General features: G+C 46.4%; 1 protein-coding gene and 1 long non-coding RNA gene across 4 annotated transcripts; both read right to left on the minus strand.

Annotated features, from left to right (window-relative positions):
• Window positions 1-11,330: 11,330 nt before the first annotated feature.
• Window positions 11,331-106,348, minus strand: ZC3H13 (zinc finger CCCH-type containing 13). 3 transcript variants are annotated; one of them, XM_077297372.1, is made up of 21 exons: window positions 106,197-106,348; window positions 95,568-95,701; window positions 95,032-95,141; window positions 91,723-91,834; window positions 84,543-84,651; window positions 65,117-65,256; window positions 62,803-62,960; window positions 61,623-61,820; window positions 61,163-61,339; window positions 54,484-54,791; window positions 53,484-53,936; window positions 52,965-53,141; window positions 52,128-52,614; window positions 44,711-44,814; window positions 42,092-43,108; window positions 41,029-41,073; window positions 40,019-40,519; window positions 39,605-39,760; window positions 38,255-38,455; window positions 24,527-24,690; window positions 11,331-11,936 (listed from the first exon to the last, which is right to left on the minus strand). In XM_077297372.1, exons 2-21 carry the CDS (start codon window positions 95,682-95,684, stop codon window positions 11,775-11,777), a joined length of 4,896 nt encoding a protein of 1,631 aa, XP_077153487.1. In that variant the 5' UTR covers window positions 95,685-95,701; window positions 106,197-106,348; the 3' UTR covers window positions 11,331-11,774. The 3 variants fall into 3 exon arrangements, with proteins under 3 accessions (XP_077153487.1, XP_077153488.1, XP_077153489.1); XM_077297373.1 differs by lacking the exon at window positions 41,029-41,073; XM_077297374.1 differs by lacking the exon at window positions 95,568-95,701 and having other exon boundaries at window positions 106,197-106,332.
• On the minus strand, window positions 14,681-15,065 carry LOC143818436 (uncharacterized). Its single transcript, XR_013224544.1, has 3 exons — window positions 15,000-15,065; window positions 14,820-14,905; window positions 14,681-14,732 (listed from the first exon to the last, which is right to left on the minus strand). It is a non-coding gene; the product is annotated as an uncharacterized LOC143818436 (long non-coding RNA).
• Window positions 106,349-144,179: the final 37,831 nt, after the last annotated feature.

Genomic DNA, 144,179 nt, shown 5'->3' on the forward strand with positions numbered 1-144,179 from the left:
AAAGCGTGGACCTGGTAGAGGATCTTCACTGTCCACAGATTCAATCACTGAGGAGTTGGAAGGTGTATCGTGGTCAGGGTTTATTAATATGGAGGTGCAAGCGGTTTTTTTGCGCTGTTCACGGCATGCACCAGCTGCATTTGGTAATGGTTTGTTTGTTGCCTTAGAAGAGTCAGGTGTGAAGCATGTCTTATAAGCAGACTTAACGGTGTACAGGCGACGGCGTTTATCATTTGGAGTGTAAGTAGGACAGTGTTTGCGCTTACGTGCAGATTTACCAACGGTTAAAGGAGCTTCAGGCTGCACACATTCTATGAATGGAGACAAAGAAGCTGTATTGTGGGCAGAATCTATGACTGAGGACGTGGAAATATTATGTTTGCAACGTTGAGAGCGTGCAGCAGCAGCTTTATTACTTAATCGATTAGTTTTGTCCTCAAAAGACTCATTAGTAATGCGTTTATTGCAAGCAGCATTAACAGTGTCCAGGCGCTTCTGTCTGTCCTCTGTAGTCTTGTTAGCACGCTGTTTGCGCTTACGTGCGGCATCGGCGGCTTTTCGCTCTGCGTCATTGGTATACTTATTATCAGACCTGATGTTACGTGCCCCATCAGCAGCTTTGGGCTCTGTGTCATTAGTATACTTAACAGTGTCCAGGCGCTTGCATCTATCCTCTGTACTCTTGTTAGCATGCTGTTTACGCTTACGTGCAGCATCGGCGGCTTTTCGCTCTGCGTCATTGGTATACTTATTATCAGACCTGATGTTACGTGCGCCATCAGCAGCTTTGGGCTCTGTGTCATTAGTATACTTAACAGTGTCCAGGCGCTTGCATCTCTCCTCTGTACTCTTGTTAGCACGCTGTTTGCGCTTACGTGCAGCATCGGCGGCTTTTCGCTCTGCATCATTACCATACTTTATATCACACCTGATCTTACGTGCGCCATCAGCAGCTTTGGACTCTGTGTCATTAGTATACTTAACAGTATCCAGGCGCTTGCATCTATCCTCTGTACTCTTGTTAACACGCTGTTTGCGCTTACGTGCGGCATCGGCGGCTTTTCGCTCTGCATCATTACCATACTTTATATCACACCTGATCTTACGTGCGCCATCAGCAGCTTTGGGCTCTGTGTCATTAGTATACTTAACAGTATCCAGGCACTTGCATCTATCCTCTGTACTCTTGTTAACACGCTGTTTAAGCTTACGTGCGGCATCGGCGGCTTTTCGCTCTGCATCATTACCATACTTTATATCAGACCTGATCTTACGTGCGCCATCAGCAGCTTTGGACTCTGTGTCATTACTATACTTAACAGTGTCCAGGCGCTTGCATCTATCCTCTGTACTCTTGTTAGCACGCTGTTTACGCTTACATGCGGCATCGGCGTCTTTTTGCTCTGCATTATTAGTATACTTTATATCAGACCTAATCTTACGTGCGCCATCAGCAGCTTTGGGCTCTGTGTCATTAGTATCCTTACTATTAGAGCTCATGTTGGCGAAGCTAAACAGCTTTAAGCGTGGTGGTGGCAAACAACAGGTTAATAAGAGGCAGTGTCAGGTAGTAGGAAAATAGCCAGTTAATAATAGGCAATAGTTCTTTGCAGGAATACAGATATTAATAAATAGGCAGTTTATATTGCAGAGAAATTGCTGGGCAATAATGGACAATGTCCTTATGTGGCAAATAATAGAGCAATATACCCAGTGTGGCAAAGAAGGGGTTAATAAACGGCAGTCTCTCAGTATAACAGTCAGTGAATAATAGGCAGTATATGGAGAAAACACCAAACAAAAGTTCAAAATTGGTGTGAAAATGTCACTGAACCACTTCACAACTAAATATATATAGTTTTGGTAAATGGTATCATTTTTTTGACGAAATTCGGCAGGAGCTTGAAGAGCGACGTCACTGGGACCGCCTCCACGCAGTAGAAACTTGCTGTGAGGTAAAAATTCAAAAATCACGCCAAAATGGCGGGCGGAGTGTGTCACAGTACGGCACATTTCTGATTGGTCGCTCGCGGCAGGCGGCAACCAATCAGAAAAGTGCCGCGCACCACGAAGGCATATATCTTTGTCCACCCTGAGCGGGTGTAGGACGCTGGTGACGTCACTTATCTCCGGACATTATCTCCGGACAAAGCCACGGAAGTTGGCACAAATTGCCGGAAGTAGTATTCTAGGCAATTATATATTAGATTTTAATGTTATCAGTGTTTACCTTTGAACGTTTATATTGTATTGTCCTGTCACCAGCCATGTGTACGATTATCGGCTGAAAGCCTCTCTGGAACCAATAATCACCCCATGTAAAGGTATCTTTATAAGTTAAAGATTCAGAATACTATGACTTTTATCATATCCTGAACAGTCAAGTTTTTTATGAACCGTTAAGGTTTTCTGGTTGAAGTAAAAAAAACTCTGAGTGTTTACAGTTTGAAACCATAAAATGTTGAAAAATTATGTCATTCTTGAGTATATCACTCAATGGTGCTCATAAACGTGTCAAATTTGATCTATAATATATGTTACTTTAATCTTTAATATACTTAAGAACAGGGCCCCAGACATCACACAGGGGGTCTGAAACACCGCACAGTGGTCCAAAATATCGCTGTGCTCTGCCTGGGGCCCCATATGCTGCCTGGGGCCCCTGTGCTCTGCCTGGGGCCCCAGTGCTCTGCCTGGGGCCCCTGTGCTCTGCCTGGGGCCCCTGTGCTCTGCCTGGGGCCACTGTGCTCTGCCTGGGGCCCCATAGGCTGCCTGGGGCCCCTGTGCTCTGCCTGGGGCCCCATAGGCTGCCTGGGGCCCCTGTGCTCTGCCTGGGGCCCCATAGGCTGCCTGGGGCCCCTGTGCTCTACCTGGGACCACTGTGCTCTGCCTGGGGCCCCATATGCTGCCTGGGGCCCCATGTTCTGCCTGGGGCCACTGTGCTTTGCCTGGGGCCCCATAGGCTGCCTGGGGCCCCTGTGCTCTGCCTGGGGCCCCATATGCTGCCTGGGGCCCCTGTGCTCTGCCTGGGGCCCCATAGGCTGCCTGGGACCCCTGTGCTCTGCCTGGGGCCCCTGTGCTCTGCCTGGGGCCCCATAGGCTGCCTGGGGCCCCTGTGCTCTACCTGGGACCACTGTGCTCTGCCTGGGGCCCCATATGCTGCCTGGGGCCCCTGTGCTCTGCCTGGGGCCCCATATGCTGCCTGGGGCCCCTGTGCTCTGCCTGGGGCCCCATATGCTGCCTGGGGCCCCTGTGCTCTGCCTGGGGCCCCATGTTCTGCCTGGGGCCCCATGTTCTGCCTGGGGCCCCTGTGCTCTGCCTGGGGCCACTGTGCTCTGCCTGGGGCCCCTGTGCTCTGCCTGGGACCACTGTGCTCTGCCTGGGGCCCCATATGCTGCCTGGGGCCCCTGTGCTCTGCCTGGGACCATTGTGCTCTGCCTGGGGCCCCTGTGCTCTGCCTGGGGCCCCATATGCTGCCTGGGGCCCCTGTCCTCTGCCTGGGGCCCCATATGCTGCCTGGGGCCCCTGTGCTCTGCCTGGGGCCCCATAGGCTGCCTGGGGCCCCTGTGCTCTACCTGGGACCACTGTGCTCTGCCTGGGGCCCCATATGCTGCCTGGGGCCCCTGTGCTCTGCCTGGGGCCACTGTGCTCTGCCTGGGGCCCCATAGGCTGCCTGGGGCCCCTGTGCTCTGCCTGGGGCCCCATAGGCTGCCTGGGGCCCCTGTGCTCTGCCTGGGGCCCCATAGGCTGCCTGGGGCCCCTGTGCTCTGCCTGGGGCCCCATAGGCTGCCTGGGGCCCCTGTGCTCTGCCTGGGGCCCCATAGGCTGCCTGGGGCCCCTGTGCTCTACCTGGGACCACTGTGCTCTGCCTGGGGCCCCATATGCTGCCTGGGGCCCCATGTTCTTCCTGGGGCCACTGTGCTCTGCCTGGGGCCCCATAGGCTGCCTGGGGCCCCTGTGCTCTGCCTGGGGCCCCATAGGCTGCCTGGGGCCCCATAGGCTGCCTGGGGCCCCTGTGCTCTGCCTGGGGCCCCATAGGCTGCCTGGGGCCCCTGTGCTCTACCTGGGACCACTGTGCTCTGCCTGGGGCCCCATATGCTGCCTGGGGCCCCTGTGCTCTGCCTGGGGCCCCTGTGCTCTGCCTGGGGCCCCTGTGCTCTGCCTGGGGCCACTGTGCTCTGCCTGGGGCCCCATATGCTGCCTGGGGCCCCTGTGCTCTGCCTGGGGCCCCATGTTCTGCCTGGGGCCACTGTGCTCTGCCTGGGACCACTGTGCACTGCCTGGGGCCCCATATGCTGCCTGGGGCCCCTGTGCTCTGCCTGGGGCTACTGTGCTCTGCCTGGGGCCCCATATGCTGCCTGGGGCCCCTTTGCTCTGTCTGGGGCCCCATATGCTGCCTGGGGCCCCTGTGCTCTGCCTGGGGCCCCATAGGCTGCCTGGGGCCCCTGTGCTCTACCTGGGACCACTGTGCTCTGCCTGGGGCCCCATATGCTGCCTGGGGCCCCTGTGCTCTGCCTGGGGCCCCATATGCTGCCTGGGGCCCCTGTGCTCTGCCTGGGGCCCCATGTTCTGCCTGGGGCCCCTGTGCTCTGCCTGGGGCCACTGTGCTCTGCCTGGGGCCCCATATGCTGCCTGGGGCCCCTGTGCTCTGCCTGGGGCCCCATAGGCTGCCTGGGGCCCCTGTGCTCTACCTGGGGCCACTGTGCTCTGCCTGGGGCCCCTGTGCTCTGCCTGGGGCCCCATGTTCTGCCTGGGGCCCCATAGGCTGCCTGGGGCCCCTGTACTCTGCCTGGGACCACTGTGCTCTGCCTGGGGCCCCATATGCTGCCTGGGGCCCCTGTGCTCTGCCTGGGGCCCCTGTGCTCTGCCTGGGGCCCCATGTTCTGCCTGGGGCCCCTGTGCTCTGCCTGGGGCCACTGTGCTCTGCCTGGGGCCCCATATGCTGCCTGGGGCCCCTGTGCTCTGCCTGGGGCCCCATAGGCTGCCTGGGGCCCCTGTGCTCTGCCTGGGGCCCCATAGGCTGCCTGGGGCCCCTGTGCTCTGCCTGGGGCCCCTGTGCTCTGCCTGGGGCCCCATGTTCTGCCTGGGGCCACTGTGCTCTGCCTGGGGCCCCATATGCTGCCTGGGGCCCCTGTGCTCTGCCTGGGGCCCCATAGGCTGCCTGAGGCCCCTGTGCTCTGCCTGGGGCCCCATGTTCTGCCTGGGGCCCCATATGCTGCCTGGGGCCACTGTGCTCTGCCTGGGGCCCCATATGCTGCCTGGGGCCCCTGTGCTCTGCCTGGGGCCACTGTGCTCTGCCTGGGGCCCCATAGGCTGCCTGGGGCCCCTGTGCTCTGCCTGGGACCACTGTGCTCTGCCTGGGGCCCCATATGCTGCCTGGGGCCCCTGTGCTCTGGCTGGGGCCACTGTGCTCTGCCTGGGGCCCCATATGCTGCCTGGGGCCCCTGTGCTCTGCCTGGGGCCCCTGTGCTCTGCCTGGGACCACTGTGCTCTGCCTGGGGCCCCATATGCTGCCTGGGGCCCCTGTGCTCTGCCTGGGGCCCCATATGCTGCCTGGGGCCCCTGTGCTCTGCCTGGGGCCCCATATGCTGCCTGGGGCCCCTGTGCTCTGCCTGGGGCCCCATGTTCTGCCTGGGGCCCCTGTGCTCTGCCTGGGGCCCCTGTGCTCTGCCTGGGGCCCCATATGCTGCCTGGGGCCCCTGTGCTCTGCCTGGGGCCCCATATGCTGCCTGGGGCCCCTGTGCTCTGCCTGGGGCCCCTGTGCTCTGCCTGGGGCCCCATATGCTGCCTGGGGCCCCATGTTCTGCCTGGGGCCCCTGTGCTCTGCCTGGTGCCACTGTGCTCTGCCTGGGGCCCCATATGCTGCCTGGGGCCCCTGTGCTCTGCCTGGGGCCCCATATGCTGCCTGGGGCCCCTGTGCTCTGCCTGGGGCCCCATGTTCTGCCTGGGGCCACTGTGCTCTGCCTGGGGCCCCATAGGCTGCCTGGGGCCCCTGTGCTCTGCCTGGGGCCCAATATGCTCTGCCTGGGGCCCCATATGCTGCCTGGGGCCCCTGTGCTCTGCCTGGGGCCCCATAGGCTGCCTGGGGCCCCTGTGCTCTACCTGGGACCACTGTGCTCTGCCTGGGGCCCCATATGCTGCCTGGGGCCACAGTGCTCTGCCTGGGGCCCCATATGCTGCCTGGGGCCCCTGTGCTCTGCCTGGGGCCACTGTGCTCTGCCTGGGGCCCCATAGGCTGCCTGGGGCCCCATAGGCTGCCTGGGGCCCCTGTGCTCTGCCTGGGGCCCCATAGGCTGCCTGGGGCCCCTGTGCTCTACCTGGGGCCCCATAGGCTGCCTGGGGCCCCTGTGCTCTACCTGGGACCACTGTGCTCTGCCTGGGGCCCCATATGCTGCCTGGGGCCCCTGTGCTCTGCCTGGGGCCCCATAGGCTGCCTGGGGCCCCTGTGCTCTGCCTGGGGCCCCTGTGCTCTGCCTGGGGCCCCATGTTCTGCCTGGGGCCACTGTGCTCTGCCTGGGGCCCCATATGCTGCCTGGGGCCCCTGTGCTCTGCCTGGGGCCCCATAGGCTGCCTGAGGCCCCTGTGCTCTGCCTGGGGCCCCATGTTCTGCCTGGGGCCCCATATGCTGCCTGGGGCCACTGTGCTCTGCCTGGGGCCCCATATGCTGCCTGGGGCCCCTGTGCTCTGCCTGGGGCCACTGTGCTCTGCCTGGGGCCCCATAGGCTGCCTGGGGCCCCTGTGCTCTGCCTGGGACCACTGTGCTCTGCCTGGGGCCCCATATGCTGCCTGGGGCCCCTGTGCTCTGCCTGGGGCCCCATAGGCTGCCTGAGGCCCCTGTGCTCTGCCTGGGGCCCCTGTGCTCTGCCTGGGACCACTGTGCTCTGCCTGGGGCCCCATATGCTGCCTGGGGCCCCTGTGCTCTGCCTGGGGCCCCATATGCTGCCTGGGGCCCCTGTGCTCTGCCTGGGGCCCCATATGCTGCCTGGGGCCCCTGTGCTCTGCCTGGGGCCCCATGTTCTGCCTGGGGCCCCTGTGCTCTGCCTGGGGCCCCTGTGCTCTGCCTGGGGCCCCATATGCTGCCTGGGGCCCCTGTGCTCTGCCTGGGGCCCCATATGCTGCCTGGGGCCCCTGTGCTCTGCCTGGGGCCCCTGTGCTCTGCCTGGGGCCCCATATGCTGCCTGGGGCCCCATGTTCTGCCTGGGGCCCCTGTGCTCTGCCTGGTGCCACTGTGCTCTGCCTGGGGCCCCATATGCTGCCTGGGGCCCCTGTGCTCTGCCTGGGGCCCCATATGCTGCCTGGGGCCCCTGTGCTCTGCCTGGGGCCCCATGTTCTGCCTGGGGCCACTGTGCTCTGCCTGGGGCCCCATAGGCTGCCTGGGGCCCCTGTGCTCTGCCTGGGGCCCAATATGCTCTGCCTGGGGCCCCATATGCTGCCTGGGGCCCCTGTGCTCTGCCTGGGGCCCCATAGGCTGCCTGGGGCCCCTGTGCTCTACCTGGGACCACTGTGCTCTGCCTGGGGCCCCATATGCTGCCTGGGGCCACAGTGCTCTGCCTGGGGCCCCATATGCTGCCTGGGGCCCCTGTGCTCTGCCTGGGGCCACTGTGCTCTGCCTGGGGCCCCATAGGCTGCCTGGGGCCCCATAGGCTGCCTGGGGCCCCTGTGCTCTGCCTGGGGCCCCATAGGCTGCCTGGGGCCCCTGTGCTCTACCTGGGGCCCCATAGGCTGCCTGGGGCCCCTGTGCTCTACCTGGGACCACTGTGCTCTGCCTGGGGCCCCATATGCTGCCTGGGGCCCCTGTGCTCTGCCTGGGGCCACTGTGCTCTGCCTGGGGCCCCATATGCTGCCTGCGGCCCCTGTGCTCTGCCTGGGTGTAGGACACTGGTGACGTCACTTATCTCCGGACATTAGCTCCGGACATAGCCACGGAAGTTGGCACAAATTGCAGGAAGTAGTATTCTAGGCAATTAATCTCCAGACATTAGCTCCGGACATTAGCTCCGGACAAAGCCACGGAAGTTGGCACAAATTGCAGGAAGTAGTATTCTAGGCAATTATATATTAGATGCCTTCCGTAGCTCCATGGTTGCACTGCTGCCCGCCTATTTTTTTACTATATTTTGGTGTATGGATTTGTTCACACTAGCATTGTCTTGAGTATGTGCATTTATTAATTAATAAAATAATTTTTTACCTTTTCACACAAGTCTTTAATATTCAGATACACTCTTTTGAGGTTAATCCATACTATTACAAGAATATTTACACTCCTCTGTTTCTTATTCACTATGTTCTTTGATGAGGTAGCAAAAACCTGCTGACAGATTCCCTTTAGGCTATGTGCACATGTTGCAGAATAGCCTCAGGAATTTTTTGTGCGGATTCTGCATCTCTTGGCAGAAAATGCAGGTGCGAATTTGACGCATTGTTTTGTACGGATTTACTGCGTTTTTTACCCCTGCGGATTTCTATAATGAATGGGTACAAAAATGCTGCAGACCCGCACAAAAGAAGTGACATGCAGCTTCTTTGTTTCGGCGCAGAATTTTCCACACCATTAGCACAGCATTTTTTTTCCCTATTGATTTACATTGTATCTCCACGGCAAAAACCGCTGCGGATCCGCAGGAAATCCGCAACGTGTGCACATACCCTTAAACTTTATTCACAGACCTGTAAAAATAAAGTGTTGACTTTATTCCTTGGGTCAGTAAAATTGTCAATAGCAAAATTTCCAGAATTTTACTTATTTTTTTTATTATTTTGTACAATAAATACACATTTGCAAAAAGACTAAAATTTATACATGCTGAAATTTTGTAATTTTTATTGGGACCATTCTGTGGTACATGCAACTTTTCATAATATTCTTTGGGAGGAAAAACTATAAATAAAAAAAAATATATATCTATATATCGTTCTGAATGTTTTTAAAACCTCCATTCAACATTTGGTATAAATGCCATCCTTATTCTACAATCTGGTATGATCACACTAATGCTAAAATTTATGAGTTTATGCTTAGTTACTTTTGCGCAAATACAGTTTTATAAAATTATATTTTTTGGTCACCATATTCTGAAACCCTTAACGTACTTTTCACATGATGAAATTGTATGAGGGCTTTATTTTCCCAGGACAAGTTGCCGGTTTAATAAGTACCATTTTTAGTTAAATAAGACTTTTCGTTTTTTGGTAGGGAACATGAACAAAAACAAAATTGAAAAATGGTATTTTATATGGAGCGCCACATGCAGTATAATTGCCATGTCATCTTTATTGTGCGTGTTGATATTACCATCATACCCAAGTTATATATTTTATGTTTTCCTACTTTTGAACAACAAATTTACTTTGGTCATAATGTAAGAGGATGTAGATTTTATTGGTATCACTTTGGGATATATACAATTTTTTGGATCACTTTTTATTTAGCTTTATTTGTGAGGCAAGATGAACAGAAACAGCCAATCTGGGAAAGTTTTTGTTTTTCTCATGGCATTCACCATGCAGAGTAAATGAGATAGTTTATATCACAGATCGTTACAAACGCAGCAACATCAAATGTGCTATTTTGTGAAGGTTTGTCTTTTTTTTTTTTTTTCTCAAACCATTTTTGATTGAAATTGAGATTTTTTTTGTTGTAATAAAAATAAAATATATTTACTGGTACCCTAATGGGAACTTGGATTGCATTGTTAATACATTTTATTACTTATATACTATGTGCATTTTCTCCATGGTCAGATTGTGATGGACAGTTAGCCAATCAGGCAGGATCTCATTGTTTTAATGATAGGGCAGACAGCAAGGCCAATATCAGGGCTCCTCGTCACCCCATGATTGTGCAGCAGGGGTGCCTATAGGGAGCCATCTCCCTTTGTCAGATGCCTTACATGCCACTATGTCCAGTCTCAGCACTTGCAGCAGCAGCCTGGCTAACATCCGTCTACTGCTGAGAGTGAAACAGGCACAACTTGTGAGCCCGCGCCATCTCTGTGACATAACGGTGCATCAGGTTGCAGCAAACACCCCGCAATCTGGTCATAGTCAAGTCATTTTGCAGGAAAGAGTTAATGCATGTGTTTTTTTTCCTTCTATAAAAATTATTCTTCGATATTATTTTGCTTATCAAATATTCCTGAAGTTTCACTTTAAAGGAGTATTCCCAGCTCAAGGATCCCAATATGATGTAGTAGGTATAATAATATTAGCTAATACCTCCGATTAGAAATGTAATATAGTTCTTCTGATAAGCTATGTTGCTTACACCATGCACAGGGCATTGCAGTAGCTGAAGTATCCATGGTTACAACCACTAACTCACTATATCAGTGGTCGTAACCATGGATGCTAAGCTACTACAATGCCCTGTGCATGGGGAAGGTGACATAGCAAATCAGGACTATACTACATTTCTAATTGGAGGTTTTAAAATGAGCTTTTTATGCGCTCTGCTCTGGCTGGACTCCTAAAGTGCTCTTTTTAATTTGAGGATTATGTAGCAGTTTTTACATGAATTTTCATAGTACACACACGTGACTCATCAGGTCTAAGATATTAATTTATGTACTGTGAAATCTGGTGACCCATTCATTTTTTTGGGGAATAACTAGAATCAGAATTGAAGGCTGCAGAAATCAGATATATGCATACTCTCTATTTATATTCCCATATTGTTTATGATGAATTGCTGGCATTTTAATCAAATCTACATATACAATCCAGTCTCTTACATGGGGGAGATAAAGTCTTTTTACCAAGTAAAGGATAAGTGGATTTTCTCCTTCACTTTTAAAAGGGAATCTGTCAGTGGATTTTTGCTACGAGACTTGAGAGCAGCATAATGTAGGAAGAGAGACCCCGATTCCAATGACGTGTCACTTAGTTTACTGGATTCAGCAGTTGTGACACAAGTGTTTTTAGATTCAGAATGTAGCAGAGCTGAGAAAGCTGCCCCTGCCCACACCAGGCTCTATATATACATAGTCAATAGACAGTGAGCTGCTTACCGTAGGTGGAAGCAGAGTCAGACCTGGAGACATGCAGCAGCTAGTTACAGCAATGATAATGTCCTAGTGATAAAACCTTCACTGTAGGTAACAGCACATAGCTTGATAAGTGACACATCACTAAATTCTGTGTGTTAACCCCCTACCTCATGCTGTCCTTGGATTACATAAATCCTGCTGACAGATTCCATGTAAGTATGCCTTACTGTGTGCAACTTTCAACAAAAGTTTTAAGAACTTGTTTATGTACCAAAATATTCAATCCCAATTTTAAATGTAAATGGCTGTGACAAACGATCCAATAACCACATTAAACAGAACTTCCACTTATAGTGTTTGGCTTTATCGGCAACACAGGCTATGATGTAAACCCAACAGGTCCCATTGCCACCAACATGTCTGTCAGGTGCCGCTCACATCATTGTTTGATGAATCAGTCACAGCTTTGAGTTTTGCTTTCCTGCTCCTATGATGGAACATAATAAAGCTACTAAATTATATACAAAGTCAGCAATGGCAGGTAAAAGGTACAGAGACACATGATATCTACACTTTTACAATTGATCGTGTATACAAAATATCTGACAATCTACAGCGAATGGGTTTCAACTTTTTCATTTTGTGTATAAAAAGAAACAAAAACTAAACATTTATTATATTCCTATACATAAAACAGCCAAATGTCAAGAAATTAAAAAAAAAAAAAAATTTCTAACAGTTCTCTGAAATAAGTTTTAAAGCTGAATAATGATCAGTGATCAGTCTTCAGGAAACACAAACTTCAGGCTGCTTATTTGCTGCAGACAGTTTGCATTCATCAGTCTTTTCCTGACTTGAGCCAGTTCTTCTCCTGAAAAGACGCAAGCTCAGCCTCAGAAGTTCACTGTCGACCAATGGAGGATTGGAATAAGTCTGTTTCACAGTGCCCTGGGAAAAAAACAAACACACACAATATTTCAGTTTTACTGAGGAGCAGTCACAAAACAAATTAAGACGAATCACCTATATTTAAAGGGAATCTGTCACCAGGTTGAAATCCAAGAGAAGCATTATATAAGTGACATCCTGATTCCAGTGATGTGTCACCTGTTGGTCTTCCTGGTGTAGTTTGATAGAATCCCTGTTTTTTTCCGCTGTAGATGCAACAGTAGTCAGAATGATGAGCTGTGTATAACCTCGCCCACACCCGATTGGCAGCTTCCTGTGTATAATGATCATTGTACACAGGAAGCTGCCAATCAGTGGTGAGAGCAGGGTTACACATATTAGGCTAGGTTCACATTGCGTTAGGGCAATCCGTTTAGCGCTAGCGCTTGCGGATTGCGCTAACGCAATGTTTTTTTAGGGGCCGCGTTAGGGGTCGCGTTAACGTCCCCGCTCTCGCAGATCCCCCATCTGCGAGAGCGGGGAACGGACCTCGGGCGCGCTGCGGACGCTGCAAGCAACGTCCGAGGCGCGCTACAAAAGAACGGCACATCGCTAGCGCGAGCCGAAAAAAGGCACGCGCTTGCGATGCGCTAGAGGGAAACTTCACTTTGCTGTCAATGGGCACGCTAACGGACCCGTTGCACGGCGTTAATTGCGACATTTTCGCCGTGCAACGCTGTCCGTTAGCGTGCACACATTAACGTAATGTGAACCCAGCCTTAGCAAGACTGGCCTGCACTAGAGACATAGTCAGGTAGTGATTACCTACAGCTGATAAAACACTGATTGTATTGCAACTACAGCACATTCCGCTTAACAAGTGGCATATCCATGAAAACAGGCTCTCTTACCTTATATTATGCTCCTCTCAGATTAACCCCTTCAGCTCTGAGCCAGTTTTCAGCTTTGTGACCAGCCAAAATTCTGACCAGTGTCACTTTATGTGGTAATAACTCTGGAACAATTCAACAGATCCCAGTGATTCGGAGACAGTTTTTTGACACATTGTACTTTATGTTAGTGGTAATAAATTTGTTGAAATTGCTTACGTTTATTTGTGAAAATTTTGCAATTGTGCAGAAAATTTTCACAATTTTCATACTTTTATGCCCTTAAACCAGAGGTATAGTTAATAAATAACATTTCCCATATCTCTACTTTACATCAGCATCATATTTTAAACATTTTTTGTTAGGAAGTTAGAACGGTTAAAAGTTTATCAGCAATTTATCATTTTTCCAACTAATAATTTCCAAAACCAAAATGTATTTATTTATTTTTTTAGGGACCACATAAAAAAATTAAGAAAAAAATTCAGAATTTTACCTTTTCCCATAAAAATGTTGCTTTAGTCCCAAATTGTGCATTTTCACAAGGGTACCAGGAGAAAATAGACAAACAATTTTCCACCACATATGGGGTAGAACAAATTGTACTGACGTACGGGCAGAGTTTGGAAGGGAAGGAGCAATTTGACTTTTAGAGCACAAAATTGGATGGAATCAAGAATGAAAGTCATGTCATGTTTGCAGAGCCATTTTGAAAACTAAATCCATCAAAGAATTTATCTAGAAGTGTGGTGAGCACCTTGAACCCACAGATGCTTCACAGAATTTTGCAAGGTTGAACAGTGATAATGAAAAAAATAAAAGACTTTTCCCACAAGATTTTTTTTTTTCTCTCGAGTAAGCAGATATCCCACGTATGGTGGGAAACTACTGTTTGGACACATTGCCGAGCTCTGAAAGGAAGGAGTGACCTGTGATGGACTGATCTGCGAGCGTCCCATGTCATGTTTGTAGAGCCCCTGATGTGCCTAAGCAGTGGAAACCCTCTACCAATTGACCCCAGTTTGCAATTGATTTAGGAGTGTTTTTTTACTAGTATGTGAATTTAATAATGTGGTGGTAGAGTAATGGATTAGTCGTACACTTTGAAGCAGTCTTTTATGCTTAAGCCAGGTTTTACATTGCCAAGTGGTGTCTTTTCTTATCTCCCGTTTGTAACACATGCACAGTCCACCTTTTTTGCGACCGTCCATTCCTTGCAGTTTGGGGGGACCTCGCTGGGAAAAAGTTGCCCTGGTACAATATAGGCACCTTCAGTTCCAGAAGTAATGGGGCCCACTCCTTCCTGACCATCAAATATTAGGACCTTGACTACTACCTCCTGGCACTTAAGGTAAGTACCCGGTCAGGTCTGTACATCGTGATAATGTAACACCCCAGGAAACCGGTTGTTACAGTGGTATTGCTTTCCTCACGGGGATGTCATTCTTGTAAGCGAGGAAGGATCCCTTTAACAGGTATTAAGCACATACAACACCGTTCTGACTCCAGGCCAAGGGGGAGCTCTACACCCAACTTCAGGGGAGCTGCCCTCTCTGGTCAGGAGGAGGAGTCAGTTGCTAGGCAGTTGGAGTTAAGACAGTTGGTGAGAGGAGAGCGAGGAGTGAGGAAGGAAAGCTGGGGCCGTGCAGACGAGTGATTCTGCAGCTCCTGGGAAGGAAAAAGAGCAGAGCAACTTGTAAAAAGGTTATAAAGAATATGTACACTGGCGCCTAATCACCTGAAAGGGTAGAGTTGAGTGCTGCGGGAGCTGCAAGTGGTTGCAACAGGTTCTGTGCCAACCCTGTTAAAAAGAACAACCAAGTAGTAAAAGATAATTTGAACCACTGCGCTACCCAAGATCAAAAAAACAAAACAAAAACTTACTTACTTGTTAAGAAGTCAGTTTTTGTATATAAGAGCCACCTATTCCTTTAGGAGAGAGGTTGAACCTGATTGTAGTATGTTACTGAAAGGGATATCATAGAGTCAGTGAAATTGATATTAACAAGATCGTGCAGGTAGATAATCACGAATATTGTATATAAACACTTACTTATTGTGTGAGGCTGTATGTGCTACACTTAAGGTGTTCCTATGTGGATTCTGATGTTAATCCTTCCACAGGTTTAGAGAATAATTCTGAGGGAAAGTAGTAGATTGTATATTATAGAACATAGATATCCTAACAGACCTCAACCTTATGTTAATAATGATATCGATTCAGACCACTTACTGCTTATGTTAAGCTCTGACGGCTGCACCTGGAGTGCTTGCTTGCCGCAGTCTGGTGAACCGATACTGATAAGGAGAGGGATAAGGTGGTAATGTGAACAATCTGTCCTAGAACTTTTAGAACTAGCAGTGCCAATAGAATAAAGCTATCCGTTCACTCACCATATACTTTCTGGAGTAAGCGCTTATCCTGAGGTGCATGTAATGTTTGTAGCGCTGATTCCGTCCGGCAATTGGTGGTGCGGGCAGTGCCAGGGGTTTCCTGAAGAGTCGCGTACTAGTGGGAGCGCAGGAGCGCGGGAGAGCACCAGCGCCTCGCGTGCCCCGGCCGGAAGCAGCGCTGAGGACGCGGTGACAAATTGGGGGCGGAGCTGATGTGACGTCACACAGAGTAAGGACGGGTGCGCGATGGAGACAAGCTGCCTACGCGTTTCGAGGGTTAACTTCCCTCTTCGTCAGGGCTATGTCTCCATTATAGGGACCCGTCCTTAAATAGCCGCCTGATTACTAATTGAGCGCCCTTTGGAACCCCTAATTGATAATTGGCACAATAATTTAAGCTAATTGCCCACATTTAGTGATCCCTGATTATCAATTAACATAATAGTTTGAACTATAGTTGCCGGATGGTAGATTATTACATCTATTGCCGTCAATTCAGAGCTACGTGATAGAATAGTGAAAAGAGACTTGGGGCTCTGTATAGTAAAAACGATAAATATCCCTACATGTACCATTAGAAATTTTAATAATAATAAAAACATCTTTTATTAATTTATAGATTAAAAACTACTACGCTTGGGATAATATGAATTAAATATAGAGTTAAAATTAATCTTTTAAAAGCAAACCGGAAATATATAAAAATATAAAAATAACCGGATATCCCGTCTGTGCAATTCCCTATATTTATTAAAAACCTATAGGGATTAGCAAGATTTTAATATGGATAAAAAAAATTTTGTAATCATAACGATATATACTAATGTAAATGACTAATGAAAAAATGGTGGATAAAACGAAATTATGATGTATAACTAAAAATATATAATAGTAATAATCTCCAATCTCACAACCTGCTTACATATCTCCGCTAATGTGTGTAATGAGGTTATAGGGGGGGTTAGGGTTCTTAAAAAGCATATAGTTCTATTTTTTGATTTAAGCCAGTCGGAGCCAGACTGTCTAAGGTGAATATCCACCTGGACTCCACCTGGGACATGGCTTTTATATAGTCCCCCCTCGAGAATTGCGTGGGACCACCTGGATGCCCCAAAAAGAAGTTCCACAGATGGAGTGATTATGTTGTTCCAAAAAAATGTCGGGATAATGGATGTCCTATGAACCCCTTACTAATGTTATTAAGATGTTCATTAATCCTATCCATCAATCTTCTTTTTGTACGGCCTACATAGATCTTTCCACACGGGCATTTTAGTATATAAATGACCCCTGTGGTTTGACAAGTAATATAGTCATTGATGAGATATTCATTCATTTCATTGGTGTCCTTGAAGCTGGTGCAAATCTCTTTTTTAATAGAAACTCGTCTACAGCATGTGCATTTGCCACATGGCATGAAACCTTGTAGTTTTACTTTGGGATCAGTTAGACGTGTTTGTTTTTTGTTATTAGGATTTTTTGTGGGAATTACAGATTTCGTGGTTGGTGCAAGTAAGAGTCCTAGGTTTTGTGCTTTTGTATAAACAAACTTAGGTTTTGAAGGTAACAGATTGCCAATACACTTGTCCCCCTTCAGAATGGGCCAGTGCTTGTGAATGACGTTTTTAAAACGTCTGTGACCTGAATGAAATTGCGTTATTATTGGGACTTGCCCTATTTGTTCGTGTATAGTAGGGGGATTGCAGGTAATTGTGGTTTTGTGGATTAAGGAGTCCCTTGGTATGGTTTCTACTTCTGTTCTTGTTTTGTTTAGAGTGGATATATCATAACCTTTTTCCTCAAATTGTGCTACCAAGTGGTCACTTTCCTTACGATAATCCTCAACTTCTGTACAGTTTCTTCTAATCCTCAAGAATTGGCTTTTTGGGATATTAGAAAGCCAAACTGGCAAGTGGCAACTGCTAATATGAATGCAGCTGTTTGAGTCCACTTGTTTGTGGAAGCCCTTAGTAATTAATTTGTTCTGTTCTACACAAATTGTTAGGTCCAAAAAGTTCTTCTCCACATACTCCAATTCCACACAATATACCCCGGTATCGGTTCGCACTAATGGGAGAACCCAGTCTACTACATCCATAAGGGAGGGAGAGACTATTAATGACTCCCATAATAACATACGGACCACATTAGGGCAGGATCCATTGGGTCAAGAACCGATAAATATCGCTACCTCTAACAGATATGCCCAGCTATCCTTACGTGGTGAAGAACCAGCTAATAATGAAAGTTGGGAAGTCTCTACCCCCACGAGTACCAGTCAACCTCCACATAGGGTAGAACCCATTAGGCAAAAACAAGTGCGGACATTCTTTACCAAACAATCGAATCCAATTAATAAAAAAGTACAAGGTAATAATTATGGGAACTCAGCCGCCAAATCCACAAATGGCACCCATAGTAACACCACCAATAATAGAAACAAAAAAACGTTAAGACCCAGACCAAATACAAGTACAAATAAGGATTTTTTTCGGGCACTAGGCGCAAGACCAAAAGAGGTAAGAGAGGAGGGTCACTCTCCCAAAAGAAAATAAGTAAACAAACAACTACTAGTACCCAAAAAATCTTCAACCTTAGCTCATATATATTGACACAGAATGAACAAACACTCCTACAAAAAGGTTTAAAGTTCGCACCAACAGCTAAAGCCAAACCCTTCAACCTATATATAAGCGTAAATTTTTTTTTACGAAATCTAGCTCTTAAGAAATATTTCCTCAAAAAGAGCAATGATAACCCAGGGACCGCTATTTCTACTCTGAATCAGCTACCCATGGAGTATGTTCACACCAACTTAGCTTGTCCATCCATGTTCAATCCCCTTAATGAGTACTCCAACTCATTTCGGGCCTTCGAAACTATGGTAACAACAGATATCAAAAAAATGTACAAAAAGAATTCCAAATACGCTCCACATAACTTAAACCCTAGCGAAAGGAATGCTATCATCCAATTACAGGAGAACAACAACATTATAATCCGCCCGGCGGATAAGGGGGGTGGTATTGTCGTATTGGATTATATGAAATACCACAACAAATCCCTAAACCTGTTGGGCGACACAGTTACATATAAAAAAATGACAATTGATCCCACATCAAAATTTATGAAAGAGCTTAATACATTGGCTATAAAAGGGAAAACTTTAGGTGTCTTAAATAAAGAATACCAGTTTATAAACAACAGAACCCCTCTACAGCCATATTTTACCATATTCCAAAAATACATAAGAGTACAGATAACCCACCAGGAAGACCCATCATATCGGGTATAAACTGTTTAACAGCTAACCTATCCAGGTACGTGGACACTCACCTACAGAAGTGCATGCCACTACTACCTGCGTATTTAAAGGACACCACACACACTTTACAGATTCTGGAAACAATAGAATGGAAAAGTGGCTTCATCCTAGGAACTCTGGACATCAAGTCCCTTTATACTGTAATTGACCCACTAAAGGGTTGTCAATCAGCAGAATTTTTTCTTAATAATCTAGGCACCTAAAAGAACACACAAATTCAATTCATAATTGAGGGTATTGAGTTCATTCTAAAGCATAACTATTTCCTATATGAAAAACAGTATTACCTGCAAACACACGGGACCGCTATGGGTACGCGGTTTGCGCCCAGTTTCGCAAACTTATATGTAGGCAAGTGGGAGATCGAGTTCATCTACAAGGACAGTCATCTCCGGAAAGGCCTACAAATCTGGCACCGCTTTATAGATGACATCCTTTTTATTTGGAATGGTTCACTAATAGACCTACAAATTTTTATTTCCAGTCTCAACTCCAATAATTATGGACTGGAGTTCACGCCTACCATTAGTCATACCAGCGTAAACTTTTTGGACCTAACAATTTGTGTAGAACAGAACAAATTAATTACTAAGGGCTTCCACAAACAAGTGGACTCAAACAGCTGCATTCATATTAGCAGTTGTCACTTGCCAGTTTGGCTTTCTAATATCCCAAAAAGCCAATTCTTGAGGATTAGAAGAAACTGTACAGAAGTTGAGGATTATCGTAAGGAAAGTGACTACTTGGTAGCACAATTTGAGGAAAAAGGTTATGATATATCCACTCTAAACAAAACAAGAACAGAAGTAGAAACCATACCAAGGGACTCCTTAATCCACAAAACCACAATTACCTGCAATCCCCCTACTATACACGAACAAATAGGGCAAGTCCCAATAATAACGCAATTTCATTCAGGTCACAGACGTTTTAAAAACATCATTCACAAGCACTGGCCCATTCTGAAGGGGGACAAGTGTATTGGCAATCTGTTACCTTCAAAACCTAAGTTTGTTTATACAAAAGCACAAAACCTAGGACTCTTACTTGCACCAACCACGAAATCTGTAATTCCCACAAAAAATCCTAATAACAAAAAACAAACACGTCTAACTGATCCCAAAGTAAAACTACAAGGTTTCATGCCATGTGGCAAATGCACATGCTGTAGACGAGTTTCTATTAAAAAAGAGATTTGCACCAGCTTCAAGGACACCAATGAAATGAATGAATATCTCATCAATGACTATATTACTTGTCAAACCACAGGGGTCATTTATATACTAAAATGCCCGTGTGGAAAGATCTATGTAGGCCGTACAAAAAGAAGATTGATGGATAGGATTAATGAACATCTTAATAACATTAGTAAGGGGTTCATAGGACATCCATTATCCCGACATTTTTTTGGAACAACATAATCACTCCATCTGTGGAACTTCTTTTTGGGGCATCCAGGTGGTCCCACGCAATTCTCGAGGGGGGGATTATATAAAAGCCATGTCCCGGGTGGAGTCCAGGTGGATATTCACCTTAGACAGTCTGGCTCCGACTGGCTTAAATCAAGAAATAGAACTACCGTATTTTCTGGTGTATAAGACGACTGGGCGTATAAGACGACCCCCAACTTTTCCATATAAAATATGGAATTTGGGATATGCCCGCTGTATAAGACTGGGGTCATCTTATATGCCCAGTCATCTTATACAGCGTGTGGTTCCCAGGGTCTGAAGGAGAGGAGACTCTCCTTCAGGCCCTGGGATCCATATTCATGTTAAAAATAAAGAATAAAAATAAAAAATATGTATATACTCACCCTTCCGAGAAGCCTGGCTCTTACCGGTGTAAGCATCTGCCTCCGTTCCTAAGAAATGCAGCATGAAGGACCCTCGATGATGTCACGGTCAGGTGACTGGCCTGTGATTGGTCCGTGACCGCTCATGTGACCAGTCACCTGACCGTGACGTCATCGAAGGTCCTCCACGCTGCAATTCTTAGGAACGGAGGCAGACGCTTACACCGGTGAGAGCCAGGCTTCTCGGAAGGGTGAGTATGTACATATTTTTTATTTTTATTCTTTATTTTTAACATGAATATGGATCCCAGGGCCTGAAGGAGAGTCTCCTCTCCTTCAGACCCTGGGAACATCCAGGATCGCTCCCTGCACATGCCGTACCTGGCGTATAAGACGACCCCCGACTTTTGGGACAATTTTTAGGGGTTAAAAAGTCGTCTTATACGCCGGAAAATACGGTATATGCTTTTTAAGAACCCTAACCCCCCCCCCCCCCTATAACCTCATCACACACATTAGCGGAGATATGTAAGCAGGTTGTGAGATTGGGGATTATTACTATTATATATTTTTAGTTATACATCATAATTTCGTTTTATCCACCATTTTTTCATTAGTCATTTACATTAGTATATATCGTTAGGATTACAAAAAATTTTTTATTCATATTAAAATCTTGCTAATCCCTCTAGGTTTTTAATAAATATAGGGAATTGCACAGACGGGATATCCGGTTATTTTTATATTTTTATATATTTCCGGTTTGCTTTTAAAAGATTAATTTTAACTCTATATTTAATTCATATTATCCCAAGCGTAGTAGTTTTTAATCTATAAATTAATAAAATATGTTTTTATTATTATTAAAATTTCTAATGGTACATGTAGGGATATTTATCGTTTTTACTATACAGAGCCCCAAGTCTCTTTTCACTATTCTATCACGTAGCTCTGAATTGACGACAATAGATGTAATAATCTACCATCCGGCAACTATAGTTCAAACTATTATGTTAATTGATAATCAGGGATCACTAAATGTGGGCAATTAGCTTAAATTATTGTGCCAATTATCAATTAGGGGTTCCAAAGGGCGCTCAATTAGTAATCAGGCGGCTATTTAAGGACGGGTCCCTATAATGGAGACATAGCCCTGACGAAGAGGGAAGTTAACCCTCGAAACGCGTAGGCAGCTTGTCTCCATCGCGCACCCGTCCTTACTCTGTGTGACGTCACATCAGCTCCGCCCCCAATTCGTCACCGCGTCCTCAGCGCTGCTTCCGGCCGGGGCACGCGAGGCGCTGGTGCTCTCCCGCGCTCCTGCGCTCCCACTAGTACGCGACTCTTCAGGAAACCCCTGGCACTGCCCGCACCACCAATTGCCGGACGGAATCAGCGCTACAAACATTACATGCACATCAGGATAAGCGCTTACTCCAGAAAGTATATGGTGAGTGAACGGATAGCTTTATTCTATTGGCACTGCTAGTTCTAAAAGTTCTAGGACAGATTGTTCACATTACCACCTTATCCCTCTCCTTATCAGTATCGGTTCACCAGACTGCGGCAAGCAAGCACTCCAGGTGCAGCCGTCAGAGCTTAACATAAGCAGTAAGTGTTCTGAATCGATATCATTATTAACATAAGGTTGAGGTCTGTTAGGATATCTATGTTCTATAATATACAATCTACTACTTTCCCTCAGAATTATTCTCTAAACCTGTGGAAGGATTAACATCAGAATCCACATAGGAACACCTTAAGTGTAGCACATACAGCCTCACACAATAAGTAAGTGTTTATATACAATATTCGTGATTATCTACCTGCACGATCTTGTTAATATCAATTTCACTGACTCTATGATATCCCTTTCAGTAACATACTACAATCAGGTTCAACCTCTCTCCTAAAGGAATAGGTGGCTCTTATATACAAAAACTGACTTCTTAACAAGTAAGTAAGTTTTTGTTTGGTTTTTTTGATCTTGGGTAGCGCAGTGGTTCAACTTGTAAAAAGACTGAAAGGAGGAAGGAGCAAAGGCGAAGTGAAGAGCTGGAGAGAGAAGTTGTGACTGAACTTTCTCCACGCTGAGCGCATATACCGGTAGCCGGAAGACCGAGGTTGTGGGTGTAACTTCATGCCCCACGGCACAAACCGGCAGACAGCTAGAATTTAAGTTACCTGTCCACCATTAATACCCGAGGACACAGTAACAGATAGAGCCCGGGTCGTGATAGAGATCCTGTAAAAAGGCTTGAGTTACCTGTCGTACGGCTTAGTGTCCTACCTAAAGGGGGACAGAGAGAGAACATGAGGACCTTGTGTGAGGCCTAAAGCAGCAAGGGACTACAACAACACAGTGCTAGAAGGAAGGCTTCCAACTCCACCTGGTTAGAGGGAGTACTGAGACGCTTCCAAGCCAGCCGGACCACCACCAGCACCTGTGATCCGGTACCCTGGGCTGTGGCTGCCTGAATCATACAGTAAAGAGGTAAAGAGACTGCAACCCTGTGTCCACCGTTTCTTACTAAACCACCTATCACCATCTTCATGTATTACACTGGGAGCCCTGGGGACCCAGCTACACCTGTGGGAAGCCATACCATCCCTGCTGCCATAACATCACCCCAGTGGACCCCTTTAAGCAGCGTCGGTCACCCCTGACCGAATACCACAGGTGGCGTCACAAACTTTTATTATTCAACTAACCCCATTAAAGACCATCCTTTTAACATGGGCGCCCAGGACAATGGACCAGGCCGCCGCCCCATGACACATCCCTGACACATAACGAGTACCCCACGGCCCTGGCGAGCATTTCAATAGCACAAAAGCATTATAAATCGCCATCTGTACAATGAGAATGTCAGCTTCTTGTACCACACCTTAGCATTTTGTATGGCACTGTAGGGCTGGAGGACTTGATCAGAGAGAGAGCAACTCCACCGATGTTCTTGTTGTACCCCAGGACACAGTTTGGCTTGGAGACTTGTACTGTGGTGGAGGTGCTGCCATCACAATGTATGATGGTCAAGAAAAAAAACACATCCATCTTGTCGTTGTACTTGACCACCAGCATGTTGCACTACCTTGAACTCTGCTCCCGCCCTTTCTGAGCAGCTGCCCAATTAGCGTCTTAGGGAGGCCTTTCTGATTTTTGCGGACAGCACCGCATGCTGCGGTACCTCTGACATGGATGTTCTTGAAGAGTGGGACGTAGGTGTAGAAGTTTCTATGTAGAGGTGCAGAAAAATTCTGAAGCTACACTAAATATAAACCGCAGTGAATAGACAGTCAAATAAAAAATTACTGGATTTTAGCAGAAAAAAAAAAAACTGTACTATAAAAATTTTCTACTAAAATTCTGAAGCTACCCTAGATTATTTTTACTAGGCGGACATCAGTAAATACAATTGCTGAGTGATCGCAACTGATGCAAACTGTAATTCTACGTTTTAGCAAAACACAAAATACTGTAGTTATAAGCTAATTATTACAGTACATTTTTACTACAGATTATGCTGCCCTTAAATCTACACTATTTTTTACACTTTTTGAAATAAAAAGTGTTACATCTGCAGCGGACTTTGATCGGTGGGTTGCAACACTGATCAGAGCACTACTGTGGCCGCAGGCTGCACACACAGATACTGCGAACGCTGAAATGGAAACCCAACATAAAAAAAGAAGTCCTGGCCAAAAATTGAGCATGGATGCTGATCAGTGATGTGCGTCACTGATCAGATCTGAAAGGCTGCAGAGCGGGGGTAGTAAAAATTTAAAAAATTGATTGAGAAAAATCGCTCTGTGCCAAAAATTATGCACAAATGCCTTGTCCTTGATTGGCTCCTTTAATTCCAGAACTGTCAAGTTTAACGGAGATACATGGAAAGCAAGTAGTTGGTGCACTAGCCTGTATTACCAAACCAACAAACGCTTGTGTTTGGTTTGAACAATCAATTTTTTCCTGACTCCATTTAATTCTCTCTCCAACAATATAAAGTCAATATTAGTGTGGCTATAGATGGATTGTCACAATGTAATGCACACTGACATACATAACATTTAAACTGGAAATATCTGCCTGCCGCTGCCTCTAGGGGGCATTCTCTGCATATATATCTAATACATACGTAATGTACAAATCGCTGCCATTAGGAACAATAAAAATACATATGCAGCAAAACAGTAATTGCAGGAAGAGGAGTTTTTGTACAGGATTACTTAAAGTTAGTCCACTTACCTTCTCATTCTGCACAAGTTGCTTGCGAATTGCCAGGTCCCGCCTAGAACACAGGGCTTTGCAACAAGGACCGAGATTACTGAGTAAGCCGGCTCGCTCTTGCCTCCGTGACAGTGCAGACATATTCAGTGCGCCCAGCTCATGTTCAAATAGGTTTTCGGCTTCTAATGAACAGATATACAACTCAGTTATATGGGAAAAAATTAAGTAAAAATACATTTTATTCACATTTTATAAAAGTTACACTTGCTTTAAATTTGGATTACATTAATACTATTTGAAGGTAATATTGCGATCGACACCCATTCCACGATGCAGGAGTCCGGTATTTCCAGCCATTATAATATCACATCCATTTGAAGTTACTAGAATATCGGTAAAGGACTTCACTTTGTGGAATCCTTTTCTGCATATCCTGCTTAAAGACTCATTTATAAGAACTGCTATCTTTGTTACCTAGACAGCCACGATATAAAAATGTCAAAGACTGACCGTCACTTCCAAACAGAACAGGTGCAAGCTAAGAATACACATCACTCTCTCCCTCTATATATACATACATACATATACACACACACATATGTGTGTGTGTGTGTGTGTGTGTGTGTATATATAAAAATATATATATACTTACATACATAGGAAGCAACACTGACAATCAATTTCACATGCTGTTGCGCAAATGGAATAGGGGAGGGTATTCATTTTATAGTGCAGATAGAGACCTGGGCACAACTAAGGAAGTGGGGGTTGGGGTTAGAACAATTAATAATTTAAGAAAGAATAGAGGTACAGAGAGATACATAAAGTGCATGTATACTAATGCCAGAAGCCTCGCCAACAAAATGGACTAATTAGAATTAATGTTATTGGGGCATAATTATGACATGGTGGGGATATCTGAAACATGGCTGGATGAGAGCCATGACTGGGCTGTTAACTTGCAGGGCTATAGCCTTTTCAGAAATGACCGAATGGATAGGCGAGGGGGAGGTGTGTGTCAATATGTAAAATCATCCTTAAAACCCATCCGGCGTGACAATATAAGTGAATTTAATGAAAATGTAGAGTCCCTGTGAGTGGAGATAAGGGGAGGGGGAAAAATAATAAATTACTGATAGGGGTTTGTTATAAATCTCCAAAAATAATGGAAGCAATGGAGAATATCCTCATAAAGCAAATAGATGAAGCTGCGACTCAAGGAGAAGTCATTATTATGGGGGACTTCAACTACCCTGAAATAGATTGGGGAACAGAAACCTGCAGTTCCAGCAAAGGTAATCGGTTTTTGACAACTATGAGAGACAATTACCTTTCACAACTGGTTCAGGACCCAACAAGAAGAGGGGCACTGCTAGACCTAATATTAACCAACAGGCCAGACCGCATATCAAATATAAGGGTTGGGGGTCACTTGGGGAATAGTGATCACAAAATAATACGTTTTCATGTATCCTTTAATAAGATGTGTAGTAGAGGGGTTACACGGACACTAAACTTCAGAAATTTCCAACGGATGAGAGATGATCTTGGTGCAATTAACTGGGACGATATCCTGAGACATAAAAATACACTAAGAAAATGGGAGACGTTTATTAGCATCCTGGATAGGACCTGTGCACAGTATATACCGTATGGGAATAAACATACTAGAAATAGGAGGAAACCAATATGGCTAAATAGAGCTGTAAGGGGCGCAATAAGTGACAAAAGGAAAGCGTTTAGAGAATTAATGGAAGTAGGTAGTGATGAGGCATTAAATAAATACAAAAAATTAAATAAATTCTGTAAGAAGCAAATCAAGGCAGCGAAGATTGAGTCAGAAAGACTCATTGCCAGAGAGAGTAAAAATAATCCCAAAATATTCTTTAACCCCTTAATCCCGTATGACGTACTATCCCGTCAAGGTGACCTGGGACTTAATTCCCGGTGACGGGATAGTACGTCATACGCGATCGGCCGCGCTCACGGGGGGAGCGCGGCCGATCGCGGCCGGGTGTCAGCTGCCTATCGCAGCTGACATCCGGCACTATGTGCCAGGAGCGGTCACGGACCGCCCCCGGCACATTAACCCCCGGCACACCGCGATCAAACATGATCGTGATGTGCCGGCGGTATAGGGAAGCATCGCGCAGGGAGGGGGCTCCCTGCGGGCTTCCCTGAGACCCCCGGAGCAACGCGATGTGATCGCATTGCTCCGAGGGTCTCTTACCTCCTCCTCCCTGCAGGTCCCGGATCCAAGATGGCCGCGGCATCCGGGTCCTGCAGGGAGAAAGGTGCCTTACCGAGTGTCTGCTCAGTGCAGACGCTGGTAAGCCTGCACCGATGTAAGTGAGATCGGTGATCTGACAGAGTGCTGTGCACACTATCAGATCATCGATCTGTGATGTCCCCCCCGGGACAAAGTAAAAAAAAAAAATTTCCACATGTGTAAAAAAAAAAAAAAAAAAAATTCCTAAATAAATAATAAAAAAAGATATATTACCGTATTTTCCGGCGTATAAGACGACTTTTTAACCCCCGAAAATCTTCTTAAAAGTCGGGGGTCGTCTTATACGCCGGGAATCGTCGTGTACGCCGGTGTATATGGTGGGTGGGGAGGGGGAGTGATCCTGATGACGAGGGGGCGTCTCACAGGAAAGTGAGTAATCCCCATTACCTTATCCTAGCGGTGCAGCGTGGGGGTGTCAGTGCTGGGAGCGGCGGCAGCTGCTGTGTTCTGGTGCGGCGGCTCCTCTTCTGTGTGGGGCCTCTGTGCTGTGAGGTGGCGGCGGCAGCGGCGTATCTTTATCCAGTTGGGGCTCCTCCGGCATCTCCTTAGCCCTGGAGGCCCCGCCGCAACTCCATCGGTGCAATGTGGTGGCCTCCGGGAAAATGGCCGCTGCTCAGATTCAGATCTCGTGTCCCGAGATTTCGGGACGAGATCTGAATCTGAGCAGCGGCCATTTTCCCGGAGGCCACCGCATCGCACCTATTGAGCTGCCTCCGGGAAAATGGCCGCTGCATTGCACCGATGGAGTTGCGGCGGGGCCTCCAGGGCTAAGGAGATGCCGGAGGAGCCCCAACTGGATAAAGATATGCCGCCGCCACCGCCACCTCACAGCACAGAGGCCCCACACAGAAGAGGAGCCGCCGCACCAGAGCACAGCAGCCGCCGCACCAGAGCACAGCAGCCGCCGCCGCCACTCCCAGCACTGAGACCCCCACGCTGCACCGCTACGATAAGGTAATGGGGGATACTCACTTTCCTGTGAGACGCCCCCTCGTCATCAGGATCACTCCCCCCCCCCCCAAAAGGCACATATTCACCGGCCCTATAAGACGACATAGGGTGTATAAGAAGACCCCCGACTTTTAAGAAGATTTTATATTTTAACTGGTAAAGTTGGGGGGTCGTCTTATACGCCCAGTCGTCTTATACGCCGGAAAATACGGTATTCCCATAAATACATTTCTTTATCTAAATAAAAAAAAACAAAACAATAAAAGTACACATATTTAGTATCGCCGCGTCCGTAACGACCCAACCTATAAAACTGCCCCACTAGTTAACCCCTTCAGTAAACACCGTAAGAAAAAAAAAAAAAAAACGAGGCAAAAAACAACGCTTTATTACCATACCGCCGAACAAAAAGTGGAATAACACGCGATCAAAAAGACTGATATAAATAATCATGGTACCGCTGAAAACGTCATCTTGTCCCGCAAAAAACAAGCTGCCATACAGCATCATCAGCAAAAAAATAAAAAAGTTATAGTCCTGAGAATAAAGCGATACCAAAATAATTATTTTTTCTATAAAATAGTCTTTATCGTATAAAAGCGCCAAAACATAAAAAAATGATATAAATGAGGTATCGCTGTAATCGTACTGACCCGAAGAATAAAACTGCTTTATCAATTTTACCAAACGTGGAACGGTATAAACGCCTCTCCCAAAAGAAATTCATGAATAGCAGGTTTTTGGTCATTCTGCCTCACAAAAATCGGAATAAAAAGTGATCAAAAATGGTCACGTGTCCGAAAATGTTACCAATAAAAACGTCAACTCGTCCCGCAACAAACAAGACCTCACATGACTCTGTGGAGCAAAATGTGGAAAAATTATAGGTCTCAAAATGTGGAGACGCAAAAACTTTTTTGCTATAAAAAGTGTCTTTTAGTGTGTGACAGCTGCCAATCATAAAAATCCGATATAAAAAACGCTATAAAAGTAAATCAAACCCTCCTTCATCACCCCCTTAGTTAGGGAAAAATAGTAAAATTAAAAAAATGTATTTATTTCCATTTTCCCATTAGGGCTAGGGTTAGGGTTAGGGCTCGGGTTCGGGCTAAAGTTAGGGTTAGGGCTAGGGTTAGGGCTAGGGTTGGAGGTAAAGTTAGGGTTGGGGCTAAAGTTAGGGTTTGAATTACATTTACGGTTTGGATTAGGGTTGGGATTAGAATTATGGGTGTGTCAGGGCTACGGGTGTGGTTAGGGTTACCGTTGGGATTAGGGTTAGGGGTGTGTTTGGGTTAGGGTTTCAGGTAGAATTGGGGAGTTTCCACTGTTCAGGCACATCAGGGGCTCTCCAAACGCGACATGGCGTCCAATCTCAATTCCAGCCAATTCTGCGTTGAAAAAGTAAAACAGTGCTCCTTCCCTTCCGAGCTCTCCCTTGCGCCCAAAAAGGGGTTTACCCCAACATATGGGGTATCAGCGTACTCGGGACAAATTGAACAACAACTTCTGGGGTCCAAGTTCTCTTGTTATCCTTGGGAAAATTAAAAATTTGGGGGGCTAAAAATCATTTTTGTGAGAAAAAAAAAAGATGTTTTATTTTCACGGCTCTGCGTTATAAACTGTAGTGAAACACTTGGGGGTTCAAAGTTCTCACAACACATCTAGATAAGTTCCTTGGGAGGTCTAGTTTCCAATATGGGGTCACCTGTGGGGGGTTTGTACTGTTTGGGTACATCAGGGCCTCTGCAAATGCAACATGACGCCTGCAGACCAATCCATTTAAGTCTGCATTCCAAATGGCGCTCCTTCCCTTCCGAGCTCTGTCATGCGCCCAAACAGTGGTTCCCCCCCACATATGGGGTATCAGCATACTCAGGACAAATTGGACAACAACCTTTGGGGTCTAATTTATCCTGTTACCCTTGTGAAAATACAAAACTGGGGGCTAAAAAATCATTTTTGTGAAAAAAAAAAAAGGAATTTTTATTTTCACGGCTTTGCGTTATAAAGTGTAGTGAAACACTTGGGGGTTCAAAGTTCTCACAACACATCTAGATAAGTTCCTTGGGAGGACTAGTTTCCAATATGGGGTCACTTGTGGGGGGTTTGTACTGTTTGGGTACATCAGGGGCTCTGCAAATGCAACGTGACGGCTGCAGACCAATCCATTTAAGTCTGCATTCCAAATGGCGCTCCTTCCCTTCCGAGCTCTGTCATGCGCCCAAACAGTGGTTCCCCCCCACATATGGGGTATCAGCGTACTCAGAACAAATTGGACAACAAATTTTGGGGTCCAATTTATTCTGTTACCCTTGTAAAAATACAAAGCTGGGGGCTAAAAAATCATTTTTGTGAAAAAAAAATATATATATATATTTTCACGGCTCTGCGTTATAATCTGTAGTGAAACACTTGGGGCTTTAAAGCTCTCAAAACACATCTAGATAAGTTCCTTAGGCGGTCTACTTTCCAAAATGGTGTCACTTGTGGGGGGTTTCAATGTTTAGGCACATCAGGGGCTCTCCAAACGCAACATGGCGTCCCATCTCAATTCCAGTCAATTTTGCATTGAAAAGTCAAATGGCGCTCCTTCCCTTCCAAGCTCTGCCATGCGCCCAAACAATGGTTTACACCCACATATGGGGTATCAGCGTACTCAGGACAAATTGCACAACATTTTGTGGGGTCCAATTTCTTCTCTTACCCTTGGGAAAATAAAAAATTGGGGGCGAAAAGATAATTTTTGTGAAAAAATATGATTTTTTATTTTTACGGCTCTGCATTATAAACTTCTGTGAAGCACTTGGTGGGTCAAAGTGCTCACCACACATCTAGATAAGTTCCTTAGGGGGTCTACTTTCCAAAATGGTGTCACTTGTAGGGGGTTTCAATGTTTAGGCACATCAGGGGCTCTCCAAACGCAACATGGCGTCCCATCTCAATTCCAGTCAATTTTGCATTGAAAAGTCAAATGGCGCTCCTTTCCTTCCGAGCTCTGCCATGCGCCCAAACAGTGGTTTACCCCCACATATGGGGTATCAGCGTACTCAGGACAAATTGTACAACAAATTTTGGGGTCCATTTTCTCCTGTTACCCTTGGTAAAATAAAACAAATTGGAGCTGAAATAAATTTTGTGTGAAAAAAAGTTAAATGTTCATTTTTATTTAAACATTCCAAAAATTCCTGTGAAACACCTGAAGGGTTAATAAACTTCTTGAATGTGGTTTTGAGCACCTTGAGAGGTGCAGTTTTTAGAATGGTGTCACACATGGGTATTTTCTATCATATAGACCCCTCAAAATGACTTCAAATGAGATGTGGTCCCTAAAAAAAAATGGTGTTGTAAAAATGAGAAATTGCTGGTCAACTTTTAACCCTTATAACTCCGTCACAAAAAAAAATTTTGGTTCCAAAATTGTGCTGATGTAAAGTAGACATGTGGGAAATGTTACTTATTAAGTATTTTGCGTGACATATGTCTGTGATTTAAGGGCATAAAAATTCAAAGTTGGAAAATTGCAAAATTTTCAAAATTTTCCCCAAATTTCTATTTTTTTCACAAATAAACGCAAGTTATATCGAATAAATTTTACCACTAACATGAAGTACAATATGTCACGAGAAAACAATGTCAGAATCGCCAAGATCCGTCAAAGCGTTCCAGAGTTATAGCCTCATAAAGGGACAGTGGTAAGAATTGTAAAAATTGGCCCGGTCATTAACGTGCAAACCACCCTCGGGGCTTAAGGGGTTAACTACATAAATAGTAAGAAACTAAAAAATGAAAGTGTTGGCCCCCTTAAAAATAGTCTGGGTGAAATGGTGGATGAGGATCAGGAAAAAGCCAATATGCTAAATGACTTTTTTTCATCAATATTTACACAAGAAAATCCCATGGCAGCCAATATGATCAGTGATAACAAAAATTCCCCATTAAGTGTCACCTGCTTAACCCAGCAGGAAGTACGGCGGCGTCTAAAAATCACTAAAATTGACAAATCCCAGATGGGATACACCCCTGAGTACTGCAGGAATTAAGTACAGTCATTGATAGACCATTATTTTTAATCTTTAAAGAGTCCATAATAACAGGGTCTGTACCACAGGACTGGTGTATAGCAAATGTGGTGCCAATATTCAAAAAGGGGACGAAAACTGAACTCGGAAATTATAAGCCAGTAAGCTTAACCTCTACTGTGGGTAAAATCCTGGAGGGCATTCTAAGGGATGCTATACTGGAGTATCTGAAGAGGAATAACCTCATGACCCAGTATCAGCACGGGTTTACTAGGGACCGTTCATGTCAGACTAATCTGATCAATTTCTATGAAGAGGTAAGTTCCGGACTGAACCAAGGGAACCCAGTAGATGTAGTGTATATGTAGTGTATATGGACTTTTCAAAAGCTTTTGATACGGTGACACACAAAAGGTTGATACATAAAATGAGAATAATGGGGATAGGGGAAAATATGTGTAAGTGGGTTAAGAGCTGGCTCAGGGATAGGAAACAAAGGGTGGTTATTAATGGAGCACACTCGGACTGGGTCGCGGTTAGCAGTGGGGTACCACAGGGGTCAGTATTGGGTCCTCTTCTTTTTATCATAATTATTAATGACGTTGCAGGGGGCATAGAGCAGAATTTCAATATTTGCAGATGACACTAAACTCTGCAGGGCAATCAATATAGAGGAGGACAATTTTATATTACAGGATGATTTATGTAAACTAGAAGCTTGGGCTGACAAATGAGCTTTAATGGGGATAAATGTAAAGGTACCTTCACACGAAACGACTTTACAACGAGAACGACAACGATCCGATCGCTGCAGCGTCGCTGTTTACATCGCTGTAGAGATGTCAAACACAGCAGCTCCAGAACGACGCAGGAGCGATCCTGTGACGTAACGGTGATGCACTTATCGTTCTCACAGGTCGTTAGCTCCATGTTTAACATTGCTGGCATCGTTGCTTTTGCTGTCAAACACGACGATACACGCCGATCTGACGACCAAAGAAAGTTCTGAACTTTAATCAACGACCAGCGATATCACAGCAGGATCCAGATCGCTGCTGCGTGTCAAACTCAACGATATCGCTATCCAGGACGCTGCAACGTCACGGATCGTTGTCGTTCTCGTTGTAAAGTCGTTTCGTGTGAAGGTACCTTAAGGTCATGCACAAGGGTACAAGTAATAAGATGTATAACTATGTGCTTAATTCTAAAACTCTGGGCAAAACCGTCAATGAAAAAGACCTGGGAGTATGGGTGGATGACAAACTCATATTTAGTGGCCAGTGTCAGGCAGCTGCTACAAAGGCAAATAAAATAATGGGATGCATTAAAAGAGGCATAGATGCTCATGAGGAGAACATCATTTTACCTCTATACAAGTCACTAGTTCGACCACACTTAGAATACTGTGCACAGTTCTGGTCTCCGGTGTATAAGAAAGACATAGCTGAACTAGAGCGGGTGCAGAGAAGAGTGACCAAGGTTATTAGAGGACTGGGGGGTCTGCAATACCAAGATAGGTTATTACACTTGGGGCTATTTAGTTTGGAAAAACGAAGGCTAAGGGGTGATCTTATTTTAATGTATAAATATATGAGGGGACAGTACAAAGACTTTCTGATGATCTTTTTAATCATAGACCAGAGACAGGGACAAGGGGGCATCCTCTACGTCTGGAGGAAAGAAGGTTTAAGCATAATAACAGACGCGGATTCTTTACTGTAAGAGCAGTGAGACTATGGAACTCTTTGCCGTATGATGTTGTAATGAGTGATTCATTACTAAAATTTAAGAGGGGACTGGGCGCCTTTCTTGAAAAGTATAATGTTACAGGTTATATATACTAGATTCCTTGATAGGGCACTGATCCAGGGAACTAGTCTGATTGCCGTATGTGGAGTCGGGAAGGAATTTTTTTCCCCAATGTGGAGCTTACTCTTTGCCACATGGTTTTTTTTTGCCTTCCTCTGGATCAACATGTTAGGGCATGTTAGGTTAGGCTATGGGTTGAACTAGATGGACTTAAAGTCTTCCTTCAACCTTAATAACTAGACAACAGATGGAAATTATTGGCAATTATCAAGACAGGCTCAATAAAGGAGTGGTTCTGCAGGTGGGACCACAGACCACTTCTCAGTACCAATGCTTTCTGGCTGACGTTTTGGTCACTTTTGAATGTTGGTTGTGCTTTCACACTCGTGGTAACATGAGACGGACTCTACAACCCACACAAGTGGCTCACGTAGTGCAGCTCATCCAGGATGGCATATCAATGTGAGCTGTGGCAAGATAGTTTGCTATGTCTGTCAGTGTAGTGTTCAGAGGCTGGAGGCGCTACCAGGAGACAGGCCAGTACACCAGGAGATGTGGAGGGGGCCGTAGGAGGGCAACAACCCAGCAGTGGGACCGCTACCTCAGCGTTGGTGCAAGGAGGAACAGGAGGAGCACAGCCAGAGCCCTGCAAAATGACCTTCAGCAGGCCACAAATGTGCATGTATCTACACAAACAGTTAGAAACCGACTCCATGAGGATGGTTGGAGTGCCCGACGTCCACAGATGGGGGTTGTGCTCACAGCCCAACACTGTGCAAGACGATTGCCACAGAACACCACAATTGGTAAATTCGCCACTGGCACCCTGTGCTCTTTACAGATGAAAGCAGGTTCACACTGAGCACATGTGACAGAGTCTGGAGACGCCGTGGAGAGCAATCTGCTGCCTGCAACATCCTTCAGCATGACCGGATTGGCAGTGGGTCAGTAATGGTGTGGGGTGGCATTTCTTTGGAGGACCACACAGCCGTCCATGTGCTCGCCAGAGGTAGCCTGACTGCCATTAGGTACCGAGATGAGATCCTCAGACCCCTTGTGAGACCATATGCTGGTGTGGTTGGCCCTAGGTTCCTCCTAATGCAGGACAATGCCAGACCTCATGTGGCTGAAGTGTCAGCAGTTCCTGCAAGATGAAGGCATTGAAGCTATGGACTGGCCCACCCATTCCACAGACATGAATCTGATTGAACACATCTGGGACATCATGTCTCGCACCATCCACCAACGTCACGTTGCACCACAGACTGTCCAGGAGTTGGCGGATGCTTTAGTCCAGGTCTGGGAGGAGATCCCTCAAGAGACCATCCGCCGCTTCATCAGGAGCATGCCCAGGCGTTGTAGGGAGGTCATAAAGGCACGTGGAGGCCACACACACTACTGAGTATCATTTCCTTGTCTTAAGGCATTTCCACTTAAGTTGATTTAGCCTGTAACTTCATTTTCCACTTTGATTTTGAGCTTAATTCCAACTCCAGACCTCTGTGGGATATTAGTTGTGATTTACGTTGATAATTTTTAGGTTTTATTGTTCTTAACACATTCCACTATGTAATGAATAAAGATTTACAACTGGAATATTTTATAGTGATATCTAGGATGTGGGATTTTAGGGTTCCCTTTATTTTTTTTGAGCAGTGTAGATAGATAGATACACACACATACATGCACACTAACAAAGTTGCACTCTAACGCAATAGCATGAAAACATGAAACAACCACAAGGTGATCTTCTTATCTTCTTAGCTGGGAACCTAACCTAATGTGACTCCTCTCCTGGACTGATAGCATACCTTTATATGGTTAGGTAGGATCTGCTGTGATTAAAATAGTTATTGCTGATAGATGGCGTGCTCGATCAGGAAGCCTGTATACAAATATCAATTTAGATTAACAGCCCAGGAAAGGAGTCACATTAGGTTAGGTTCCCAGCAAAGAAGATCGCCTTGTATTGGCTGCTAGGCATACATGAAATGGCCAATTTATGCGCCAAGTATCTTAAACAGAGGTAACGCAATTACAATTTCATATATTTCAAGTTTGTATGCTATAGCTTCACAGAGTAGAACTTTTTTTTAGTTATGCATGGAGATGGCTACTCTTAGCATGCAACTACTCACCCCTGTTCTGTTTGGAAATGACGGACAGTCTTTTGATATTTGTATACATAGGCCCTCTGAGCACTCCACCCAACAGCATATGGCAGTTTTAATCACAGCAGGGTATACTGTAAATGTAGCCTTTAGAGCAGCAATTCCAATTTCACATAGTAGAAAAGGCAGCTACCGGAAACAGAGCATAGTAATGGAAAATCACCAAAGCTAATTTACTTGCCAGAAGAAAATAAAACAGGCATACTGCTCAAAATATTAAAGGGAAGGTGCCACCAGTTTTCTTGTAGTTTGTTTTTTTTGTGAAATTAAGCTTAAAATAGTAAATAAAATGTCTTAATGCAATGTTTGCACTGTTTGCAAACATTTCTATATGAAAAATATTATATATTTTCTTACAAATATATATATTGACCACTAGGGGGAGCATTTTCCGTTTTAGACCTCAAGCAGCTATAGTAAGACTTACCAGCTTTACTGTTAGCTGGAAAATCGGGCAGTAACTGCTGACATCAGCATTTCCCTCCCCTTTTGGGTGGTCTAATATCCCTGGGGCAGAATGAAGAGCAGTATCACAGGGCAGAGCCATTTTGTGTGTGACTGCCCTGTGATCTGCTATCACCAGCAGTTACTGCATCAGAAGCACAGTTAGTTTATGTGGTGTGTATGGAGCAGCATTGTCTGTGCAGAGCTGTCTGTGACTCATCCCTCAGTAAGATAAGAAGGAGCTCCAGGCCTGCAGTGAATGGCCAGGCATTGTGGAGGGAGGGGAGAGATACAGTGTATGGCTGAGACAGGTGTCACCTCTCTCTGCAGGCTGTGAATGCAGCTTAATGGAGTGAATGGAGCTCCTGTGATAGAGAGTAAGTGGAGCTGGGCAGAGAGCACTGGGCTATAATAAAATGGCTGCTAGTCACACCTACAGCAGTGAGTTGTGCAGCCCACAGAGGCGTGCCCAGCTCACTGCTAACACCTCTCCAATGTTAAAGATAGGAGATAATAGACCGGCGCTGACCCTATGTCCATGGGGTGCTGTAAAATGACACTGTTAGTGCCCTGCTACTGCTGCAAAACCAAGATGTCAGCCCCCAGTTCCTTCTTTAAACACATATAACACACGAAATCTGTTTCACATGCATTTAAAACTTGGTTATAGCAGCATGTTATGCTACATTACAGTGATTTATTAATGATCTACAAACGCGGTACCTTACCTTTAAGTAATCATCATTTTAAAATTGTTACAAGACACAATGCAATATTTTGTTGGATTTCAATAACATTTTCAAGTCCCAATACCTAATATTAAAGGGGTTGTCTGGCCTTAGGCTACAAGTCGGCTTTGTAACTGCAGACTTGTGAATCCTCACATTACTCGCACTGAGAGGATTCTCCAGCGCCGGCCGGTCAAGGGACCACAAATGTGCGATACACCTGCATTGATTGAGGCTGCGTCCATCTAGTCGGCATAGGACAGGTATCCAAATCACATTCTTGCTGTCATGTGCCCACCGCTCCCGGCACCAAAGAATCCTCAACGCACAAACTTGTGCAAACTTGTTGCCAAAGGCTAAACAACACCTTTAACTCTCCTTTAAAAGTGTAACACAACCTCTAATGTTGTGGGCATTAATACCTTCTTTCTACATATCAGCATTCTATGCCCTGGCTCTCACTTCAATTACTTAAAGGGAACCTGTAACCTGAATTTGGCGGGCCCTTTTTTCGGTCCGATGAGCGGTGTTTTCGGGTGTTTTATTCACCCCTTCCTTTCCCGCTGGCCGCAATATCGTCTTGAAGTTGATTCGCTTTCCTTCGTAGAACACGCCTGCGCAAGGCAATCTTGCCTTGCGCACGCACAGTATGCTTTGCCCAACTGCGGGCAAAGCCGAAAAGCATTAGTGCGCATGCGCCGGCGCACTATGTCCCGGAACACAGCAAAATACTTCCGGGACATGGTGCATACTTTGCGTGCGCAAGGCAAGATTGCCTTGCGCAGGCGTGTTCTACGAAGCAAAGCGAATCAACTTCAAGACGATATTGTGACCAGCGGGAAAGGAAGGGATGAATAAAAAACCCGAAAACACCGCCCATCGGACCGAAAAAAAAGGGCCCACCAAATTCAGGTGACAGGTTCCCTTTAATTTGGCTTTCTGGGTGGAGCCCTCCCCCCGTTCTCGTCCAGGTCGCCAAGTGATATAATATTTGTGACCAGGAAAGTTAGGCCTGTTAGAATACTAGAATTCGCTGTTACCAAAACACAATGAGATGTCACAAGGATGGAAAAAAGGGGGCATCACATAGAAAAATGACTGCAATCATGTTCCTTGGCCTCTGTGGATGGATGTAAATGTGTTCTTTGCGGTGTCCCATGCACAAAGCACCTTGTATCACTCACAAATGATATCGATGTATCGTCTACAAATCCCTAGTGCATCGAACACTGCTATGGTTTAACATGGTAGAAACTAAATAGGAAAATACACCAAAACTAAATAGTTTTAGAAAAAATAATTGTGTGCGGGGTAAAGGGAATAAAAAGACCTACCATGAGGTTTTTTTATTGTTTGCTTGCAAGTCTCTTTAACCTTGCTGAATAGATCAGGTCCTGCTAATCGTTTAGAAATGCCAACACGGAGTAAAACAGCAGCAGGTGTGAATTTTAACAACGCAGCGCCAGATTCTCGTGGTTCATTCGCCTGCTTGTGCATCAAACTGGACCAGTCCACATCAATAACATCAAGAGGGTCTGCACAAAACAAATAAGAGCAGTGTTATAAAGCATACAATAACAGGATTACAATTTATCAGTGTGGATTTCATGTCTATGATTATTATTATTATTTATTTATATAGCACCATTGATTCCATGGTGCTGTACATGAGGAGGGTTACATACAAGTTACAGATATCACTTACAGTAAGCAAACTAACAATTACAGACTAATACAGAGGGGCGACGACCCTGCCCTTGCGGGCTTACGTTCTACAGGATGGGGGGGATGGAGACAATAGGTTGAGGGTTGCAGGAGCTCCGGGGTTGGTGAGGCGGTAGCGGTGAGGAGGCAGCGGGGTCAGTGCAGGCTGTAGGCTTTCCTGAAGAGATGGGTTTTCAGGTTCCGTCTGAAGGATTCGAATGTGATTGATAGTCAGATGTGTTGGGGCAAAGAATTCCAGAGGATGGGTGATATTCTGGAGAAGTCTTGGAGGCGGTTGGGTGAGGAGCGGATAAGTGTGGAGGAGAGAAGGAGGTCTTGGGAGGACCGGAGATTAAGTGAGGGAAGATATTGGGAGATTAGTTCAGCGATATATGGAGGACACAGGTTATGGAGGACACAGGTTATGGATAGCTTTGTTATGATGGTATACAGTGTGACACCCATCATTTTAGAGGGCCTTTGTGAACATAAAATCAAGAGAACAACAACATAGCCTAATGCAACGATCGCCAAAAAAAATGTCTTGCCATAAAATCCAGAGTTACGACCATGTGCACTGGCAATCATCAGCATTACTCACAGACAATCGCCAAACAATGCCAATCAAGCTGTCCTGCAATCATACACCATCAGGTAGAGCTTTCATGGCCTTCATCTGGATCCCTGAATACCGGGTGGAGGTATTCAGTATAAAGAGACAGAGCTCAAACATACTCATCTTGAGTGCTTGTCCGTCTTTAGATGAGCACAAGAATGTTGTCCACTGCCCAGGCAGAAGACATGGAAGTATTGCTGAACCTATTTATGAATCTATCCCTACAATGACAAAGTAACAGTCCACAATATACCAGTGACTTTTGTCCTGTAACACTAGAACACTTCAGAATCTGTATCCTCCACTTAACGTAGATTAATAGACGGAGTGCTTGCTGTGATGGAGTAAACCATGTGATCCTTACCAGATGACTTTTCCTCATCATGCTGGTCTTCCTTCTTTTCAGCATCATCAGCTAGAATCTCTTCCAGTTCTCCATCACTGATGGGCTCATATTCTTCTCCAGCCACAGAGTCGACAGACTGCTCATCATCAAGCTTGGAGAACTCCTCTTCAGGGCCTAGAAGAGGAAATTAAACGGATCTTAAAAGAGATCAAAGAAACTAGCGGTCACGTACCCACAGCTCAAGTCACCAGCATGCAATATAAGGATTCACAGGTCTGCAGCCACATAAAGTAACTGCAGACTTGTAGCTTAAGAGTGGACAACCCCGTTTAAACTCTACTCTGCAATTGTGCAAGAAAAAACGATAAGAAGCTAAACAAGTAGAGACAAGTAAGGGCAGAAGACAGATACCAGCTTTGTTCTTGAACCTACCGTCAAAACTCTCAGTTTTTTCTACTTTGCGACTACTGACAAGGTCTTGAAGGTTTTCTGCATCCTTTTCTGGTCTCTCCAGAGTAGAGGTGTTCCGACTTGTGGCCTCATGAGTTTTCTCACCATCTCTCTCTTTTGTGTCACGTTTTTGCTCTAAAAGCGAGGGGATATCAAGAAGGCGAACTCTCTCTTTTTCTCCATTGTCAGGAATTAATTTCTCTCTGTCTCTTTCAAAGTCTCTCCTCCGGTCTCTCTCTCGTAGTCGCTCCCGATCTCTATTCCTTGGCCAGTCTTTGTCAGTTTCTCGGTCCCAATCTCTTTGCCGCATATCCCGTCTATCACGATCTCTTTCCTTTTCTCGATCTCTTTCCCGGTCATGTTCATATCTCTCTTTTTCAGGTGCTCTCTCTCGGCTGTCAAATGACCCAGACCTGGACTGAACTTGCCGATCAGACTCGGGTGAACTTCTTCGTGAACTGTGACTTCTGGAGTCCCTACGATCTGCAGAGAAGGAGAATTTGGAAATTAAATCTTAATACACACATTCATCCAGCTCTCCGCTCTATATTTCAGGGCTAATGACCACAAGCTGCGGTGTCCAATTAAAACTGCAGGAAACTCTACAAAACACATTTGTTGTTTAGAACCACACAAAGTTTATCCAAAAAAAATAGTCCAAATTCTTACATCAAGGAACATGTAGCTGACAAATATGCAACACAAGAGAGGAATGAAGAGGATAGTTGCTAGAATTGCATTTGGAGCGACTACAAGAGAGACATTTTATTCATTTTAAACAGAGAGTATATTGGAAATTGCCTTTTTATGCGTTTCTGTGGGAGGCGACATTCCAAAATTACCAAAAGACACAGATAGCCAAATAAATTACAGTAAGACAGAATTCTAAATTATTTCTTCCTTCTAGTCATTTCTGCACAAAGCTTGAACAAAAGAAATCACTGTAAAAATGTGCAAAGCGCTCCCTAGTGGCCTACTCAATAACTACACACCTGTATGCAGTGTTGAGATGTGTGGCTGCATGCCGACTGGGTGTCCTGTATGTGGAATGCACAAATTAGAGCTTTACAGATGAAGAATGGACATTTGCAATATTTAACTGGTATAATCTAAAAAGCAATATGGTTTCATCATCGGCAGAGAATAAAATAAAATGGGTTTTCAGTAACGCGAGAACAGGACATTATGGGAAACATTTTGGTTAGATTTTGACAATTAGCTACCATTCACCACATAATTTCAACAGTTAGTGGCTTACAATAACTGCTCAATGCATTAAAGGGGCTGTTCACTACTCCGACAACCCCTTCCCAATTGCTCCAATCCTCCATATCAAATAAAAACAGCCTATTCTCACCTACGACGCCAGCACCATCCGAGTGCAATCAGTGGCCGCTTCACTCTCACGTCCTTCAGATGTAACAGTCATTCGCAGGAAGACAGAGCAGCTCTCACTTCTTCCAGAAACGGACACTGATTGAATGCAGGGCTCGAATGCGATACTGTCACGCAAGTCCCAATGCAGTCATCACTGCAACGACACCGGCGAGTATAGGCGGCTTTTATTTTATATAGGGGAATGTTGCAGTTGCGAATGGGCTGTCAGAGTAGCGGACAACCCCTTTAACAGTGTGGTGATAACAATCATTAAAGACAAACACCACTAAAGTTCTTTGAGACATAATAGGTGTTTATTCTGTATTTAATATGATGAGCACAGTCCTGGGGGTGAAAAAATAAAAGGTGTTTGGATATATACCGGTACTTACCTTGCCCCCTCTTCATTCCAGCACTGCAGCGGACACACAGGCAGGCTCAACTCACAGAAGTCTCTTTTCTTTACTTACCTTCTCCACTCTCTAGATTATGACAGGCTATACAGGCAGTCTTGATTGACGCATCCACTTATGACCTACTCAGGGACGCAGCAACCTAAAGCTTTCAGACTTCCACCTGTATAAGTGGCCATTACCTGTCCACGGTACCCATTTATGAAAAAGACTAAAGCATCTAAACAATGAGAAGAAACATAATTAAAAAGACAAACAACAATACCTGAAGAAGTGCTTCGGCTGGGTTCTCCTCTTTTCAACTGGTCAATTCTGGATTTGCGTTCTCCAGAAGGCTCAATACTTCTATTTCGTTCTCGATCTTTAGAGCTGCCATGCAATAGTCTTCTCCTAACCGCCTGGTCATCGCCGCCACGATGAACAGAATCAATGGACGGTGAACGTAGACGGCTTGATGTACGGCTCTGGTTACTGGATATACTACTGCTGCGTTTCTGCTCAGCGGGCTTGCGAGCTGGGGGTTCATCCACACATGAAGGTCGCTGATCCTCTTTTTCAGGTTTCACCTTGATGGGCTTTTTAATGGGTTCCTCTATAATTCTCTCGGTTAGTAAAGGTTCTGTCTTTTCAGGAACTTCTTCATCTGACCAGTCACTGAACGTTGAGTCTTTTGATTGGAGGGTTTCAACAGCCATCTTCTCTGGTATTACCACTGGAATTTCCTCTTTAACAACCACTGAGGCTGTGACTGATGCCGCTATTACTGGGGGCGTCCTCGGACCCTTTTTCTTCTTGCTTTGCTGCACACTGTCTTCATCAGATATGTCAGATTCACCCTTCTTTCTCTTTTTCTCCAAGTTTTTCTTTTTTTGGACTTTCTTGGGAGAAAATACTTTAGCTTCTTCTGGTGGCGGTTCTGCTGGACATTTTTCAACTACAGATTCCTCCTCTTTCTTTTTCTTTCCAGTTTTCTTCAGCGTTTTCTTTTTGACTTTTTCTTCATGTAGTTTGTCTGTAACCTCTCTTTCATCTATTTTATGTTGTACGGCACTATCGGTCTCTTTTACCTTTGAGCTTTCAGTCTCTAAGTGCTCCCTCTGTTTTTCAGTAGTCGATGGCCGCTCCTTAGCCTCTACCTCCTCGTAACGCCTGGAACCATCTTTCCTCTCAGGTTTACGTTCTTCTTCCTTCCAACGGGTCGGCCTTTCTTCTGTAACAGCAGGACTAACGGAACGCGTGTCTTGTGGTCTGACGACTTGACTTAAAAGCCTGTGCTTCTCATCTGAAAATAAATAGTACAGAAAAAAAATATAATGTGCTATAAACCCTGCTATGGTATTCAATTCACATTTATTTCTAAAAATGAATACAATTCCTAATCTAGATGTCATAATATAACCTCCCCTCCTGAGGTCACAGAAGACAGTAATAGTATGTGATCTTACTGCCAGATTTCACCTGCAGTTTTCCTACTCCCTCCCTTGCTTCATACACACGTAAAACCAGAAAGTAAAATACTTGAAAATTATACTCATCTGCATCTGTTGCGTGCTAACTTTATGGCATCAAGAAAAATCCCCGTAGAAATAAGCTTTGTACCATAAGCCTGGAGGCACAATTGATAAATGACCTCTCCACATATTATAGCTACCAGCTATTGCTTCCATCTACTCATTAATTATGGTACCATCAATGTAGTAATAGAAAACATTATTACAGTATATACTCGAGTATAAGCCGACCCCCTTAATTTTGCCACAAAAAACTGGGAAAACTTAATGACTCAAGTATAAGCCTAGGGTGGGAAATGCAGCAACTACCGGTAAATGTCAAAAGTAAAAATAGATACCAATAAAAGTAAAATTAATTGAGACATCAGTAGGTTAAGTGTTTTTGAATATCCATATTGAATCAGGAGCCCCATATAATGATCCATAAAGTTTATGATGGGCCCCATAAGATGCTCCATATTAAAATATGCCCCATATAATCCTGCATAAAGGTTAATAATGGCCCCATAAGATGCTCCATAGACACATTTGCCCAATATAATGCTGCACAAATGTTGATTATGGCCCCATAAGATGCTCCATAAAGATATTTGCCCCATATAGTGCTGCACAAACGTTGATTATGGCCCCATACAGACACTTGCCCCATATAGTGCTGCACAAACGTTATGGCCCCAGAAGATGCTCCATACAGACACTTGCCCCATTTGCTGTTGTTTGCGATAAAAAAAAAAAAAAAATCACATACTCACCTCTCCATCACTCAGGCCCCCGGCACTTTCAATATTCATCTGCTCCTCGTTCCGGCCGCCGCTCCATCTTCAGCGTCTTATGCACTGACGTTCAGGCAGAGGGCGCGCACTAACCACGTCCCCGTGCCCTCTGACCTGAGCGTCACTGCAGAAGACGCTGAAGACAGAGCGGCGGCTGGAACCGGGAGCAGGTGAATATCGCGCAGCACTCCCCTCCCCGCTATACTCACCTGCTCCTGGCGCTGTGCAGTCCCCGCTTCCCCGGCACTGCTGCGTCTTCCTGTACTGAGCGGTCACCGTTACCGCTCATTACAGTAATGAATATGCGGCTCCACCCTTATGGGAGGTGGAGCCGCATATTCACTACTGTAATGAGCGGTACCATGTGACCGCTCAGTACGGGAAGAAGCTGCCGCGCGGGGAAAAAGACGTGCAGGGACCACGCCAGGAGCAGGTGAGTATAATTAGACAGCCCCTGCTCCCCTTCCCCTGCCGAACCCTGAGTATGACTCGAGTATAAGCCGAGAGGGGGACTTTCAGCCCCCAAAAATGGGCTGAAAATCTCGGCTTATACTCGAGTATATACGGTAATATATTCTGCCAGGGACTATAATGTCTTACTCTTCTCGTCGCCGCTGTTATAGGCATCGCTCTCTGGGGAATGGTCTCTGCGACGCTTCGGGGACTGACGTGGGCTGGGACTGTTCTCGTTTCTATGTCGTTTCCTGTAGGTGAAATAGGTTAAAAAAAAAACAAAAAAAAAAACACAAAGAGACCCAAAGTTGAATAGCAAAATACTGCAAGCAAATCTAAAAATCACCACCAACTACAGTATCCCATAATAACAGTCAATAGTCACAAATATCCAGTCTGTAGTCACTGAAGATATTTCTACAAGGTGCGAGAAAAAAAAACGCCAAAGACCCCTTACTTACTGCGACTGTTCACTGAAACGCCGCTCTTAATATTGTTGTCTTACAACTATATCATTTTAAGGGTAATTGGTCATCAGCTGACTAGCTAGTGATGACAACCTTATATGTGGGAGATGTGTACATCTAGACAAGCTATAATAAGGTGTGGGATTATCCAGAGGCCAGTTACATTACAAACACTGCACAATTTCCTAGTGTAATGATCGTGAAAACTGTATGATATCTGCTGATGGCGCATGTGTCTTGGCAGATGTTACATGTGTCTGCATCACTGTGGTTTTCAAACTGGCATCCATGCACTTTTGCAGGTGAAAAAGTGGATCCACCTCTAAAAACAAAAGGAGATTTTTGTGTACTCACCGTAAAATCTTTTTCTCCGAGTCATCATTGGGGGACACAGGACGAATGGGTGTTATGCTGCTGCCACCAGGAGGACACTAAGTTAAACACACACAAAAGATTAACTCCTCCCCTGCAGTATACACCCACAGGCTGGACAATCCAGAGCCAGTTCGGTAACAAAGCAGTAGGAGTAAGCCAGTTAACAAACAGAAAACATGTCATAGTCAAAACACAGACTGAAAAGAACAATTGAGCCAACTAGGCTAACAGGGAGGGTGCTGTGTCCCCCAATGATGACTCGGAGAAAAAGATTTTACGGTGAGTACACAAAAATCTCCTTTTCTCCTACGTATCATTGGGGGACACAGGACGAATGGGACGTCCCAAAGCAGTCCCTGGGTGGGTCACCAGAAGTTATAAATGCTGAGCGAGCCTACAAACTACAGATGAGACACAGCCGCTTGTAGGATTCGCCTACCGACGGAAGCGTCTGCCGAAGCCTGAAAGTGCACATGGTAGTGCTTCGTGAACGTATGCAGACTGGACCATGTAGCAGCCTTGCAGACCTGTGCTGCCGATGCCTGGTGCCGGATGGCCCAGGACGCGCCGACTGACCGGGTAGAATGAGCCTTGATCCCCGGAGGTGCGGCGTGACCCTTGACACGGTAGGACTCTTGGATGGCGGAACGAATCCACTTGGCAATGGAGGCCTTGGAAGCGGGTAGTCCCTTCCGTGGCCCCTTCGGAAGAACGAACAAGGCGTCTGACCTACGGAGAGACGCAGTCCTGGAGACGTAACGTCTGAGACCCCTCACTAAGTCCAGAGTGTGGAGCGCCCTTTCCGTGCGGTGGGAAGGAGCAGGGCACAGTGAGGGAAGGACAATCTCCTCATTAAGATGGAAGGAGGAAACGACCTTCGGAAGAAAAGTCGGACATGTCCGCAGAACCACCTTGTCCTGGTGGAACACGAGGAAAGGAGGTCGGCACGACAGAGCTGCCAGCTCAGAGACACGTCTAATAGACGTGACAGCCACGAGGAAGGCAATCTTCCAAGACAAGAACAGCAAAGACACTTCATGCAAGGGCTCAAAGGGGGGCTCTTGAAGAGCACAGAGAACTAGGTTCAGGTCCCATGGTTCCAAGGGCATCTTGTAAGGCGGAGCCATATGAGAAACACCCTGGATGAAGGTCCTGACCTGCAATCTGTTTGCAATCTTTCTCTGAAAAAGAACCGAGAGAGCAGAAATTTGGCCCTTAAGAGAGCTGAGAGCAAGACCCAAGTCTACGCCTGATTGGAGGAATTCCAAAATGTGAGGGATAGAAAAACGGAGGGGGAAACGTCCCCGCTTCCTGCACCAGGCGAAGTATGCCTTCCAGGCGCGGTGGTAGATGCGCATAGAAGAAGGCTTGCGTGCGCGGAGCATGGTAGATATCACCGTCTGGGGCAACCCCTTCTGCCTCAGTACCCAGGACTCAACGGCCACACCGTTAAACACAGGGCCTCTGAGTTCGGGTGGTAAATGGGCCCTTGAGACAGGAGGTCTGCGCGACTCGGCAGCCTCCAAGGTACGTCTGAGACCAGTTGAACCATCTCGGCATACCATGTCCTGCGCGGCCAGTCCGGAGCGATGAGAAGTACTGGGATCCGTTCTGCCTTGATCTTCCTGATCACCTTTGTCAGAAGAGGAATTGGGGGAAAGATGTATGGGAGTCTGAAACCCTGCCATGAGAGGACGAGAGCGTCGGCTCCGAAGGCTGAGGGGTCGTGAGACCTGGCCATGAAGACGGGAACCTGGCAATTGAGGCGAGATGCCATTAGGTCCACGTCCGGGGTCCCCCATCGAGAGCATATCTGGTGAAAGATTGCGGGATGGAGAGACCACTCTCCGGGATCGAGGCTGTGGCGACTGAGAAAGTCCGCTTCCCAGTTTTCCACGCCTGGGATAAAAACTGCTGAGAGTATGAAATGATGTGTCTCGGCCCAGCGGAGAATTAGCGTCACCTCGACCATGGCCGCCTTGCTGCGAGTGCCCCCTTGGCGGTTGATGTAGGCTACCGCAGTGGCGTTGTCGGACTGGACTCTGACCGCACGGCCGGAGAGGAACGGCTGAAAATGATGGAGAGCCAGTCTGATTGCCCGAATCTCTAGGATATTGATGGGCAGCTGGGACTCCTGCGGAGACCAGTGACCCTGAGTCGAGTGGCGCTGGAACACTGCACCCCAGCCGAAGAGACTGGCGTCCGTTGTGACAACCAGCCAGTGCACCGGAAGGAAAGACTTCCCCCGAGTCAGGGAGGACCTCTTGGTCCACCACCTGAGGGACTGTCTGATTGGGCGAGAGAGAAGGAGACGGCGGTCGAGCGAGGCGGGATTCCTGTCCCATACTGCCAGAATGGCGTGTTGTAAGGGACGGAGGTGAAAAACCGCAAAGGGCACTGCCTCCATTGCCGCCACCATCCTGCCGAGTACCCTCATGGAGAAGCGTAGGGAGTGAGAGCGAGGTTGAGTAAGCTTCCGGACTTCTTTCTGAAGAGTGGATACCTTTTCCGGAGGCAAAAGTACTAGACCCTGAGAGGAGTCTAAGATCATTCCCAGGTAGGATATGGTTTGGGCCGGGACTGGGGAAGATTTTTTGAAATTGATTTTCCAGCCCAGGCGCAAAAAGGTATTTATAGTGACGTCTACCGCTTCTGAACAGGACCGGAAAGAGGGGCCTTTTATGAGGATGTCGTCCAAGTAGGGCAACACCACTATGCCTCGAGCATGTAGAATGGCCACGGCAGCTGCCATGACCTTGGTGAACACCCGAGGAGCAGTGGCCAGCCCGAAAGGTAAGGCGACAAACTGAAAATGGTGCCCCTGGACCGCGAAGCGGAGGAAGCGCTGATGAGACGGTAGGATGGGAATGTGCAAGTAAGCGTCTTGAACATCTAGAGATGCAAGGAACTCGCCCTCTTCCAGAGAGGCAATTACCGAGCGGAGGGACTCCATACGGAATTGACGTACACGGACGTACTTGTTGAGGAGCTTGAGGTCCAATATTGGACGTACTGAGCCGTCCTTCTTTGGTACAATGAAAAGATTGGAATAGAAACCTTGGTACCTCTCGTTCTGAGGTACCGGGATGATGACCCCGTCTTCCCATAGCGATCTTATGGCCTGAAAATACTGACGGACCCTTGCTCTGGGAGGAGGGGACTGGAAGAAACGAGATGGAGGAAGAGAGACAAACTCTATCTTGTAACCGAAGGATACCAGTTCGCGGACCCATCGGTCGGGAACTACCGAGAGCCACGCGTCCCGAAAGAAGAGTAGGCGGCCGCCAACTCTGTCGGTGTCCTTTGGCGTCTGCCAAGAGTCATTGAGGTGGAGACCTGTTAGGTCTGGGCCCCCTGGACCCCTGTTGTCTGGGTCTGCCTCTCCAAGAGGGAGAAGGTTTGTAAGATGGCTGGGAGGTTCTGTCCTTGCGCTGACCTCTCCCGGCGCCGGGTGGCGCGGAGGGAGGATTGGACCAATTGGAGCCGAAACGGAAATATCGGCCTCGGCCCTGTTGGTTGCGAAAGGGGCGAAAGGTCCGTTGCTGGGGAAGGAATTTGCTCTTTCCCCCTGTGGAGTCTGCGATTATTTTATCTAGTTTGTCCCCAAAAAGGCGTTCGCCCTGGTATGGAAGGGACGTGAGAGATTTTTTGGATCCTGAGTCCGCTTTCCAGTCCCTGAGCCAAAGGGATCTGCGGATCGTGACAGCATTGGCCGCTGCCTGTGAGGCACAGTTGGCCGCGTCTAAGGATGCGGAAACTACAAAGTCCCCCGCTCTGGCAATTTGAGTGGCCAGGTGTGAAACCTCGGGGGGTAAGTCGGCGTGTAGTGCTGTAGAGGCTAAAGACTCGGCCCAATGGGTCATGGCTTTTGCAACCCATGTGGCGGCAAAAGAAGGGAAGAGAGAAGCCGAGGAAGCTTCAAAAGCCGAGCGAGCCATCTGGTCAATTTGTCTATCAGTGGGATGCTTGATGGACGCGCCCTCGGAGGAGGATAGAACCGCCTTGGTGGCTAGCCGCGACACTGGCGGGTCCACGGAGGGTGACTGAGACCACTCCTTAGCAAGGTCCTGAGCAAACGGATACTTCAATTGCATAGCCTTCTGACCTGAGAAGCGTTTATCCGGACGGACTCTGTGGAGATCGACAATGTCCTTGAATTGAGGATGCGTAGGAAAAAATCTATGAGCCTTTGTGGTTCGCCCGAATGACACGGGATGAACCGCCTTGGACGGGGTTTCCTCCTCTAACTGTAGCGTCTGACTTACCGAGTCTATGAGAGAATCTAGGGTCTCTTGGTCGTGACGATACTCTGGGGAACAGGACACGCTGGATGCGTCGTCCAGAAAGGATTCCCTGCTATGAGCTGGGGATGAGTGACGAGAGACTTCGCTCTCTGAGCCGGAGAGCTGATCACGGACCGGAGATATTACCCTGGACTTCTTTCTAGATGAGAGAGGGCTTCTGGAAACGGTACGACCTCTAGGCCGAGAGGGGTTCTTAGGCCGCGTTACATCATCCGTGGAAGCGCCCTGGGTAAGGGACGGGTCACGGAGGGACTGTATCGTCCTTTCCAAGGATGCCACAGATCGAGCAAGGGAGGACGCCCATGCGGGGGTACTAGGCTCACTACATTCCGGGTCAGAGGCCGGAGTATCCTGTGCCGCAGACATTTCGCAGGCGGAGCACAGCGGGGTAGTGTGACCTCGGGGCAGAGATACCTTGCAGGAGGTGCACACAGCAAAAATAACAGAGTGGGTCTTTCCAGTCCGTTTTTGCTTAGACTGTGACATCTTTGCCATAAAGTGAGCGTACTGGCAGGGGAAGAGACAATCCTACTGAGTGCGTCTCACCAAGTTCTGCGGTGCTTGGCAGGGAGATCCTGAAGTCCTGTGCGCTGTGGTGCTGCAGAGCTGCCAGCGCACTTCCTGGTCCAAGATGGCCGCCGAGATGTGAGAAGGGCGCTTCTCGGGAACGAGAAGCGCCCAGAGAGAGAGAGAGAGAGGGGGGGGGGGGCGTGTCGTGGGCGGGCGGTGGATTCCCTGCTATGCGCGTCGGAACGCTGCCATTGCCACCGCCATCCTGCTGTATGAGGGAGGGAGTCTGATTGTCCGTGTTGGAGTCCGGCCCAGGGCCGGTAAACTGTGCCATGCCCGCCATGCCTCCATTATAAAGCTGCCCCGCGGCTGCAGCGCCGCATTAGAAAGAGGATAAGGGATCCCTGAACGGGCGGTCCCCTGTCAGCTGGTCGGCCCCCGCACTTACCTTGTGCGATGGGGCCGATGCTCCATCCACCTTCACCTTAGTAGGGAGAGGGTGGAGAGCTTCTGCCGCCGTGCAACATCCGCTATGTTCAGTGGTGATGCAGTGGGCGGCTGCACGGACGCCATGGCATTCTGTCCGGCTGTGCCCTGGCTCCAGGAAACTTAGGTGGATGATTAGTCCCCGTGGTCGCCTGACAGAGAGGGAGGGAGATCGGAACGCTAAGGAACCGTCGCCACACTGGAAAGTGAGCCAGGGCTGGCATCCATCGTCGCGGGAAAGGATACAGGAGGAACGCTCCATGTACTTGCCCGTTGTTGGTGCGGGAGAGATCAGAGCTGAAAATTTGCCTGTCGCTCCCTTCCGTTAAAAACAAAAATTGGTGGGGTCCTGAGGACCCAAGTGCCTCCTGAGACACTAAGTAAGAACTGGCTCTGGATTGTCCAGCCTGTGGGTGTATACTGCAGGGGAGGAGTTAATCTTTTGTGTGTGTTTAACTTAGTGTCCTCCTGGTGGCAGCAGCATAACACCCATTCGTCCTGTGTCCCCCAATGATACGTAGGAGAAATATATGTTCAGAAGGTAATTTTAAAACCACGGCGGCACCTGCATATGATGTGAATGCACACCCTTAAAAAGAACCTGACAAAAGACGTTGGGGACCGAGCTGCCCGGTAGTCTAGTTGGACAGGTGGGCCTCTAGTCCGGGACTGACAGGCCTCTGGCTTCATGCGCTTATAGGCAGAGAACTGTCAATCCAGGTACCGACCCAGACAGGAGGATACCCGGAGGCTTCTCTGCATCCTTTAATGTACGTTTTTCCCTGAAACACTGGAGCGTTTCAGACTCAAGCATACCTGGCTGAGATAATACAGACAGTGCCTGATACATGCTGCCTATGGATTGGGAAGCATGTATAAGCCGCCAGGTTCTCTAAGTGTTCAAGTTCCAACACAGGAAACAAAACATTGCATTGTACCTCTTGAAATCAATGGGCTGCCATATAGTACACACTCTTCAAGTTAACTCGGAACACAAGTTCTAAAATATTTGAAAGCGATATCTCCAATCCCCTTAGACCAGGGGTGGGGAACCTTAGGCCCCAGGTCCATTTACAGCCCTCGATGACCTTTCTTCAGGCCCCCGAGTAGATTCTCAGGGACCACATTCTTGGGCAGGGAGCTGTATTTTGATTACAACCAGCTCATTAATCTTTCCTTGCTATGTTAGCACACACATGCAGTGTTCACTACTGAACACTGAAGGGCATGCAATGAAAGATTACATCTGGAAACCAGTGCCAGAGTCAGGATGTACTTTGTGGGTGGAGTTTGTACGGCCCCGAAAGATGGCATAAATATCCAAATGGCCCTTGGCAAAAAAAAGATTCCCCACCCCTGCCTTAGACTAATAACAATATAAGTAGATAGATTTGCTTCTCGGCTGTGCAGTATCATACTCACTTTGGTTTTCTATCATCATGTAGTTCTTTTTGATTTCTTTCATCCCGCACATCCTCCCTTTTGTCTCTGCGATCTTCTCGACCTTTATCTTTGTCTTCCCAATCTCTAGGACGTTCTCTCTCTCTGTCCCTGCCTCGTTCACGGTCTCTCTCTCTTTCATGGTTCCGTTCGCGATCTCGCTCTCGTTCCCTTTCACGCTCTCTTTCTCTCTCCCGTTCTTCTCGCTCTCGTTCCCTTTCCCTCTCTCTTTCACGCTCTCGCTCCCTTTCTTTTTCTCTCTCTCTCTCACGAGCCCGCTCCCTTTCTGACTCGCGTTCCTTTTCTCGCTCTCTTTCCCGTTCTCTCTCTCGCTCCCTTTCCCGTTCTCGCTCCCTAGCCCGGTCATCTCTTCTATCATCTGACCGATCTACTCTACGGTCATCTCTTCTTTCTTCTCGTTCATCATCATTCCTTCCCCGATGTGGTGCTGGGGATGTCTGTCTTTGATCTGTAGTAAAGAAAAAAAAAAAGCCACTTCAGGAAAACAGGCCTTTGGCCGACCCTTTAACAAGTGGTTATGCAAGTTTAGAAAAACATGCACGTAACACTGTACAACTATACACAGGTTGCCTGTCGTACTGCAGACCTGTTTAGTGCAAAACAGAGAAGCACCAATAGAAGGTACAACCTATGGACAGCCATGTTATTCCAATCCTGCACAACCTCTTTAATGGAAAGTCTATTAACAGCCTTTAGGAATTAATAAATATGACACGAGAAAAGGCAAAAAAGGTTTGGCTGTTCATTGTTTCAGATGGGGCACACTGTTTGATAGTGGAAACGTTGGTATGTATTAACCTCGCTCTCGTTCCCTTCGTTCTCTTTCCCCATGTCTGCGATCAAATGAGGAATCTCTCCCCTGTTCACGGTTATCATATCTCTCGCGTTCGGTATAACTGCTCCTTGAATCCCAGTTTTCGTGGTAACTGCTGCTGCTGTGGCTATCCACCTGGGAGCTTCTGTTTCCCCGACCACCTATTAAAATGTAAGCAATGAGAAAACATTGACGATAATTCCAGACACGAACTACATAACCTGCTATTGTCTGCAAAATGTTTCATCCTGAGAACAAATTCAAAGTATAAAATTCATTACAAAGTCCCTTTGCCCTGCACCTGACAGCCTGGAAATCCATGAAAAATATTCCCCAAAGCCAAATAACACCAATCTTACTCACAGCACAGAATGTTTTGGGTTCACAGTGTGACAAAGCGAGAACAAGAGCTGAGCAGGAGCTAACTTTTGTGGCATAATGTCAGCAATGAAGAGATTTATGATGGTTGCAAGAGTTAAGAGTAAATTAAAAAAAAAAAATACCTTTTTCAGGGGGATCTGGTGCACGACCCCGTGCTCGGCCATTACGATCATTTCTGGCCTCACTTCTGGATTCATTACGGGTGTCATTCCTAGATTCATTTCTGGTTTCAGATCTCGAAGATTCATCTCTCCCGTGACTTCTTCTGTAGCTGCGTTCATCATACTGCTCATCTTTCCGGTGAGACTCACGATTGTCCCGCTCTCTATAATCATGAGTGTCACGAGTAGAACGGGAATCCTTCTGCTCTCGGCTTTCTTTAGTATCTCTATAGTCACGAGTATCTCTAGCCTCACGGCCCTCCCGGGTGTCCTTAGTCTCCCTTCGGTCACGGTTATCTCGGATGTCTCTACGATCACGGCCATCACGAGACTCTCTTTCATCTCTGTGGTCTCTAGAGCCACTTGGCTCCCGGTCGTCTCTTTCTCTTTCCTTATCTTTTCTTCCTCTACTATCTAAAAAATAAGGTTAATTGTAAAAGTACCAAATCTAGAAAGCCATTAGCTCCTACGTGATACATTTTCATCTTTTTGTGCTTTTTTTTCCCTCTTAAGAGCCATATTTTTTTTTTATTCTGGAGCAATAACTCATTTACCATATGGGTTATTTTGTTATATCAGATTTTCATGGACACGGAGTTGCCAAATATGTTTCAGAAGGCTCCCAGCTGCCATCCTAACATAGATCGCACCACTTTAAAGTCGTGGTCAGAAACAGACAGAAGCATTTAAGGAGTTGAACAGCTGCCGCCATCAGAGCCAGCTCCAATTTCTGCCTTTGGAGTCAGGTGATGGCTGTATGACACAGCCCATACCCACTATATGTGGTGCGGGCTCAGCTCCTGAACACTCACACCTGACATAATACATTCCAGTATGTGCTATGTCTGAAGCAATAAAGCCAACATCACCCTTTTTAGTTAATGAGTGTCCTGTAAATTATTCTTAAACTTAGATTTATTACAGCGAGGCATCATATAAAGCATGCATATAGTGCACGTACCGTCCCTCCTGTCTCTACGTCGGTCTTGCGAACCAGATGCTCTTTCCCTTTCGTGCCTTCCTTTTTCCCTGACTGGGGATCGATGTTTGGATGGACTTCTCCTCCTCTGCGGTGATGATGTATGGGTGGTATAAGGCGAGGAGGATGACCGTCTGGCGGATGGCGAAGAGGCTCTTTGATAATGAGAGGACGGTGATCTTCTACGACGAGGAGAGGGGGAGTGCCTCTGAACTGACGAGCCGGACTGTGAGGATGGGGAGTGGTGTCTTGAGGAGACGGGAGAATGGTGACGTGCAGGAGTAATAGACCTATTGAATTATATTTTAAATTAACAGTGAAAGTCTCCTAGGATAAAAACGCTACAACAACATTATCATATACTGTGTAATATCAATTATTTTAGTGTACAACAAAAAGGAGATTTTTGTGTACTCACCGTAAAATCTCTTTCTCTTAGCCTCTAATTGGGGGACACAGGACCATGGGTGTTATGCTGCTGTCCACTAGGAGGCGACACTATGCATAATCTGAAAAAGATTAACTGTGGCTCCTCCTGTGCAGTATACACCCCTGGACGGCATCAGCCTTCTCCAGTTTTGTGCAAAAGCAGTAGGAGGAACATAACATGAATAACATAATTATGCCTGTAAGAAGGCAACTATGTACGAGCTCAAGAAACAATATGAGAACTCAACAGTTACAACAGCCCGGAAAGGGCAACAGGGTGGGAGCTGTGTCCCCCAATTAGAGGCTAAGAGAAAGAGATTTTACGGTGAGTACACAAAAATCTCCTTTACTCTGTCGCCTCATTGGGGGACACAGGACCATGGGACGTCCTAAAGCAGTCCCTGGGTGGGAAGCAATGGACGAATATTGTGCAGACAGGCCCGTACACTTAGGGCACCGCCGCCTGCAGGACACGTCTACCCAGGCTCGCGTCCGCTGAGGACTGGGTATGAACCCTGTAGTGTTTAGTAAACGTGTGTAAGCTAGTCCAAGTGGCCGCCTTACACACTTGTTGTGCCGAAGCCTGGTGCCGAATGGCCCAGGAGGCCCCTACCGCCCGTGTAGAGTGTGCCGTAATACCGGCTGGAAGAGGAGAATTCTTAAGGCGATACGCCTCTTGTATGGTGGATTTGATCCACCTGGCAAGAGTAGCTTTGGAAGCTGGCATACCCTTGTGGCCGCCTTCCGGAAGGAGGAAAAGGGAATCAGACCTCCGGAAGGACGCAGTCCTAGACACGTATATACGCAAAGCCCTGACAAGGTCAAGCGTATGCAGAGCCTTCTCCACTCTATGAACCGGAACCGGACAAAGGGATGGTAGTGAAATTTCCTCATTGAGGTGGAAGTCGGACACAACCTTTGGGAGGAAGGATGGGACCGTACGAAGAACTACCTTGTCCTGGTGAAATGCCAGGAAAGGCCGTCTGCAGGAGAGTGCTGTCAGTTCAGACACCCTGCGTAGCGAGGTGATTGCCACCAGGAAAACCACCTTCTGGGAAAGAAGGCGGAGCGGGACCTCCTTAAGAGGTTCGAAGGGTGGTTCCTGCAATGCTGTCAGGACCAGGTTGAGGTCCCACGTTTCTAGTGGTCGTCTGTAGGGGGGAACCAATCGGGAAACCCCCTGAAGGAAAGTCCTTACTTGCGGCTTGGTAGCAATGCGCCTTTGGAAAAGCACTGAGAGGGCTGACACCTGGCTCTTAAGCGAGCCCAAGGACAGCCTGGCCTCCAGACCCGATTGGAGAAAACCAAGTACTTTGGGTATGGAATAAGGGAGTGGGATCTGGCCACGAGATTCGCACCAGGTAAAGAAAGCTTTCCAGGTACGGTAATAAATCTTGGCAGAGGCTGGTTTCCGTGCTCTGATCATGGTTCCAATGACATCTGCCGAGAGCCCTGCCTGGGTTAGAACCCAGGTCTCAAGGGCCACGCCGTCAAATTGAGAGCCCCTGAGTTCTGGTGGTAGAACGGCCCTTGTGATAGAAGATCGTGGCGGTCGGGGAGACGCCAAGGAGCGTCTGCTGTGAGTTGTACGATGTCGGCGTACCATGTGCGTCTGGGCCAGTCTGGTGCAATGAGGATGGTTGGAACTCCCTCTTGTTTGATCTTCCTCACCACTCTGGATATCAGGGGGAGAGGTGGAAAAATGTACAGAAGCTGGAACTGGGTCCAGTCCTGAACCAGAGCGTCTGCTCCGAGCGACCGCGGATCGTGTGTTCTGGCAATGAAGTTGGAGACCTTGGCATTGAAATGGGATGCCATTAGGTCCACATCCGGGGTCCCCCAGCGGAGACAGATCTGTTGAAAAATTTCGGGATGGAGAGACCACTCTCCCGAGTCTATTCCTTGTCGGCTGAGGAAGTCTGCTTCCCAGTTGTCCACACCCGGAATGTGGACCGCCGAAAGAACCGACCCTGTGTCCTCCGCCCAGCGGAGGATATGTGACACTTCCCGCATCGCCTGGGTACTGCGGGTCCCCCCTTGATGATTCACATATGCCACAGCCGTGGCATTGTCCGACTGTATCCTGATGTGAGAGGCTGCCAGTAAGTGATGGAAGGCCCTCAATGCCAGTAGGATGGCACGAATTTCCAGGATGTTGATGGGCATGGTCGCTTCCGCTGGGGACCACTTGCCCTGTGCCCTGTGGTGTAGGTGCACCGCACCCCAACCCGTCAGGCTCGCGTCGGTGGTCAGGACCTTCCATTGACCTGAGAGAAAGGATTTCCCCTTTGCTAGCGAGGTTGGCTTGAGCCACCAGTGCAGGGACCTCCTGGTTGACGACGTTAGCTGGAACTCCCTGTCGAGAGAAAAGGGATTCCTGTCCCAGGACTTGAGAATGGCTAGTTGGAGAGGTCTGAGGTGAAACTGGGCAAATGGGACAGCTTCTATTGCCGCTGCCATCTTGCCGAGAACTCTCATGGCAAACCGGAGAGATCGAGGGGGTTTGCGGAGGAGGGTGCGAACTGCTAGTCGGAGAGCCAGTGCCTTGTCCTTGGGAAGGAGCACTAGACCCCTGGAGGTGTTGAATAACATTCCCAGGAAGGTCAGGGACTGACTCGGGGTTGGTGATGACTTTTGTAGGTTGATTAACCAGCCCATGCGACTGAGAGTATCGGTTGTGATTGAGACGCTGAGCTCGCAGTCCTTGAAGGTGGGAGCCTTGATGAGTAGATCGTCCAGGTATGGAACGACTACTATGCCTCTGGAGTGCAGGACATCCATGGTGGCTGCCATGACCTTGGTGAACACTCTGGGAGCCGTGGCGAGTCCAAAGGGGAGAGCCACGAATTGGTAGTGGTCCTGGCCTATTGCGAACCTGAGAAACCTCTGATGGGCAGGTGCAATGGGTATATGCAGGTATGCGTCTTGTATGTCTATGGAGGCGAGATATTCTCCCTTCTCCATGGACGCAATGATGGACCGAAGGGACTCCATGCGGAAATGACGGACCCGTACATAGTTGTTGAGCTGTTTTAGGTCTAGTATGGGCCGTACACTGCCTCCTTTCTTGGGAACTACGAACAGATTGGAGTAGAACCCTCGGAAGCGGTCGGTCGTGGGTACCGGTACTATGACTCCTGATTGACAAAGCGAGGAGACCGCTTGGTGATAGGCTCGAGCCTTGGCTGGCGGTTTTGGGGGGACAGAGAGGAAGAACCGGTCCGGTGGGTTGGAGGTGAAGTCTATTTTGTATCCGGAAGACACTAGTTCCGTGACCCACCTGTCTTCTGTAATAGGCAGCCAGACTTGATGAAAGAGCAAAAGTCGGCCGCCTACTGGTGTGGTGTCTTCCGGAGTCCGTGAGTCATGAGGAGGAGAAGGTCTGAGATTTTCCTCCTCTGGGCTTAGACTGGCCTGCTTTTGACTGCCAGGTCTTGTCCGACCTTTGCGTCGATCGTGAGTTGTCCCTGCGTGGGGAACGGTTACGATTTTGTACTGGACGCGAGACGGACCAGCCGGAGGAATTCCGAAAGGATCGGAATCGAGTTTGGTTACGCTTCTTGTAAGTGCGTTTAGGTTTCAGTTGGGGAAGAGAAGTACTCTTACCCCCTGTGGCGTTGGATATCATAGTGTCCAACTGTTCACCGAAAAGTCTCCCACTGAGGTAGGGGAGGTGCGTGAGGGACTTCTTTGAGGCTGCGTCCGCTTTCCATTCCCGCAGCCAGAGGATACGCCGAATCGTGATGGCGTTTGATGCTATCCCCGCGACTCCCCTTGCTGAATCCAGAGCTGCATGGAGCATGTAATCTGCTACAACAGCAATGTGAACCGCTTGGTCCGACAGTTCAGGAGCGGATGCTTGGAAGGCTTGTAAATTCTTTGCCCAGGCCAGGATGGCCTTGGCAGCCCAAACTGAGGCGAACGCGGGAGCCAGGGATGCCCCTGCTGCCTCGAAAATTGAACGAGCCATGCGTTCTACCTGCCGGTCTGCTGCGTCCCTTAGGGTTGAGCTATCTGGCAGTGAAAGGAGGGTCTGTGCTGCTAGCCTGGAGACTGGGGGATCCACTTCAGGTGGATCTGTCCATTCCTTGGTGTCCTTCTGTGGGAAGGGGTACCTCGCCTCCAGATATTTGCGATTAGCGAATTTTTTCTCAGGCTGTGAGAGCTGTTTTTTAAGGATCGCCTTAAACTCTGGGTGGTTAGAAAAAACCTTAGGCGGCTTCAGAGGTCCTTCAAAGGAAATCTGATGTTCTGGGGCCTCTGGTGGCGGATCAGAAATGTCCAGCACCCGATGGATGGACGATATTATGTCCTCAACTAGCGCTGTATTGCTAGGAGGGATTGGGATCAGGGACCCCTCAGTTTCTCTGTCTGAGTCAGAGTCGCAGATGCCTTCCGAATCCTGTGTATCACTGAGGCGTCCCCTGCTAGGTGAGCTGGGGAGGAGGCCTTCTCTGGTTGGGGATTGCGGAGATCTGCATTGTCTGTCCCTGGAATGGGACGGTCTAGATGACCTGGAGCAACGGTGTCTCTCCCTAGAGGGGGATGACCGTGTGCTATGGGATGACGCAGATGGACTTGATCTATGGATCCGCTTGCGTCCTGACCTAGACGTGGATATGCCAGGGTCATCTTGTTCCTGAGTCAAGCTCTCCCGTTGTTGGGTAACGGTCATAGCCGGGGCATGACCCTGCAGAGCCTGAAGCAATGTGGAAGTTAGGTTATCTATAGACTGCGTCATAGATTGCGATAACTGAGTAGCCCATTCCGGCGTGGCATTAGACACCGAGGCATTGGCAGGGGCTTCTTGAGGCTGTGACACAGTAGTTTGTATACAGTTCTGACAATGCGGGTACGTGCTACTACTGGGGAGAGCGGTCCCGCAGGCTGTGCAGAATGCATAATAGCAGTTCTGCCTGGTTCTCTTAGACCTTGAGCCCGGCATAGTGCACAGAGTGCAGAAGTGCTGCCAGCAGATGGACCTTAAAGGGGTAGAGAACCTACAGGGGAGCCTTATAGGTAATATGGATTCACAGCTGAGTAAAGATAACCCAGCTGTGATCTTACCCCACCAGTGTACCCCTAGGTCCAGCGCCGAAAATCCACAGTCCTGTGCCCCCCGGAGACTGGCTGCCTGGTCCTGAAGGACCGGGAGATGCAGGGTTAATCTGCAGCCGAAAATGGCTGCAGAGACAGAAGAGAGAGGAGGAGAAGGGGGCGGAGAGCTGGAAAAAGGCGGCAAGGCTATAAAAAACCCGCCCTTTCTGTCTCGATCCGCCCCTTGTATGACACTGTAGAGTGTCATATTTGTCATCCGGGGGGCGGGCCGGGGGGCGGAGAGGAGGCTGCTGCTTCAGCTAGGCCGAAGCCGGGGCCTAAATTAGATGCCTGAGGCCCAGAAGGGCTCCAGGCCGGCGCGAAAGTCCGGGAGGGGGTCGGATCTGAACCGGACCCCTCCGGATTTGAAGGCAGGATGGCGGTGGGGCTATAAGCGGAAGGGGGAGCCCGGCTGGGGTCCCCCTGAGGCAGTATAAAGCTGGTGCTGCCGCAGAGACAGGGACGCAGGGAACCCTGTGTCTGTATGTGCCATGCCTGCCTGCACTCCCCCCGGCCCCAACAGGAGCCCGCAGCTGGGCTGGGGTCCCTGGATGCAGGCGCAGTGTGCTGGCCCATTGCTGGGAGCTGTAGGATGCTGCCTGTACAGGCCTTACCTGAGGTGTCTCAACCTAATACCCCCAGAGGGGGATAGGGAGGGTGCTTTGTCACACACCTTCAGGGGCCTTTATCCTCGCCTCGACCTCAACCCAGAAACCAAAAGGAATTGGGGAAGGAGGGGGGTCTCGACTTCGAACCAACACCCGAGAGGTTGGGGAAGGAGCAGCATGGGGAATAGCCATCTCAACTTCAACTGGGCACCCCATAATAGGGGGCCGAGGAAGGAGCCATGCCGGGGGTCTCACAGGAGACCCTCTTTTCTTCATCTGTAATCCCGTCGGAAAACGGGAAACGGAGTAAAACGTAGTAAAAATCTTTAGGTGTGCCTCCTTTGCGACACTAAGCAAAAACTGGAGAAGGCTGATGCCGTCCAGGGGTGTATACTGCACAGGAGGAGCCACAGTTAATCTTTTTCAGATTATGCATAGTGTCGCCTCCTAGTGGACAGCAGCATAACACCCATGGTCCTGTGTCCCCCAATGAGGCGACAGAGTAATCTAAAATATTCAGTTTGTACCTGCGGGAAGGTGAGATTGCATGTTTGTGCGAAGAGGATTTCACGGGTGTTGGTGAAGATGTATGTCGTCTCCTTGAAACAACAGGTGAATACTCTCTTGAATGGGAAGAATTGCTGCGAGAACGGCCGGCTGGACTTGGTGACCGCTTCTGCCGGTGTGATCCCACAGATAGGTCCCTACGCAGAAAACGAACAAACTCAATGAGTGATGCTGATTATATGGACAATGTATATAAAAACAACTACTTTGCGCACAAATAAGGTTTCATTCCAGGTAAAAATTACATTTTCCATCAAAAGTCTTTTTGGTATTCATAGACATAACTCCAATTTGCAGCTAGTCTTGTTAGGAAAGAGAAGATTATACCGGCTGGCTCCACATACTAGACAAAGCAGTGGCCAGTTTACTGTTTTACAGCTCTATGATTTCTCTAGTAATGTGGGATTTCCTGGTACTGACCTCTGTCTGTCTTTTTTCTCTCGGTGTTTTTCAGCCTCCCTGCCTCTTTCTTTAACATCTTTCACTCTTTCCTCATTGCGCTCCTTGGCTTTATGTTTATCTTTGTGCTTCTTTGAGAGTGAAACTTCTTCCTGAGCAGGTGGTGGAGGACTTGGTGTCCGAGGTCCTTTCTTCTTGCTTTGTCCTACTTTGGAATGTCTGTAAAAGGAGACAGGTGAGAGTCCTAGGAATGGCATTCATCACTTATACTCAGTGAGTATTACTCACACATCATCTTACAATTATCAAATGCAGGTGCATGCAAACCTCCGCACATAAAAAAAGATTGCACAGTCCCATAATTCTACAGGGATAAAAAGAAAAAAAAGGAACGTTTTACCAGAAAAGTAGGTCATTTTCCGGTAAAACCCGGAGAGAGAGTCCAAAAAGTCAGAGGCAGAACACCATTGCAAATGAGTTCAAAAAGTGTTCAAGTTTAATAGCCCATCATGGCGACGTTTCAGCTCATGGAGAGCCTTTCTCAAGAAAAGTAGGTCATTTTCCAGTAAAACCTTTTATTTTATTTTAAATCACAATCTAGAATACAAATAAATACTTAAAATTTTGCAATCCTCACACTAAAAACCACGGCTATCCTAGACTCATACTTCCTGTCATTAGCAACAATGAACAGACTGACCCTGTCTGTTGTACTGAAGCCTCTAATGCGCATGTGCAAATGTCACTGAACAAAGGGAGAGAGCAGGGACATCAACTATTGTGAATGGTGGACCCTTTGTTATCAGCTCTGTTAACAGGTGTTACCTGTCACATTCCTGCCTCTGATGATAATTAACCTGCTGAAAATGCTACATGAAAGAATAGGAAGTATGACTCACTCTAAAATGAGTAAAAGTGTACGGCGTGAAAATTGGAAGACTGCCATTTGTCTGTCTTTTTTTTTTGTCTTGGGGGGGGGGGTGCATTATAAATATATATTCACATACATACATATCTGTGTGTGTAGCGCTGATATATATATATATATATATATATATATATATATATATATATATATATTTATTTTATATATACAAAAAATACATCCAACAGGACAACCTGATCTAAATAATAGTCCATTTCCCGATGACTCGTTAGGGGATGGGAGAGGCACATAATTGTTCCATTAGTCTCTGCCTACCTCACTGGTAGCTCTGTTTGAGGAGATGATGCCCCAGCTGCCATTTTCTTTTCCTTCTTACTTGTAGGATTGCCAGCTTTCGGACTGGACTTCCGTTTAGGAGACTTGCTGGATTTACTTGGTGATGGAGACATTTTAGCTGTAACTTCAGGTGAAATCTAGACACAAATAAATATGATGATTGCCTTTTCAAACCAACATTTTCTTTGCATATACACATTTTATTTTCACCTATGCCCCCAACTAAATAAAAAAATATTACAGCTATCTTATGGGGCAAAAAAATAAAAATAAACTTCAGCAAAATCCTTTGGTTGCATTTACAGTTATAAATCCAGAACGAGTAGATCTGAAGGATATTAGCCATATTTTGTCACAACTCCACGTACCATGTAATAATAATCTTTATAATAATAATCTTTTTATATAGCGCTAACATATTCCGCAGCAATTTACAGTTTGCACAGATTATCATCGCTCACAATCTAAATTCCCTATCAGTATGTCTTTGGAATGTGGGAGGAAACCGGAGTACCCGGAGGAAACCCACCCTAACACGGGGAGAACATACAAACTCTTTGCAGATGATGTCCTTGGTGGAATTTGAACCCAGGACCCCAGCGCTGCAAGGCTGCAGTGCTAACCACTGAGCCACCGTGCTGCCCTTGTGACCATGTGATCAATCATAGAGCTTGGAAAAAATCCATACTATGGTTAGGAAATCCCAGATCTTAGGCAGACATGATGTTTTGATGGAGACATGATGCTGGAGAGCGGCCAAAATGATGTGATAAAAATACAAAAAATAGTAGAATCTATCTATCTATATAATCGTCTAAGGGGTACTTCCGGCTGTTTGTCTGTCTGTCTGTAACGGAAATCCTGCCAATCCTGCGTTGCTGATTGGTCGCGGCCGGCACGGCACATGAACAGCTCTTCCGAGCCAGCCCATGTGCCGGCACTGTGGAGTCCTGCAGGGCGCCCCGTGTGAGCCACACTCCCGGCTGGGACCTCGGCTTCTCCGTCATCTACACATGTGTCCACCGCTCTCACCACCGCCCGCACATCTGCTCCTCTCATGGACGGACAGGCCGGGGACGGTCTCCAGAAAGCTGCCGCCACCGCCCCCCCTCCATACTCCCCACCAGTCAGTGGCTACATAGGGTTTTAGCAGTCTGTTAACGCTGCTATTAACCCTGTGTGACCAACTTTTTACTACTGATGCTGCCTATGAATAAAATAATTTAAAAAAATAAAAAATCATTATATTTCTCGCCTTTCCCGCTCCTCTCGACGCTCCGGTCCCAAAAATCCATTGCGGCAATGAACGGAGATGACGTAGCGGTCTCGCGAGACCGCTACATCATCATGTGTTATTGCCGCAATGCATTCTTGGGACCAGAGCATCGCGAGGAGATCGCTAAACGCCTGGCCTGGATCCGGGGGCCGACGGAAGGTGAGTATATACTTATTTTTTATTTTCATTCTTTTTTTTAACAGGGATATGGTGCCCACATGGCTATATACTACGTGGCTGTGTTAAATACTACGTGGGCAGTGTTATACACATCTCTCTGCTATATACTACATGGGCTGTGTGTGGCTGGGCAATATACTACGTGGCTGTGCTATATACTACGTGGCTGTTATATACTACGTGAGCTGTGTTATATACTGCGTGGGCTGTGCTATATAAGTCTCTGCTATATACTACGTGGGCTGTGCGTGGCTGGGCAATATACTGCGTGGGCCGTGCTATATACTACGTGGGCCGTGCTATATACTACGTGGGCCGTGCTATATACTACTATACATATTCTAGAATACCCGATGCGTTAGAATCGGGCCACCATCTAGTAGACTATAAACTGGGGTGTTATAATGGAAAGTGAGCTTATGACAGGTTTTTAGGGGAAATCATTGAATGTAATGCCTTGGTGAAAATGCAAAATTGCAGCAAAGATGTCTACCTGTCAAAATGTTGCGACTTTGGCAAACAGCTGATTTTCCAGGCTGCAATACTGGGAGGGCCATAGGCTGGCTAAATGAAAAGCACTCATAATATAGACTTATAAAAGGCAAAGAGAGGGTCCTGAGTAGATATCCCCTCCACGATGTCCATATGCCCCGAGGAAACACGTGTACAAGGATTGTCTTGAGACCAAGCCTTTTATTCGTGTGTACACAAGGGGCAAGTAACAATTGTAAAGCAAGTCCAAAGAGGCTTACATCCAAACCCTATAATGCCCACCATGGCATCCTCATGCAGAGAAGTGACAAGATGATGCACACAGTTCCAACACTTTATTCTTACCTCCTTCTTAATTACAATCTCTTCCCGTTTTTCTATATTTTCCTGCTCTAATTTCATTAACTCGCGTTGGATCTTCTGACGTTTCAATTCCAAAGATAATTCGTGGTCATAGTCATAATTCACATCACCACTTTCTGAATCTATAACGGAAATGACAAGAACGATACTGTGAGGAAGGTTTTCAGCACCTCGCTGGATCCATGCTGTTCTGGAGGAAACAGGGCTTTTTACAGAGCACTAGAAAGGTCTATGGAACAACATGGCCTCTTATTGTTTTGTTCCTATGATATGAACTATTCCACGATCACACAATAAGTAGATTTCTCGCTGTTTAGGCCACACAAGCTGTGCACAAAATACATATGGATCTTTCGCCTCATTAGACTAGTACACAGCAGGCACATCACAGCTCCCTAGAAATAGCCCATGGGCTACGACCTAAACCAGTGATTATGCGCTGATCACACTGCTTGCATGCTCTAATTCAGACAGTGAGCACAGATCCACGTACTGTGCCAGAGATTGTGGCCAACTACATTTAATGACAAAAAGAGAAGATTTTACTGACTCTGCCTCCTAGTTCTACAAGGCGCATTAGTGATTTAGAAAGAGACCATTATAGAGCAGATTATAAAGCAGAAGCATATGGATCCATTACAGCCTGCTTTAAAATAGAGGGAATCTCTAAAATGCAGAGTATACAAGAATCTGGATAAATAAAATGTTAACTCCTTCACGACATATAACGTACATGTACGTCGTGTCTCTGCCTTTGATGAGGGCTCACACGATGAGCTCGCATCTTTCCCTGCACATGATGACTGATTTAATCAGTCATCTTGTGTCTTTAATTGACTCGCGACCGCCCACCATAAACAAATGTTGGTGCTTGCTGGGCTCTGAGCAGCGCCAACATTTTTCTACAGTCAGCAGTCTCAAAGCGTTCAGGACTCCCAGGGTCCTGCAAGTGCTGAGATTCCGGAGCAGAGCAATAACTCTGACAGGTGACATCATCAGGACCTTATTGGATCAGGTCCCAATAATGTTAACCTTTAGCTATCTTCTAAATGCCGCGATCGCAGCATTTGCAAGACTCAGAGGTGAACGCCTCCTTCACTTACCTCTCTGGTGTCCCCGTAATGTGATATCAGGTGAGCCAAGGATTGTCATGGCAGTCAAGAGCTCATATGAAGACCTCTGGGTGTGCCAGCTACATTGGACTGTTAGACTCATCTGCTTTGTAAAACTGACAGGTGTCATGCATTAGAATGCGTGTGTATTGCAATGCATGAGAAAGTGATCAGAAAAACAGGGATTTTTGTGAGTATTCACCGTAAAATCCTTTTCTCCGAGCCACTCATTGAGGGACACAGGACCATGGGTGTTATGCTGCTGCCACTAGGAGGCTGACACCAAGTTAATCCAAAAAAAATTAGCTCCTCCTCTGCAGTATACACCCTCGTGCAGTCTCCAAGAGAGCCAGTTCGGTGCAAAAGCAGTAGGAAAACATTAAGAACATAAAAGAGTACAACATGGCAACCCAAAGAACAGGCCAAACTATTAAGCTAACAGGGTGGGTGCAGTGTCCCCCAATGAGTGACTCCGAGAAAAGGATTTTACGGTGAGTACTCACAAAAATCCCTGTTTCTCCAACGCCTCATTGACTGACACAGGACCATGGGACGTCCCAAAGCAGTTCCTGGATGGGATAACAACATAACAGAGTAGGCTTTATGTAACAACTGCCTAGATGTGCGCAATCGCGGCTTGCAGAATTCTTCTGCCAAGACCCGCATCCGCGGAAGCCTGAGAGTGAATATTATAATTATTTGAGAACTTATGTAAGCTGGACCAAGTCGCAGCCTTACAGACCTGTTCCGCCGACGACTGATGTTGAAAGGCCCAATAAGCTTCCACTGCTCGAGTGGAGAGTGCCTTGATCCCCGCTGGAATGGGCTAGCCTCTGACACGGTAGGCCTCCTGAATGGAGGAACGAATCCACCTGGCTATCGTGGCCTTTGAAGCGGCAAAGCCCTTCTTATGACCCTCGGGGATCATAAACAGAGGGTCCGTCCTTCTGAAAGATGCCATCCTCGAGACATACCTTCTTAGGGCACTGACCAGATCCAGAGTGTGGAGAGCTCTTTCCATTCTGTAAACGGGAGCCGGACAAAGTGAAGGAAGTACAAGGTCTTTGTTCAGATGGAAGGACGAGATGACCTTGGGCAAGAAAGACTGGGATGGCCTGAGGACAACCTTGTCCTGATGGAAATTGAGGAAGGGCACCCAACAAGACAGGGCGGCTAGTTCTGAGACTCGCCGGATTGACGTGATCGCTACCAGGAAGGTGACCTTCCAGGACAAGAAAGTCAATGAAATGTCCTGGAGCGGTTCAAAGGGGGGTTCCTGTAGGACACTCAGTACCAAGTTGAGATCCCAGGGCTCTAAGGGCATGCGATAGGGGGTACCAAGTGTGACACCCCTTGCATGAAAGTCTTCATCTGAAGCCTAGTCGCGATCTTTCTTTGAAATAAGACCGAGAGGGCGGAAATTTGACCCTTGAGAGAACTAGGTGCCAGGCCCGAGTCCAGACCGGCCTGTAGAAACTGCAATATGTTGGGAATGGAGAAGAAGAGAGGGGGAAGACCTCGATCTTTGCACCAAGCAAAAAATGTCTTCCAGGTATGATGATAAATACGTACCGACACCGGTTTGCGAGCCCTGACCATTGTGGAAACAACCTGTTTAGAAAAAACAGCCTGGTCAGAATCCAGGATTGAACGGCCATGCTGTTAAACACAAAGCTCCCGGGTTCTGGTGGCAAATTGGACCCTGGGAGAGCAGATCTGGACGATCTGATAATCGCCAGGGTACGTCGGCAAAGAGGTGCACCAACTCCGCAAACCATGCGTAGCATGGCCAATCTGGGGCAACCAAGATCACGGGGACTCCCTCCGCCTTGATCTTCCTTATGACTCTAGGAAGTAATGGCAATGGGGGGAAAATGTATGGAAGATGGAATTTGCACCACGGAAGGACTAGAGCATCCACTCCGATTGCTCTGGGTGTCGAGACCGAGCAATGAACTGAGGAACTTTAGTGTTCAATCTGGATGCCATCAGATCTACATCTGGAGTCCCCCAACGACGACAGATCTGTTGGAACACTTTCGGATGAAGTTCCCATTCCCCCGAGACGAGATCCTGGTGGCTGAGGAAGTCTGCTGTCCAATTTTCAACATCTGGAATGTGGACCACTGAGATTACAGAGTGGTTGTTTTCTGCCCATCAGAGAATGTGAGAGACCTCGGACATAGCCGTGCAGCTACGGGTACCCCCTTGATGGTTTATGTACGCCACGGCCGTGGCATTGTCCGATTGAATTCGGATGGGGAGGACCGCTAGGAGATAATGGAACTGATGTAGGGCCAACAATATTATGCAAATCTCCAGTACATTGATCGGGAGTTTCAATTCTTGGATGGACCAGCGGTCCTGGGAGGTGTGATGGTGAACGACTGCCCCCCAGCCGAGAAGGCTGGCATCAGTAGTAACCACTAATCAATGAACCGGGAGAAAGGCCCGCAGGGGAAAACGGCAGCGGCGGTCGAGGGAGAACAAGTTTCTGACCCAGGCCTCCAGAAGCGCGTGCTGTAGGGGACGAAGGTGCAGCTGCGCAAAAGGGACCGCTTCCATTGCTGCCACCATTTTTCTCAGTTCCCTCATGACAAACCGGATGGAATGAAGGGAAAACTGACAGAGGACATGGGCTCCTTGTTAAAGGGCTAAGACCTTGTCTCGAGGAAGAATTACTAACCCTCGAGATGTGTCCAGGGTCATCCCTAAAAAGGATATTTGCTGGGCTGGGACAGGAGATGACTTGCTTAAGTTTATCAGTCAACCCAGGACAGAAAGGGTATCGCAAGTAATCTGAACAGACACCTCGCAATCATGGAAGCATGGGCCTTTGACCAAGAGGTCATCCAAGTAGGGCAGAATGACCACGCCTCGAGAGTGTAAGATGGACATGAGGGCTGCCATGACCTTTGTGAACACTCTGGTGGCCGTGGCGAGGCCGAAAGGCAGGGCCGTGAATTGGAAATGCTGGTCGTGAATGGCGAAGAGCAGGAATCTCTGCTGGGAAGGAAAGATAGGCATATGCAGGTAAGCGTCTCGGATGTCGATGGATGCCAAAAACTATCCTTCTTCCATAGAAGCGTTGGCTGAACGCAGAGATTACATGCGAAAATGATGACCCTTGACAAACTTGTTTAGAAGTTTAAGGTCTAGAATTGGTCTCACTTTTACATCCTTTTTTGGGACCACGAAAGGGCTCGAGTAGAAACCCTAAAACCTTTTGTTTTCCTGAAACGGGGACAGTGACGCCATCGTGACACAATGCATCTGTGGCTCTTGAAAAGGCCTTTGCCTTTTCATCACCCTGATGAAGAAGGACGCACCTCCTTCGAAACGCGTCGGTTACCCTTCTGGTCTCTGTGCCGCCCCGTAGCAGGTGTGACGTCACACGCTGAGCCTCGCGCCAGCAACTTGCTCTTCTGCTCGTATCCAGGGACGCCACCGGCCGGGGCTTTCCCTGGCTCTGCGAAGCTATTCTGTTGTGCCGCTGTGCGGCGATCGACTGCTTTGGCCTGCCTGCTCCTGTGCGGCGATCGACTGCTCGTCTACCTGTTCCTCTGACTGCACTCCTGCATGCAGAATCCTTCACCGCACTACTAGAACGAACTCCTCGGCACACCACATTGTCCTCCTATCTTTACCTGGAGGGACTCCATGTTACTCATCTCAGCGGTGAGTTCTGGCTTGTTGGGGCACTTAGCATCATTATTGTTTTTATAAGTTTATGTTGGTACCTATTTACTTACCTATCAGGGCGCAGTAAGTTTGTGTCCTGTGGGCTAGTTAAATACGCACACGATTTTACTTTTTGTAGCCATACTATATTTCCCCACTATAGTGCCTTCACACATTCTTGATGGGGATTGTGCCCGCTTAGACCACTATAATTCACTCCTTGGGGGACCATATCTTTTGTTGCAGTTTTGTGTTTAACTGTATTTCCCTGTTCATACGGGATATATCATTACTTGCATCTTGCCTAGGATCCCATCACGTATATTGTCTGTACAGCCGTACCACATCTTTCCACTGCAGTGTCCATCCAGGGATTGGGCCTGCATTGGTATACTAGTTTGTTTCCCATTCTTTGGATTCTACATCCCTATAGCGCGGAATCAGCTATAATTACATTTACAAGCTCTATGATCTGTTTTTTAAATGTATCTACTGTCATTGTCACAGTAACTTTGTCACTGACAAAATATCTTGCAACTGATGGCTGCAAAGTTCTCTGCTCCTTTGTTTGGCTGGAAGAGCTGGGCACTGGTTCATTAGTTTGGATGCAGTCTTTCTCATCCACTGCTTTCAGTACTTCTGGATGAAAGCGCTGTAAATGTCTCTTTAGATTACAAGCTCTGGTAGGAGCATTTTTATCTTTGCCTGAATATCCACTGATCTTGGCTTCACAGCATTTGTTTTCGTCTGGATCATTTGTCATACACTGACAGACATAATGTTTTCTATCTTGAGTGATGGTGAAATGTTCAAATACAGATGATTTAATGTGACGCTTCTTTGACATTCTCAGGTTTTTAATTCTGCATTCACAATCCAAATGACAATTGTTTTTCCTAAAAACAATTCTACAAAATTATTGCCAGGTCGTACAACTGATATAGTGGTCAGTAATACTGTTATTCCTCATGTACTCACAGTTAACTGATGCAAAGTTTGTTGAAAGGATAATACTTCTTACAGTCTTCCTCTTCTGAGTAGCAGCTGTGAGATGCTTGGAAGACGCACACCTAGTAAACATCTAGTCTAGAGGAGGAGCTTTACTACTAAGAATTTGCAACACATTTTCACTTTCAGTTTCATACATTGTAAGTAGGGGGGTTGGGGCAGCATGAGGTTAACCAAGTATAAGATTAGATAAGGGCAGTGGAGAACAGTGACACACAAGAAGTAAGAAATGTCTCTATCTCCAGCAGAACTGCTTATCAATGTTGTTCATAGTTTGATAAATATATATGTTCTGAGTAACATTTATAAAATATGAAAGTTCATTTATGAAATATTAATTCATTTTTTTTAAAGCTGGAGTCACAGTCGGTACATTTCTACGGACTCCAACCAAAACTAACTCCGACTCCACAGCCCTGCCTGGTACCATCCGCTTTTAACAGTGGTGGTGCAGTGGGGGCTGCTCGGACGCCACACAGGAGCCTCTTTACATCCAAGAGGTTAAACCCCTAGGATGGAACAGGGCTAATGTCCGGCATTAGGCCTGGCTGCGGAAGAGGATACGTGGAGGCAACACTTCATGTGCTCGTCCGTAAGGTGCGGGGAGATCAGTGCTCTTTAAAAAGGACCCGTCGCCCCTAAAAAATTCAGCTCAGGCGTGGCATCCCACGTCGCAGGAGAGGATACGGAGAGGCGACAATCTCTGTGCTCGCCTGTTGATGGTTCGGGGAGATCGGCGCCTTGAAAGAATCCGTCACCCCATTCGTCTGTAGTAAAAATAAAAATCAAAAAGGTAAAAAAGATGAAAAATAAAATGAAAGACTTTAGGTCTGAAGACCAGACCAGTTTGCCTCCTACAGACACTAAGCAAGAACTGGCTCTCTTGGAGACTGCACAAGGGTGTATACTGCAGAGGAGGAGCTAACTTTTTTGTATTAACTTAGCGTCAGCCTCCTAGTGGCAACAGGATAACACCCGTGGTCCTGTGTCTCCCATTGAGGCGACGGAGAATAAAAAATTTAAGTCCCATACAGGGTCTAATTAAAAAAAAGAAGTTTTTGTTTTTTTTTTAAACTGTTTAAAAAAATCACTGAACAAATAAAGTGAAAATTAAACCAGTAAATACGTATATCTATGTAAAAATAAAAAAGTACACATATTTGGTATCGCGGTGTGCGGAAAGACCCGACGTATAAGTCACACTAATTAATCACTTCAGTGCACACCATAAAAAAAATAAATTAAAAACAGGGCAAAAAAATATGCTTTTTCATCATACTGCCAACCAAAAAGTGAAATAAAATGTGATCAAAAAGTTGAATGGAAATGGTATAATTGAAAACGTCATCTTGTCCCGCAAAAAAATAGCCACCATACAGCTTTAGAAGTAGAGAAATGAAAAAAAGTTATAGCTCTCTGAATACAGCGATGCAAAAACAATTATTTTTTTTATATAAGTTTTTATTGTGTAAAAAGCGCCAAAACATAAAAAGGAGATTTTTGTGTACTCACCGTAAAATCTTTTTCTCCGAGTCATCATTGGGGGACACAGGACGAATGGGTGTTATGCTGCTGCCACCAGGAGGACACTAAGTTAAACACACACAAAAGATTAACTCCTCCCCTGCAGTATACACCCACAGGCTGGACAATCCAGAGCCAGTTCGGTAACAAAGCAGTAGGAGTAAACCAGTTAACAAACAGAAAACATGTCATAGTCAAAACACAGACTGAAAAGAACAATTGAGCCAACTAGGCTAACAGGGAGGGTGCTGTGTCCCCCAATGATGACTCGGAGAAAAAGATTTTACGGTGAGTACACAAAAATCTCCTTTTCTCCTACGTATCATTGGGGGACACAGGACGAATGGGACGTCCCAAAGCAGTCCCTGGGTGGGTCACCAGAAGTTATAAATGCTGTGCGAGCCTACAAACTACAGATGAGACACCGCCGCTTGTAGGATTCGCCTACCGACGGAAGCGTCTGCCGAAGCCTGAAAGTGCACATGGTAGTGTTTCGTGAACGTATGTAGACTGGACCATGTAGCAGCCTTGCAGACCTGTGCTGCCGATGCCTGGTGCCGGATGGCCCAGGACGCGCCGACTGACCGGGTAGAATGAGCCTTGATCCCCGGAGGTGCGGCGTGACCCTTGACACGGTAGGACTCTTGGATGGCGGAACGAATCCACTTGGCAATGGAGGCCTTGGAAGCGGGTAGTCCCTTCCGTGGCCCCTCCGGAAGAACGAACAAGGCGTCTGACTTACGGAGGGACGCAGTCCTGGAGACGTAACGTCTGAGACCCCTCACTAAGTCCAGAGTGTGGAGCGCCCTTTCCGTGCGGTGGGAAGGAGCAGGGCACAGTGAGGGAAGGACAATCTCCTCATTAAGATGGAAGGAGGAAACAACCTTCGGAAGAAAAGTCGGACATGTCCGCAGAACCACCTTGTCCTGGTGGAACACGAGGAAAGGAGGTCGGCACAACAGAGCTGCCAGCTCAGAGACACGTCTAATAGACGTGACAGCCACGAGGAAAGCAATCTTCCAAGACAAGAACAGCAAAGACACTTCATGCAAGGGCTCAAAGGGGGGCTCTTGAAGAGCACAGAGAACTAGGTTCAGGTCCCATGGTTCCAAGGGCATCCTATAAGGCGGAACCATATGAGAAACACCCTGGATGAAGGTCTTGACCTGCAATCTGTTTGCAATCTTTCTCTGAAAAAGAACCGAGAGAGCAGAAATTTGGCCCTTAAGAGATCTGAGAGCAAGACCCAAGTCTACGCCTGATTGGAGGAATTCCAAAATGTGAGGGATAGAAAAACGGAGGGGGAAACGTCCCCGCTTCCTGCACCAGGCGAAGTATGCCTTCCAGGCGCGGTGGTAGATGCGCATAGAAGAAGGCTTGCGTGCGCGGAGCATGGTAGATATCACCGTCTGGGGCAACCCCTTCTGCCTCAGTACCCAGGACTCAACGGCCACACCGTTAAACACAGGGCCTCTGAGTTCGGGTGGTAAATGGGCCCTTGAGACAGGAGGTCTGCGCGACTCGGCAGCCTCCAAGGTACGTCTGAGACCAGTTGAACCATCTCGGCATACCATGTCCTGCGCGGCCAGTCCGGAGCGATGAGAATTACTGGGATCCGTTCTGCCTTGATCTTCCTGATCACCTTTGTCAGAAGAGGAATTGGGGGAAAGATGTATGGGAGTCTGAAACCCTGCCATGAGAGGACGAGAGCGTCGGCTCCGAAGGCTGAGGGGTCGTGGGACCTGGCCATGAAGACGGGAACCTGGCAATTGAGGCGAGATGCCATTAGGTCCACGTCCGGGGTCCCCCATCGAGAACATATCTGGCGAAAGATTGCGGGGTGGAGAGACCACTCTCCGGGATCGAGGCTGTGGCGACTGAGAAAGTCCGCTTCCCAGTTTTCCACGCCTGGGATGAAAACTGCTGATAGTATGGAATGATGTGACTCGGCCCAGCGGAGAATTAGCGTCACCTCGACCATGGCCGCCTTGCTGCGAGTGCCCCCTTGGCGGTTGATGTAGGCTACCGCAGTGGCGTTGTCGGACTGGACTCTGACCGCACGGCCGGAGAGGAACGGCTGAAAATGATGGAGAGCCAGTCTGATTGCCCGAATCTCTAGGATATTGATGGGCAGCTGGGACTCCTGCGGAGACCAGCGACCCTGCGTCGAGTGGCGCTGGAACACTGCACCCCAGCCGAAGAGACTGGCGTCCGTTGTGACAACCAGCCAGTGCACCGGAAGGAAAGACTTCCCCCGAGTCAGGGAGGACCTCTTGGTCCACCACCTGAGGGACTGTCTGACTGGGCGAGAGAGAAGGAGACGGCGGTCGAGCGAGGCGGGATTCCTGTCCCATACTGCCAGAATGGCGTGTTGTAAGGGACGGAGGTGAAAAACCGCAAAGGGCACTGCCTCCATTGCCGCCACCATCCTGCCGAGTACCCTCATGGAGAAGCGTAGGGAGTGAGAGCGAGGTTGAGTAAGCTTCCGGACTTCTCTCTGTAGAGTGGATACCTTTTCCGGAGGCAAAAGTACTAGACCCTGAGAGGAGTCTAAGATCATTCCCAGGTAGGATATGGTTTGGGCCGGGACTGGGGAAGATTTTTTGAAATTGATTTTCCAGCCCAGGCGCAAAAAGGTATCTATAGTGACGTCTACCGCTTCTGCACAGGACCGGAAAGAGGGACCTTTTATGAGAATGTCGTCCAAGTAGGGCAACACCACTATGCCTCGAGCATGTAGAATGGCCACGGCAGCTGCCATGACCTTGGTGAACACCCGAGGAGCAGTGGCCAGCCCGAAAGGTAGGGCGACAAACTGAAAGTGGTGCCCCTGGACCGCGAAGCGGAGGAAGCGCTGATGAGACGGTAGAATGGGGATGTGCAGGTAAGCGTCTTGAACATCTAGAGATGCAAGAAACTCGCCCTCTTCCAGAGAGGCAATTACCGAGCGGAGGGACTCCATACGGAATTGACGTACACGGACGTACTTGTTGAGGAGCTTGAGGTCCAATATTGGACGTACTGAGCCGTCCTTCTTTGGTACAATGAAAAGATTGGAATAGAAACCTTGGTACCTCTCGTTCTGAGGTACCGGGATGATGACCCCGTCTTCCCATAGCGATCTTATGGCCTGAAAATACTGACGGACCCTTGCTCTGGGAGGAGGGGACTGGAAGAAACGAGATGGGGGAAGAGAGACAAACTCGATCTTGTAACCGAAGGATACCAGTTCGCGGACCCATCGGTCGGGAACTACCGAGAGCCACGCGTCCCGAAAGAAGAGTAGGCGGCCGCCAACTCTGTCGGTGTCCTTTGGCGTCTGCCAAGAGTCATTGAGGTGGGGACCTGTTAGGTCTGGGCCCCCTGGATCCCTGTTGTCTGGGTCTGCCTCTCCAAGAGGGAGAAGGTTTGTAAGAGGGCTGGGAGGTTCTGTCCTTGCGCTGACCTCTCCCGGCGCCGGGTGGCGCGGAGGAAGGATTGGACCAATTGGAGCCGAAACGGAAATATCGACCTCGGCCCTGTTGGTTGCGAAAGGGGCGAAAAGTCCGTTGCTGGGGAAGGAATTTGCTCTTTCCCCCTGTGGAGTCTGCAATTATTTTATCTAGTTTGTCCCCAAAAAGGCGTTCGCCCTGGTATGGAAGGGACGTGAGAGATTTTTTGGATCCTGAGTCCGCTTTCCAGTCCCTGAGCCAAAGGGACCTGCGGATCGTGACAGCATTGGCCGCTGCCTGTGAGGCACAGTTGGCCGCGTCTAAGGATGCGGAAACTACAAAGTCCCCCGCTCTGGCAATCTGAGTGGCCAGGTGAGAAACCTCGGGGGGTAAGTCGGCGTGTAGTGCTGTAGAGGCTAAAGACTCGACCCAATGGGTCATGGTTTTTGCAACCCATGTGGCGGCAAAAGAAGGGAAGAGAGAAGCCGAGGAAGCTTCAAAAGCCGAGCGAGCCATCTGATCAATTTGTCTATCAGTGGGATGCTTGATGGACGCGCCCTCGGAGGAGGATAGAACCGCCTTGGTGGCTAGCCGCGATACTGGCGGGTCCACGGAGGGTGACTGAGACCACTCCTTAGCAAGGTCCTGAGCAAACGGATACTTCGATAGCATAGCCTTCTGACCTGAGAAGCGTTTATCCGGACGGACTCTGTGGAGATCGACAATGTCCTTGAATTGAGGATGCGTAGGAAAAAATCTATGAGCCTTTGTGGTTCGCCCGAATGACACGGGATGAACCGCCTTGGACGGGGTTTCCTCCTCTAACTGTAGCGTCTGACTTACAGAGTCTATGAGAGAATCTAAGGTCTCTTGGTCGTGACGATACTCTGGGGAACAGGACACGCTGGATGCGTCGTCCAGAAAAGATTCCCTGCTATGAGTCGGGGATGAGTGGCGAGAGACTTCGCTCTCTGATCCGGAGGGCTGATCACGGACCGGAGATATTACCCTGGACCTCTTTTTAGATGAGTGAGGGCTTCTGGAAGCGGTACGACCTCTAGGCCGAGAGGGGTTCTTAGGCCGCGTTACATCATCCGTGGAAGCGCCCTGGGTAAGGGACGGGTCACGGAGGGACTGTATCGTCCTTTCCAAGGATGCCACAGATCGAGCAAGGGAGGACGCCCATGCGGGGGTACTAGGCTCACTACATTCCGGGTCAGAGGCCGGAGTATCCTGTGCCGCAGACATTTCGCAGGCGGAGCACAGCGGGGTAGTGTGACCTCGGGGCAGAGATACCTTGCAGGAGGTGCACACAGCAAAAATAACAGAGTGGGTCTTTCCAGTCCGTTTTTGCCTAGACTGTGACATCTTTGTGAAGTGAGCGTACTGGCAGGGGAAGAGAAAATCCTACTGAGTGCGTCTCACCAGGTTCTGCGGTGCTTGGCAGGGAGATCCTGAAGTCCTGTGCGCTGTGGTGCTGCAGAGCCGCCAGCGCACTTCCTGGTCCAAGATGGCCGCCGAGATGTGAGAAGGGCGCTTCTCGGGAACGAGAAGCGCCCAGAGAGAGAGAGAGAGAGGGGGGCGTGTCGTGGGCGGGCGGTGAATTCCCTGCTATGCGCGTCGGAACGCTGCCATTGCCACCGCCCTCCTGCTGTATGAGGGTGGAGTCCAGCCCAGGGCCGGTAAACTGTGCCACCGCCCTAACAGAGCGCCGGATCGCCCGCCATGCCTCCGTTATAAGCTGCCCCGCGGCTGCAGCGCCGCATTAGAAGGAGGATAAGGGCTCCCTGAACGGGCGGTCCCCTGTCAGCTGGTCGGCCCCCGCACTTACCTTGTGCGATGGGGCCGATGCTCCATCCACCTTCACCTTAGTAGGGAGAGGGTGGAGAGCTTCTGCCGCCGTGCAACATCCGCTATGTTCAGTGGTGATGCAGTGGACGGCTGCACGGACGCCATGACATTCTGTCCGGCTGTGCCCTGGCTCCAGGAGACTTAGGTGGATGATTAGTCCCCGTGGTCGCCTGAAAGGGAGGGAGGGAGATCGGAACGCTAAGGAACCGTCGCCACACTGGAAAGTGAGCCAGGGCTGGCATCCATCGACGCGGGAAAGGATACAGGAGGAACGCTCCATGTACTTGCCCGTTGTTGGTGCGGGAGAGATCAGAGCTGAAAATTTGCCTGTCGCTCCCTTCCGTTAAAAACAAAAATTGGTGGGGTCCTGAGGACCCAAGTGCCTCCTGAGACACTAAGTAAGAACTGGCTCTGGATTGTCCAGCCTGTGGGTGTATACTGCAGGGGAGGAGTTAATCTTTTGTGTGTGTTTAACTTAGTGTCCTCCTGGTGGCAGCAGCATAACACCCATTCGTCCTGTGTCCCCCAATGATACGTAGGAGAAAAAATATATATAAATGTGGTATTGCTGTAATCGTACTGACTAGTGATGAGCGAGTATACTCGCTGCTCGGGTTTTCCTGAGCACGCTCGGGTGATCTTCGAGTATTTGTTAGTGTTCGGAGATTAAGTTTTCATAGCCGCAGCTGAATGATTTACAGCTATGAGCCAGGCTGAGTACATGTGGGGGTTTGCCTGGTTGCTAGGGAATCAAGCTGGCTAATTCCCGAGGTCCCTGAGCAACAAGTACACTTGCTCATCACTAGTACTGACCCAAAAAATAAAGCTGTGTCATCAATTTTATCACACGCAGAATGGCATTTAAAAAAAAGCAATCCTGAATTGCTGGTTTTTGTTAATTATGCCGCCCAAAAATCAGAATAGATAGCGATCAAAGAAAGTTATATGGCCAAAAATGGTACCAATAAAGTCAACTCGTCCTGCAAAAAACAAGTCCTCATTAATCTGTCGGCCCAAATATGGAAAAATTATAGCTCTCAAAATATGGCGATGCAAAAACTTTTTTTTTTTGTATAAAAAGCGTTAAGTGTGCGACGGCAGACAAGCATAAAAAAAACCCATGTAAATAGCAACAATACAAAGAATAAAGTCATCTATTCACTTACACCGAACGAGGAACGGTGTAAAAAATAAAACCAATTCTTCACCTGCTGTTGATTTGTTCATTCTGCCTCCCAAAGATCGCAGTAAGGTTCAGCTCACATTTCCTGCGCTCTGTGCTAAGCGCTTTACAAGAGGCACAATGTACGGGCATTACAATGTACGGCACTACAATGTACTGGTAACTGCAACGTACTGGGCAATACAATGGAAGATTTGCCATTTTTATTCTGCAACATCCGTTGTTGCTTTTTTCAGGGTAACACCCATGGAGTCAAAACAGTCACTGCATCTTTTGAATAATTTCTAGAGGGTGCAATTTCAAAAATGGGGTCAATTGAGGGGGGTAGGGGGTTGGGAGAATCTTCTCTTTTAAAACTTAGAAGTTCTGTATATGGAGTCCACAAACTATTCTACGAAAATTTGTTGTCCAAGAGTCAAATAGCGCTCCTTCCCTCCAGAGTCTTGCCATAAAGCCACATATGGGGTATTGCCACGTTCAGCAGAAATTGTGTAACACATTTTGGTGCCATGTTTATCCATTTCCCCTTGTGAAAATGTAAAATCTGGGGCGAAAACAATATTTTTTCTTTATCGCCCAATGGTAAAAAATTCTGGAACCCACCTGTGGTGTCAATATGATCATGGCACCCCTAGATTAATTCATTGAGAGGTGTAGTTTGTAAAAATGGGGTCACTTATGGGGGGTTCTGCTGTTTTATGACCTCAGGGCTCTGCCAATGTGAAATGACACCTTCAAACCAGTACAACAAAACCTGAACTCCGATATGGCACCTCTTCCCTTCTGAGCTTTGCACTGTACCTCAAAAGTAGTTTTCGACCACTTAAGAGGTATCAGTATACTCAGGAAAAATTGCGTAACAAATTGTACTGTTTGTTTTCTCCTATTACCCCTTTTGAAAATTACAAACTTGCAGTCAAATCAACATTTAGTGAAAAAAAATAGTAATATTTCATTTACTGAGCCTAATGTTATACACACTTGTTAATCGTCTGAGGGTTAAAAATACTCACTACTCCCCTACATTAATTGCTTGAGAGGTGTAGTTACCGAAATGAGGTCATTTGTGGGGATTTCTGCTGTTTTGGGATGTCAGGTGCTCTTCAAATGTGACATGGTGTTAACAAACTATTCCAGCCAAAATAGCGCTCCTTCACTTTCGAGCCCTGCCGTGCAGCCAAGCAGTAGTTTTCCACTACATATAGAGTATCGGCGTACTCAGGAAAGACTTTACAACAAATTATGGTGTCCATTTTCTCCTGTTACACTTGTAAAAATAAAAATATTGGGGCTAAAACAACATTTTTGTGGGAAAAATGTGATTTAGGGCTTCAAAGTGCTCATCACACATCTAGATAAATTCCTTGAGGGTTCTAGTTTACAAAAGGGGGTCACTTGTGGGGGGTGTCCATTGCTTAGGCACATCAGGGGCTCTCCAATTGCGGCATGGCGTCCGCTACAGATTCCAGACAATTTTGCATTCCAAAAGTCAAATGGTGTTCATTCCCTTACAAGCCCTGCCGTGTGCCCAAATAGTAGCTTTTCACCACATATGGGGTATTAGCATACTGAGGAGAAATTGCACACAAAAAAACGAAGTCCAATTTTTCTTGCTACCCTTGTGAAAGTGAAAAATTTAGGGCTGAAGTAAAATTTGTGTGGGAAAAGTAAAATGTTCATTTTTTTCCTTGAACATTGCTTCAGGTCCAGTGAAGCACCGGAAGGGTTAATAAACTTCTTGAATGCAGTTTTGAGCACGTTGAGGGGTGCAGTTTTTAGAATTGTGTCACTTTTGGGTATTTCCTGTCATACAGACCCCTTATAGTCACTTTAAATGTGATGTGGTCCCTTAAAAAAATTGGTTTGGTTTCAAAATTTTGTTGGAAAAATGAGAAGTCACTGGTCAACTTTTCTTTTCCAATAAATTTTTATTGATTTTGCAAATTTTTATAAAAGGTAAAGGGAAAGGGGAAGGGGAAAAAAAAAAGGTAAGGGGGAAGGATAGATAATTCCCTGTAAGACAGGGAATGGGAAAGAGAAGACAGGCGTATCAATGTATATATAAATGTTTTCGAAGATTCCATGGCTATTTGTAGCTAATCAAGGCTTCAAAGTAAACGTAGAGACCTGTAAGAAAAACAAGTAAATTAAAGTACAAGTACATTATATTCTTCCGTACACGTAGGCCCGTCTTGTCTGGAAGCACCCTAAGGCGACCCTAAACTGAGTGGAGGGAAAGTTTGGTTCTTAGAAGTAGTTGAGAACGTGGAAAAACTTCTTATAGTAGTGAAGAAGTAACATAGCGTTCTTTTAGTCAGAACAACCGGAGCAAGTATCCAGGAGACCCAGGTTTCTTGTAGAAAAATGTCTGGAGGAGACCGCTGAGATTTTGATTCCAGCACCTTTAAGGAAAACGACTCCCTCCTCCGGAGAGAGTATATGGATGAGTTCGCAGGCGTATTTCACTCGGAGGGTTGAGGACCTAGTCCAGGTGTAGGGAATTCCAGCTTGTAAAAGAGTGCGTGTGGTTTGGGAAAATGCTTTCCTTTTTTGTAGAGTTTCTTTTGAAATGTCTTTGAAAAAGGTTAGGTGGTTGTATGGAGATTAGAGAAATTTTTGCTCCTTCGATAAGTCCAAGAGGGCATTTCTCAACGAATTTGGGTAGAATGACACTATGACATCGGTTGCTAATTCTTGCGAGAGAGAAGGCGGTCTACGGATTCTGAAAGCTTTATCAATCAGATGGCTCCCATGGGTACCAGGAAACAAATGAGAGACCATTGAGGAAACATAACTCCTAAGTTGGGAAGTTTGGATCGAATCAGAAATTCCTCTAATCTTGATGTTGTTTTTTCTCCTATAATTCTCGTAATTGTCCAGATCGGATCTGAAGAAGGTGATGTCCCTTTGGATTTTAATTATGGATTCTGAAAGTGTGGGAAGAGTTTGCGTAGTGCTGGTTTACTTTTTTCATAAGTAGCGTATTTAGTTTTGTCGGAGGTTCTGGATAGGTCGGAGTGGTTATCAATGGCCGCTGTCATTAGTGTGTCTTGGATGATCTTTTTAACAAAGGCTTCTGTAGCTTTGGGATTATTTGTCAACGTGGACTCGGGCCATTTAATTTTGAGGCCATCCGGTATAACTCTGTGGTTAGTTTTATTAAGTGGCAAGGAATCCAAAGAGATTAAGAAAGCTTTAAGTATCATGATCATGAAACCTTCTGTGGGATCGTCATCCGACGCAGGGATCTCATCTATTTGTGAGAGGAAAGGAGAAAAACACTCGGGGTTGGAGTTTCCAGCTGGCTTAATAGTCATGTGAAAGCGCGTTTTCCGAAGAGGAATATGAGGACGAGCTTTTGTCGGAAGAGTCATTGAGTCTATGGTCTGATGAGTCTGTGTCTATAAAGAATTCTTCTGAATGTATGCTCCCCAGATTCTCCCGTGAACCGAGAGAGCAATTCGAGCGATTTGGCAGAGTCTCAATGTCAGTTTTTTATGAAAATCTACGCCTCTCCAAGTAAGCTATGAAGTCATCGATAGAGTTATGACTTCTTTCCAGCGTTAATGGTGCTTTGTAGCGTCTTTTAACTGGCGTGTCCCCATATATAATGTCCCCCTGTGTGTTCCCTGGCAGTTTCATGCAGCTATCAGGGGATTTAGGGGTGGCACACCTCCTTTGTAGTGTATGGGGCTGCTGCATACTGTAGCGGTTGTGGAGCGGTGTAGCACTCACCGCTTCATGTGTGATCTGGGTAGCCCTGCTTTCAGCAATAATCCCCGTCATTGTGGGTAGACTGTGGGCTTTTAGTTTAGTCATTTGTTGGCTGTTTGTCTGTGTATTAGGCCTGCTGCAGTTATCATATTTCTTCCAGCTTTCCTGGGTATCCCCATCCCCCTGCAGAGTCTCGTGGCCAGCAACCGCCGCCATTTTCCCCTTCCCCATGCAATCTCCTGCCTCCGGAAAAGTTCCACAGCGTACTCCCGCTTTCTTACCGGCATAGAAATGGTGGCCGGGCCGGTCCTGCTGCCGCTGTACTACATCTCTCCTCGGCGCCGCTGTGTCCTGTGTCGGAGGCTCGGCGGCCGGCCGCAGCCTCGGCACAAACTCCGGAGCGTTGTGTCTCAGCTGCGGTGGCGCGGGCGCCATCTTGCTTATCAGTCCGCTCCCGTCTCGCTGTGCCTCCGCTCCGTACCGGCCACCATCCTCGGCGCTGCGGGGCTGATCCGGGGCTGTGCCAGCGGTGGATGTCCTGACAGTCAGGGGCTTTATGTGCGGTGGTGCTCCTTGTTTCATTAGCTTACGCTGGTTGAGGGGAGGGGGGATCTTAATCCCTGCATACCCGGTCTGCGTCTTTCCGAGGGTCTTTAGGCCTCCATTCATCTTAGCTCCTCTCTGGTTCCGATCTGTATCAATCTTCTTGGGAATAAATCCCATCTTTGCTTGACTGGCTCGTGGCATGAAGTAGATGATATAGGAATCCAAAAATCCACTTTTGTAAGCTTTTTGTAGGCTTTTTTAGGGGAATTAGCAGGAGCTCATATGAGACACTTCTGCTCTCTTCCCCTGGCAAACCACACCCCCCACTGGTCAACTTTTAACCCTTCTAACTTCCTAACAAAAAAACATTTTGTTTTAAAAATTGTGCTTATGTAGAGTAGACATGTGGGAAATGTTATTTGTTAATTACTTTGTGTGACATAACTCTCTGATTAAAGGGCATACAAAATGAGAAATTAAAAGTTTGAAAATTGCTAAATTTTTAAAATTTTTGCCAAATTTCTGATATTTTAAGAAATAAACGCAAGATATATTGAACAAATTTTATCACTATGAAAATAGGCTCTGTCGCGAAAGGGTTAAAAGCAACCTGAATAGGACCTGTGCACAATATATATTCTGTGGGAATAAACAAGGGAGAAATAGGAGGAAACCACTATGGCTAAATAGAGCTGTAAGGGGCACTATAAATTACAAAAAGCAAGCAAGAGGCTAGTGATCTGTCTCAGCTCCCATAGCCTGAGCCTCACAGACGTAGCAATATGGTAGGGACAAAGGCCTTCTCCAGGACTCTGGCTTCCATGGCAAGTCATTGACACCCCGCGATCGCAGCTAACAAACCTCCGGGCAGGATAGCATTGGATTAATGCTGCTATTAGTGATTTACAGTGGCATATAAAAGGTTAATAGCAGCTTGCTCCAGTGCCCTGCTGTTAAAGGTAGATTTTGGCTGCGTAATACAGCTAGCATGTGCCACATGTGAAGTGGGCCCAGCACTGGAGTTGGCTCAGGGGATTAGGAGGTTTGCAATGGAACATAAATCCTTCCTATGTCCATTTCACCCCTAGCTTGGCAGAACATATCATACACAGCACGTGATAGCAGCCATGATCAAAGAAGGACACATACTAATTCTAATGAGGAGGCACCTACTTCTAGTTACTTCTAAACACCTAAACAGGGAGGATCTCTTCTGCTATCCTTAGGTTTGTACTTACTCATTTTTCCACATTGGTCAACTGCATCAAAATAAAATCATGAATCTACAAAGCGCCTCAGAAAGTCAAGAGACAGAAAAAAATAAAGGACTACAGCCTAAAAGCCGGTGTGCTGCTCACCATCTCTGGTAGTTTCCCATTCACCGGCTTCTTCGTCACTTTCTGGAGTTCTCTCCTTAGTAATTTTAATATCTTCCTTTTCTCTGCGTCTTCCTCTGGAGGACTCTTTCTATAAAAGAAAAAAAAAATTACAAACAGAAGTATTAGAAGACATATCACACACCTAATGAAAATCTATGAAGAAGGTAAAAGCTGCCAAAAAGGAAGACTCTTTCCATATAGAATTTGTGCCCATGACCGAGATGGTGAAACATGCCCACCCTAGCTTTCTACATTACATAGGCTATTTGAAGGGTTATGGATTCCTGATAATTAGCGACGGGTGAATCCCTGGATGTTCAGGACCGGCCAACCAGTTGAAAAAAGTTTGGTTGGGGTACTGGACAGCACCTGCACCCCATTCATATGAATGGGGGGCCCAAACATCCATTGTTTGCCATGCTGTCATCTGCATGACAGCGCAGCAAACACTGGCTCTGATCGACAGTAAGGTCATTACTGCCAGTCAGAGAGCAGCGGCTCCCATACAGCCAGAATAAAGTCCTGTATTTGAAATAGAAATAAATAAAATAGATGCGCCTTTTCTAGGGCGGCTGCGGGCTGTTATTTTTAGGCTGGGGGGGAGGCCAATATCCATGGCCGCTTAACAGCCTGAGAATACCAGCCCCCAGCTGTCTGCTTTAGTTTGGCTGGTGGTGAAAAATGGGAGTACCCAATGCCATTTTTTTAAAATTATTTATTTAAATCATTAAAAAAAATGGGGTGGGGGACCCCTCTATTCTTGATATTTATTTAGAATGCAGGCGCCAGCTGATGAATAATCCTATCATACGCCATCTGCTCTGTTATTAGCAGCAGCAGGCGCAGGCTGATGGAAATAGTACTCCCATCAGCCAACGCCTGTGACCGGCAGTAAACTTTTTACCGCCTGTCAGAGCTGCTAGCTCACGCTGTCATCTGACAGCGTGTGAGCTGCAGCGCTCTGATCGGTGGCAATAATCTTACCGCCGATCAAACTGCCGGTGTTTCTCACACTGTCAGGCAGATGTTCGGGGTGCTAAACCCAATCAGTAACATGGACTTCCTGAAGAAGTCCGTGTTCGAGGTCTGTGCCTCAACAGTAAGTGTTCGGTACGGACCCCTGAACTTTACTGTTTGGGTTCACCAATCTCTACTGATAATCTCAGTTAAAGACACAAATCTCAAGGCAAGGTATGCATTGAAATAGGTAAGAAAAAAATCAGAAAAAAATAAATCAAGGAAAAATTCTAAACCATCACCATTATGTATACCAAATGGACAATGTGACGGACAACTCGGCAATTACAATCATAAAAAAGCGGAAAAAAACAAAAAAAAAGTGTCCAATAATTTACTAAATAATATTTATTAAGGATATGCAACAACATGGGGTAGAGGGGGAACAAAATACCAAAGAATGTTCACAATACCGGGAGACGACAAAGTAAACTTCAAAATTATGTGGTAACACATGAGAATTACCGTATATACTCGAGTATAAGCAGAGATTTTCAGCCCAAAAAAATGGGCTGAAAGTGCCCCTCTCGGCTTATACTCGAGTCATGGTCAGCGGGTGAGGAGGAGCGACGACTGTCAAATACTCACCTGCTCCCGGCGCTCCCTACATGTCCCATGGTCTCTGGGCGCGGCAGCTTCTTCCCCTGTTCAGCGGTCACTGGTACTGCTCATTAAAGTAATGAATATGGACTCCACTCCCATAGGGGTGGAGCCGCATATTCATTACTGTAATGAGCGGTACCATGTGACCACTCACTACAGGAAGAAGCTGCCGCGCCGGGAGACCGTGGGATATGCAGGGACCGCGTCAGGAGCAGGTGAGTATTTCATATTTACCTTTCCGCGTTCCACCGACGCTCCGTCTTCCGCATCCCCTGCACTGACTGTTCAGGTCAGAGGGCGCGATGACGTATTAGTGTGCGCGCCACCCTCTGCCTGAACAGTCACTGCGGAGAGACGGGACGCTGAGGAGCAGTGATGAGAGGTGAGTATGTAATTTTTTTTTTATTTTTTTTTTTTTTAGTGCAGCAGCATTACATGTGGCACAATGTTATATGGAGCATCTATGGGGCCATAATGAACTGCATGGAGCATTATATGGGGCATCTATGGGGGGATAAAGAACTGCATAGAGCATTATATGGGGCATCTATGAGGCCATAAAGAACTGCATGGAGCATTATATGGGGCATCTATGGGGCCATAAAAAACAGCATGGAGCATTATATGGAGCATCTATGGGGCCATAACGAACTGCATGGAGCATTATATGGGGCATCTATGGGGCCATAAAGAACTGCATGGAGCATCTATGGGGCCATAATGAACTGCATGGAGCATTATATGGGGCATTATATGGGGCCATAAATAACTGCATGGAGCATTATATGGGGCCATAAAGAACTGCATGGAGCATTATATGGGGCTCCTGATTCAATATGGATATTCAAAAACACTTAACCTACTGATGTCTCAATTAATTTTACTTTTATTGGTATCTATTTTTATTTTTGACATTTACCGGTAGCTGCTGCATTTCCCACCCTAGGCTTATACTCGAGTCAATAAGTTTTCCCAGTTTTTTGTGACAAAATTAGGGGGTCGGCTTATACTCGGGTCAGCTTATACTCGAGTATATACGGTAAATGAAATATTTGATCTGTGGCATATTAATATAGCCAAATAATTACTCGCTTATTGTAAATACCACAGCTGAAATAACATTAGTAGAATAGTAGTGTAACAGGTATGTTCATATATAGAGATAAACAAATAACGTGCTAGTGTAGACGTGCTGATGGCCAAGGCAGCCACTTCATAATCAAATAGAGGTAAACACAATTGTGTGCTGCTATAATAAGTCCCAAATATGGCCGCATGATAATTACCTGTTAGTAATGTAGGAGACGTCCCCTGGATGCGCCCTGCCCCCCCAAATTAATAAATTGTAATAATATAAAAATTCATAAAATAGTATTACAGAAATATAAATACATAGCTGGATGACTAGGTGGAAGAGGAGGATCACAAGAAGGGAATAAAACTAATATTTTCGTTTAGAATAAGAATGACTTCTCGGTACTAAAAACTATTCCAAAACATTTTAAATAATTTCACAATTGTGACCCATCTTGCTTAAGAGTTCGAGGCATTGATAAAATTGCACCATCTATACGGAGAGGCAATATTAGCCAGAAATTAACACAAATGGAAACAAGATGGATATGGACGCTTGACATGATACAACCCCAATATTAGTTTTATTCCTTATGTATTATATTTTTGTAATACTATTTTATGAATTTTTATATTGTTAAAATGTATTAATTTTGGGGGCAGGGCGCATCCAGGGGACGTCTCCTACATTACTAACAGGTAACTATCATGCGGCCATATTTGGGACTTATTATAGCAGCACACAATTGTGTTTACCGCCATTTGATTATGAAGTGGCTGCCTTGGCCATCAGCACGTTATTTATTGTAGATTGTAAGCTCTCATGAGCAGGGTCATCTTATTTTGCTTTATTACTGTATTGTTAACGTTGTTACCTATGACTGTTGTGTTTGAAACTGTTAAACTGTAAAGCGCTGCGGAATATGTTGGCGCTATATAAATAAAGATTATTATTATTTATCTATCTCTATATATGAACATACCTGTTACACTACTATTTTACTAATGTTATTTCAGCTGTGGTATTTACAATAAGCGAGTAATTATTTAGCTATATTAATTTGCCACTGATCAAATATTTCATATACCGTATATACTCGAGTATAAGCCGAGATTTTCAGTCCAATAAAATGGGCTGAAAGTGCCCCTCTCGGCTTATACTCTAGTCATGGTCGGCAGGGGGGGTCAACGGGTGAGGGGGAGCGACGACGGTCACATACTCACCTGCTCCTGACGCGGTCCCTGCATGACCCATGGTCTCCGTCGCCTTCTTCCTCTGTTCAGCGGTCACGAGGTACCGCTCATTAAAGTAATGAATATGGACTCCACGCCCATAGGGGTGGAGCCGCATATTCATTACTGTAATCAGCGGTGCCACGTGACCACTCACTACAGGAAGAAGCTGCCGCGCCCGGAGACCATCTGTCCGGGAGAAGCAGGGACCACGCGGGGAGCAGGTGAGTATTTCATATTCACATGTCCCTCGTTCCAGTGTCGGCGCCGCTCAGTCGTCCTCTGCAGTGACTGTTCAGGTCAGAGTTACAAAAAAAGCAGTAAAGCCGCACCCTATAATTATATAGTCTCTATGGACATCAGGGCACACGTCCTCACCAGGGGGTCCATCCCAGATAGAACATCCAAATCCAAACTGAAGAAAAGGACAGCGCCACACCAGATAGTGAAAAGCAGCTCACATATTTATTCTGCCTCCTGCGGCAATGGCTTGACAAAGGTCTTCGGACCGAAACGTTGCCGCAGGAGGCAGAATAAATATGTGAGCTGCTTTTCACTATCTGGTGTGGCGCTGTCTTTTTCTTCAGTTTGGATTTGGATGTTCAGGTCAGAGGGCGCAATGACGTATTAGTGTGCGCACCGCCACCTGCCTGAACAGTCAGTGCGGAGAGACGGGACGCTGAAGAGCAGAGACGAGATGTAAGTATGTGATTTTTTAGCATCTTATGGGGCCATCATGAACTCTATGGAGCATTATATGGGGCTCCTGATTCAATATGGATATTCAAAAACACAACCTACTGATATCTCAATCAATTTTACTTTTATTGGTATCTATTTTTATTTTTGAAATTTACCAGTAGCTGCTGCATTTCCCACCCTAGGCTTATACTCGAGTCATTAAGTTTTCCCAGTTTTTGTGGCAAAATTAGGGGGGGGGGGGGTCGGCTTATACTCGAGTATATACGGTAATTCTCACGTGTTACCACATCATTTTGTAGTTTACTTTGTCGTCCCCTGGTATTGTGCCCTTTCTTTGGTATTTTGTTCCTCCTCTACCCCATAATGTTGCATATCCTTAATAAATATTATTATTTAGTAAATTATTGGACACTTACGTTTTTTTTTATGATAATCTCAGTGTAGTGTAGAAGGGATATTTAGTTGGTATTTATGGATAAAAACAAAACTAAAAATAAAACAAGTTAATGGATCCACATAGCAAAAATCTCAAAGTTCTGCAGGGATGAAAAAGTCAAATGCTTAGGCTACTTTCACACTAGCGTCGTGCACTGCACGTCACAATGCGTCGTTCTGCAGAAAAAAACGCATCCTGCAAAATTGCTTGCAGGATGCGTTTTTTCTCCATAGACTTGAATTAGCGACGCAGTGCCACACGTCGCAACCGTCGTGCGACGGTTGCGTCGGACCGTCGGCACATAAAAACGTTGCATGTAACTTTTTTTGTGCGTCGATAGCGTCTTTTCCCACCGCGCATCACAATGGGGCAGCGGATGCGATGTAAAACCGCATCCCCTGCCCCCGATGTGCGGTGCTTCCACACTATGCGTCGGTGCGCTGCAACGTCGCATAGCGACGTGCAGTGCACGACGCTAGTGTGAAAGTAGCCTTACTTGTAATATACAAGAACGTGCTCCATTTCACAGGAAAGGTGAACAGCAAATGTGATGCCATTATTTAATGGGTTGTCTAGGACGTTTGAATTGATGGTCAATCCGTAGGCATTCAACACCCTAACAATAAGCAATTAACAGGTCCGGCAGAGCCTGATGCATAGTGTTCGGCTATGTGCACACGCTGCGGATTACTCTGTAGATTTTTCCGGACTGATTTACCGTGGGTTTTTTGCGGATTTCACCTGCGGTTTTACACCTGCGGATTCCTATTATGGAGCAGGTGTAAAACGCTGCGGAATCCACACAAAGAATTGACATACTGCGGAATAAACAACGCTATGTTTCCGCGTGGTTTTTCCGCAGCATGTGCATTGCGGATTTTGTTTTCCATGGTTTACATGGTACTGTAAACACATGGAAAACTGCTGGGAATCTGCAGAGGCCAATCCGCTGCGCATCCGCAGCAAAATCTGCAGCGTGTGCACATAGCCTTCGAGACCACCACTCCATACAATGTGAAGTGGCTGCTGCCAGGTACTGCAGCTTAGATCGCATACAATCAAAAGGCGCTGAGCTGCAGAATAGCCACTACATAGTGCACGCAGCTGTGGTCTTAGGCTCTGGACACCGTGTACATCCATCAGGTGCAGAGCACCTACTGATCTAATACTAATCTCTCCTACTGTACCAGTTATGACTTGTATTGTTCAAGATTATTGTACTTGTTATTATGTATACCCCTCCTCACTTGTAAAGCGCCATGGAATAAATGGCGCTATAACAATAAATAATAATAATAATAATAATACTGGTGACCTATCCTGAGCATAAGCAATCAATATCAAAGGCCTGCACAATCCCTTTAAAAAGGACCCATTAACACTGAACGCATGTCTGTTTTGTAGCCTCTATGGTCATACAATTCTGAGCACCTTAGAAGTCTACAGCTAGCCAATCTTCTATTATTCCTACTAGAAAAGTGGCCATTCTGAGTTGGGCACTTAAATCACCACTGCCAGTGTTGGGAAAATCCACTTTGACAAGGAAAAATGTAACACCCAATTGTATTGTTATTCATATTTACAGGAGGAAGAACAGGGAAACTACACAACACTACTCTAAGAGAAGATGTCCCAGAATTGTTATTTCATAGGTATTACCAGCACGTAATAACACAGAATTGTATGTAGAGCAGGCAGACCCTTTTTAATTCTGTGTTAAATGGTCAGTGGGGATACTATAGACTTCCACATGTAATATCTACTGGGGGCAAACAATTAATAAGGCTTTATAAGAGATACAATCAGATTTTGGAAGTGAAAAAGCATCATTTCATGCAAGCCACTTAAGTCAGCAGCCAACCATGTAAAGCATGGAAGGGCCAGATGTGGAGAGTTTCTCTCCATTCTAGTTCACAGAGGGGTCATAAGACAGTGACCTTTTTGGGCGGTTTATGATATATATCGCTAATTTGCAAACATTGTACATACATTCCAAAAGACTTAATGTCACCAGCCATTCTCACCTCCCAATGAAAGGAGTACCCCCTAACACCCTACTATCCAAAAGAAATGGGCATAGAAAACTCTTATTACCCTGGAAGGAGAAGTTTGTTCTTCGGCCGTGCGTTTCTGTGGCTCTGATTCTACCTCCTGACGTTTATTTTTCATTCTATCACGCAAATCTATAGTGGGTCTTTCTGGGGACCTGAGAAAAAAAAGTTTTATTAGTAATACTTATAAAAATTAAAAAAAAGTTGGATAGTAAAACTATACAATTATTCTAGATGCATGTATATATTAAAACCAAAAGATTACTTTCCTACAAAGGCGGCCAAACTACTATAGTAATATTCCTATACTGTGCTTTATTATAAATGCGCATTAATATTTACAGGGAATTGAAGAGACTTTTGCGCCCATTTCTGCAACAGACACTAAATGCACTTGTGCTATACATGCTGCTTTGTATACAGTGCGGTCAGAAGCCTAGGGTTTATCAGCTTCTGTAGGTGTGTGGGATTGTGGCCCTGCGGCATCCCAGGAGGCTACTGTCAGGATTAACTGATTCCACATACAAATACATTAGGATGCTTTGCACATACAACTTATTATCTACTTCACAGAGTAGAGGTTGCGCTTTTGTAAAATGAAAATAATAGGAAACGTAGTCTGAGACTGCTACCAAAAACTACACTGAAAAATGATGATGTTGTTTTTTGTTTTTTTTAGAGGAAATGTCCATTGGAAGAGGAAAACAATATACCGGTACATATAATATAAGGGAATCTAATGGGAGTCACAAAAAGTCTGGCCTTTAGCAGAAAGATGTCTCAGAGGTGGCCATTTTGAGAAATTACCCTGTACCTCAAGAAATAGAGCGCCCGCTCACTTATCTTATAGAGGACCTGTCACCATAAATATGCGGCTGTTCTCCTGAATCTGGCATCATTTGCCTTCCTCTGGATCCTGAGACACGGCCCTCCCTTCCCTGTATATAATTCGGGCCTCGTTAGTTAGGTGGGTGTGATCCTCAGGCCTGTTTCACACGTCAGTGGCTCCGGTACGTGTGGTGACAGTTTCCTCACATACCGGAGACACTGACTCACGTAGACACATTAAAATCAATGTGTCTCTGCACATGTCAGCGTGTTTTCACGGACCGTGTGTCCGTTTGAATAACACGGAGACATGTCAGTGTTCGTGGGAGCGCATGGATCACCCGGACCCATTAAAGTCAATGTGTCCGTGTAAAACACGTACCGCACACAGATGCTGTCCGTGTGCAGTCCGTGTGCCGTGCAGGAGACAGCGCTACAGTAAGCGCTGTCCCCCCAGCTTGTGGTGCTGAAGCCGCCATTCATTTCTTCTCTCCAGCAGCGTTCGCTGGAGAGAAGGAATGAAAAATCTTTGTTTTTTTATTTTTTTTGCGGTTGAAATAAAGTTCCCGGTAACCAACCCCCTCCCACCCCCTGTGCGCCCAACCGCTGGAAATATAATACTCACCCAGCTCCCTCGATGCTTCCTCTCAGCGCCCCAGCTTGTCCTGTATGAGCGGTCACGTGGTGCCGCTCATTACAGTGATGAATATAAGGCTCCACCTCCCATAGGGGTGGACCGCTTATTCATCACTGTAATGAGCGGCACCACGTGACCGCTCATACAGGACAAGCTGGGGCGCTGAGAGGAAGCATCGAGGGAGCTGGGTGAGTATTATATTTCCAGCGGGCGGGCGCACAGGGGATGGGAGGGGGTTGGTTACCGGTAACTTTATTTCAACAGCAAAAAAAATAAAAAAACAATGATTTTTCATTCCTTCTCTCCAGCGAATGCTGCTGGAGAGAAGAAATGAATGGCGGCTTCAGCACCCAAAGCAGGGGACAGCGCTTACTGTAGCACTGTCTCCTGCACAGTCCGTGTGGTACCCAGTCGGCACACGGCTGCTGCACGTGTGCCACGTGAGCACACTGACACGGATAACTACCGATTTTTCCAGTACCGGAATTATCTGGACGTGTGAGACTGGCCTCAGATGGAGGCCGACAGAAACGGAGGACCACACCCTCAGGGTTAAAAAGACTAGCTGTATATCCAGGGAACTGAAGCTTAGGAACAGAAAGACGCAGGTAGAGAAAAAAAGAAAAAAGAAAAATTCAGGAAGACAGCAGTGAAAAATGTACAGGTTTATTCCCTTGAAGCTCTTAGAATTTTTTCAGTTTTTTTGCACTTTTGTTTTTCCTCTCTTGATCCAAGAATCATGTTTTTTATTTTTACGACAATGTAGCTTGTTTTTTGTGGGATCAATGTATTGCATTATATGTAGAAATTGCAATTCTCCTATAAAGCTCAGTATGTGCCTGACACCAGAAAGAGTTTGATGGTAGCTATGGGTGCCTTCAGCAATGGGTGCTATGGCAGCCCATCAGTTCCGCACAATCGTGTCGCCAGGGGCCGATGGTAGCAGAGTGATGAGCACTGGAAGTGAGATCAGTTAAGTGCCACTGTCAGATTAACAGCAGCATTTAAGTGGTTAAACGGTAACAATCAATGTGTGTTCCAGTTGCAGGGAGGCGCCAGGCTATGCACCACAGTCAGCATCTGTCTGGTATGGAGGAGGCTCAGCTCTTGAGCTGGCTTTATTCTTTCGTTAATGACCCATAATGAAAATGTGATCAGTAAAGGATGGGAAAAAAACCTTGATGAAAATGCATTAATGCTGGGGCAAACAGAATATGATGCTCGTGACTTTTTAGAAAACGGAGTGACCTGACTGATTACTATGGGCAGATGCATCATTACTCCTTTCCTCTAATTTTCCACTTGTTAAACTATTTTCTAGTTTTTATGGGTAAGTTCTGTAAAGATAAAATGCTGAGGAGGAGAGGAAATCATCCTGAACATAGCACACAGAATTTAGAGGAAACAAAATCCCCAAAAAGTGACAGACCATGTCTGACCTGTTGACTGAAGCCTTATGACTATGTTCCCACAATGAGTTTTTTACGCTGTGTATTTTTGAAAAAATGCAAGTAACCTATTTAAATTAACAGGAGCAGAAATGGTGCAGAAAATCTGCATCATCAAAAGAGCCGTGTAAGAACGTAGCCTTAAAGGGGTAGTTCCCGCTAAGACACATCACATATCCACAGAGTATGTGGCACCTACACCCATCTCTGAAAATGCAGTCTGGCAAGACGTGGTGGGTTCTGGAAATCAGAGCGGGTTCCAGACAAGAGAACAGTACCCAACTTCAGAACTGGAGAACCCAAACCAGATTCAGATGGGAAGGTTTCAGAACTCCTGCAGTGGAGTGGGGGTCCCGAGGAGGAATATGCCCAAAGATCTAAGGTGGGAATAGTAAAAATTAAGCAGATAATATGAGGTTACACGGCTGCCGTTACTCACCTTCTGTAAGTACTGCTGTAACCTTTTCCCCTTGGTGATGGGCCATGAATATATCTACAAGTATTACCATACACACAGCTACCAGTTTTCATCCAGTTACGACACTGGGTCTGAAACAAGAAAAAAAAAAAAGGAATACATATTAGGCGTCTGCTCAGGGAGTCTGAAATTATTCATCTATGATGTGAACTGCAGTTATACAATGACTATATAACCATCACTATGCAGCTAGAAAGTAGAGCACTTCGTAGCCCTAACGTTGACCAGCCGTATCTTTATACAATGAGGGAGAACTTCTATTCATCCAGGAACCATCATATATCACTACGTTAAATGTGAACGAAGCTCATATTTCCGCAAACTGAGCTACCACAGCGCTGACTCAGGATGCTGTGAGTCTATGGCAATCTAGTCTAAACTAATCATCACCGGCATTAAGTAGCTGCAAGGTGAAGCTTTTCTTTATCTCGGCCTTGTTCTTCGGCCAACAGACTTTTTGGAATATTCTGTGTATGAGAAAACGAGTCTGCTCTTACCTCTGCACTATTCCCTGTGCTAGGTCCAAGCCTCTCAAAAACACTTGGTCTACGTGATGTGCTATCCGATATGGTCTTGGTATTTTCTACTGTAACCTTCCGTCGGATTTTTGACATCTTGTTCTTTTTCTTTCCTATTAAAAGGTAAAGATTTTTTCTTTAATACTGCACATCTGAAATCTTAAAAGTGTATGGTCACCTATAAACCCCAGTTTACATGAAGACGTGAGTAGCTCTGTAATCACATTACATCATTCATCTGTATTATAGTCCAGATCTTCAGGCTCCAGAGATGAAATCTGTCATCTCCTGTGTTAGGACTGATAGCAAGATCTAGTTTCGAACAGCAGCCATCAGAACTCTGACTGGTGCTCGGGGACATAAGAAAGGTTGCAATGCAGGACTGGCTCAAGAAATGTCAGGTAATATAATTGTAACTTATTTCACTTATTAGGCATATTAGATGGAATGCACGCTTTGTAGGACCTGATCACATAGTAACAAACTATACACTGAATACATTTTAAAGGGAATCTGTCAGTAGTATCCTCCCTCCTAAGCAGTCTATATGCACATGTAGGTCGTGAGGTGAATAAAGTGATGCCTTAATATCTGCAATCTGACGTCTTATTCCAGAGAAATCCACATTTTTCATATATGCAAATAAACTGTAAAGATCTATAGGCAGGTCACAGATCTGCATAAAAATATGCCTCCAGTGCTTATTTAAAATGAAAGGGGGCTTTACAGTGTACATGTAGATCAGCAAAACAGACTGTCAGTCATTACATGTCTCACACTGTCATTTACGATAAGCTCTACAGTCAGATTCTCAGAGATCAGTGTCTGGCCCATTAAATAACATGGATTTCCCTGGAATAAGACATTGGAACACCGATATCAATGTATCATTTTATTCAGCTTCCTATGACCTGCGGCTTAGGAGGGTTGATGCTACTGACACATGCCCTTTAAACATTCTCATACCTAAAAGTTTGGTCACGAGTCACAGTTGATCCGGACACTGCATCCTATAATCAGACTGTCAGCAATGTGAAATTGGCCTAACAAACAAGAACACTAAAAAGTTGCCATATACACAAATATCTTCTGAAGCCATCAATTATGGTGGTGTTCTGACTCTACCGTGAAGAGAAGGGCAAGAAGGCTTGGCTAACTGGGTATCAACATGCATGAATGGCATTAGCAAAGCTCCATTTACATGTCCGGAACTCTACCTATCTGCAGTGGGAATAGACATCCTAGCTCCAGGAGCAGCGAGTAAAGGCACCCATACACAGACCAACGATGGCTGAACCAGCCAATACGGTGGGCTCGGACGACTATCTAATGAGTGGTGGCTGTCTCTCTCTGGGAAGAGAAGGATGAAGGATCCAGTATGCTCAATTTCAGACTGACGATCATTTTATTCTAAGCAAGGTTCTCCTCCTATCTCTCTGGCCGATCCTTCACTGTTTGTTTTGCTGGTTCCTCCTCCTCTCACCTTCCCCTTACTGTTGGGGTTCCTCAAGGATCAGTCCTAGGCCCCCTCCTCTTCTCTTTGTATACTGCCCCTATTGGACAAACAATCAGTAGATTTGGTTTCCAGTACCATCTCTATGCTGACGACACCCAATTATACACCTCTTCTCCTGTTATCACGCCGACCTTTTTAGAAAACACCAGTGATTGTCTTACCGCTGTCTCTAACATCATGTCCTCCCTCTATCTGAAACTGAACCTGTCAAAAACTGAACTCCTCGTGTTCTCTCCCTCTACAAACCTACCTTTGCCCGACATTGCCATCTCTGTGTGCGGTTCCACCATTACTCCAAAGCAACATGCCCGCTGCCTTGGGGTCATCCTTGATTCCGAGCTTTCATTCACCCCCCACATCCGATCACTGGCTCGCTCTTCTTATCTGCATCTCAAAAACATTTCCAGAATTCGCCCTTTTCTTACTTTTGACTCTGCAAAAACTCTTACTGTCTCACTTATTCATTCTCGTCTGGACTATTGTAACTCTCTACTAATTGGCCTACCTTTTACCAGACTCTCCCCGCTCCAATCTGTCCTGAATGCTGCTGCCAGGATCATATTCCTCGCCAACCGTTACACCGATGCCTCTACCTTGTGCCAGTCATTACACTGGCTACCCATCCAATCCAGAATCCAGTACAAAACTACTACCCTCATCCACAAAGCACTCCATGGCTCAGCACCACCCTACATCTCCTCTCTGGTCTCAGTCTACCAACCTACCCGTGCCCTCCGCTCTGCTAATGACCTCAGGTTAGCATCCTCAATAATCAGAACCTCCCACTCCCGTCTCCAAGACTTTACACGTGCGGCGCCGATTCTTTGGAATGCACTACCTAGGTTAATACAATTAATCCCCAATCCCCACAGTTTTAAGCGTGCACTAAAAACTCATTTGTTCAGATTGGCCTACCGCCTCAACGCATTAACCTAATTATCCCTGTGTGGCCTATTAATAAAAAACAACAACATAATCACGTTCCTCCATCATGTTCTCATACACTTTATGCAGTTAATAGCCTCTGTGTCTGTACTGTTACATACTTAGGCAGTTAACTGGTTCATGCAGCTTTACATGAACACCCGAGCCTTACACTATGGCTGGTCCAAATAACTAAAGCAATTGTTACCATCCACCTCTCGTGTCTCCCCTTTTCCTCATAGATTGTAAGCTTGCGAGCAGCAGGGCCCTCATTCCTCCTGGTATCTGTTTTGAACTGTGATTTCTGTTATGCTGTAATGTCTATTGTCTGTACAAGTCCCCTCTATAAGTTGTAAAGCGCTGCGGAATATGTTGGCGCTATATAAATAAAATTATTATTATTATTATTATTATTACCTCCAGGAGCCTGGGCAGCAGCTCTCTCAAAGGAAACGCTGGAGCAGTCAGCATAGCAAGGGCTCCTATGTATGGGATTGACACCTACCAGCCATCGTTCAGGCGACATCCATCTATTGTGCACAGAGTTCCGAAGACTGGCCATACCCAGCACAGAGCTGTCACCATTTCTCCCAACCCCCCTATATACATATTGCATCTCAATACACATGATATATACCGTACATCTAATGTGTATAGTATGGGTATAGTATGGGCTAGTTAGGTTTTAAAGAAAATAAAAATCCCAAGATAGTAAGTAATCCTCTATACACAGGATACTATCTTGGAAATAGGGGATAACTTAGTGATCACTGCGGGTCGGACAGCCAGGACCCCCCCACCCAGCAATCCCAAGAATTTGGGGCTCTTGAACCCAGCAGCAGCCATGTGTGCCCCTCCGCCACATTCACTGGTGCAGACACTGAGCAAGTGCAACTCCGCCACATTCACTGGTGCAGACGCGGAGTTCGTGCACCTCCGCCACATTCACTGGTGCAGATGCGGAGTACGTGCACCTCCACATTCACTGGTGCAAACATGGAGCACGCGCACCTCCGCCACATTCACTGGTGCAGACGCGGAGTTCGTGCACCTCCGCCACATTCACTGGTGCAGACGCGGAGTACGTGCACCTCCACATTCACTGGTGCAGACAAGGAGCACGCGCATCTCCGCCACATTCACTGGTGCAGACATGGAGCACGCGCCCCTCCGCCACACTCACTGGTGCAGACATGGAGCACGCGCCCCTCCGCCACATTCACTGGTGCAGACCTGGAGCACGCGCACCTCCACATTCACTGGTGCAAACATGGAGCACGCGCACCTCCACATTCACTGGTGCAGACATGGAGCACGTGCACCTTCGCCACATTCACTGGTGCAGACATAGAGCACGTGCACCTCCACATTCACTGGTGCAGACATGGAGCACGCGCACCTCCATATTCACTGGTGCAGACATGGAGCACGTGCACCTCCGCCACATTCACTGGTGCAGACATGGAGCACGCGCACCTCCGCCACATTCACTGGTGCAGACATGGAGCACGGGCCCCTCCGCCACATTCACTGGTGCAGACATGGAGCACGCGCCCCTCCGCCACATTCACTGGTGCAGACCTGGAGCACGCGAACCTCCACATTCACTGGTGAAAACATGGAGCACGCGCACCTCCACATTCACTGGTGCAGACATGGAGCACGTGCACCTCCGCCACATTCCCTGGTGCAGACATGGAGCACGCGCACCTCCGCCACATTCACTGGTGCAGACGCGGAGTTCGTGCACCTCCGCCACATAAACTGGTGCAGACGCGGAGTACGTGCACCTCCACATTCACTGGTGCAGACAAGAAGCACGCGCCCCTCCGCCACATTCACTGGTGCAGACATGGAGCACGCGCCCCTCCGCCACATTCACTGGTGCAGACATGGAGCACGTGCACCTCCACATTCACTGGTGCAGACATGGAGCACGTGCACCTCCGCCACATTCACTGGTGCAGACATGGAGCACGCGCACCTCCGCCACATACACTGGTGCAGACATGGAGCACGCGCCCCTCCGCCACATTCACTGGTGCAGACATGGAGCACGCGCCCCTCCGCCACATTCACTGGTGCAGACCTGGAGCACGCGCACCTCCACATTCACTGGTGCAGACATTGAGCACGTGCACCTCCACATTCACTGGTGCAGACATGGAGCACGCGCACATCCACATTCACTGGTGCAGACATGGAGCACGTGCACCTCCGCCACATTCACTGGTACAGACATGGAGCACGCGCCCCTCCGCCACATTCACTCGTGCAGACATGGAGCACGCGTCCCTCCGCCACATTCACTGGCGCAAACATGGAGCATGCGCACCTCCGACACATTCACTGGTGCAGACATGGAGCACGCGCACCTCCGACACATTCACTGGTGCAGACATGGAGCACGCGCCCCTCCGCCACATTCACTGGTTCAGACATGGAGCACGTGCACCTCCACATGTCTCCATGTCTGCACCAGTGAATGTGGCGGAGGGGCGCGTGCTCCATGTCTGCACCAGTGTATGTGGCGGAGGTGCGCGTGCTCCATGTCTGCACCAGTGAATGTGGCGGAGGTGCACGTGCTCCATGTCTGCACCAGTGAATGTGGAGGTGCGCGTGCTCCATGTCTGCACCAGTGAATGTGGAGGTGCACGTGCTCCATGTCTGCACCAGTGAATGTGGCGGAGGTGCACGTGCTCCATGTTTGCACCAGTGAATGTGGAGGTGCGCGTACTCCGCGTCTGCACCAGTGAATGTGGCGGAGGTGCACGTACTCCGCGTCTGCACCAGTGAATGTGGCGGGGGTGCACGTGCTCCATGTGTGCACCAGTGAATGTGGAGGTGCACGTGCTCCATGTCTGCACCAGTGAATGTGGTGGAGGTGCACGAACTCCGCGTCTGCACCAGTGAATTCACTGGTGCAGACGCGGAGTTCGTGCACCTCCGCCACATTCACTGGTGCAGACGCGGAGTACGTGCACCTCCACATTCACTGGTGCAGACATGGAGCACGCGCACCTCCGCCACATTCACTGGTGCAGACGCGGAGTTCGTGCACCTCCACATTCACTGGTGCAAACATGGAGCACGCGCACCTCCGCCACATTCACTGGTGCAGACATGGAGCACGTGCACCTCCGCCACATTCACTGGTGCAGACATGGAGCACGTGCACCTCCTCCACATTCACTGGTGCAGACATGGAGCACGTGCACCTCCACATTCACTGGTGCAAACACTGAGCAAGTGCAACTCCGCCACATTCACTGGTGCAGACGCGGAGTTCGTGCACCTCCACCACATTCACTGGTGCAGACATGGAGCACGTGCACCTCCACATTCACTGGTGCACACATGGAGCACGTGCACCTCCGCCACATTCACTGGTGCAGACATGGAGCATGCGCACCTCCGACACATTCACTGGTGCAGACATGGAGCACGCGCACCTCCAACACATTCACTGGTGCAGACATGGAGCACGCGCCCCTCCGCCACATTCACTGGTTCAGACATGGAGCACGTGCACCTCCGCCACATTCACTGGTGCAGACATGGAGCACGTGCACCTCCGCCACATTCACTGGTGCAGACGCGGAGTTCGTGCACCTCCACCACATTCACTGGTGCAGACATGGAGCACGTGCACCTCCACATTCACTGGTGCACACATGGAGCACGTGCACCCCCGCCACATTCACTGGTGCAGAAGCGGAGTACGTGCACCTCCGCCACATTCACTGGTGCAGACGCGGAGTACGCGCACCTCCACATTCACTGGTGCAAACATGGAGCACGTGCACCTCCGCCACATTCACTGGTGCAGACATGGAGCACGTGCACCTCCACATTCACTGGTGCAGACATGGAGCACGCGCACCTCCACATTCACTGGTGCAGACATGGAGCACGTGCACCTCCGCCACATTCACTGGTGCAGACATGAAGCACGTGCACCTCCGCCACATTCACTGGTGCAAACATGGAGCACGTGCACCTCCACATTCACTGGTGCAAACACTGAGCACGTGCAACTCCGCCACATTCACTGGTGCAGACGCGGAGTTCGTGCACCTCCGCCACATTCACTGGTGCAGACGCGGAGTACGTGCACCTCCACATTCACTGGTGCAGACATGGAGCACGCGCACCTCCGCCACATTCACTGGTGCAGACGCGGAGTTCGTGCACCTCCACATTCACTGGTGCAAACATGGAGCACGTGCACCTCCGCCACATTCACTGGTGCAGACATGGAGCACGTGCACCTCCACATTCAGTGGTGCAGACATGGAGCACGTGCACCTCTGCCACATTCACTGGTGCAGACATGGAGCACGTGCACCTCCACATTCACTGGTGCAGACGCGGAGTTCGTGCACCTCCACCACATTCACTGGTGCAGACATGGAGCACGTGCACCTCCACATTCACTGGTGCACACATGGAGCACGTGCACCTCCGCCACATTCACTGGTGCAGACATGGAGCATGCGCACCTCCGACACATTCACTGGTGCAGACATGGAGCACGCGCACCTCCGACACATTCACTGGTGCAGACATGGAGCACGCGCCCCTCCACCACATTCACTGGTGCAGACATGGAGCACGTGCACCTCCACATTCACTGGTGCAGACGCGGAGTACGTGCACCTCCACATTCACTGGTGCAGACATTGAGCACGCGCACCTCCGCCACATTCACTGGTGCAGACATGGAGCACGCGCACCTCCGCCACATTCACTGGTTCAGACATGGAGCACGTGCACCTCCGCCACATTCACTGGTGCAGACATGGAGCACGTGCACCTCCGCCACATTCACTGGTGCAGACATGGAGCACGTGCACCTCCACATTCACTGGTGCAAACACTAAGCAAGTGCAACTCCGCCACATTCACTGGTGCAGACGCGGAGTTCGTGCACCTCCACCACATTCACTGGTGCAGACATGGAGCACGTGCACCTCCACATTCACTGGTGCACACATGGAGCACGTGCACCCCCGCCACATTCACTGGTGCAGAAGCGGAGTACGTGCACCTCCGCCACATTCACTGGTGCAGACGCGGAGTACGCGCACCTCCACATTCACTGGTGCAAACATGGAGCACGTGCACCTCCGCCACATTCACTGGTGCAGACATGGAGCACGCGCACCTCCACATTCACTGGTGCAGACATGGAGCACGTGCACCTCTGCCACATTCACTGGTGCAGACATGAAGCACGTGCACCTCCGCCACATTCACTGGTGCAAACATGGAGCACGTGCACCTCCACATTCACTGGTGCAAACACTGAGCACGTGCAACTCCGCCACATTCACTGGTGCAGACGCGGAGTTCGTGCACCTCCGCCACATTCACTGGTGCAGACGCGGAGTACGTGCACCTCCACATTCACTGGTGCAGACATGGAGCACGCGCACCTCCGCCACATTCACTGGTGCAGACGCGGAGTTCGTGCACCTCCACATTCACTGGTGCAAACATGGAGCACGTGTACCTCCGCCACATTCACTGGTGCAGACATGGAGCACGTGCACCTCCACATTCAGTGGTGCAGACATGGAGCACGTGCACCTCTGCCACATTCACTGGTGCAGACATGGAGCACGTGCACCTCCACATTCACTGGTGCAGACGCGGAGTTCGTGCACCTCCACCACATTCACTGGTGCAGACATGGAGCACGTGCACCTCCACATTCACTGGTGCACACATGGAGCACGTGCACCTCCGCCACATTCACTGGTGCAGACATGGAGCATGCGCACCTCCGACACATTCACTGGTGCAGACATGGAGCACGCGCACCTCCGACACATTCACTGGTGCAGACATGGAGCACGCGCCCCTCCACCACATTCACTGGTGCAGACATGGAGCACGTGCACCTCCACATTCACTGGTGCAGACGCGGAGTACGTGCACCTCCACATTCACTGGTGCAGACATTGAGCACGCGCACCTCCGCCACATTCACTGGTGCAGACATGGAGCACGCGCACCTCCGCCACATTCACTGGTTCAGACATGGAGCACGTGCACCTCCGCCACATTCACTGGTGCAGACATGGAGCACGTGCACCTCCGCCACATTCACTGGTGCAGACATGGAGCACGTGCACCTCCACATTCACTGGTGCAAACACTAAGCAAGTGCAACTCCGCCACATTCACTGGTGCAGACGCGGAGTTCGTGCACCTCCACCACATTCACTGGTGCAGACATGGAGCACGTGCACCTCCACATTCACTGGTGCACACATGGAGCACGTGCACCCCCGCCACATTCACTGGTGCAGAAGCGGAGTACGTGCACCTCCGCCACATTCACTGGTGCAGACGCGGAGTACGCGCACCTCCACATTCACTGGTGCAAACATGGAGCACGTGCACCTCCGCCACATTCACTGGTGCAGACATGGAGCACGCGCACCTCCACATTCACTGGTGCAGACATGGAGCACGTGCACCTCCGCCACATTCACTGGTGCAGACATGAAGCACGTGCACCTCCGCCACATTCACTGGTGCAAACATGGAGCACGTGCACCTCCACATTCACTGGTGCAAACACTGAGCACGTGCAACTCCGCCACATTCACTGGTGCAGACGCGGAGTTCGTGCACCTCCGCCACATTCACTGGTGCAGACGCGGAGTACGTGCACCTCCACATTCACTGGTGCAGACATGGAGCACGCGCACCTCCGCCACATTCACTGGTGCAGACGCGGAGTTCGTGCACCTCCACATTCACTGGTGCAAACATGGAGCACGTGTACCTCCGCCACATTCACTGGTGCAGACATGGAGCACGTGCACCTCCACATTCAGTGGTGCAGACATGGAGCACGTGCACCTCTGCCACATTCACTGGTGCAGACATGGAGCACGTGCACCTCCACATTCACTGGTGCAGACGCGGAGTTCGTGCACCTCCACCACATTCACTGGTGCAGACATGGAGCACGTGCACCTCCACATTCACTGGTGCACACATGGAGCACGTGCACCTCCGCCACATTCACTGGTGCAGACATGGAGCATGCGCACCTCCGACACATTCACTGGTGCAGACATGGAGCACGCGCACCTCCGACACATTCACTGGTGCAGACATGGAGCACGCGCCCCTCCACCACATTCACTGGTGCAGACATGGAGCACGTGCACCTCCACATTCACTGGTGCAGACGCGGAGTACGTGCACCTCCACATTCACTGGTGCAGACATTGAGCACGCGCACCTCCGCCACATTCACTGGTGCAGACATGGAGCACGCGCACCTCCGCCACATTCAAGGTCCCAGGTGACCAAATCTCAGGATCCCTTTCAGGCTACGTTCACACATCAGGTTTTTTGCATCAGGCACAATCCGGCGAATGTTGGAAAAACCGGATCCGGCGCAGATTGTGAAAAACTGATGAGATGGATCCATTTTTTCGACTGTTCCGGCTAGCATATCTAGATTGGATAAAAAAAAAAATTTGGAGCATGCTCAGCTTAAAAAAACGGAATCTGGTGCCGGAATCCGTCATTTTCCGGATCCGGCACCTTCCGCCTCCCATAGGCTTCCAGTCTAGCAAACAGCCGGAAGCGCCAGATCTGGCGCTTCCGGCTTTTTCGCTGGAGACAAAAAACGTTGCTATGGACGTTTTTTCCAGAAACCGGAAATGGCAGATTTGCCGGATCTGTAGAAAAACGGACGAAATGCAGTGTCATCTAGTACTAATACAAGTCTATGGGAAAAAAAACGGATCCGGTGGCAACATTTGCCGGATCCGTTTTTTTTATAAATTTAGCCTGATTGAGCCTGACGGCGAAAACCTGATGTGTGAAAGTAGCCTAATTCCCAAGGTATATGGCCCGCCAGCAATCAGTGACTTGGGGGCAGGGGATGACCCTCACGATGCACCTGCACGGTGTAATCAGCACGGCTTTATAGGCACGTGCATGGCCGTTCTCCGGCACACTCCCGGGGCTGCTGACTGGCCAGAGCCTTGTGGGGCTGCACTGCTCTACGTCACCGGGCCTCCACTGCTTGCAGGTCCACACATTTGCTGCCAATAGGGCATGTACCGGCTCCTTATGGGAACCACAAGTCCCAGCACACGGCGGCCCCCGTACAACCAGCACTTCCTCCTCCTCACCGATTTTCCTTTGATTGCGGCGGCCTAAGCCGCCGGCAGCAGAGTCCCGGGCCGTGACCGCTGTGTGTCTGGCGGCCGCTACTGGGAGCTCAGCGGCGTCTCCCGGTGCCGCAGACCGACCGAGCGCCTGAGCACGGCGACGCCGCCCGCCGTCTCTCGCCGCCTTCCTAAAAGGCAGCTGCCGCCTCGGCTCCTCCTTCCCCCTCCTCCTCCTCTTTTTCTTCCACCACTGCGGCCCCCACTGTTGCCGCCGCCGGTCCCGGCCTCTGGGAGCGATCGTGACGCAGCTCCGGCCACTACTTCCAAGCGAGAGGGGAAGCGGAGTGCAGGCCGAGCACTAAGCCTGCCGGGAAGCACCGCGGCCTGAGCACAGTCTCCGGGTTGCCTGCTGTCCCTGCGCATGCGCTGCATTGGCCGCACAGCTTGCCGGGAATTGGGAAGGCACAATGTTTCGGTAGTGGCTCTCTACGGTAACGCCGGGTGTCACATTGCTCCGAGCAGTGCGGGCGCAGGGCACTGCCCTCTCTGGGGGCTACAGTGGCACTAGGCATCCCCTGGAAGCCAGGCCGCAGCTCCGAGGACCGAAGCCCGTCAGGAGAATGGTCGGCAGCTGCTCCTGTCAGGCTCCATTACTCGGAGACTTGTAGGCAGAAGTGTACTGTGTTCTTATGGCCGTACCCCGTCATAGTCACTGCTCCCGGGCTGTGCTGTGTGCGGGGCTCAGCAGGTATTGGGATTCGTTCGCACCTGCTCACTCCGGGTGCTCAGGGTTCTGCTGCAGATCTTCTGCTTGGACTGTTCATCAGGCTGACTATACTGCATGTGCCATGTAGCGCCAAGTCTCCATCACACCCAGCAGCTCTGTAGCTGTCGCACGCGAGGCCGCGATCACTTGTATGGGTGTTTGTCCTGCACGTAGAAAAATGCGTTTTTATTTTTTCTGGAGCCCATTTTCATCCCTTTCAGGGCCATAAGTCCGTTTTTACATTCACGGTTTCATCTGTTTTTCTCGTACGCAAAAACAATACAAAAACTCACAAGTATCATCTACCCATAAAAAACTGCCAGCACACAAGATTGGCATCTGCTTTTTTTCATGGACATTTGCATAGATGAGGTTGATTTAAAACCGAGGTATCACAATCCACATCCATTCTCCCCGCTCGGACTAATGGGGAGGGTTGCTGCTGCTGTATCGGGCACTGGCTGAATCCGTGGTGCGGAGATCTCCATCTGTGCATGTGCTGCCCCCGGAAGTCATTTTCCCAGAGTCCACCGCATGGTAAACCATGGAAGTGCGAGAGCTCCGGGCTTTCACAAAATGTTGGCGGATCCCCCGCACCATCGAACACCTGCAGCGTCACACATCCGAACACCCCCTCTTCCCAGCCTGCTGCCTGCAGCAACGCTCTACTTTTGCCTCCTCCAGCAGCGACCCTGCTCCACCGCATCTGGTAAGGTATATTCGCATTATTAGATGCACCCCCATTTTCCCCTCAAATTTGGGGAAAAAAGTGCATCTTATAATCTGAAAAATACGGTACTTACCTTCCGACCAGCGCCATTCCTTCAGTATTGGCTCTGTATCTTCTGGCTGTCAAGGGACATTATTGCTAGAGATGAGTGAATCGATTTCATTCTAATTGAATTTGTGTAAAATTTTTAGGAATTTTCTGAACCCGGCCAATTTGAACAATTTTTGATTTGAACAAATCACTTAAAATCACCATTTTACACATTGCAAAAAATTTCAGCTTCAGCTAGAGAGAGATCACATGACTTTAGGTGCTGACCATCACATGGTATAGCACAGCCAATAAGGAAGGACTGTCATAGCCTGTAAAAGCAGAGGCAGGCAGTACAGCAGCCATTTTGTGGTGAATTTGGCTAGCGAAAGGACATCACAGCTTAGCCATAGAAATAAGAAAAGAAAGTGCTAAAACACTGAATAAACTATACAGAATGTACGTGTGATATCACCCTCGTGAAGAACAGTTACCATCTCTTTACCCATAGTCATGTATGTTGAAATCATTTTGACATTGCGAAGGTTGTGTTTTTGCTAAAGTATTTAAAGAGCGTTGGTAACAGTCCTTTGAGAGCGACTAGAGTACTTGTGATTTCCCTGAAATTCAGTGAAGCTTTCAAATTTCAAAAGATTTGCTCATCCCTAATTATTGTCATATGACCGCTGCAGCCACTGATCAACTGCAGCTTTTGTCATGCTTTCAGAAGCGACTTCCACATTTCATTTTTATGGACAATCCAACTATTAAGAAGAGTTACCCTATAGAAAAATTTAGCACATCAGAACTAGAATAAAAAAATAATAATTTTATTGAATAATTAAAATCATAGAAAGTATCAACAAATAGTGAACAGTACTAAATGAAAAAGGCACCACAGACCAAAGGAAGGTTATGTCCAGAAGATATAAACCGTACCACCACAAATTAATACAGTGTGGCCAATTGGTAAGCAATGCCATGAAGGACAAAAACGCTATGTAAAAGCCACACAAGGACTAATAAGCAGGTGGCATGGTAACAGTGAGTATAAGTTGGTAAAAGTTATCTCTGGTCTGATGGTGCCACGGCCCTTACGCGCGTTTCAGCTGCGTGTGCGTTCTTCAAAGTGTATTGCTTGGAAATTTGGAGGCATGTCAGTAGTTTATAGAATAAATGAAAAATTTACATTTTACTTAGAGAAAAATCAGACAATCTGAACATTTTGCAGTGGTCCCTTAATTTTTGCCAAAGCTGTATATGTGCTTCTCACAAAATTAGAATATCATGAAAAAGTTAATTTATCAACATTAACAGAAAAAAACACTTGAAATAGATAACTCTGTAATTACTTTTGAGTTTCAATTTTTGTATTGAAGAACGGAAATTAACTTTTTGATAATATTTTAATTTTGTGAGAAGCCCCTGTATGTACACCAGGATGAGTGACATACAGTGTACAGTTAAGTCCATGTATATTTGGACAGAGACAACATTTTTCTAATTTTAGTTATAGACATTACCACAATGAATTTTAAACAAAACAATTCAGATGCAGTTGAAGTTCAGACATTCAGCTTTCATTTGAGGGTATCCACATTAAAATTGGATGAAGGGTTTAGGAGTTTCAGCCACCCTGTTTTTAAAGGGACCAAAAGTAATTGGACAATTGACTCCCAAGGCTATTTCATGGACAGGTGTGGGCAATCCCTTCGTTATGTCATTCTCAATTAAGCAGATAAAAGGCCTGGAGTTGATTTGAGGTGTGGTGCTTGCATTTGGAAGGTTTTGCTGTGAAGTAAACATGCAGTCAAAGGAGCTCTCCATGCAGGTGAAACAAGCCATCCTTAAGCTGCGGAAACAAAAAAAACATCCGAGAAATTGCTACAATATTAGGAGTGGCAAAATCTACAGTTTGGTACATCCTGAGAAAGAAAGAAAGCACTGGTGATCTCATCAATGCAAAAAGACCTGGGCGCCCACGGAAGACAACAGTGGTGGATGATTGCAGAATAATCTTCATGGTGACGAGAAACCCCTTCACAACAGCCAACCAACTGAACAACACTCTCCAGGAGGTAGGCGTATCAATATCCAAATCTACCCTAAAGAGAAGACTGCATGAAAGTAAATACAGAGGGTTCACTGCACGGTGCAAGCCACTCATAAGCATCAAGAATAAAAAGGCTAGACTGAACTTTGCTAAAAAAAACATCTAAAAAAGCCAGCACAGTTCTGGAAGAACATTCTTTGGACAGATAAAACCAAGATCAACCTCTAAAGAAAAGTATGGCGAAGGCGTGGTACAGCTCATGATCCAAAGCATTTAACATCATCTGTAAAACACGGCGGAGGCAGTGTGATGGCTTGGGCATGCATGGCTGCCAGTGGCACTGGGTCACTAGTGTTTATTGATGATGTGACACAGGAGAGAAGCAGCCAAATGAATTCTGAGGTATGAGCCATACTGTGTGCTCAGATCCAGCCAAATGCAGCCAAACTGATTGGTCGTCGTTTCATACTACAGATGGACAATGACCCAAGACATAAAGCCAAAGCAACCCAGGAGTTTATTAAAGCAAAGAAGTGGAATATTCTTGAATGGCCAAGTCAGTCACCTGATCTCAACCCAATTGAGCATGCATTTCACTTAACCCCTTCCCGACCTGTGACTCCACGTAGGCGTCATGAAAATCGGTGCCAATCCGACCTGTGACGCCTATGTGGCGTCATGGAGGGATCGCGTCCCTGCAGATCGGGTGAAAGGGTTAACTCCAATTTCACTCAATCTGCAGGGACAGGGGGAGTGGTACTTCAGCCCAGGGGGGGTGGCTTCACCCCCCCCCCCCCCGTGGCTACAATCATTCTGATTGGCTGTTGAAAGTGAAACAGCCAATCAGCGATTTGTAATATTTCACCTATGAAAACTGGTGAAATATTACAATCCAGCCAAGGCCGATGCTGCAATACCATCGGCCATGGCTGGAAACCCTGATCTGCCCCACCGCTACCGATCGCCTCCCCAGTCCTCCGTCCTGTGCTCCGCTCCCCTCCGTCTGCCTGTCCACTCCCCCCGTGCTCCGATCCCCCCCATGCTCCGATTCCCCCCCCCTCATACTTACCGAGCCTCCTGTTGTCCGTCCGTCTGCTCCATGGGCGCCGCCATCTTCCAAAATGGCCGGCGCATGCACAGTGCGCCTGCCGAATCTGCCGGCCGGCAGATTCGTTCCAGGTACATTTTGATCACTGTGATAAAACCTATCACAGTGATCAAAATAAAAAAAAATAGTAAATGAACCCCCCCTTTATCACCCCCATAGGTAGGGACAATAATTAAATAAAGAAAATATACTTTTATTTTTCCACTAGGGTTAGAATTAGGCTATGTGCACACGGTGCGGATTTGGCGGCAGATAGGCCGCTGCGGATTCGTAGCAGTGTTCCATCAGGTTTACAGTACCATGTAAACCTATGGAAAACCAAATCCGCTGTGCCCATGGTGCGGAAAATACAGCGCGGAAACGCTGCATTGTATTTTCCGCAGCATGTCAATTCTTTGTGCGGATTCCGCAGCGTTTTACACCTGTTCCTCAATAGGAATCTGCAGGTGAAATCCGCACAAAAAACACTGGAAATCCGCAGGTAAAACGCAGTGCATTTTACCTGCGGATTTTTAAAAAATGGTGCGGAAAAATCTCACACAAATCCGCAACGTGGGCACATAGACTTAGGGTTGGAATTATCAGGGGTCTCCAAACGCAACATGGCGCCACCATTGATTCCAACCAATCTTGCCTTCAAAAAGTCAAATGGTGCTCCCTCCCTTCCGAGCCCTGACATGCGCCCAAACAGTGGTTTACCCCCACATATAGGGTACCAGCAAAGTCAGGACAAACTGGGCAACAACTATTGGGGTCCAATTTCTCCTGTTACCATTGCGAAAATAAAAAATTACTTGCTAAAACATAATTTTTGAGGAAAGAAAAATGATTTTTTTATTTTCACGGCTCTGCATTATAAACTTCTGTGAAGCACTTGGGGGTTTAAAGTGGTCACCGCACATCTAGATTAGTTCCATGGGAGATCTAGTTTCCAAAATGGGGTCACGTGGGGGAGCTCCAATGTTTAGACACACAGGGGCGCACCAAACTCGACAAGGTGTCCGCTAATGATTGGAGCTAATTTTTCATTCAAAAAGTCAAATGGCGCTCCTTCCCTTCCGAGCCCTACCGTGTTCCCAAACAGTGGTTTACCCCCACATGTGAGGTATCAGTGTACTCAGGAGAAATTGCCCAATAAATTTTAGGATCCATTTTATCCTGTTGCCCATGTGGAAATGAACAAATTGAGGCTAAAAGAAATTTTTTGTGAAAAAAAAGTACTTTTTCATTTTTACGGATCAATTTGTGAAGCACCTGGGTGTTCAAAGTGCTCACTATGCATCTAGATAAGTTCCTTGGGGGGTCTAGTTTCTAAAATGGGGTCACTTGTGGGGGAGCTCCAATCTTTAGGTACACAGAGGCTCTCCAAACGCGACATGGTGTCCGCTCACGATTGGAGCTAATTTTTCATTCAAAAGTCAAATGGCGCTCCTTCCCTTCCGAGTCTTGCCGTGTGCACAAACAGTGGTTTGTGACCACATATGAGGTATCAGTGTACTCAGGAGAAATTGCCCAACACATTTTAGGATCCATTTTATCTTGTTGCCCATGTGAAAATGAAAAAATTGAGGCTAAAAGAAATTTTTTGTGAAAAATAAGTACTTTTTCATTTTTACGGATCAATTTGTAAAGCATCTGGGGGTTCAAAGTGCTCACTATGCATCTAGATAAGCTCCTTGGGGGGTCTAGTTTCCAAAATGGGGTCACTTGTGAGGGATCTCCAATGTTTAGGCACACAGGGGCTCTCCAAAGGCGACATGGTGTCCGCTAAAGATTGGAGTCAATTTTTCATTGAAAAAGCCAAATGGCGCTCCTTCCCTTCCGAGCCCTGTCGTGTGCCCAAACAGTGGTTTCCCCTCCCCCCCATATGGGGTATCAGCGTACTCAGGACAAATTGCACAATAACGTCCGTTGTCCAGTTTCTCTTTTTACCCTCGGGAAAATAAAAAAAATGTTGCTAAAATATCTTTTTCATGACTAAAAAGTTAAATGTTAATTTTTTCCTTCCATGTTGCTTCTGCTGCTGTGAAGCACCTGAAGGGTTAATAAACTTTTTGAATGTGGTTTTGAGCACCTTGAGGGGGGCAGTTTTTAGAATGGTGTCACTTTTGGGTATTTTCAGCCATATAGACCCCTCAAACTGACTTCAAATGTGAGGTGGTCCCTAAAATTGGTTTTGTAAATTTAGTTGTAAAAATGAGAAATCGCTGGTTAAATTTTAACCCTTATAACTTCCTAGCAAAAAAAAATTATTTTCCAAAATTGTGCTGATGTAAAGTAGACATGTGGGTAATGTTATTTATTAACTATTTTGTGTCACATAACTCGTTCAACAGAATAAAAATTCAAAATTTGAAAATTGCAAAATTTTCAACATTTTCGCCAAATTTCCATTTTTTTCACAAACGCAAAAATTATCGACCTAAATTTACCACTAACATGAAGCCCAATATGTCACGAAAAAACAATCTCAGAACCGCTAGTATCCGTTGAAGCGTTCCTGAGTTATTACCTCTTAAAGGGACACTGGTCAGAATTGCAAAAAACGGCCAGGTCATTAAGGTCAAAATAAGCTGGGTCATGAAGGGGTTAAAGACTAAACTTCAGACAGAAAAGCCCACAAATAAACAGCAACTGAAAACCACCGCAGTGAAGGCCTGGCAGAGCATCAAAAAGGAGGAAACAGCGTCTGGTGATGTCCATGAGTTCAAGACTTTAGGCAGTCATTGCCAACAAAGGGTTTTCAACCAAGTACTAGAAATGAACATTTTATTTAAAATTATTTAATCTGTCCAATTACTTTTGGTACCTTAAAAAACAGGGTGGCACATGTTAAGGAGCTGAAACGCCTAAACCCTTCATCCAATTTTAATGTGGATACCCTCAAATGAAAGCTGAAAGTCTGAACTTCAACTGCATCTGAATTGTTTTGTTTAAAATTCATTGTGGTAATGTCTATAATCAAAATTCGAAAAATGTTGTCTCTGTCCAAATATATATGGACTTAGCTGTATATATAACACAATGAGGCACATATATACCAGGATGGGGGGGCCCTGATCCAAATTTTGCCCCGGCGCCCATCTCACTCTAGTGACATCGCTGAGCATGATATAGTCAAAGAGACACTGAATTCATTGATGTATCACTTAGATTACTGGCGCAGCCGTTCTGACACAATCGGAGCTTTCAGATTGAAACTGAAGCAGAGCTGAGAAAGCTGCCCCTGTCCTCATCAGATTATGTATATACAAAGTCCATAGTCCATGAGGTGCTTAGTTGCTGGACTAGTCTGGCAATGTTAATCTCTTAATAAATCCTTCCTATATAGCGAACAATAGCATGCACGACCAAAAAAAGCAAGAAGACCATGGAAAAATCACCAACCACACAACTGAAGAACCGATATCAAATCTTTGTAGAGGATGAAGATGGCACACCTAAGGATGAAGCAATACCAGCAAGCAAAAAAGAAAAGGACACACAGCAACAAGTGACAGCAAAAAGTACAGCCAAGAAGCAACGAAGAGTGGTGGTGGTGGGAGACTCACTACTGAGAGGCACAGAAGCAGCCATCTGCAGACCGGACATAACCGCAAGAGAAGTATGCTGCCTTCCAGGTGCGATGATCAAGGATGTGACCGATAGGATACCAAAGCTCTTCAGCTCCAAGGACGTCCACCCATTTCTGCTGATACATGTTGGCACCAATGACACGGCAAGGAAGGACCTACCGACAATCTGCAAGGACTTTGAAGAGTTGGGGAAGAAAGTAAAGGAACTGGATGCACAGGTAGTTTTTTCTTCTATCCTTCCAGTAGACGGGCATGGCACCAGGAGATGGAACAGGATCCTTGATGCGAACAACTGGCTAAGACGATTGTGCAGACAACAAGGATTCGGAATCCTGGACCACGGTGTAAATTACTTGTACGATGGACTCCTCGCCAGAGACGGACTACACCTCAACAAACCTGGGAAACACACATTCGCCAGAAGACTCGCTACACTCATCAGGAGGGCGTTAAACTAGAAGTAGAGGGGACGGGAAGAAAAACATTAGACTCGAACAAAGAAGACCCAGGAAAACATACTCAGAAGGGAGGTAAGAACATTTCTAAAACAATCCACAGCGAGGAGTTTGGAACAAAACAAAATCCTCTAAACTGCATGCTCGCAAACGCCAGAAGCCTGACAAACAAGATGGAAGAACTAGAAGCAGAAATATCTACAGGTAACTTTGACATAGTGGGAATAACCGAGACATGGTTAGATGAAAGCTATGACTGGGCAGTTAACTTACAGGGTTACAGTCTGTTTAGAAAGGATCGTAAAAATCGGAGAGGAGGAGGGGTTTGTCTCTATGTAAAGTCTTGTCTAAAGTCCACTTTAAGGGAGGATATTAGCGAAGGGAATGAGGATGTCGAGTCCATATGGGTCGAAATTCATGGAGGGAAAAATGGTAACAAAATTCTCATTGGGGTCTGTTACAAACCCCCAAATATAACAGAAATCATGGAAAGTCTACTTCTAAAGCAGATAGATGAAGCTGCAACCCATAATGAGGTCCTGGTTATGGGGGACTTTAACTACCCGGATATTAACTGGGAAACAGAAACCTGTGAAACCCATAAAGGCAACAGGTTTCTGCTAATAACCAAGAAAAATTACCTTTCACAATTGGTGCAGAATCCAACCAGAGGAGCAGCACTTTTAGACCTAATACTATCTAATAGACCTGACAGAATAACAAATCTGCAGGTGGTCGGGCATCTAGGAAATAGCGACCACAATATTGTACAGTTTCACCTGTCTTTCACTAGGGGGACTTGTCAGGGAGTCACAAAAACACTGAACTTTAGGAAGGCAAAGTTTGACCAGCTTAGAGATGCCCTTAATCTGGTAGACTGGGACAATATCCTCAGAAATAAGAATACAGATAAAAAATGGAAAATGTTTAAGAACATCCTAAATAGGCACTGTAAGCGGTTTATACCTTGTGGGAATAAAAGGACTAGAAATAGGAAAAACCCAATGTGGCTAAACAAAGAAGTAAGACAGGCAATTAACAGTAAAAAGAAAGCATTTGCACTACTAAAGCAGGATGGCACCATTGAAGCTCTAAAAAACTATAGGGAGAAAAATACTTTATCTAAAAAACTAACTAAAGCTGCCAAAAAGGAAACAGAGAAGCACATTGCTAAGGAGAGTAAAACTAATCCCAAACTGTTCTTCAACTATATCAATAGTAAAAGAATAAAAACTGAAAATGTAGGCCCCTTAAAAAATAGTGAGGAAAGAATGGTTGTAGATGACGAGGAAAAAGCTAACATATTAAACACCTTCTTCTCCACGGTATTCACGGTGGAAAATGAAATGCTAGGTGAAATCCCAAGAAACAATGAAAACCCTATATTAAGGGTCACCAATCTAACCCAAGAAGAGGTGCGAAACCGGCTAAATAAGATTAAAATAGATAAATCTCCGGGTCCGGATGGCATACACCCACGAGTACTAAGAGAACTAAGTAATGTAATAGATAAACCATTATTTCTTATTTTTAGGGACTCTATAGCGACGGGGTCTGTTCCGCAGGACTGGCGCATAGCAAATGTGGTGCCAATATTCAAAAAGGGCTCTAAAAGTGAACCTGGAAATTATAGGCCAGTAAGTCTAACCTCTACTGTTGGTAAAATATTTGAAGGGTTTCTGAAGGATGTTATTCTGGATTATCTCAATGAGAATAACTGTTTAACTCCATATCAGCATGGGTTTATGAGAAATCGCTCCTGTCAAACCAATCTAATCAGTTTTTATGAAGAGGTAAGCTATAGGCTGGACCACGGTGAGTCATTGGACGTGGTATATCTCGATTTTTCCAAAGCATTTGATACCGTGCCACACAAGAGGTTGGTACACAAAATGAGAATGCTTGGTCTGGGGGAAAATGTGTGTAAATGGGTAAGTAACTGGCTTAGTGATAGAAAGCAGAGGGTGGTTATAAATGGTATAGTCTCTAACTGGGTCGCTGTGACCAGTGGGGTACCGCAGGGGTCGGTATTGGGACCTGTTCTCTTCAACATATTCATTAATGATCTGGTAGAAGGTTTACACAGTAAAATATTGATATTTGCAGATGATACAAAACTATGTAAAGCAGTTAATACAAGAGAAGATAGTATTCTGCTACAGATGGATCTGGATAAGTTGGAAACTTGGGCTGAAAGGTGGCAGATGAGGTTTAACAATGATAAATGTAAGGTTATACACATGGGAAGAAGGAATCAATGTCACCATTACACACTGAATGGGAAACCACTGGGTAAATCTGACATGGAGAAGGACTTGGGGATCCTAGTTAATGATAAACTTACCGGGAGCAGCCAGTGCCAGGCAGCAGCTGCGAAGGCAAACAGGATCATGGGGTGCATTAAAAGAGGTCTGGATACACATGATGAGAGCATTATACTGCCTCTGTACAAATCCCTAGTTAGACCGCACATGGAGTACTGTGTCCAGTTTTGGGCACCGGTGCTCAAGAAGGATATAATGGAACTAGAGAGAGTACAAAGGAGGGCAACAAAATTAATAAAGGGGATGGGAGAACTACAATACCCAGATAGATTAGCGAAATTAGGATTATTTAGTCTAGAAAAAAGACGACTGAGGGACGATCTAATAACCATGTATAAGTATATAAGGGGACAATACAAATATCTCGCTGAGGATCTGTTTATACCAAGGAAGGTGACGGGCACAAGGGGGCATTCTTTGCGTCTGGAGGAGAGAAGGTTTTTCCACCAAAATAGAAGAGGATTCTTTACTGTTAGGGCAGTGAGAATCTGGAATTGCTTGCCTGAGGAGGTGGTGATGGCGAACTCAGTTGAGGGGTTCAAGAGAGGCCTGGATGTCTTCCTGGAGCAGAACAATATTGTATCATACAATTATTAGGTTCTGTAGAAGAATGTAGATCTGGGGATTTATTATGATGGAATATAGGCTGAACTGGATGGACAAATGTCTTTTTTCGGCCTTACTAACTATGTAACTATGTAACTTTGAGAGGTGACACCGCCCTGAATTCTGTGTTTCAGAGTTTATTTCCTGCTGTCTTCAGATTACATAGCAAAAACCTGCTGATAGATTCCCTTTAAAAAGATCATATACGCCCACACCAATATATACTAATAAAAAGAGATATTTGGCTTCCTGGTGAAATTTATGGAAAACAAAAAGTTCACGCTACAGTGATATTTTATCATGAAATTTGGGAATTTAAGTAAAAGCATGCAAAGGTGATTTCCTGATCTCAAACAATTTGTTGAAACAAATGCCAACAACAGTGGTGGGTGTAACCCCCCCAAAAAATGTGAATGTCTCAATAACTTGTCAATTGGCCTTGAGCATCAATTAGAGCTTGACATCGATGTTTCATCCTGTTCACAAGTCAAGTTATTGTCTGCTGAGGGATGGCATCCCACTTTTCTTGAAGGGTGACCCTCAAATCATTGATGTTTTGGGCTACAGAGTTACGACACTCTACACTGTGACTCAGCTCATCCCATAGGTTTTCTTTCTATTCAGGTCTGGAGACAGTGCAGTCATGTCCATTTGAGGTACCCCAGTCTCTAGCAGCCATTCCCTAATGATGCGAGCTCGCTGAGCTGGAGCATTGTCGTCCATGAAAATGAAATTAGCCCTGTGGTGTTCGTGCAGAGTCACAATGACTGGATTAATGAGGTTATTCAATTAGTAGGGGCTTGTCACTGTACCATTCACAATGTGTGGAGCAGTTCTGTATTGAATAGACACCGGTCCACACTAGAATACCACCACCAAAGGATTGTCTGGTGACGAGTGGTTAATGCATAGCTCTCTCTTTAACGTCTTTAATATCGTTGGAGGCCATCATTTCTGCTCACCGTAAATCGACTTTCATCAGTGAACAGCGCTGAGGCCCACTGGTCCCTCGTCTAGCAATGATGACGCTTGTGCCTGGTGGTGTGGTCAGGTAGCCTTGCAGGTTGTCTAGCAAGCAGACCACTGTGATGCAAATGGTTTCGAACGGTCTGACTTGACACTTGGGTGCCTCTCACCTCCCTTAAATGTGTCTGGAGTTATGTGGCATTCATCCGATTCCAAAGGGCGTTTTTCACAATGATGCTGTCATCAGTGTGGGATGTGGCCAAAGGATGTCCAGTTCTATGCCTTTCTGTGACTCTTCCAGTCTCTCTGTATCTCTTTTGCAACCTGTTGATAACACTTTAAGCTCAGTGACCACTTCCATCTAAGAATATCCTGCTTGAAGCATCGGAATGGGGAGGTAATGTTGATCAATCTTTAGGTGTTATCTTGGTCTCATGATTAGAGAAGCGCAAACCTGAAATTCGAACACGGACTTCTCCCAGAAGTCTGTCCAGCTCCAAAGTTCTGGTCCCTGTTGTTTTCATTGAGGTTCGAGTTAAAATTCAGGAACAGTTCTAGTACCTGAACCAATCTTTGAACTAAAGTTCGGGTTCGGTACTAAAACCTGAACTTCTACAGGTCCGCTATTCCCTGCTTATGATGTCAAAATGTGAACAGCGTGATGAGGAGGACTGTTTAATACCAATTCTAATTGAATCCCAAAAATGTATTAGGCGATTCATGGATCCAACACCTGTTGTATATTTTAGCAATGAGCTCCTTGTTGGAGAACAGCAAGTTGTGCAGAAAGTACTGAAACATTGAACAGTTGGACATGTGTATTCAAAAGTTTAGAGATGGTGATGTTAAGTTTACCTGAAAAGGTTAGAGGGCATCTTAGGATCATACTGAAATTTTACCCAAAAGCCAAATATTCCTAACTTTTTGTAAGTAGTGTATTTGTTAAAAATCACCCTAAACTTTAGCGTTATGGGTGTCTTCATGCAATTTTACATTAGTTTATTACATAAAGTTTTGTGAAAAATGTGTGTTAATGTCTTCAGTATCAAGCGCCATATACCCATGTATAGTTACTAAAAAGCTTTATAGGAGTCCTTTTTAAGGATTATTGAAAAGTTGTGCAGTATGTAAAACTTAAAAGGGTGTTCTCAAGTTGCTTTAATTATTTAGATAAAATGAAAATAAGTTTGTAATTGACTTGCTTTTTCTAGCTGCCATCAGTCTCCTGCAATGACTGCTTTTATTTTTTATAGTATACAGCTGGTTTCAATGGAGCCCAGCCTCTAGTGCCTGGCAAACAGTGTGCAGTAGTTACATTCCAGGAAAGGGGTTAACTCTTGACATCCCAGCTGACCCTCTCAAGCCCATTGATTTCTATACAGCAGTTAACTGTTCACAGCCCTCCCTTCCCTGGTATCTTCTGAAGATAAATCACTAGCCCCACAGCATTCAGAGCTGTCATTGTATTCCTTTATTTTGGGCAAAGCAAAATCTACGGTTTGATTTAACTATAAATACCAGAAAATGAATTGAACCATAGTTGCCTTTAAATAAAAATAATAAATGTATCAATTTTGTGTCAAAAGAACTATTGTAATGAGATCTTCTTTGGTTCTTCTTTCTACAAATACAATATACTTCTTTTATGTTTCACTGACACTATGAGGAGATAGTATTCAGATATTTCTGCAAATATGTTCTATACATCAGAATAAGGTTATTTTGAGAATAAGCTAAATGGGACATTTCTTCAATATGCCTGTGTGTGAAAGAATAGGTCATTCTAAAAAAACTTTGAATTCAAGCATGGTCCTGTAACAGGATGCCACGGTTGTGAGATTTCTTCCTAGATATTTCAAAATCTCCTGTGAGTGGTATTTAAAAGTGAAAGCATCTAGGAACCACAGCAACTTGTCCATCAAAGTTATAGTTCAAAGTCTCTTAAGTGCTGTGACCCATAGTGCATGAAAGTTACAACACTCTGCTGACTCAATGACTTCAGAGTCCAAACCTCCTCTGACATTAGCATAAGCACAAAAACTGCATTCGGAGCTTCATGGAATGCATTTTAATGGCCTAGCAGCTGCATGCAAGCCTTACATCACCAAGCACAATACTAAGTGTCAGATTGAAAGGTGTAAACATGCCACCTTTGGACTCTGCAGCAGTGGTGATGTTTTTTTTGTGGAGTGATGAATCACACTTCTTTGTTTGGCAGTCTGTTGGATTAGTCTGTGTCTGGAGAATACCAGGAGAACCTTACCTACCTGGCTGCATCATGCAAACTGTAAAGTTTGGTGGGGGAGAAATAATGTTATTTTTCAGGGAATAACATAGGCACATCTTAATATGTCAGTATACAATACAATCACATTTCCAACTTTGTAGGAACATGACTGTTCCCCAGTGCACAAAGCGACTTCCATAAAAACATGTTTGAGTGGGTTTTTACTCTGGAAGAACTTGACTAGCCCACACAGAGCCCTGACCTTAAAGGGAACCTGTCACCAGGTTTTCCCAGTATAAAGTATGGCCACCACCTTTAAGGCCTTCTTTACAGCATTCTAGTAATCAATGTAAGTCCCCAATCCCGTCTGCCAAGCACAAAAAAGATTTTTTTATTATACCCACATATAGTCCGGTCCAATGAGTGTCTCTTGTCTAAAGAGGCACCAAAATTTAAAGGAGTTTGCTGGTTTCATAAAACCGCTGTCCCCAGGTAGGGTTGAGCGAAACGGGTCGATCATTTTCAAAAGTCGCCGACTTTTGGCTAAGTCGGCGTCTCATGAAACCCGATCCGACCCCTGTGCTTGTCGGCCATGCGGTACGCGACTTTCGCGCCAAAGTCGCGTTTCAATGACGCGAAAAGCGCCATTTCTCAGCCAATGAAGGTGAACGCAGAGTGTGGGCAGCGTGATGACATAGATCCTGGTCCCCACCATCTTAGAGAAGGGCATTGCAGTGATTGGCTTGCTGTCTGCGGCGTCACAGGGGCTATAAAGGGGCGTTCCCGCCGACCGCCATCTTACTGCTGCTGATCTGAGCTTAGGGAGAGGTTGCTGCCGCTTCGTCAGAAGCAGGGAGAGCGTTAGGCAGGGTCCACTAACCACCAAACCGCTTGTGCTGTAGCGATTTCCACTGTCCAACACCACCTTCGGTGTGCAGGAACAGTGGAAGCTATTTTTTTTTTTTCCCCTCAGCGCTGTAGCTCATTGGGCTGCCCTAGAAGGCTCCGTGATAGCTGTATTGCTGTGTGTACGCCACTGTGGAAACCAACTGCTTTTTTCAAAGCACATATCCTCTTGTTCCTTTCTGCACAGCTATCTTTTTTGTTTGTCCACACTTTTTATTTAATTTGTGCATCAGTCCACTCCTATTGCTGCCTGCCATACCTGGCTTAGATTACTGCAGGGAGATAGTAATTGTAGGACAGTCCCTGTTTTTTTTTTTTTGTTTTTTTTTTGTGGGAGATTAAGATTGGCATTTCTGCTACAGTGCCATCCCTGTGTGTGCCATCTCTCACTGAGTGGGCCATAGAAAGCCTATTTATTTTTTCCGTGATTTGTGTTCTAAATTCTACCTCAACACAAAAACACTACATCAATCAGTGGTAGAAAAATATTGGCCTCAGTCAGGGCTTGTGTGCCACTGCTGTGTGTGCTATCTCTCATTCAGTGGGCTATAGAAAGCCTATTTATTTATTTATTTTTTTTCTTATTATTTGGTTTCTAAAGTCTCCCTGAAAAAAAAAAAATAAATAAAAAAACAGTGGGAGAGTAATATTGCCCTTTCAGCTTGTGTGCCAGTCTTGACTCCTGGGTGTGCCACCTCTCTCTCTAATTGTGGGCCATAGAAAGCCTTTTTTTTTTTTTTTTAATATTATTGGGTTTCTAAAGTCTCCCTTAAAAAACAAAAAATACATAAAAAACAGTGGGAGAGTAATATTGCCCTTTCAGCTTGTGTGCCAGTCTTGACTCCTGGGTGTGCCACCTCTCTCTCTCATTCAGTGGGCCATAGAAAGCCTTTTTTTTTTTTTTTTTTAAATGGGTTTCTAAAGTCTCCCTTAAAAAACAAAAAATACATAAAAAAACAGTGGGAGAGTAATATTGCCCTTTCAGCTTGTGTGCCAGTCTTGACTCCTGGGTGTGCCACCTCTCTCTCTAATTGTGGGCCATAGAAAGCCTTTTTTTTTTTTTTTTAATATTATTGGGTTTCTAAAGTCTCCCTTAAAAAACAAAAAATACATAAAAAACAGTGGGAGAGTAATATTGCCCTTTCAGCTTGTGTGCCAGTCTTGACTCCTGGGTGTGCCACCTCTCTCTCTCATTCAGTGGGCCATAGAAAGCCTTTTTTTTTTTTTTTTTTAAATGGGTTTCTAAAGTCTCCCTTAAAAAACAAAAAATACATAAAAAAACAGTGGGAGAGTAATATTGCCCTTTCAGCTTGTGTGCCAGTCTTGACTCCTGGGTGTGCCACCTCTCTCTCTCATTCAGTGGGCCATAGAAAGGCTATTTATTTTTTTGGTTTTTTTAATATTATTTGGTTTCTAAAGTCTCCCTGAAAAAAAACAAAACATAAAAAAACAGTGGGAGAGTAATATTGCCCTTTCAGCTTGTGTGCCAGTCTTGACTCCTGGGTGTGCCACCTCTCTCTCTCATTCAGTGGGCCATAGAAAGGCTATTTATTTTTTTGGTTTTTTTAATATTATTTGGTTTCTAAAGTCTCCCTGAAAAAAAAAAAAACATAAAAAAACAGTGGGAGAGTAATATTGCCCTTTCAGCTTGTGTGCCAGTCTTGACTCCTGGGTGTGCCACCTCTCTCTCTCATTCAGTGGGCCATAGAAAGCCTTTTTTTTTTTTTTTTTTTTAATATTATTGGGTTTCTAAAGTCTCCCTTAAAAAACAAAAAATACATAAAAAAACAGTGGGAGAGTAATATTGCCCTTTCAGCTTGTGTGCCAGTCTTGACTCCTGGGTGTGCCACCTCTCTCTCTCATTCAGTGGGCCATAGAAAGGCTATTTATTTTTTTGGTTTTTTTAATATTATTTGGTTTCTAAAGTCTCCCTGAAAATAAAAAAAAAAAAACTTAAAAAAACAGTGGGAGAGTAATATTGCCCTTTCAGCTTGTGCGCCAGTCTTGACTCCTGGGTGTGCCACCTCTCTCTCTCTAATTGTGGGGCATAGAAAGCCTTTTTTTTTGTTTTTTTTTAAATATTATTTGGTTTCTAAAGTCTCCCTTAAAAAACAAAAAATACATAAAAAAACAGTGGGAGAGTAATATTGCCCTTTCAGCTTGTGTGCCAGTCTTGACTCCTGGGTGTGCCACCTCTCTCTCTAATTGTGGGCCATAGAAAGCCTTTTTTTTTTTTTTTTTTTAAATATTATTGGGTTTCTAAAGTCTCCCTTAAAAAACAAAAAATACATAAAAAAACAGTGGGAGAGTAATATTGCCCTTTCAGCTTGTGTGCCAGTCTTGACTCCTGGGTGTGCCACCTCTCTCTCTCATTCAGTGGGCCATAGAAAGCCTTTTTTTTTTTTTTTTTTAAATATTATTGGGTTTCTAAAGTCTCCCTTAAAAAACAAAAAATACATAAAAAAACAGTGGGAGAGTAATATTGCCCTTTCAGCTTGTGTGCCAGTCTTGACTCCTGGGTGTGCCACCTCTCTCTCTCATTCAGTGGGCCATAGAAAGGCTATTTATTTTTTTGGTTTTTTTAATATTATTTGGTTTCTAAAGTCTCCCTGAAAATAAAAAAAAAAAAACTTAAAAAAACAGTGGGAGAGTAATATTGCCCTTTCAGCTTGTGCGCCAGTCTTGACTCCTGGGTGTGCCACCTCTCTCTCTCTAATTGTGGGGCATAGAAAGCCTTTTTTTTTGTTTTTTTTTAAATATTATTTGGTTTCTAAAGTCTCCCTTAAAAAACAAAAAATACATAAAAAAACAGTGGGAGAGTAATATTGCCCTTTCAGCTTGTGTGCCAGTCTTGACTCCTGGGTGTGCCACCTCTCTCTCTAATTGTGGGCCATAGAAAGCCTTTTTTTTTTTTTTTTTTAAATATTATTGGGTTTCTAAAGTCTCCCTTAAAAAACAAAAAATACATAAAAAAACAGTGGGAGAGTAATATTGCCCTTTCAGCTTGTGTGCCAGTCTTGACTCCTGGGTGTGCCACCTCTCTCTCTCATTCAGTGGGCCATAGAAAGCCTTTTTTTTTTTTTTTTTTAAATATTATTGGGTTTCTAAAGTCTCCCTTAAAAAACAAAAAATACATAAAAAAACAGTGGGAGAGTAATATTGCCCTTTCAGCTTGTGTGCCAGTCTTGACTCCTGGGTGTGCCACCTCTCTCTCTCATTCAGTGGGCCATAGAAAGGCTATTTATTTTTTTGGTTTTTTTAATATTATTTGGTTTCTAAAGTCTCCCTGAAAATAATTAAAAAAAAACTTAAAAAAACAGTGGGAGAGTAATATTGCCCTTTCAGCTTGTGCGCCAGTCTTGACTCCTGGGTGTGCCACCTCTCTCTCTCTAATTGTGGGCCATAGAAAGCCTTTTTTTTGTTGTTTTTTTTTTTGTTTTTTTTTTAATATTATTTGGTTTCTAAAGTCTCCCTGAGAAAAAAAAAAAAATAAATTAGGTGGGAGATTAATATTGACATTAGTGCTTGAGTGACAGTCCTGCGTGTGTGTCATCTCTGTGATTTTGTGCCACAGAAAACAGAGTGTGTAACATTGTGCCTGATTTTCCTTGTGGTCTCACCAACCTGTTAAGGGATATTGAAATCATACTGAAGTTATAGCTCACCGTGTAAGTTGTTTGACAGCAACAAATAAAGTTACTTTGGTTAAGATTTTAAAACAATGAGGAAGTCTGGTGCAAGAGGTCGTCGTGGGCGTTCATTGTCAGCTGGTAATGATGGTAGTGGTAGTGGAGCATCAGGTGGTCGTGGGGATAAAAATATTCCACCTAAGTCTGGAGCTGTGGAGCCAGTTTCGTCGTCAGGCTACACAAGGCCTCGAACGCTCTCTTTTCTGGGAGTAGGAAAACCGCTTTTAAAGGCGGAGCAGCAACAGCAAGTTTTGGCTTACATTGCAGACTCAGCCTCTAGCTCTTTTGCCTCCTCTTCCGAAACTGGTAAATGTAAAAGCAGCGCGTCGCTTGTGGATGTTCACGGTCAGGGACAAGTCGCTTCCTTGTCCTCCTCAGCAAAAACTACAACAAGAGAGAAGGATGCAGCAGGCGACACAACGGGTCACTCCATGGAGCTCTTTACACATACCGTCCCTGGCTTAGAAAGTGAAACATTTAACAGGCCATGCCCATTACAAGTATATTCTGACATGGAGTGCACTGATGCACAGCCACAGCCAGAGTACTATGCTGCTCCTTTGACTCAGACCACCACATTGCCCTCTCAGGGTACAGATCCACAATCAGACCCTGATGAGACTATGTTGCCCCGCCACGAACGCTATACCACCGACCGACACAGTGACACAGACGAAGTTGCACACGAGCTCGAAGAGGAGGTAATAGATGACCCAGTTATTGACCCCGATTGGCAGCCATTGGGGGAACAGGGTGCAGGCGGCAGTAGTTCAGAAGCGGAGGTGGAGGAGGGGCCGCAGCAGGCATCAACATCGCAACAGGTTCCATCTGCCGGGCCCGTATCTGGCCCAAAACGCGTGTCAAAGCCAAAACCTGTTGGAGGACAGCGTGGCCATCCGGTTAAAGCTCAGTCTGCAATCCCTGAAAAGGGATCCGAGTCTAGGAAGAGTGCAGTCTGGCATTTTTTTAAACAACATCCAACTGATCAGCGCAAAGTCATCTGTCAAAAATGTTCAACTAGCTTAAGCAGAGGTCAGAATCTGAAAAGTCTAAATACTAGTTGCATGCATAGACACTTAACCACCATGCATTTTCAAGCCTGGACTAACTACCAAACGTCCCTTAAGGTTGTAGCACCCTCGGCCAATGAAGCTAGTCAGCAACGCAACATCCCTTCCGTCACTGTAAGGCCACCATTTTCCGCACCACCGGCAGTATCTGTGCAGGTTTCTTTGCCAGCCAAAAGCAGTCAGGGTCAGGGAACCACCAGTTTTGTAGGAGGAAATATTGCATCTAGGGCACCGGCGGAAACAATACCGTCTCCAACCGTCTCTCAGTCTGCCATGTACACCGGCACACCCGAAAGTTCCACGATCTCCAGCTCTCCAGTCCAGCTCACCCTACATGAGACTCTGGTTAGAAAAAGGAAGTACTTATCCTCGCATCCGCGTACACAGGGTTTTAACGCCCACATAGCTAGACTAATCTCGTTAGAGATGATGCCCTACCGGTTAGTTGAAAGCGAAGCTTTCAAAGCCCTGATGGAGTACGCTGAACCACGATACGAGCTACCCAGTCGACACTTTTTTTCCAGAAAAGCCATCCCAGCCCTGCACCAGCATGTTAAACAGCGCATCGTCCATGCACTCAGGCAATCTGTGAGTACAAAGGTGCACCTGACTACAGATGCATGGACCAGTAGGCATGGCCAGGGACATTATGTGTCCATCACGGCACACTGGGTGAATGTGGTGGATGCAGGGTCCACAGGCGACATCAATTTAGGGACAGTTGTGCCTAGCCCACGGTCTAGGAAACAGTTGGCTGTAGGCGTTCGCACCCCCTCCTCCTCCTCCTCCTCGTCCTCCTGCAGAAGCTACAGCTCTTCCACAGAACGCAGTCTGCCAACCACTCCATCGGCAGATGACACTGTTGCACACCAGTTGTCCCATTATGGGCCAGCTACTGCCAAGCGTCAGCAGGCTGTATTGGCTATGAAGTGTTTGGGCGACAACAGACACACCGCGGAAGTTCTGTCCGAGTTCTTGCAACAAGAAACGCAGTCGTGGCTGGGCACAGTAGATCTTGAGGCAGGCAAGGTAGTGAGTGATAACGGAAGGAATTTCATGGCTGCCATCTCCCTTTCCCAACTGAAACACATTCCTTGCCTGGCTCACACCTTAAACCTGGTGGTGCAGTGCTTATTGAAAACTTATCCTGGGTTCTCCGACCTGCTCCTCAAAGTGCGTGCACTTTGCTCACATATCCGACGTTCGCCTGTACACGCCAGCCGTATGCAGACCTATCAGCGGTCTTTGAACCTTCCCCAGCATCGCCTCATCATAGACGTTGCAACAAGGTGGAACTCAACACTGCACATGCTTCAGAGACTGTGCGAACAGAGGCGTGCTGTTATTTATTTGTGGGAGGATACACGGGCAGGCAGTAGGATGGCAGACATGGAGTTGTCAGGTGTGCAGTGGTCTAAGATACAAGACATGTGTCAAGTCCTTCAGTGTTTTGAGGAATGCACACGGCTGGTTAGTGCAGACAACGCCGTAATAAGCATGAGCATCCCCCTAATGCGTCTGCTGATGCAAAGTTTGACGCACATAAAGGAGCAGGCGTCTGCACCAGAGGAAGAGGAAAGCCTTGATGACAGTCAGCCATTGTCTGGTCAGGGCAGTGTACAGGACGAGGTAGCGGGCGAAGAGGAGGTGGAGGACGAGGAGGATGATGGGGATGAGTATATTTTTAATGCCGAACCTTTCCCGGGGGCACAGGAAATTGGTTGCGTGTCACGGCCGGGTTCTGGTTTTTTGAGGGACACAAGTGACGTAGATTTGCCTGCAACTGCCCCTCAACCAATCACAACCGGAGATTTGACAACTGGAACTTTGGCCCACATGGCGGATTATGCCTTACGTATCCTAAAAAGGGACACACGCATTACGAAAATGATGAACGATGACGATTACTGGTTGGCCTGCCTCCTTGATCCACGCTATAAAGGCAAATTGCAAAATATTATGCCACATGAGAACTTGGAACTAATATTAGCAACCAAACAATCAACTCTTGTTGACCGTTTGCTTCAGGCATTCCCAGCACACAGCGCACGTGATCGTTCTCACACGAGCTCCAGGGGGCAGCAGACTAGGAGTGTTAGGGGTGCACACATCAGAAGTGGCGTTGGACAGAGGGGTTTTCTGACCAGGTTGTGGAGTGATTTTGCTATGACCGCAGACAGGACAGGTACTGCTGCATCAATTGAAAGTGACAGGAGACAACATTTGTCCAGTATGGTTACTAACTATTTTTCATCCCTTATCGATGTTCTCCCTCAACCGTCATTCCCATTTGATTACTGGGCCTCCAAATTAGACACCTGGCCAGAATTGGCAGAATATGCATTGCAGGAGCTTGCTTGCCCGGCAGCAAGTGTCCTATCAGAAAGAGTATTCAGTGCTGCAGGTTCAATATTAACCGAAAAAAGGACTCGTCTGGCTACCCAAAATGTTGACGATCTAACATTCATTAAAATGAACCACAACTGGATTTCGAAATCTTTTGCCCCACCTTGCCCGGCCGACACCTAGCTTTCCTATGAAAAGCTCTTGCCTGTGAATTACTTTTCTAATGTCTAATTTGCTGCAGCTGATTGTACAGCATACGACATGTTTACACCTCCCTAAATGGCAAAACTCCCCACACGGGGCCGTGGTATCGCGACTTGGCGCAAGCACCCGTGAGACTGCTGTTTGTCTGAAGAGGTGGGTGTGCTCGCTTTTGGTTGACGGCATTGCTACTGGGTCCCTCATAGTACAATGTAGTGTCTCTGGCGGTGGCGGTGCGCACCCAACGTCAGACACACCGTTGTAACATGAGGGGCCCTGGGGCGGTCCCGCCGGCCTCAAGAGAGTTCCCCCCTACCCCAGCTCAAAATGTGCTCTACCACGTGCAAAATTATGTCGCACAGCTCCACCAATCTTTAGTCTATTCGCTGACATCATTCAATGTCTGGCACTGACAATACAAATTTGTAGACATCTATGATGCAACTTAAAGTAGTCTGTGTCTGTGTCCTATATTGGCACCATTAAATAGTTACTGCCAAATTACTATGTCAGAAACTCAGTAGATGAGCCCACCCCTGTACCTAAGTATGCCACCTTTTTTTTTGTTTTGGTTGTTTTGCGAGACATTAACATCTATTTATATTTTGGGAGTACTGGGACAGACACTCCTTGCACTACTCCTCCACTCACCACCAAGCTGCCTGTGTATCCATGTAACCGCTGTAAAGCTGCCATGAGCCTATTGTTTGTTATTTTAGGCCTTTGATAGCCTGTCTGCGGTCCCTACTTTAAATACTCCTCCACTCATCACCAGCTGCCTGCCCGTGTATCCATGTAACCGCTGTAAAACTGCCATGAGCCTATTGTTTGTTATTTTAGGCCTTTGATAGCCTGTCTGCGGTCCCTACTTTAAATACTTCTCCACTCACCACCAAGCTGCCTGTGTATCCATGTAACCGCTGTAAAACTGCCATGAGCCTATTGTTTGTTATTTTAGGCCTTTGATAGCCTGTCTGCGGTCCCTACTTTAAATACTCCTCCACTCATCACCAGCTGCCTGCCCGTGTATCCATGTAACCGCTGTAAAACTGCCATGAGCCTATTGTTTGTTATTTTAGGCCTTTGATAGCCTGTCTGCGGTCCCTCCTTCCACTAGGCCTCCACTGACCAGACCACTGCTGCCCGTGTACCCCTGGAACCAATTTTAAAGTGCCTACAGCCAGCCCATTTTATTGTGTTAGGCCTTCGAAGCCTGTCTGCGGTCCCTCCTTCCACTAGGCCTCCACTGACCAGACCACTGCTGCCCGTGTACCCCTGGAACCAATTTTAAAGTGCCTACAGCCAGCCCATTTTATTGTGTTAGGCCTTCGAAGCCTGTCTGCGGTCCCTCCTTCCACTAGGCCTCCACTGACCAGACCACTGCTGCCCGTTTACCCCTGGAACCAATTTTAAAGTGCCTACAGCCAGCCCATTTTATTGTGTTAGGCCTTCGAAGCCTGTCTGCGGTCCCTCCTTCCACTAGGCCTCCACTGACCAGACCACTGCTGCCCGTGTACCCCTGGAACCAATTTTAAAGTGCCTACAGCCAGCCCATTTTATTGTGTTAGGCCTTCGAAGCCTGTCTGCGGTCCCTCCTTCCACTAGGCCTCCACTGACCAGACCACTGCTGCCCGTGTACCCCTGGAACCAATTTTAAAGTGCCTACAGCCAGCCCATTTTATTGTGTTAGGCCTTTGAAGCCTGTCTGCGGTCCCTCCTTCCAATAGGCCTACACTGACAAAGGTACACCTGACAACAGACACATGGACCTGTAGGCATGGCCACGGAAGGTTACGTGTCCTTTGTGGCTCAATGGGTTAATGTATTGGATGCATGGTCCACACAGGGGACAGCCTGCTAAGTCTGTATGCAGTCCCTAATTCAAGTTGTCCTCAACTGAATAAAGCTGAGCTTCTACCTTCTGGCTCTCATTAAGTGTTTTTTAAAAAACAAAATGGTGGTTCCGGCCTACTAACGGTGTCTGCCCCTGCCTGGTGTTGCCCTCAACTGAATAAAGCTGAGCTTCAACCTTCTGGCTCTCATTAAGTGTTTTTTAAAAAACAAAATGGTGGTTAGGGCCTACTAACGGCTTCTGCCCCTCCCTGGTGTTGCCCTCAACTGAATAAAGCTGAGCTTCTACCTTCCGGCTCTGATTAACTGCTGTTTTTAAACAAAATGGTGGTTCCGGCCTACTAACGGTGTCTGCCCCTGCCTGGTGTTGCCCTCAACTGAATAAAGCTGAGCTTCAACCTTCTGGCTCTCATTAAGTGTTTTTTAAAAAACAAAATGGTGGTTAGGGCCTACTAACGGCTTCTGTCCCTCCCTGGTGTTGCCCTCAACTGAATAAAGCTGAGCTTCTACCTTCCGGCTCTGATTAACTGCTGTTTTTAAACACATTGCTGGTTCCGGCCTACTAACGGTGTCTGCCCCTGCCTGGTGTTGCCCTCAACTGAATAAAGCTGAGCTTCAACCTTCTGGCTCTCATTAAGTGTTTTTTAAAAAACAAAATGGTGGTTAGGGCCTACTAACGGCTTCTGTCCCTCCCTGGTGTTGCCCTCAACTGAATAAAGCTGAGCTTCTACCTTCCGGCTCTGATTAACTGCTGTTTTTAAACACATTGCTGGTTCCGGCCTACTAACGGTGTCTGCCCCTGCCTGGTGTTGCCCTCAACTGAATAAAGCTGAGCTTCAACCTTCTGGCTCTCATTAAGTGTTTTTTAAAAAACAAAATGGTGGTTAGGGCCTACTAACGGCTTCTGTCCCTCCCTGGTGTTGCCCTCAACTGAATAAAGCTGAGCTTCTACCTTCCGGCTCTGATTAACTGCTGTTTTTAAACACATTGCTGGTTCCGGCCTACTAACGGTGTCTGCCACTGCCTGGTGTTGCCCTCAACTGAATAAAGCTGAGCTTCAACCTTCTGGCTCTCATTAAGTGTTTTTTAAAAAACAAAATGGTGGTTAGGGCCTACTAACGGCTTCTGCCCCTCCCTGGTGTTGCCCTCAACTGAATAAAGCTGAGCTTCTACCTTCCGGCTCTGATTAACTGCTGTTTTTAAACACATTGCTGGTTCCGGCCTACTAACGGTGTCTGCCCCTGCCTGGTGTTGCCCTCAACTGAATAAAGCTGAGCTTCAACCTTCTGGCTCTCATTAAGTGTTTTTTAAAAAACAAAATGGTGGTTAGGGCCTACTAACGGCTTCTGTCCCTCCCTGGTGTTGCCCTCAACTGAATAAAGCTGAGCTTCTACCTTCCGGCTCTGATTAACTGCTGTTTTTAAACACATTGCTGGTTCCGGCCTACTAACGGTGTCTGCCCCTGCCTGGTGTTGCCCTCAACTGAATAAAGCTGAGCTTCAACCTTCTGGCTCTCATTAAGTGTTTTTTAAAAAACAAAATGGTGGTTCCGGCCTACTAACGGTGTCTGCCCCTGCCTGGTGTTGCCCTCAACTGAATAAAGCTGAGCTTCAACCTTCTGGCTCTCATTAAGTGTTTTTTAAAAAACAAAATGGTGGTTAGGGCCTACTAACGGCTTCTGTCCCTCCCTGGTGTTGCCCTCAACTGAATAAAGCTGAGCTTCTACCTTCCGGCTCTGATTAACTGCTGTTTTTAAACACATTGCTGGTTCCGGCCTACTAACGGTGTCTGCCCCTGCCTGGTGTTGCCCTCAACTGAATAAAGCTGAGCTTCAACCTTCTGGCTCTCATTAAGTGTTTTTTAAAAAACAAAATGGTGGTTCCGGCCTACTAACGGTGTCTGCCCCTGCCTGGTGTTGCCCTCAACTGAATAAAGCTGAGCTTCAACCTTCTGGCTCTCATTAAGTGTTTTTTAAAAAACAAAATGGTGGTTCCGGCCTACTAACGGTGTCTGCCCCTGCCTGGTGTTGCCCTCAACTGAATAAAGCTGAGCTTCAACCTTCTGGCTCTCATTAAGTGTTTTTTAAAAAACAAAATGGTGGTTAGGGCCTACTAACGGCTTCTGCCCCTCCCTGGTGTTGCCCTCAACTGAATAAAGCTGAGCTTCTACCTTCCGGCTCTGATTAACTGCTGTTTTTAAACAAAATGGTGGTTCCGGCCTACTAACGGTGTCTGCCCCTGCCTGGTGTTGCCCTCAACTGAATAAAGCTGAGCTTCAACCTTCTGGCTCTCATTAAGTGTTTTTTAAAAAACAAAATGGTGGTTAGGGCCTACTAACGGTGTCTGCCCCTCCCTGGTGTTGTCCTCAACTGAACAAAGCTGAGCTTCCACATTCTGGCTTTCGGCCTATACTATCAGATATTAAACTGCATTTGGCCTACTAGTGTGGTTAGGCCCTTGAAACAGTGTCTGCTGCTCTTGGGTTTGCTACTCCACTGAACAAAGCAATGCCGCCTGTTTAGTCCTGTTACCAATTTTGATCTGCATTTAGCCTACTTTATTCTTTGGCCCTATATCTGTTTCCTCATCATCCTGCCCATTGCCCAGCCACTGCTAGATGAGTCTGCTGGTACATTGACCTAGACCACTACATTCCCCTTGTACTCTACACAGCCAGAATCTGACCCTGCTGAAAGTAAGGTTCCCCTTCCCGCATATTATACCACCTTACACAGGGACAAAGAGGAAGGTGCAGATGAAAGTGCAGGTTCCTTCATCAGGTGGGGGGGCATACTCGTTGGCGACGTCACTGGCACAGGGCCACTCAGAGTACGCAAAAGTGTCGCTGCTGGTGGGAGGCGCCCCCGCCATGCAAACACACCGCCATACTTTGAGGGGCCCTGTGCCAGTGCCAATGCGAACGAGTGGGCCCCCCCTGCTTGCTCAGGATCACAGCACTTGCAACGTTGAAATACTTACCTCTCCCTGCTCCACCGCCATGACGTAGTCCATGTTTCCTGGGCCCACTAAAACCTTGAACCAGCCCTACCCCCACAACTTTTGCCAAATGACCCCCAATTTCCAGTGCCCAACTATTATTATAAAGTTAATTAAGATTGACAAGCTTCAGAAAACAAGAATGGATGTTTTTGGCAGTAAAATGTGCACTGTAGGTGTTTTCCTGGCCTCCACTCACTGCCGGCTATGCTTCCCCATTGACTTGCATTGGGTTTCGTGTTTCGGTCGATCCCCGACTTTTAGCGATAATCGGCCGACTTCACTCGACTCGACTCTGGACTAAATCTGGTTTCACAAAACCAGACTCGATCTTAAAAAAATGAAAGTCGCTCAACCCTATCCCCAGGCACAGATTGTGTTAAAAAAATAAAAATTCTAAGCTTTATTCATCTTCCCCGGGTCCAGTGTTCAGTGCCGCTGGTCCCAGTGTCTCTTATTGTCTGCAGTACTCAAGTCCCATCGACAGGTTCTAAAATTAGAATCAGCACAGAATAAGGAATTATTTTGGATTTATTCTATGTTCCTAAGCCTCATAAAGACATCAGTGATTTTTCACATACACAAGTCAGTCTTTTTCCCAGACCAACAGACTCGTATGGGTAGTTTTGATCTGTGACTCCGATCAAAAACAGACATGTCTCCTTAATTTTTTTTATTCACGTGTTCCACAAAAAAACCACAATAAACCATAAATTCTAATGCTTACGTGCTCTAATCGTGAAAGTCACAGATTAAATACATACGTGACTCATGAGCATTTGAATGAGGCCTAAGTTGTAAAATGAAATTACAGGTGTAAGTGCTTGAAATGTCAGTTAGCACCTTTATACACTTAACTCTGGTTTCCTTCTGATTGCTTGGTTAAGAGATAATTATCTTTATTTTAATTGCTAAATAAAAAATATTGTCAGCTATTTTTCTTACTGTGGCTTATAAAAGTTTGGGCACAACTGGTCAAAATTACTGTTACTGTGAACAGTTAAGCAAGTTGAAGATAAATTGATTTCTAAAAGGCCTAACGTTATAGATGATACATTTCCTTTATATTTCATGATTTCATGAAAGTAATATGTATTATCATCTTTTAGATTTTAAAAATTGCAAAAAGGAAAATGACCAGATGGAAAAGTTTGGGCACCCTGCATGGTTAGTATCTAGTAGCACCCCCTTTTGAAAGTGTCACAACTTGTAAACGCTTTTTGTGGCCAGCCAAGTCTTTCAATTCTTGTTTGAGGGATTTTCATCCATTCTTCCTTGGGAAAATTCTTTCAGCTCTGTGAGATTCCTGGGTCATTTTGCATCCTCTGCTATTTTGAGGTCTAGCCACAGATTTTCAATGATGTTCGGATCAGAAAACTGAGGGCCATTGTAAAACCTTTAGCTTGTGCCTCTTTAAGGTAGTCTATTGTGAATTTTGACTTGTGTTTAGGATCATTATCCATTTGTAGAAGCCATCCTCTTTTCAAATTCAGCTTTTTTACAGATGGTGTTATGTTTGCATCAAGAATTTGTTGAAATTTCATTGAATCTATTCTCTCTACCCATGAAATGTTCCCTGTGCCATTGGCTGTAGCACAATCCCAAAGCATGATTGATCAACCCCAATGCTTAATGCATCAGAGAAAAGAAAAAAAGCTATTGCCTTAAAAATTTCAACACTTTATTATAATAAATTTAAAATGTAAGATTTACAAACAACAACCATGTAAGTTAAAACTATGAAGACACGATGTGCGAAATAAAGTCTGTCTGACCAGTATGGAAAAGTGCCAAGGGTTATATAAAAGATAAACAAATATACGTTATTGGTTTATGGATTATCAATCAAAAAATCTCATATTCATAAAAGGGTTAAAAAAAACTCTTTAAATGGTCCAAGTGACCTACGGATCAGAGTCTATAGAAAATTAGTCCAATAAATAGTAGCTGTAGCGTTTGTGAAGGATAACAAACAAGTATAGAAAAAAAGTATTGTGCCGTCTATGTTAATAAAGTGTCCAAATGCAAGTGCAGCATAGTTAGGTAGAAGGACTAAAGAGAATAATGTAAGCAATGACGGCTGTGAATAACCCAAGTAATATATGGCACTAGTGGCGATGGCACATTACCTTTCAGGCGCAGACCGATTCCCCGACGCACGTTTCGCGTGCAGCTTTATCGAGGGGTAGTTTTTCTGTTATTTCTGTACCCAATGCTTAATGGTTGTCAAGATGTTCTTTTCCTGAAATTCTATGCCTTTTTTCTCCACACATACCTTTTGATCATTGTGGCCAAAGAGTTCTATTTTAACCTCATGGGTCCACAGCACTTGTTTCCAAAATGCATCAGGCTTGTTTATCTGTTCTTTTGCATACTTCTCACACTGAATTTTATAATTCAATAATTATGGCTATGAGCAGTGGTGTAAGCCATAAACTGCTTAGAATTGTACGCAAGGCAAATTTTATTAGTGCAAAAATAAGAAACATGTTAAAATAGAAAACATATACAAGAATATAATAGAAACATGTGGAGGAGACATGGAAGTTATTCAAGGAGGGGAATAGACAGAAATACAAGGTAGGACCAAAGGGAGCAGATCATCAAAGTCACTGTGGCATAGGCCAGTACAGCATCAGCGGCAGCAAGTAAGTGAACTCAAAAGTAAAGTGCATAGTGTGCATCAAAAGTCAAGCCTGCCATAAAGGAATCATCTGCTAACCCATAATAGGTCTCGACCGCTTTCACCCTCCTTGCGGCCCCTGACGTGCATTTCGTCTACCTGCTTAATCAATGGGGTGAAGGTGTTTTGGCCCACTCCTCAAGAGCAAACTGCTCCAGTTGTCTCGTGTTTGCCTTTTCCAGACTGCATGTTTCAGCTCTTTCCAAAGATGATAGGATTTAGGCCAGGGCTCATAGAAAGCCACTTCAGAATAGTCCAATGTTTTCCTCTTAGCCATTCTTGGGTGTTTTTAGCTGTGTGTTTTGGGTCATTATCCTGTTGCAAGATCCATGACCAGCGACTGAGACCAAGCTTTCTGACACTGGGCAGCACATTTCTCTCTAGAATGCCTTGATAGTCTTGAGATTTCATTGTACCTTGCACAGATTCTAGATACCCTGTGCCAGATGCAGCAAAGCAGACCCAGAACATAACAGAGCCTCCTCCATGCTTCACAGTAGGGACAGTGTTCTTTTCTTGATATGCTTCTTTTTTTTCCATCTGTGAACATAGAGCTGATGTGTCTTGCCAAACAGTTCCATTTGTGTCTCATCTGTCTATAGGACATTCTCCCAGAAGCTTTGTGGCTTGTCAACATGTAGTTTGGCAAATTCCAGTCTGGCTTTTTTATGATTTTTTTTCAACAATGGGGTTCTCCTTGGTCGTCTCCCATGAAGTCCACTTTGGCTCAGACGACGGATGGTGCGATCTGACACTGATGTTCCTTGAGCTTCAAGTTCACCTTTAATCTGTTTAGAAGTTTTTCTGGGCTCTTTTGTTACTGTATTATCCGTCTCTTTGATTTGTCAATTTCCCTCCTGCGGCCACATCCAGAGAGGTTGGCTACAGTCCCATGGATCTTAAATTTCTGAATATGTGCAACTGTAGTCACAGGAATATCAAGCTGCTTGGAGATGGTCTTATAACTTTTACCTTTAACATGTTTGTCTATAATTTTCTTTCTAATCTCCTGAGACAACTCTTCGCTTCCTCTGGTCCATGTTGATGTGATACACACCATATCATCAAACAGCACAGTGAGTATCTGTAGCCCTATATACAGGCCCACTCACTGATTCCAAGATTGTAGACACATGTGATGATATTTAGTGGACACACCTTGATTTAACATGTCCCTTTTGTCACATTATTTTCAGGGGTACCATGATTTCTGCCCAGGCCTGTTTCATGAGTTTTATTTATTTTTTTTAATTCTGTGGAAGTATGTTTGAAATGAAATGTCTGACTTTCATTTGTTCATTTTCATAGATCGTTTAATATTACTTTTGTCAGATTCAAGTTATTTCTCGGACCATTGTGGGTTTGTCTGTCATTAAATGAGGGGTACCAACAATTTTGACCACCTGTGTATAATATGCATTTTATTATTTTATTTGCTGATATGCAGTGGGTACGGAACGTATTCAGACCCATTTAATTTTTTCACTTTGTTTCATTGCAGCCATTTGATAAATTCAAAAAAGTTCATTTTTTCTCATTAACCCCTTTCTGACATCGGACGTACTATCCCGTCGAGGTGGGGTGGGCCCCCATGACCACGGACGGGATAGTACATCCAGCGCGATCGGCGGCGCTCACGGGGGGAGCGCGGCCGATCGCGGCCGGGTGTCAGCTGCCTATCGCAGCTGACATCCGGCACTATGTGCCAGGAGCGGTCACGGACCGCTCCCGGCACATTAACCCCCGGCACACCGCGATCAAACATGATCGCGATGTGCCGGCGGTGCAGGGAAGCATCGCGCAGGGAGGGGGCTCCCTGCGGGCTTCCCTGAGCCCCCCGCAGCAACGCGATGTGATCGCGTTGCTGCGAGGGTCTTACCTCCCTCCCTGCCTGCTCCAGACCCGGATCCAAGATGGCCGCGGATCCGGGTCCTGCAGGGAGGGAGGTGGCTTCACAGAAGCCTGCTCAGAGCAGGCACTGTGAAGCAGCCTGCACTTCTCTCAGATCGGTGATCTGTCAGAGTGCTATGCAAACTGGCAGATCACCGATCTGTATTGTCCCCCCCTGGGGCAAAGTAAAAAAGTAAAAAAAAAATTTTCCAAATGTGTAAAAAAAAAATAAAAAAAAATTTCCAAAATAATGAAAAAAAAATAAAATATTATTCCCATAAATACATTTCTTTATCTAAATAATTAAAAAAAACAATAAAAGTACACATATTTAGTATTGCCGCGTCCGTAACGACCCGACCTATAAAACTGGCCCACTAGTTAACCCCTTCAGTAAACACCGTAAGAAAAAAAAAAAAACGAGGCAAAAAACAACGCTTTATTATCATACCGCCGAACAAAAAGTGGAATAACACGCGATCAAAAAGACAGATATAAATTACCATGGTACCGCTGAAAGTGTCATCTTGTCCCGCAAATAACGAGCCGCCAGACAGCATGATCAGCAAAAATATAAAAAAGTTATAGTCCTGAGAATAAAGCGATGCAAAAATAATTATTTTTTCCATAAAATAGTTTTTATCGTATAAAAGCGCCAAAACATAAAAAAATAATATAAATGAGGTATCGCTGTAATCGTACTGACCCGAAGAATAAAACTGCTTTATCAATTTTACCAAACGCGGAACGGTATAAACGCCTCCCCCAAAAGAAATTCACGAATAGCTGGTTTTTGGTCATTCTGCCTCACAAAAATCGGAATAAAAAGCGATCAAAAAATGTGACGTGCCCAAAAATGTTACCAATAAAAACGTCAACTCGTCCCGCAAAAAACAAGACCTCACATGACTCTGTGGACCAAAATATGGAAAATTTATAGCTCTCAAAATGTGGTAACGCAAAAAATATTTTTTGCAATAAAAAGCGTCTTTCAGTGTGTGACGGCTGCCAATCATAAAAATCCGCTAAAAAACTCGCTATAAAAGTAAATCAAACCCCCCTTCATCACCCCCTTAGTTAGGGAAAAATAAAAAAAATGTATTTATTTCCATTTTCCCATTAGGGCTAGGGTTAGGGTTAGGGTTAGGGTTGGGGCTAGGGTTAGGGCTAGGGTTAGGTCTAGGGTTAGGGCTAGGGTTAGGGCTAGGGTTAGGGTTGGGGCTAGGGTTAGGGCTAGGGTTAGGGCTAAGGTTAGGGCTAGGTCTAGGGTTGGGGCTAGGGTTAGGGCTAGGGTTAGGGCAAGGGTTGGGGCTAGGGTTAAGGCTACAGTTAGGGTTCGGGCTAAAGTTAGGGTTGGGGCTAAAGTTACGGTTAGGGTTTAGATTACATTTACGGTTGGGAATAGGGTTGGGATTAGGGTTAGGGGTGTGTCAGGGTTAGAGGTGTGGTTAGGGTTACTGTTGGGATTAGGGTTAGGGGTGTGTTTGGATTAGGGTTTAAGTTATAATTAGGGGTTTTCCACTGTTTCGGCACATCAGGGGCTCTCCAAACGCGACATGGCGTCCGATCTCAATTCCAGCCAATTCTGCGTTGAAAAAGTAAAACAGTGCTCCTTCCCTTCTGAGCTCTCCCGTGTGCTCAAACAGGGGTTTACCCCAACATATGGGGTATCAGCGTACTCAGGACAAATAGGACAACAACCTTTGGGGTCCAATTTCTCCTGTTACCCCTGGGAAAATACAAAACTGGGGGCTAAAAAAATAATTTTTGTGGGAAAAAAAAGGATTTTTTATTTTCACAGCTCTGCGTTATAAACTGTAGTGAAACACTTGGGGGTTCAAAGTTCTTACAACACATCTAGATAAGTTCCTTGGGGGGTCTAGTTTCCAAAATGGGGTCACTTGTGCGGGGCTTCTACTGTTTAGGTACATTAGGGGCTCTGCAAACGCAATGTGACGCCTGCAGACCATTCCATCTAAGTCTGCATTCCAAATGGCGCTCCTTCCCTTCCGAGCCCTTCCATGCGTCCAAACAGTGGTTCCCCCCCACATATGGGGTATCAGCGCACTCAGGACAAATTGGACAACAACTTTTGGGGTCCAATTTCTCCTGTTACCCTCGGGAAAATACAAAACTGGGGGCTAAAAAATAATTTTTGTGGGAAAAAATTTTTGTTTTATTTTTACGGTCTGCATTATAAACTTCTGTGAAGCCCTTGGTGGGTCAAAGCGCTCACCACACATCTAGATAAGTTCCTTAGGGGGTCTACTTTCCAAAATGGTGTCACTTGTGGGGGGTTTCTACTGTTTAGGTACATTAGGGGCTCTGCAAACGCAATGTGACACCTGCAGACCATTCCATCTAAGTCTGCATTCCAAATGACGCTCCTTCCTTTCCGAGCCCTCCCATGCGCCCAAACAGAGGTTCTCCCCACATATGGTGTATCATCGCACTCAGGACAACTTGGACAACAAATTTTGGGGTCCAATTTCTCCTGCTACCCTCGGGAAAATACAAAACTGGGGGCTAAAAAAATAATTTTTGTGGGAAAAAATTTTTGTTTTATTTTTACGGCTCTGCATTATAAACTTCTGTGAAGCCCTTGGTGGGTCAAAGCGCTCAAAACACATTTAGATAAGTTCCTTAGGGGGTCTACTTTCCAAAATGGTGTCACTTGTGGGGGGTTTCAATGTTTAGGCACATCAGTGGCTCTCCAAACGCAACATGGCGTCCCATCTCAATTCCTGTCAATTTTGCATTGAAAAGTCAAACGGCGCTCCTTCCCTTCCGAGGTCTCCCATGCGCCCAAACAGTGGTTTACCCCCACATATGGGGTATCAGCGTACTCAGGACAAATTGTACAATAACTTTTGGGGTCCAGTTTCTTCTCTTACCCTTGGGAAAATAAAAAATTGGGGGTGAAAAGATAATTTTTGTGAAAAAATATGATTTTTTATTTTTACGGTTCTGCATTATAAACTTCTGTGAAGCACTTGGTGGGTCAAAGTGCTCACCACACCTCTAGATAAGTTCCTTAGGAGGTCTACTTTCTAAAATGGTGTCACTTGTGGGGGGTTTCAATGATTAGGCACATCAGGGGCTCCCCAAACGCAACATGGCGTCCCATCTCAATTCCAGTCAATTTTGCATTGAAAAGTCAAATGGCGCTCCTTCGCTTCCGAGCTCTGTCATGTGCCCAAACAGTGGTTTACCCCCACATATGGGTTATCGGCATACTCAGGACAAATTGTACAACAACTTTTGGGGTCCATTTTCTCCTGTTACCCTTGGTAAAATAAAACAAATTGGAGCTGAAGTAAATTTTTTGTGAAAAAAAGTTAAATGTTCATTTTTATTTAAACATTCCAAAAATTCCTGTGAAGCACCAGAAGGGTTAATAAACTTCTTGAATATGGTTTTGAGCACCTTGAGGGGTGCAGTTTTTAGAATGGTGTCACACTTGGGTATTTTCTATCATATAGACCCCTCAAAATGACTTCAAATGAGATGTGGTCCCTAAAAAAAAAATGGTGTTGTAAAAATGAGAAATTGCTGGTCAACTTTTAACTCTTATAACTCCCTAACAAAAAAAAATTTTGGTTCCAAAATTGTGCTGATGTAAAGTAGACATGTGGGAAATGTTACTTATTAAGTATTTTGTGTGACACATCTCTGTGATTTAATTGCATAAAAATTCAAAGTTGGAAAATTGCGAAATGTTCAAAATTTTCGCCAAATTTCCGTTTTTTTCACAAATAAACGCAGATACTATCACAGAATTTTTACCACTATCATGAAGTACAATATGTCACGAGAAAACAATGTCAGAATCACTGGGATCCGTTGAAGCGTTCCAGAGTTATAACCTCATAAAGGGACAGTGGTCAGAATTGTAAAAATTGGCCCGGTCATTAACGTGCAAACCACCCTTGGGGGTGAAGGGGTTAATGTACACTCTGCACCCCATCTTGACTTGAAAAAAACCGAAATGTAGAAATTTTTGCAAATTTATTAAAAAAGAAAAACTGAAATATCACATAGTCATAAGTATTCAGTCCCTTTGCGCAGACACTCATATTTAAGTCACATGCTGTCCATTTCCTTGTGATCCTCCTTGAGATGGTTTTACTTAATTGGAGTCCAGCTGTGTTAAATTAAACTGATAGGACTTGTTTGTAAAGGCACACACCTGTCTATATAAGATCTCACAGCTCACAGTGCATGTCAGACCAAATGAGAATCATGAGATCAAAGGAACTGGCTAAGGAGCTCAGAGACAAAATTGTGGCAAGGCACACATCTGGCAAAGGTTACAAAAGAATTTCTGCAGTACTCAAGGTTCCTAAGAGCACAGTGACCTCCATAATCCTTAAATGGAAGAAGTTTGAGACCACTAGAAGTCTTTCTAGACCTGGCCATCTAGCCAAACTGAGCAATCGTGTTGTGAATTAGACTTTTTGGCTCCCTCTTGTGGTCACTAGTGATATGACTCTGGGATTGTCTTTCTTCAGTTTGGCACTCACCTGGGTCGTTAGTCCAGGGGTGTCGCTATATAAACTTCCTGGATCCTTAGTCTAGTGCCTGGCATCGTTGTAATCAGATCCTTCTGTTGCTCCTGTCTGCTGGTCCTGGTTCTTGCAAAATTAAGCTAAGTCTTGCTTCTTTGTTTTTTGGGTTATTTGCTTTGCTTCTATTTTTGTCCAGCTTGTACTAAATGTGAGTTCTGACCTTGCTGGAAGCTCTAGGGGGCTGGTGTTCTCCCCCTGGCCATTAGTCGGTTCGGGGGTTCTTGAATATCCAGCGTGGATATCTTAATAGGGTTTTTGCTGACCATATAAGTCATCTTACTATATTCTGCTATTAGCTAGTGGGCCTCTCTTTGCTAAATACCTAGCTCATTCTTATGATTGTCTTTTCCTCTTACCTCACCGTTATTATTTGTTGGGGGCTTGTATCCAACTTTTGGGGTCTTTTCTCTGGAGGCAAGAAAGGTCTTTCTTTTCCCTTCTAGGGTTAGTTAGTTCTCCGGCTGGCGCGAGACGTCTAGAACCAACGTAGGCACGTTCCCGGCTACTGCTATTTGTGGTGCTAGGATTAGATATATGGTCAGCCCAGTTACCACTGCCCTATGAGCTGGTTTTTTGTGTTTGCAGACTTGGTATTTATTCCTGAGACCCTCTGCCATTGGGGTCATAACACAATCGTGGGAGAAGAGCCTTGGTGAGAGAGGTAAAAAAGAACCCCAAGATCACTGTGGCTGAGCTCCACATGTGCAGTAGTGAGATGGGAGAAAGTTCCACATAGTCAACTATCACTGAAGCCCACCACCAGTCCGGCCTTTATGGCAGAGTGGCCCAACAGAAGCCTCTCCTCAGTGCAAGACGTATGAAAGCCTGCATAGAGTTTGCTAAAAAACACAAGAAGGACTCCCAGACTATGAGAAATAAGATTCTCTGGTCTGATGAGACGAAGATAGACCTTTTTGGTGATAATTGTAAGCGGTATGTGGAGAAAACCAGGCACTGCTCATCA

Source organism: Ranitomeya variabilis, chromosome 3 (assembly GCF_051348905.1).
Source record: "Ranitomeya variabilis isolate aRanVar5 chromosome 3, aRanVar5.hap1, whole genome shotgun sequence".
Taxonomy (NCBI): domain Eukaryota; kingdom Metazoa; phylum Chordata; class Amphibia; order Anura; family Dendrobatidae; genus Ranitomeya; species Ranitomeya variabilis.

Bases quoted from the DNA above. Each gene is read 5' to 3' on its own strand.
- ZC3H13 (XM_077297372.1), bottom strand. From the start codon at position 95,684: ATGTCAAAAATCCGACGGAAGGTTACAGTAGAAAATACCAAGACCATA. The intron at 84,652-91,722 runs GTAATAAGAGTT...TTTCTTTTATAG, and splicing joins AACAAACTTCTCCTTCCAGG to AAAGAGTCCTCCAGAGGAAG. The intron at 62,961-65,116 runs GTAAGAATAAAG...ATTTGTGTCTAG, and splicing joins AGATTGTAATTAAGAAGGAG to ATTTCACCTGAAGTTACAGC.